The following is a 136358-nucleotide window of genomic DNA, read 5'->3' as shown; positions in this document are numbered from 1 at the left end:
ACATATTCCGTTGCCGTTGCCGGTTTTGTTGTTAATTGAGGTAAATTAATTTTATCAACCTCACGCTAACGTGTGTGTGCGCGCGGACTGGCGCGTTTCTTACGCGAACCGACCGCCGTTGTTCCATGGGCATGGAAAAGGCCACCGAAAATCTTACTCCACACGCACAAACACACACACACAGCCGCGGACGGTCCGCCTGGCAAAGGGGAGGGCAAAGATTAATGGATGTAAATTGAGACGAACCCCGAACGGGAATGACCTCGCATGGTATATCGGTCACCAGCATCACCAGCACAAACTAACATCCGTAAGGCTTTGTCTTGTGCCGTGAACGCAATGTGCGTAGACGCACGGTTGAATTCGAAGCGAAGGTGCGTAAGGCTTATTAAGGTCAGCTGTGGTACCCAACGAGCAGGAGTCCGAATGATGCAGGAAGGCATTTTGCAGGCCACGTCCGTTACCGGGGTGGGTGGTTTATTAAATTTGTACATACAAGCATCTGCGTCCGCTACCTTTCCGCAAGTGCGCCGCACGCATGAAAGCAGAGCATAAATGCCCCTGCGAGAGCAAACCGAATTCAATCCAAATCCCGCAAAAGTAAGTAAAGTGCCGGGACCAGACCAGGTGAATGCTACCGGTGCTTAGAATGAATATTTTACCCACAAAAAAAAAAAAAACAAACCCGGAGTCGAATTGGAAAAGTAATGCCGGCATTGAACCGGGCATAGTGTCCGGAACGGGTGGGTGTGCGCGCGCGTTTCATGACGTTGTACCACGCTTTGACGAACCAATTAAAGTACCAAGCAACGGGTATAATGGTGTGCAGTAAATCGTTTTCCCTTAGGACGGTGAAATATTGTACGTTTGTTTGTTTTCTATTTGAAAATATAGGCAGCACAGCGGCAAGGGTTGTAGAAATGGACTGAAACTTTGCGGAAAACAACGGTCTTTTCCTTTTTTTACACGAGAAATACACAAATTACAAATTTACACTAATAGAAACCAGATGATTAAGATAAATATTTGGAATTTTTCATATATTTGCAGTTTTTTCTCAGCAGTTTGTAATAATTTGAAAACTATTCTTACACCACAGTGTGAAAAATTGTTGTAAAAATGCAGAATTAATTAATTTATTTTTTTTTGTAAAGATTTGCTACACATTAAAATTATCTGAGAAAGTTACATTGATAACGTTCCAGACATTCATTTGGTGGAATCTGGGTAGTATATCTTACCAAAACAGTCAAATTTAATCATTTGTCAATATTTGATCGCTTTATAAGGAAAATAAGTTAATATTTGATCAGTTTCTGAATCACGGAGGTTGTTTGCGGCCATTGTGGCAAGAAAAAAAAGCCAAAGAAGCGGAAGAGAAACAACGGCTATTTGAAAACTCGGCATTGGCGGTTAACATTCTGTACAATCTGCCTTCATAGCATAAGTAATCATTTAACTATGACATTTACGTGTTTACTTAAAGATTATGAACGTTGTACGTGAGGATGAGTAATAGTAAAAAATAAATACATGAAAACTGTGGCATATCAGTTAATAATTGGTCTAAGCTGCATTGTACAGTAGAACGTCGATTATCCGGGGCCTGGTTAACCGGTGGTCGGATTATCCGTAAGCTAACTGACAGCTAGTGGAATAGGTTTGACTTTTATGACCGTTTAAACCGTTGACCCAGGAGGAACTAGAGAGTTTTCTATAAAGAATTCATCAAGTTAAACTCCCTGGAAAATGTTCCATAATGTTAATAAACAATAACTGATAAAATTAACCACATACGAATGCTTTTATCGTTGTACAGTAATCTTCATCTTATGTTATTGCACGTATAAAGCTGAAGGACCTATTATCCGTAGAAATCAGTTAACCGGCATGTGGTCGATCCTCAATTGCCCCGATTAATCGACGTTCTACTGTATTAGGATAACACACATATTTACACACCGGTACATAAATCGGTGAATGTTAGCTCATTAAGTGATGTACTCGCAAGAGCAAGACTTCCTTAATTGAAACATACATTAGCACTTCGCAAACCTGCTCCCAATGTTTATTTGTTTGTAAAACTGTTCCAGAAATGGTTCCAATGCGGTCAGCTGTACTATGGAAGATATATATCTGTATACAGGTATTACTCAGCACCAGATGGGTAACTTTGTGATGCGTCAGAAATCAAATACCCGCATACATCGATGCGCCCAGGGTGCTTAAACGCAAGCTTAAGATTGGTCACGGTGCGCACGATGAATCATCACACCTTGCTGGCCGACATAACTGAACTTATCCGGCTCGCGGTAGGTGAAACATAATCCACAACACCATCACCGTTTACTCGGTTTTTACTCTTTTATCCCCGATTAAACCAGAAGACCAACTGCAGAAGTTATCCCGAGTGTTGAATGCCCGCTTTATTGCACTTCGCCACAAGCAATTAATTCCAGTGCGATGGGCTGCAGTGGATTAGAATTCCCGGTGCTTACAGACCAAAACAAAAATCCCGATAGATATTTCAATACACCGCCAGCTAGAGGGTGTATGAGTGATTTCACTTCCGGCGTTCCCGCTGCAACGGAAATGCCCGACGGACGACCCAAACCGGCTCGACAACCCTGTGGAAAGTCTTACCAGAAAGAGGTAGAACAACACATCGGATGGCATTATTATTGTGCCAGTAACTTGTTTCAGGTGACAACCGGTATGTGCCAGAGCCGTGTCGTAATAGAATGGCACTGGAAGGAAGAGAGTAGAAACTTTAAAAAAAAACCCCTATTTGGACGAGCCTCCAAACCTGCATGACTGATCGTTTGGGTTGGTTACTTTTGTATGTCGTCTATTGCCTTTCCGCAGTACTCTTGGATGGGACATATTGATTTACACCTTTGTTGAATCACCGTCAAGCAAGTCTTGTCCAACGTTTAAAGGTGGCAGACCGCCAATGGAAGCTTGTAGACATTATTTTTATTCCCGTATTCTTTCCATCAGGCTGAAATTTCACGGTCGTTGCCAATTCATTGCCAATTGTGCTGCAGTTGGTGAGGTGTGCGCAAATTACCGTTTGTATTTCGCTCTGTACACGGCCGAATGAAGCGTTGATCGGAAGGTTTTTTTTCTCTCTGTTTTGTGCGGAGAATCGAGTTTCCTACTTATCCCACAAACATGCGGTTTCGTGTGCGGGAGCAATCTATTGCTCTTCTTCGTTCGCTTTTACGCTACAACAATTCCATTTGGATCGCGTCAGCGTGCGGACACACCAACATTCGGCGTACGCGTATTCACCTGAACCCGGAGCCGCTCCTGCAAATGGAGACGCATTAATAAACACCACAAGAGTAAATATCCTTTCCGCAGACGTGTGCCATTTTATCTCCCTCGTGAGTAGGGGGGAAAAAAAGGTAAAACATCAGGCAGTGGAAACGAATGACTTATCATTTTTTGGTGCTGCGGTGATAGCGAGAAGACCATTCAAACATGCTTCTCGTTCATCGCATTAACGAGAGACCCGGTAAATCATCATTATTGTCCTCCCCTCCACCCCCTCCCTCCCTCCTCCCTTCAAACGGTGAAAACCCCCCCAAAAAAAACCATTGAAATTCCTTTCGGTGAGACCATTTTTCAAAACGCGTACGTTCGATACTGAACAAATCTCCCATCAGCCCAACTTCCCCAACGTCCAGTCCGGGAAAATCAATTTGTGGAATAAATGAGTTATGCACTGTGGAGCGTTATTGGGAGTGGATGGAGAACGAGCAAAACATAAAAAAAAAAATCAAAAATCGGGCGCACGCTCGTCCGAAATATTCATTCTGCTTCCTGACGAACTTGCGTAGCACGTAGAATTGCAGTGGGTGTGCGATCAATTAGAATTTTCAATCGCTACATCTACCGTTTTGGATCGCACTATGGACACCGCTTCAAATGCAGGCCATAATTTCACGTGTTACATTCACAAAGTTACTGATATATTTTAGGCACTAATTTTGGAATGTGTAAATATTTTCCCTCCATCCCTATTGCCCCTGTTCACCACCGATTCGCATTCTTAGCAGCTTGGCTCCAAACCGACTCTAGTGTAAATTCGTCATTAATTACCGTAATGCTGACCTAGCTGTATCGGAGTACATCGGACTAGATTCTAGTGATCATTGCCAACGGGAAAACTATGGTGAATTATTATTTTACCCTTTGAACTCCACAAAAAAAAATATTTTGTCCGGATTCGAATCACGATTTTTTATCATGTTTTTTATTCATTCCCTACGGCCAAGGTAAATTGTATTTACATAGAAGACTCATAGAAGCAATACCACAACAGTAGGCGTAGAAATGTCACCGCAAGGGGGTTTGCCTTGTTCACAACATTGAACTACGTACAAGGAGCAATAATGTGACCAAAATCGCGGATAGACATATCTCTTTATGCCTATTTGGATGGTGATAAGTTTAAAACGATGATAAGTTGTGCTTTAATCACAGAAAGTGTTCGATTTGTGAACCCTATTGACGAAGTTTTGATGCTGTCCCAAAATTTCCATATTACGGGGACAGATCAATTGCCGAAAAAAGACCCGATTACGCTTTAGGCTTCCGCCGCTGCTCTGGGAATTTCCTAATTAGAATGAATCCTTACTAAAGAGTCATTTGAAGGACTCTTCCCGAAAAAATTCTTTAAACACAACACTATAGGAGAACTGTCATATTTAAATTAATCAGTAAAGAGTCATTAGATTCATGAGTCGACAGAGTCTCGACAGTGGTATGAGACTCTATACCTTCATGAGCCTTGGATAATAAATGATTCTGCATTAAATATTGGGAGCGATGTACCCAGGTCCTTACACGGTATCGAGGTTCTCCGTACTAACTGACAATTCCTAGACCTTGGACCGTGTACATGAAAAACCAAAACAAATTTCGTTCCCAAAAATCTCCCCCTGCGTAGAATAATGCCTGTCAGCAGCGCTGGTAGCGTGATTGAAATTCCCTTCCACTCATCGTACCATAAAGCAACATTCTTGGAATAATAAAAGGCCCTATTCGATTGAGTTTTCCCATCGCGAAACATTCTGCGAAAAATTCGTCCCATTATCCAGCGTTTCATTTCATCGCACAACATCAAACGGACCCATGGAATGCACGGGAAGGATGTGCCACAAAACACCCTCGTGCAGGTGTAGAAAGCCACCCAAAAAGGGCTGTGTTCTGTTGTCACAAAAAGCGGAAACGGCACACATCCGTGCGTTTGTTAATTGTGTGTTTGAGCTTGTTGCATGGTTTTTCGTTTCCGCTTTGTGCCGAGCCGGGCGGTCCGGAGAGATAAAGATGGAGGAAGACCATTCAAAAAACAGGCGGGCTCCGCCAGTGTTTGAACGACCCCGTTCTAGCAGGAGCAGGACCTTATCAATTAGGACGTCACCATGCCGTGTCAATGCGTGTCCTCATTAGTGGATTTACCACCATTCCAACGCTGGTCTGATTGCTGAAGGCTTAGTGTGAAGGGGTTCTTCACGCACTCCTCACACACGCGCTTGTCCCTTTTCGTTTCCTAACATGAACTGCTACCCGGTTACTAACGAAACTTTTCGACTTACCTGTAGCACCGTGAACGTTACGCGTTACAAACAAAGCTGTGGGGTGTCGATTCTATGTACACCCAGGTTCTATACGCGGCACGAACGCATCCGTCAGGTTTCTTCTCCACCTAAAACGATCTAGCGCGAGCTAAAAAGTGTACGCGCGTTCGCAAAAGCTAGTCATTACACTGATTGCAGACGAAACATCGAACCCCAGCCCCGGGGTCGGTAGTTTGCACGGTATCTTATCACGGACTCTGTGGGAGCCCTGGGGGAAGGTTTGCGATAGCAGGAGTGGTGGTGCCCTTTCTTCGTGCGTTTTTTTTAATCACGTTGAAAAATGTCAATTGCCACAGGAAATGTCATCGAGGTTGGCGGGGTAGAACCGTCGTCTCATTACCATTGCACTGTGATCGCCTTTGGGCGATAGGATGCGAACATGTCATACACTTTGTGAGCACTGTATCGGTGAGCCACGTTGCACTGAAACCATACTGTCGTCAACTTGCACGTTGCACACTGTAATTGAAAAAGAAACAAACGCGTTTACCGAATTGATGCACAACAGCATCCACCAGCAAGATCGCAACGTTGCATCACACTGCCACACATGGGCACATTGACGGGGAGGGGTGGTGCCGTTCCCCGCAGGATGATGTTTTGGGTTTGAAAAATGGCACATCACATCCGGTTAGGAGAGGAGGTTTCACTTCTGGTGTCACTACACTCTTTACTTCTGCCGGATGTTATCGCGTCCGGTGTGTGCGTGCGGCCACAAACCGTTAATCGGACTCGCTCCGTTTCGGACAAGAACCTACAGATATCTTACAGACCCGCGGCGAAAGGGTACCGGGCAACGGACCCCAGGAAACGTTCACTCCACTACTGGAAAGGGTTCGACGTGTTGCCGGTCATGGCGTACCCGCGCGTCAGAACAACAAACGGTTGCAACGCAAACAACAGTTTGCAGTTGCCCACACTGTGTTGCAACTGTGTGTGCGTTACCGATAGCACTGATAAGCGCGGAACGGTCACAGTTTATCTCGTACGCCGTCACGTCAATTCCGGGTTTGGTCGGTCCCTTCTAGCCGGTTGCTATCACGAGCGAAGAAGCGAGCACAGGGGGAAATAAACACAACTTCACCCTTCTGGTCGGCCGCTCCGTCGGGACTTACTGGCTGATTGACGGATCGTTACTGTGTGTCTGCCACGGTGGTCCACTTAACGCTTCAGGCAACTTCACTACGAACACACAAGCCCCAGCGCGTAACGTCCACGAACACCGCACACCGTGATCAGTTGCGCTCACGGCGAACAATACAGACTCGCGCGCGCTTCGCGGATGATGTATCCGTGATAACGCGAGAATGCGTTGTGAACATAAGAGAGAGAGAGAAATGTCAGATTGCAAGAGAGTGAATATTCGCTTGAAGTTTACGCTCATTTTACATACTTTCTTTCATCTCTCTTGCTCTCACATACATTTGTACGCTCCGCTGGGACGAACTTGCTTACAACGTTGTGCGTCGTAGCGCTACACGCAGTTACGACGCATCCTCTACATACACACCTTTAACACACGAATGTCGTTGTTATTTTTTTTTTGTTTTTCCTCTGCCCGGCGGATGGGCGACAGATTTTAAATGCTCAATTGCACTCGGGCCACCATATAAGCGGGACCGTAAATAGAAGAATACTCACGGCTGTAACCGCAGCGCTGTGCTACGACGTTGCCGGTTTGCACGCGAATGCACGTCACGTATCATCAACACCAACACCCTCGAACTGGGGGGTACAATTATAAAAAAAAAAACGAAATGAAGTAAAAAAAACACATACACAACCACCCCGACATCCGCCAACTAGCCGTTGCCGAATTGGAGGATTCGGAATTCGCCATTTGCCCCTGCGTGATCTTCGCTTCTAGCGCTTCTAGCGCGATCAGCCTGCTCTTGGTCACGGGAGCACGGATACATTAGAACCAGTTGTGGTTGGATTACAAAACGCGGCGTGTTATTTTAAGATACTATTTGCTCGTCTAACCCACAGGTCGGTCAGCACCACGAACGTGGAAAATCGTTGTCCGCGTTCGTGTGCATTTGCCACGAGAGCTATTTCCCGATATGGTATGGTACGCGGGAGAAAATATTAAAACAGTGCTGCTTGCTACACCCTTGATTGCAGGATGTTCAAAGCGTTTAATAAAAAATTTCACTATTTTCGATACCCTTCATCTCCGACGCGAGCCAACTGCAACACACGGCCAAGTCACCGAACGAATAGTTTGCCTATATGCGTGTGAGTGTGTAGATACCGATCGTGATCACGCGCACTCCCTACGACCCACGTCGATGAGATACGAAGATGACAACAAACAAAACCAACCGCCAACAGGTTGTCGTGCCAGAATACCCCCTTTTCTACCCCGTTATGGTACACGGGCGAAACGCGATTGTGTGGTGCGTATTTGTTTGTGGTTGCTGTTGCTTTTGTGAGGGTTTTCGTTTTTTTTTTTGTTTTTTGGAACTCGTTATTAACGAAACCTGTGACACGCGTCACATAATGCGTCGCACACAATCGAATGACACTGTTTTGTGCCTCGATTTGGTTCTCGATCGTTTGTCCAAAAGGCTGACAACCCTTTATCGTTGGGGTTTCGTGTTTTGCTTTCACTTTTCACCTCATCTTGACTATTTTGTCGCAATGAAACACCGTTGCAAGCACAACTCTTTTTCACTTTTTGATTCATCTTGCACTTACTTTATACGCCCCGGCGTGATGAATCTGTTGTGGCGCGAACTGTCGCAACGTGAGGTAATTCTAGAGTGTATTCAAATCACCCAAGGAAACCACAAGTGCACGCGAGCGCTCGCCGTATCCAACTGAAATGACGACACGGCGAGGAGATGTGATACGATCATGTGTGGTGTTTGTTTTTTCTGGTGTGTGCGTTGTATTTGTGGTTTGCGTCTTAGATAATCCGACAGATGGCGGTAGTGAAATTATGCTGTGGCTACAGCTGCTCAAACAGCTGACGGTACATACGGATTTAATGCATTTATGTTAGATTTTCGTTTGTCTTCGTAGTTGAAAATCCACAAAATGAAATAATAACAAGGGTAAGTATTTGGTACTTATCTAATACGATTTTCAAACTTTCAATACATAGAATAGAATTCAATGTATTTATCATGCATTGATAGTGGTGTTAGTTTACACATTCCATAATGTTTGTGGAGTTGCTTTTTTCCGGAGGTAACCAGACAAAGACGTTGGATCGGCCTGAGAAGATCCTTTCTAGGCACGCCTGGGCTGGGACAATATTACTGTACTCTATTACTATTACTGTACTGTCCCGAATGGTTTGGAAATACGGTGTCGTATGGCAAAAACCGACTTCCTAGACAAAACTTTTTGGACTCCCGGCTCTCCGTAGTTGAATCCTTTTGACTTTTGGATGGGTTCTATACGATGGACCATACGGGGCGCTCCCTCAGAAGGTAGGATTGACTTTCCGGCTAAGCTGCTGGTGAAGTACAAACAACGGGTTTCCCTCAAATGAAATTCATTATTAACATCCAACCAAACAAGCCGAAAAGTCTAGTTGTATAACCGTTTGTTAAAGAAGAAATCGAAATTGTTAAGCATCAAATTGTTCGCAATTATACATCATCAGCGAATATTTAACTGGTAACATAAAATCAAATGATTTCTTTGCTTTGAAGGCTTAATAAAAACGAAACCCTGTGTGTGATAGATATGAACATTAAATTTGATTCAATATAACGATAGCGCAGTCTTGTAAATACTACCAGAACTGTTGCTCGTGAAAACATTAGCGCCATCTATTAACGAGAAGCGAAAGTGTATTTTTGAAATCCACTCATGTGCAGCCGCATAGTATTTTTTCCATTTTTTTAGATAACTTCCGCCACACTTTAAAGGTAACAAGTTTAAATTTTGAGAAAGATTTTCTAAATAAACATTCCTATACATTCCTACCCACATCAGCAAACATTACTGTTGGAATTATAGTATCAAAGCGAAAAGAAATCAAAGTTGATTCAACTGAGGCAATTGATTAAATATTCAGCAACAGACCAATAGATAGTAAAAGCTAATCTTAATGGAATCTATAAAACTATATACTACTGTCAATATGAAACCTATTATCAATAACCACCATCCACCTATCAGTGCAATCAGCTTTAATCTGGCGATCTGCCATTGTGTAACACATGAGTGTGCATCTTTTTGGTATAAATAACAAAAAACCCTCATCTAACAGTAAATAAGACTTTAACTAATCAATCAATCGATAGTGATAACGCTTTTACCATATAAGCGAACGATAGGTGTAATCAAAGATCGATATCATAATTAAACTAATCTTTCTGTAATTTACCACTGGTGATAGATTTATGGTTCAACAGCTGCTAGATGTAGTGTGTTGGATAACTTCTTGGGTTCACTAATGCAGCTACTGCGGCTATGCAGCTAGAAACGAATGTTCAACAGATGATTGAAAAAGTGAATTCTTGCTGTATGAAGCATACAACCAATAAAGGCCAGAATATAAAAATCTAATAACAATATTCTGGAATAAATTAATATTAATTGAATATTTGTCAGTCTACTATCATGACTCAAGGCTCTAAAGCAGCTCACCCGGAGATGCTTTACCAACATGGGAAGAATAAATAAATGCGTTGATCAAAGTACGAATACACTAATTCCATCGACTAAGGGGGAAGCCTGTATGGGTTGTGTTGTACAAAAAACGACCGAACCGAAAACTGGAACCCCAACGTACAGATACGATTATCTGCACAGCTCTAAGTTCAAACCCCGCAGCGCTTAGTGCACCGCTGATAAACAACTCCTGCCTGATTGTGAGATCGTATCTGAATGTTTGACTCGTATCGAACGAGTGCTGGCTGTACGAGCTGAGTAATGGTTTGAAGTTGGACCCGAATTGGGTGGAGTGCGTTGGGTTTGATGCAGTTACATTGGGGCCTGATAAGTGACTGCAACCCAAAAGAAACACTAGAAACATGCCGAATCAGTGGCGATACGTTTGGCAAGATAATTAACTTCAACGCGCTGGCTAAACCGTACGATTAGGAGTTACTTGTTTGGCAAAGGAGTGATGTTTTGTTTCTTATGCATTAAGCTTATCTTATCGTGACGGGCTTGTGTAAAGCCAGTTGCTTAGGATCAACACCCCAATGTATTAATGTTACGGCACACGGCATGAGTTGTTTGAATTTGAAAAGATGATTTCGGTACCGAATTAACCATACTTCTAACGCGCATTAATGCATGCAAACGTACAGCTGAGCAAACATGATCATTCAAATAAGTGAAATCCAGTTAAAAAGTCTAGTCTTGCTATATCACTAACCGGATTTCTGACGGTATACATTCTGCACATTATATTCTTATCGTGGTTTCGGCAGACTTTAGATTCTGATTTATGGTTCCCTCACACCTTTGCCTGAATCAGCGATACTTTATGGCGACCGGTTTTTTTTTTTTTTCGTTACTTATTTCGCTCCATACTTAGTGTCTTGGTTGCTAATCAGTGTAAAGAAGAGACAAAAATCATTAAATAAGAACATTACTTTACGGACTACGAAAAGAAGAGTACGTGAACTGTAACAATGTACGTAAGTGCGTTAGGTTGAGCAAGAATTAAATCGATGCATGTTAACAAAATATTACATAATGTGAAGTAGAATTGGTCAGCTTACTTACCGAGCAATAGTGTCCGATAGTATTATACTACCCAAGTTGTTGTTAGAATAAATAGTAAGGTTAATGCAAATAGGTGTAAAGAAATGTTGGAAGATTAGTAATATACATTGTACAAGCTACAACAGCTAACAAACTTATGACTAATAGTGAGGCAACCCTACCAGGAATATGTAACATTGCGAGTAAGGGCGATTTCCAAATACAGTAGAACGTCGATTATTCGGGCCTGATTAACTGGCGGACGGATTATCCGTGAGCAAAAAATTTAAAATAGTTTTTTTTTATGACCGATGATTCCGTTGGTCCAAGAGGAACTTGAGAGTTTTCTAGTTAAACTTTGCTTTTAACGTTGACCTGTCATCTTTATCTTAAGTTATTGCCGTGGAAATTAAGTTTATCCGTGGAAATCGATTAATCGGCCCACAATTGCCGGGATAATCGACGTTCTGTTGCAATTAGCTTTACGTAAGACATCCTTGAACGTTACAGTAGGTATTGTTGAGGTTGTAACGAAGAAGAAATAGCATTGTCGCTCTAGCGTGACACAACAACACACCCGGGCTGGGTTGTACTTCCCAATCGCTCCTCAGGATTTACTATTCAGTTATGAGCAATAATGTACTAAATAGGGTGTTTGAAAGTTGTGAGGAATCCCCTAGGCCCTCACCGAGGTCAAATACGGTTATGACTCATTGAGATGAAAAGTATAAAACGAATAGAGAAAATTCGGCAAAACTATACCAAAGGCACACCAACTTGATGATTTCGCTAAGTCTTATTAACAAAATATGTGTCCTATTATACAGATACATTCTTCCATCACGGTGATGGACCTGCCAGACGAATAACAGACCCCGGTTACTAAGTACCCGGCTCGGCTCGGCATCACACACACTCAACTGCACTTCCCGCCAAGGGTCGAAGATCATCCAAGCAAGTATCGTCACATTTCGCACACTGACGCGCATCCCACATTACCCTAAAGCTACCCGTGGTTCCCTCGATTGGACCGGCACTGCCGCCGAACCCTCCACACCGACGCTATCGACCATTGTGTAGTCTAATCTATCGAATTAAGCCTTCGCTCCCCGGTTGGTCGGATCGGTGCAGCAGATTCTCTTCGCGGTTCTCCCTTGTATGATAACGGGCACAATTTCTCCACACGCATTGGCCACCATCCCCGCCTCTTCCTCTTCACCGTGCCACAGGGCCGCTATGTTTTGCTATCTCGGGCTACCTACACACAGCATTTCGTCCACGTTGCAAAGGGGTTGTGTTTAAATAGGAACGTTCATCAGCGGCATGTTCATCAGTTTGGTACTGTCCACCGCCCAGTGTCCGTCAGCTATCGGGTAAGTAAAGCGTGTGTGCTCCCGTTCTCCGCGTACAGCGTGTTCCGTGGTAAAGTGACTACCGGCAGAATCGTTATTTCCCTGTGCTTACGTGCTACGGCCATACGCACTGATGCGGCGAACACATGAGAACGACGTGCTGCATAGGAGTTCTATACGCGACTGCTTACTGATGATCGGTTTCTTTATAGTTAACCGCAGTCACAACACCACCCCACAACATCAAAATGGCCCTCAAGTCCGATTCCGTGTTCGAGCGTATCGCTAAGCGCCTGGAGACGATCGACCCGAACAACCGTCAGGTGCAGCAGATCTACAAGTTCCGCATTCAGCAGAACGGTAAGGTTGTGAAGACCTGGGTGCTGGACCTGAAGGCTGTCAAGCTGACCGAGGGTGACGGTGCGGCGGAGGCCACCCTTACCATGGAGGATGACATCATGTTCGCACTCGGCACGGGCGCAATGCCGGCGAAGGAGGCCCTCGCCCAGGACAAGCTGGATGTGGAGGGACAGGTCGAGCTGATCTTCCTGCTGGAGCCGTTCATTGCTTCGCTCAAGAAGTAAAGCCATGCATTGCACCGGCACACCAATACGGGCACCAAACACCTACATGTACTAGCAACACCGTACCCAAACACCATGGTGGGCTCAGTTAATTTATTACAATATTCACACACGCACACACACACAAACCACCCCGCCCTCCTCCCCGAAGAATGTAACATCTTACGCATCTTCCCGGACGAGGATGCGTATTATCGGTATTGTTTTCTGTTTTGCACCCAGCCGGTTCACCATCAACGCCGGCCCTGTTAGTACGTCCATCCTACATCACTGCTGCAACATTTGCAGACACATGCTGTACAAAAACCACACCACCCAAATATGTACTAACGCGGTTTATTAAACGATGCTTTGAAAACAGAATCAACGTTTTTGTGCACTGGATTGCTTCTTTATTCTTACCGTGGTGATTTCGGTTTCGCTTTTCTTACTCTGTCCATTTCCGGTTAGTTAACTGCTTCTTGACGCGTTTTCTATTTGATGCGTTCGATGTTACCCGCTGCGCCTAACGATCGTAACGAACTCTTGAATTTCATTGTCAGTCAGTGCTCGAAGCTGAATTAATCCAATTGTTCATCGGTTGACAAAGAGTACGCTCAAACGTAAACGGGGGTGAATATGACTGGATGATACCATAACCGGTCAATTAAAGATGGTTTACTGGCAGTACTTTCTTTACAGTTGATTTTCAGTTGATTCATAGTTCAATTAACTTAAAACAAACTTAAATTACTGAGCACGAAATAATCACCTTTTCAAAATTGATATTTAAATGTTTAATATTTCATAAAACAAGTCCGGTGGTTACACTAAAAGTTTCCTTAAAAAAATCATAACCATGATTTTTAACATTTTGTATTTTTGGAAAGATTTCGCAAGAAAATTAAAATACTAAAAGGAAAGATCAATTTTACACCATGGCATCCATGGACCACTAATAACATCCTTTTGGATTCATTTTGTATTCACTTTATTACATTATGCGGTTTTGTTTTTGCAAGAATTTCGACAAACGCGTCGCGACAAACCATTCCTTTTCAACACTTCAAGTTGATACGTTTAAATTTGTTACTTTTCTTACAAACACTTGCTTCTTTACGCATTGCTAATTTGCTCGCACACACACACACACCTTCTTATCGTCCCAGCATTCCCAGTTGATCTAAACACAACAAAAGGCCCGTATTAAATAGATACATTTAGGTAAATAGATTTGAATTCCCAGCATACAAAAAAAAACCCTTATATAGAAACATTTAAGGTGACTTTCTGTGGGAGGGGGAAATGTAATGAAAACAAAATCTTACATGAAATCATTCAAAAAAATTAATTGTTATATACAAACGTGTGGTTTTTGATTATTGAAATTACAAGATACAAACGTTAAGCAACCGTGCCGGGCTGTATGTAATACGTAACAGTAGCTAGCGGGTTTAATGATAAGGTACACCGCGCAGTCGGATAAGTCTCCGATATCGATAAAGAAAAATACTCTTTCCCGCTTTCTGATAATCTCTCCTACATTCCTCCTACGCCTACAGGCCGGACGCTTCGTGATACACAGTCTTGTTTTACGTTGTCTGCGCAATCTTTTGCTTTTCACCAATTAAATTTGGCATAGTGCAATCAAGCCACCCTTAAAACCTGCAAAGCAATTAGCTCTGGCATCGAAACATAATGCACACCTTCCGAAACTGCCAATGTAGATTTTAAAGATGCTTCGTTTATCAATAACGCAACGGTTCGTTCGGTGCTGCTGTACACCACCATTGCAATCTGCGTATACCGCGAACGACACTCCCAAAGGCGCTAACTAGGCTTGACGGCTAGTCCGTTAAAAGGGCTCGGATTGTGGTTTTAAAAGATGTTTCACTGTAGCGTACACGGTTTCTTCTATTTTTGATGTGCGTTCATATTTTGTGTGCTTGCCGCTTGCGGAACAGTTTATTGCATTCGGTAGTTCCAAATATGTTCTATGCCAATCCAACTCTATTAGGGGTTAGCGGATCGAAAGGAGCTTGATGAGCAGCTTCAACAGTGAGCTTCCGGGGTCGGGGTCCTCTTGCAGATTAATTTGTGCTCAATGCTCACATGCTTATGGATTTGTTTTCGTAGTTTTCTTCCACCGTTCTCTTTCTCGCGCATAGAAGTATATATTTTAGGTGTTAGTAAGTATAATATTAACAATTCTACCTTTCATTTGCGAGTTGTGCATTGCAACATTGTTTTTTTTTTTACTCTTCTGCTAGTATCTAAGTTATTGTTCTTTGCTAATAGCTAATGCTAATTTTAGGAGCATTTGGTTTTGATTTCGTTTCATGTTTTGGTGACTCATTAAATTTCCCTCACTAGGATTAAAAATTCAGATCAAATTACGCCATTAACGCAATAGAACGTTTTTTACTTCTTGTCGTGAGCATTAGCGTTTCGTTTCGTGCGGTGAACGTTAAGTTTGTAATTGATTTAAATATAGGCACAGCATTGTATGAGATTTCGGGTTTAAACTTTCTCTCCAATTCATTACCAACAGTGCTATTTACAAAACAGTATCCCTATTTTGCAATAGCTACCCGTTGCAGTTCGTTTGTATGGAATGTTTCGGTTTTGTTTTCCTTTTCAATTTTCTTCCATGTGCTGGAAGAAAACGAATCGATTACTTCTGTAACGCAGTACTCGCCATGTTTTAAGCAGATCATAGGTTTAAGCAGATCGCAGATCTGCTGAGCTGCAAAACATATTTCAGCACAATACATAGACAATAAATCGGACAACACGATCGGAGAAACTGGCAGGATGACAGCAACAAATAATGTATAATTTAGAGAGCTTATTTATATAAAAAATATCATTAAATAACATTAAGCTAAGGAATATGACCCGTGATATGTGCGAACATGGAACTGAACGATTTTTCAAATATTAAACAAACGTACCCAAAACGTACAAGCATGGCGACAGCAAGAATAAAATGTTAGGCAATGAATACCAAAACACTGGCATATGATGAAATAACGAATGCTACAAGGTTTAAATTCCACCAAAGGTTGTAAATTCGTCGACTGTAGTCATTCGTGCAAAATAGTTATTTCATTTTTAAGTAACACATTCGTGCCGCTGTAAAATGGTCGTGCCATCGCTCTCAAAGCCAGACTCACATCAATGTAAAATGGTTCAATAATAATAATATTCATGGGGTGCGTACTCATTTATGCAACGTTGTAACTAGTAAAGCTATTTCTTTAGTGCCTGTGTTCCGTTTCGCAGAATAAGTTTATTGTTTTATGCTGCGTTCGCAGTATGAACTAGAGGCACCGCAACAACACAACCTGCCGAAGAATATCGGCTATAGCAACAATACATACTTCTTACCCATTCTGGTTGTTATTTACCGTCGGCCAGGGGTGCCACCGGTAAAGTTGCTAACTGTTGCAACTGCTTTTGGAACGCTTCCAAAAGACCGGTCAGCGTGAGGCAAAAACCACGGCTTGCTGGAATGAGTGGAAATTCTGGCTGCGGTACCAGAGGATCGCTGTTCTCTGACAGTAATTCATCCTTGATAGCAGTATCTTCCTGGCTGGCAACAGGAGCAGGAGCACCTTTTGCTTGAGAAGCACCCGAATCACAAGAAGCGATTGGTTCTTTTTCTAAATGGAAAATGTTATAAATAGTTAATACACAGATTTGAAATAAATCATTGGAAACAATTACCATTTCGTTCCGCGACACTAATCCGACGGTTGTAATCATTCGACAGTTCCATCCATGTTTTAAGACGATGATACATGCGTTGCCCACAAGCGTGGAAATGGGTTAAAATTTGATCACGGAACACTTCCGGTGGATTGGACACTAATTTGGTCATTGATTGCACCAGTTTCAGTAGTACCATTTCGTTGTACATACGCGAATTCTCCTTGCCTTGCTGCGAACCTGCGAAAAAGGTAAACATTGAATAAAAATGCTACCTTTTTTGAAGAATGCATCATCGCGATTCTTCAGCCTTTACTCACCCCGAAGCTTTTCATATCCTGCCTCGTTGAAGTATGGTTCCGCAACCAATATTAATCCCTGTATGGACACGATCACCTGCAGCAGTGTACTCGACGGTCCCCAAACTTCCGTACCTTTACCGGACCAGGTTCCCAACAGTGAAACGCACACCTTGCCGTCTTCGTACAGGTTCGGATTCAATCGATCGGTGCAGTAGCTTATATAATGGCACAACGGTGGAGCGCGCGGATAATCCAGCCCAAGCTGTATGTCGAACAAAAACAGACCATCCTCGTATGGCGTTTTCTTGGGACCCTCGATCATAACGCTCAGCAAATCTAGCCTATCTTCAAACGTTCTAACCCACACCCCGGGCGGTAAAGCTGTCCGCAAAAGCCAATGTTCTCGCTGTACCGCTTTATAGAAGCTTTGTGCGTTGCTGGTTTGAAAAATTGTTAAATGAAACTTGTGTGAAGTTGGTGCCGAATCGATTATCTGGAAGCTTTCGGATACAGGGCCTGACGGCGAGGATGGTACCATATCCATGCCTGCCACGGTTGGTGAGCTTGCGGCTATCGGATCTGGAGTGGTGCTGGGAATTTCAGGCGTTCCGGCCGGAGATGGTGTCCAAGAGGGTGGCATCGAGGCAAGTGTCGGTGTATTGATCTCTACTACCGATATAATCTCTTTGAAAGGATCCTCCAACCCGTAACGTTCGATTATCTCTTCCAGCACTTTTATGAGCTGACTCTTGAGTAGCGAACATAACCGTGCCGCGACACACTCCCGCGACAGTTGCTCTCCCGTTTCTTTATCCTCCTGATCCGGCTTGTCAGATCCGGGACCGGCTTCGGCTAGATCAAACACCGAACTTGTATTGTTTAGATCGTTCTCCGCGTTTTCGTTCATTTTCATGCACATGTTCACGTAGTCCAACTCCATGTTGGCGATACCGACGTTATAGTTGGCATTATCGTTTTCCTCCTGCTTTTCGGTGGGACTACTGACCGACGGACTGTTCGGTGTGCTCGGACTGAAGAGTGCCCTCTGCAAGGAATACGTTTTTACTGCTTCCGGTGTGTTGGCTGTCGGGGTGGACGTTTTCGAACCGGATGCACTCTGATTAAACAGACGATTCTTCTGATCCTGCATTCGTTCGACCGTGGTCTGATTGTTTGACTTCCGTACCCGTTCTACCAGCCCCATAAAATGGCGCTCGTGGAAGAAACTCGTATTCATCAGTCGATCAAGGAAACGACACTTTTTGTACACCATCATAAGCTTTTTCATAATTTCTTGGTTTTGTAGATGAGGATTTATGTTGAACAGCTCCTCGAGCCTTGCAATTGCTACGCGAGCCCGCTCCAGGTTTGTTGTTAGCTGCGGTTTCAGCATTACCGATGGGGAACCCGCATCTGCGTCACCAAAATGACAGGATTCCGCTTCCGTTTCCCACGAATCAGCATCCGAATCACCTACGCTGCCCCAAAAATTGTTCTCCGAATCGTATTGTCCAACCTCGAAAATATCCTGCGGCCAGCACATGCTGACGAATCCGTCCACCCACCATACCTTCACCATCCCGTTCGGGTAATTGTCCAATACCTGGCCGGCGGTGGAAACACCATCTTCGCCGGTAAAGTTAGCTACACGAATTACGATTGTCCCGGGCCGATATTGGAAATCTGGATGATCTTTCAGATCGTACACACTGACCTCCGATTCACCGTTATACGTTGGCTGCGGTTCTGCCGTGCACGTATACGTACTGAACCATTTCACACGTGCCGTTCTTCCGTGATGATCTACATCCTGTATAACACCGTAATCACGAAAGGATGGATTTTTAGCTGGATCAGTATTGCCCGCCAGCACAAAATCTCCTGGAAAAAATTCATGATCATCCAGGTGATGGATCGGACGAAGTTCGGTTGACGGAATGTTCGTTTCGATGGTCCCGTCCTGCCAAACGACCGTTGCCGTGCTGTAGACAACCAGTGCTTCAGTGACCACTTCATCCCCGGCTGCTGGTAATCGATCGCCACTAAATTCGCCAGCCAACTGGCGACGTTTCAGCTTACAGGCACGTTTCGACAGCAAGGGAGATTTCCTCGGGCTAGGTTTAGATGTAACCGAACAAGACGATGCGGCCCCGTCCGATTGTTCACCCTCCTCGTCCGTTTCCCATCCTTCATCACTGTCCTCATTCGCGAGCTTTGTTGATAAACCGTGGCCTCCATTCTCTTTTCCAGCACTGCGAACCGTCAGCTTCGAATCTACGTTGTTCAATTTAGCTGATTTCGTCACCTTTTCCTCTTCTGCGGTTGAAGCTTTGATTGGCTTTACTTTCGCTTTGCTTTCTTGCAACAATTGCTCCCGATACTTGCCGCTCATGTCCTTGCGCCAAGCCTGCTTGGAGCAGATTACATCAGATTCTTCTATTTTTAGATAATTTTTATCGTTAATCTGCAGCATGCACGATTCGAAGAGATTCAATTTTTTCAACCGCTTTAAATCCTCTTTACTGATGTATTCTGGCGGTTGTTGCAAGCTGCCCCCTTCTGACAGCTTCTGTTCTAGATCTTCGGTCGAAACCTTACACTGCCAATGAACTGAAACACCCTGCAGCTCCACCGATTGGACGGTGAATTTTCGTTCCAGCATGTAATTCTTGCGTGAAAGTTTCATCTCGTTCGACGTGGTGAGCCACTTGGCATTTGCCAGCTCGCTCATGAGCCCCACCAGCTGCTGCCCTGGATAGAACAATGGTTCCGCAAAGAATCCTCGCCGGAAGCGCATGTTATGATCTCGGAACATTCCTAACTCGCTGGCAGGACATATTTCTACCAGCGATCCACAGGACGATCTGAAATGATAGTAAGCACAGCGGTTATGGCTTTGAGCTGATGAAGCTTTCAGTATTAAAAGGAATATCTTACTTAAGGATTAACTTTTCGATGATTTGCTTTGTGCTGCCGACCCATGAGTCTAGACAAACTGCACTATCTTTAGGCAGGGATAACAGTGGCCGAAGTCGATCCGATGGCACGTTACGGATGACGTGCTTGGTGCCGATGATACGGAGATCTGCCTTAACGGTTATCTCGTGACAGTAGCCTCGCTGCGTGTCCCTTCCCCGAACCATTCGACGCACAACATCACCCGGCATTAGTGTCCTGTCGGCAAGCCCTACCTACAAATGCCATGAAAGGTACATTGCAAGCAATGGCACGAATGCAAGTAACCATTAGAAAGGAAAATTACATAATCCTCCAAAACACAGTTAACCGACACCACCCCAAATTGGCTCAAAGTAAAAGCGAACCGTGTACTGATATTTGCAGGCTGCTCACCTTTCGCTGTTTGATGATTTCTTCGCGTCCATCCGGATGCCAACAGGCACGAATTTCACCCCGCTTTGGTGCATCTTCCTCTGCCGTCTCTTCTTCGCTTTCGTCGTAGTTATCGAGCACCAGGCCAAACTTGACGTGACCATTTTTGGGGGTGAGACAAAAAATTTCATCCTCGTAGAAGTATTGATTTTCCTGTTCGTCCTCGCCACTGTCGCCGTTGTTTGCGTCCTCGTTACACTTTTCATTCTCAACACGATCCTGCTGGTGCTGTACGATGTGGGTCTTTCGATCGGACGAAAGTGGTCCCGTTCCGAGCGTCTGCTGACCGTGTGGATGGTAAAGCTGTGAGGGTCGCACTCGAAGCGCTTGTGTTGCGTCGCTGTTCAAACCGGGGCTACCATTGGCGGCTGCCGCTTTCTGTTCGTTGCTTGGGCGATTTTTTATGATGGCTGCCCGTTCTACACTTTTCACCTTCTCCATTGTGACACACTGCCTACTCCGTATCGATGGTGGACGTTCTTCGACGGATCGTGCTAATCGTGTGGGAAATTGCACTACACTGCCGACACAATCCCGTGCAGTGAAAGGGGAAAATTTCTTTTGTTTACGATCAGTCACACTCACGTACAGCCTGTTCTCTGCTGGCAGGGGCTCAAACTTCGCGAGGCTCGGCCGAATTTCAACACGCAAATTTTAATACGGACAATTTCGACAATTTCAAAACACTCTTTTGTAGCACAATCTCAACAAAAAAGAGCGCAAATTTAGTGGTCCTGACACGTGCTCCACGGCATACTAGTTCTCCAGTTTCAGCAGCAATAAAGAGGAAAATATCCTCTGCACTCCAAACGTCAAACACATTTTTTCTTGTGCAAAATTGTTGAAGCAAAACACTGACAGCAGGCCAAAAAGGATTGCTGAGTCAGTGGTGCTTAGCTTTTTTGGGCAACCCTGGAAATACGACAACGAATTGGCGAACAAATGTTAAATCCTTTTATTTTAACCCGATCATTTTACGGATTGTTATAGGCCATTGGATATTATGATAGAAAAAATATTAAATCATTATAATCTGATGGTAAAAACAATGTTGTAGTTGACTTCCACTGTCCCGTTTCAGGAGTGATGCTTCTTCACAACGTTTCTTCTTTTACTCTTAAACACTTTCTAAAGATACAAAAATCCGGTAGTATTTGCAATTGCCCCTGCTAAAGCAGAAAAATTGTTAACCTAGAATTGAAGAATAGCAATCAGTCTGTCAGTCCAAAACTCTGAAATTCATACGATAGATGATTCTTTTATTTGGAGTCCATTGTTAAATTTCAGAACATAGAAGTTGTATGATTACACGCTTAAAAGATTACGTTCTCTAAGTGCTGCACCACAAATCTGTGCAAAGCGGATGAATAGTACAAATGTGTTAGGTTTCTGCATTGCTTATGCTCCATGCAGCAAACATACTTAAATAAGATCTGCCACGTTCATAGGCATTTCATCGATTTGTGTCGAGTAGTACTGTTCAATATCTCGCAAAATTCTGATATCATCCGACTTGACAAAGTTAATCGCCACACCTTTACGGCCGAAACGACCAGATCGACCAATACGATGAATGTACAGCTCACGGTTGTTCGGCAAATCGTAGTTAATGACCAATGACACCTGCTGCACATCGATACCGCGCGCCCAAACATCGGTCGTGATCAGTACTCGGCTCTGGCCAGACCGAAACTCCTTCATGATTTCGTCTCGCTCCTTCTGTGGCATGTCACCGTGCATTGAACTGACGGTGAAGTTGGCCTCGCGCATCTTCTCCGTCAACCAATCCACCTTGCGTCGGGTATTGCAGAAAATGACGGCCTGCGTGATGGTAAGCGTATCGTACAGATCGCACAGTGTATCAAACTTCCATTCTTCACGCTCGACCGCCACGAAGAACTGCTTGATGCCTTCCAGTGTCAGTTCATCACGCTTTACCAGAATGCGGATCGGGTCGGTCATGAACTTGGATGTCATTTCGAGAATTTCATGCGGCAGGGTTGCAGAAATCAGCACTACCTGCGTGGCCGGCGGCAGGTACCGGTAAACGTCGTAAATCTGTTCCTTGAACCCTTTGTTTAACATCTCGTCCGCTTCATCCAGCACCAGCATCTTAATGGAACGCGTACGCAGGACACGCCGTTTGATCATGTCGAACACACGGCCCGGTGTGCCGCTAACTACGTGCTGACCGTAGTCCAGTTTGCGAATGTCTTCCCCCAAGTTAGTGCCACCGATACAGGCGTGACACTGTACGTTCATGAAATCACCCAGCGCCAAAATAACTTTCTGGATCTGAACAGCCAATTCACGGGTCGGGGACAGACAGAGAACCTGCGTTTCCCGCAGTGTGGTATCCATGGACTGCAAGATGGATATGGAGAACGTTGCCGTTTTGCCCGTACCCGACTGTGCTTGTGCGATGACATCCCGACCCTTTACGATCGGTTGAATACTTCTTTGCTGGATGGCGGAAGGCTTCTCGAAACCTAGGAAACAACAAAAAATGGCGTTGCAATTTCAAGTGTAAAACAAAATGTTCCTCGTTCGATCAATAAAGTCGAAAGACGAACAAAAACCGCCGCTTTCTAGCTACAAACACTTACCATACGCGTAAATACCCCGCAGAAGCTCTTCCCGAAGCCCCATTGAGTTGAACGTCGGCAGCACCTCGACATCTTCACTTGTTTCGAACTCCACGTTCGATAGATCCTCGTTCGCTGGCACCCTTCTTCCGGACATGGTTATATTTTGCACACTGAAGAAGCTTCTTCAGAACTGGGTTTGGTAAAGTTTTCGTTCACAATTTGCCAGAAAACTTTTTCTTTTACCCCACCATATAATTGTGCGAAAGCGGAGCGTGTGTTATTTGATGTCAAGTTTTTCCGTTTTGGCGTTTTCTCCTAGTTTGACAGCAAGCCGGTGCTTGGTCGCTGACATTCTGAGTCGACATTGAACATCTCACAACGTGAGTCGACTTTGCACGAAATTATCATGTTTCTTTTGATTTTCATCGTTTATTCGTAACTTATACCGGGACAAAACATAGTACGTTTTGGTACATTGATCAAAATGAAAAAATATTATAGACGGACAGATCCCCACATATTTCGATAATTCCATCATTTTACAATTCTCATCCTCATCTCACTTCTCATCAGTCATTCTCGGCACTGTCAAAGTACATTAAAAAAAGCACTCCCAATTCTTTTGTTTTCACAAAAGATTCAGCTGTTCGTTGTACACCGCGGCGTAATTATTCGTTTTATTTTGGTTCTCCCCGCGGTTTTAGCAATCACTTCGCTAACACAACGTTTACGAACAATTGCTTCGCGGCGTCTCCGACGTAGCGTCTGCCCTTCCATTTGCTTATCAGTTTAGTTCGGTTGTGAAAGGCCTCTGCATCAGATTGTTGTATTTTGGTGTGCTTCGTGTGGTGTTATTTTTTCACTTTTCCTGCGTCCCAACATTACTCACAGTTTTGTCTGTCCGTTGTCACAGCCAGGGTTGTTTTTGGTTGAGTAAAGCGATAGGAAACAGAGATTATTCCCTTCCTAGACTTCTATACCTTTTTGCCAACGAATGAAAAGTATGCGAGTGTGGGTCTAATCACCAACAGTGCGTCGGTTTAGCATTGGTGCTGTAGGAGTAGCATGGTCAGTCTGCTACGAAACTTTACATCGAACTCAGTAAGGCTTCATACAACCGTGAACGAAGGGCATTTGATTTCACCTGCTTTTGTCACCTATATTTGTTACAGGGTGGACGTTTCTTTGATGAATCATCGAGAATGGACGACAGCAGAACGATGCTTGATCCCATTCTGGCCACGGAGGATGACGACAGCTTTCGACCGCTGCGTACTGTCCCTGCCTTCAGGTACTGGAACCATATTATTTCTGATACTGATACCGACTGTGTCGGGGGAAGCTTATCGACATTTTCGCACTGCGAGCTTTAAATTCGTCGCTCAATCTATATTGAGGTTGGGTATGAACGATTTTGGCGGATTACAAATCAAGTCCCTTAATCACAAACAGAATATGATAAGGCGAAATGTTGTTTTCTGGGCTACTGATGGGTCAGAGAAGCTAGAGAGAACAAATACATTCAGCACAATGAAATTAAATGGAATTAATTGACATTCTCATTCTTGTAATGTTTCAGCATCCATCTCCTAGTGTCCAGTTGCATTTCCTTGACTGGAATCATTCTAGCAGCAACATGGGAGGACAGTCGACGGTGCGAAGCATACTTCATAATGCTTTACCTTCGAGCTGCATTCTGGATTTTCACTTACGTAAGTAACATTACAGTTCGCACTTTGGCGCTAAGTTGAGCGGTATTTAAATGCAACGAATACTTCTAGCTGTTTGATCACATCGTACGGGCGCATCATGAAAAGTTACGGTTAAACGGTTATCACGATTTCCACCGTGCCACCGAACAACACAAAAGCGTACCGCTGCAGATTGTATCCCTGTGGAATACGTTCCTGCTCGCGATCCAAACGCTTATTCAGCACTACTACGGTGACGCATTCGGTGAGAAGTGCATTGCGGTCGGTTTGCTATCGCCGATCATATACATTTCCGCTTTTTCCGGCCTGGAAACGATTGTACTGTGCATCGTAAACGGAAGCTACATTGGTAAATGCACGCAGTGTTTCCGTGTTGGTATATTGCTTTTAACGCTCGGTTCTCTAAATTCTTTATTTTAGCTACTGTACGCCGGTTCAATCGTACCGCATCACCACCGGACGCACTACAGGATAATCGTGGTTTCAGCGGTGGTTCCCTGGGGCTTACCCAGCGAGGCCTTAGTACGGCAGAGCTGCTGGAGAAGCAGGCTGATCTGATCAAGTATTTGAAAGATCATAATTTGAAGCTGAATCAAAAGATAATGCAAATGAACGCGCAGGTGCGAACGGTCACGTACCCGGGATAAGTTGTAATCCCTTTTTTTGCTGGGGAAACCAGGGAACACAGGGAAATGAAAAGCAGAATGTATGGTTTTCTTTATCATAGCATGGTGTATTCGGAAACTCGCAAACACATTGGACTGAAGCACTTTATACAAATACTTATACCATCGTTAATTTCCCTTCGTTTTGGAAATTTGCTCTAGGTTAGTTAAGCGTGATGGGTGGAGCATTATAAATTTCATTATTCACAATAGTATATTGTTTGTTTTCGGTGTATTAGAAATTTTTCCATAATTAGAGAGGAAATGCAGCAAAATTTCCCACATTTGTATTTAAGAAAGCAATTCCTCTTGGAATGAGTGATACAAAACTAAAGTCGTTTAATAAATAATTACAAACAATTGCAAATGGAAAAAAACGGAAAACATGTTTTTGTTTTACATAGAAACAGTGAATAAGGACAGCTTTATTATTTAACGTATATCGTCGTTAAGATTCGTGCGTAACGATATTTTTAGTATACAAAACCAGTAACAGTACGAAATAATAGTGTATGAAGAGTTACTACATGAAAGGTAGTACAATGTAATAGGGTAAACATGCACATTACCACAATTACGCCCTCGACTATACAAAGTGTATTAAATTTCAATTATTGTTCGGTCCTATCAATACCCTCCAACGATTGATTGTTCTGCCAGCGAGTAGTTAAGTGATTGGTTCGGAACGAGTTCCACCAGATTTTTTGCCTCCTGAATTCTGCTAGAAAGCTGACTGTTCTCCTCCTTTAGCTTGCTTATCATCGCCGATTGCAGCAGAATGAATTCCTTCGGATCCGTTATGCTTTTGAAGCTATCGTTAACGCTGTATTCCTCCGTGGGGCATATACGCAGACTCAAATCGTTGGCACTCTGCTGCGCGTCCGGCATTGGACGTGTGAGATTGAACACTCGAACGTGAACTGTTTATTTAACAGGAATGAATAATCGTGTTAACGAGATATCTTATCATTGAGTCGAGTATACGTACCGATATAGGATAGCTGTACTGGTACAATAATCATAGTTTCGAGAAGGGTGAAAGACGCTACAAATACCACGGACGAAAACCCATCCACAAAGCAACGTTGCATAAACGTTTCCCCAAAGGAATGTCCCAATGCCGTGTGCACTATCAGCAGGATCGTGTTCGATAGCGTCACCAGCTTCAGGGAAGATTTTTTGTGCCGGTGAACTTTGGTAGCGAAGGAATGGTGACCACAGCGGTTCAGATATAGGTGTCGGCTTTTGGTGTACAAGTGGATTAACTAAGCGTTGTTTACGGTGCGCAAGAATAGATAAGAATTTGCAAAATTAATGCTTTGTTTAAAATTGCATACTTATGTTACTGATATTTTCGGTACATACGTAAACAATCGCCCAATAGACGCCACGTAGGTAGAGCAGCATGTAGTAATATAAACACACCGTTGTGGTATCACATTGCTGTAGCGTATATATAACGGAGATGATCGTCAGTGCAATTGTAACAAACAGTTGGATGCTGCAAATGAGTAAATGCGATGAGATTGTTTGTTTTTCTTCCGTTTTATTCCATACTACAATCTGGTCTATACTGCATCCTACCAAGCACTGGGAACTGTTTGAAGCTTATCAAAGTGTATGGAATCATCCGGTTCGGTATTGCTGGTGGAATGGAATAACGATTGATTGGGACCAGCATTCCGACCCGCGGCGCTAGATGATCCGATTGCAAACGATTTAAACAGAAACGACGATAAACCACGAGTTAGAAAAGAGGTCGACATTTTGTTGCCACTTTACAAGCGCGCTTGTTATTGATTCCACTGGATGCTGCACAGCAACTGACATCCAGAATGCAACGTTTTCCCTAAACTAGACGACCATTTTATCCATGGTTCATAATTACTCCATTTTTAGTGCCTTCATCTTGCTTTCCTCCTGTGCCAAATGGTGTAAGCGTCCGAATCCGTATTCCGTCAATCATAGGCACGTGGTGTGTACTTATCGTGTGTTCCGCATTTGCATCAGAATGTCAACAGACGCAGAATCGCCTTTGCAGTCCAATAATTCTAAACTGTACACTCCGCCAAGTTTGGCAGAGCGCAGTTTACGCTTTCGTCCTGTTTTTGTTATTTGCCTGTTCAGGTCGGTAGTTTGTTTTTTTTTTTTTTATTTTGCCTACCCGTCCCAAGTTCCCATCGAACTAATCGTCCACCGATCGTGATCTTTTCAGTCTGCATCTGTTCTTCGCGATCCTGATCGTCGTGGTCGGCACTATCGCATCGGCACTCTGCTGGCCACACCCCGACGGTGACGCGTCCTCTGTTTATTTTATCATCATTTATCTACGCATCAGCTACTGGGTGGTAACGTACGTGATCCACGAACAGAACAAGCGAGAATTTGTTCGACTCGCCGAGCCGGACTTTGATCACTACCGTACGCTGACGGTGTATCGGAAGGCACCGCTACAGATTGCCACCTTATGGAATGTGATTCTACTGACGGTGCAGAACCAGGTACGATACCTGTTTCCGTATGTGCAGGGAGATGCTAGTGCTGGTAGCAATGGTAGCGTTCGGACAACCGTAGGCGGAGCACTGAATCCAGCCATTACACCGCAGGTGTTCGTGATCGTGGTGTGTGCTCTGGAGCTGTTGGTTTTATTGTGTTTTTACGTGCCACTTGTAAGGATTCTAATCGATATCAGAACATCGGAAGGCCATGGAAAGGTAACAGACCTCCGGTACCGTCGCATGACGGATACGGAACTCGCGGAACAACCGATCGAGTGGCAGTTGGAACGGCAAGCTATCCTGATCAAGACGCTTCGCACGAAACGCGATAGCTTACAGCGGGAGGCAAAACTACTTGGCCTCGATCATTGTTGATCGTTCGAATGATTCATCGTCCCATGTTGGTCCTTTGTGTGTGCTGTGTGAAGTAAGCACTGCGTTTAGGACGGCCTGCGGTTTAGATGGTACACAATAACGCATGTGTATTCATCTGTAATATTGCGATATGTTTATTTGTAATTGTTCACATGAAACAATAGTAATCTACCACTAGTGATAAGAAAACGATAAAAAAACAAATCACACAACCGTTGCTGGGCCGGAATCCCAAACTGAAACGAAATAAATCACACGAGATGTTCTACGCCATTACATCACTACTGCTTCTGATTGTGTGTTCGGTTGTATCCTGGAAGGTGTTCCGCATCCACCCTTCCATCTGCCCGCACTACCTGTTAGACATCCGATAAGCTCAACAGCTCACTATCGCACGCCTTGTAGCTTAGCTTACCGGCCGAATCGAAGGAGTAGGTGCTGAGCTTACTACCATTACCGGCATTCCGTCGCTTTTCGGCTGTTCTTTGCCGATGTTCCTGGTTCGCCATCCGATTGTTGCTACCGGTACTGGTAGTGGACGTTGTAACGGGTGAGTCACATTTTTTGCTGCCGGTAGCCGCGCCCGCATTACCAGTGGAACCAAGTTTCTGCGAAATCATTTTGCTCACTTTGTCCGGTTTACGGTAGAGGGCGTGTTCCGATTCACGGTTTAAGCTGGAGCACCGATGGGCCACATGCCCTAACCGAGGGCCCCACTGTGGGGGACCTTCCAGCAATAAGGGGGCCGCCTTTACGCGCTGTCTCATGAGCTCCATGTTGATTGCATGTTCCTCCTGACGAAGCCGCTGTTCCGCGCGCCTAGTAGCAAGTCGAAGATTCAGCTCTTCCTCATGCGTGTGGCTAGAATTTGTGTATCATGTAGAATGTGTTTAACTTAACTTCCCCCAAAAAAAAGCAGACCACTTACTCCAGGTTTAGGTTTTGAAAAGCTTGACATTTCTTAACACCCCATCGGAACCTTGGGATCTTCTTTTTCTCCGTCACTGTATCGTCGAGTTCCAGGTCGCGCAGCTTCTTGCGGCACCATTCCGTGCGTAGCGTGGCAGCAAGGTTCGGTCTGTTGACCGGATATATCGGTGCCGGTGTATCACCTGAACCTCGGTTGTTATCCGTACTGTTGCTGCAACTGGAATTGCTGGTCGGGTAATGCAGCTGCAAAAGAAGATGTCATTAATGGACGGGCCTTTGCACGTACCTAACGCCCCAATTAACCTACCCTGGCCGGATCATTTACGGATGTGAAATATTCGGCACACTTTTGCTCCACACTTTTCCGCCGCTTCAACGGTTTGCGTGACTTTCGCTTACGTTTCGATGTTTTTCCACCGTTGGAGGTTGGCCGCTCCCTGCCGGGATCTTCTGCCGAGTGCCGTGAGAGACTATTCTTGCGTTCGCTCCGTTCACGCCGCGCCATCGATGGGGGTAGTGCCGCTTGCTTCAACATTTCCTCTGCCCGCAATCGTTTGTTGAGATGTCGGAAGTATTCGTCCTCCCAGGCTTTGGTTTGAAAGTAGCTGCTGAACAGTTTCTTCGGGCATGGTTTTGCCTTGAAGGGGCGCGATTTCCGCAGCACATCCATTCCCGACTCGTACCCCGTGCTCAGTAATGCCGGGGACGATAGACTTCGGCTTAGACAGCGGCTGTGGCCACGGTTGAGACGCTCCGAAAAATGGAAAGGTTTTATCTGCGATTGTAGCTCGATCTCGGAGTTCAGCTTCGCCAGCCGGCTCCGGTTCTCCTGGTCTGCCATAATGGTATCAAAAAGCGGTATGCGCGATGTGATTGGGACGGGGTTGGCACGAAATTGTGCCGACTGCTTGGACGCAGACTCGACCAACGCCTCCTTGGAGGGAAATGCACTCTTGCTTGCAAGCAGTAAATCCTGCAGGGTACGCTGTTCCTCTTCCCGCTGCGTCATCTTGTACGGCTGAGGAACAGTGACGTTGGCAAGGTTGCGTATCGGACTGGCCGATTTGCAGCGCAAGCTACGCTTCACGTATCGATCGTATCGTTCGACAAAGTCGGAATTGGCGGGCGTCGCGCATGAAGGTGTTGCCACTTTGGTGGTCGCAGTGCTATCGTCCGGATCGGAAACGTACGGTGTGCCGGAACGATACTTTCTGCTACTCTGCCCGAGCTCATCGTGCAGACTGTTCTCCTTGGTGCTTTCTATTCGCACCGATTTGGCGGATCCTTTGCGCGTCGTATCAGCAGCTTTATTGGTACCATCGTGTTTAGCGTCCACAACCGTCGGTGGAGATTTGCTCCAAGAATGCAACGATTCTCCGTCCTCTGTCCCCTGTTCGCTAGCTTTCGCACCATCACCACTGTTGGTCGCACTTTCATTCACGTTGCTGTGGTAGCTATGCTTGTTAAGACCTCGGACATCATTCCGCCTGGAACAAGCACCTGGCTCCGGCGACAGTGGGCACGTGGTTCTATCGTCCTCGCCCACAAAACAGATCGACTTCAATTCCTTCTGCTTCTTTTTCAACGTATTCAGCCGACAGTAAAACTCTTCCCGAGGCAAATGCAGCAGATCGTTATAGTCCGGAATGCTGTCATAGAATTGGACCATCGTTTGAAAGCTGTCCGTTTCTTTGCGCAGCTGGTGCGTCAGGGAACAACATTTGGAGCGCCGGTACTGTCCATTCCGTGCCAGCGGGCACTTGATCGATGCTTTTTTGCGTGTGATCGTACTCATGGCTTCCTGTGCACGGGGATCCTGCAGTCCACGATCGAAACTACACTGCGGCACTAGAAACGATGGGTTCGGCCGTTTGCTGGACGGGCTGAGCGGTTTCTTGATGCAGGAATTGACAAACACTGAACGACCGTGCTGTCCGGACATGACCGTCGAATGTTGCGAATCCGTCGCTCGATACTGCGTTCGATGCGGAGAATCTAGAACAAACCGAAGAATTCGGGACTCGTAGGACACGAAACTGGTAGTGTTGCTGTAGCGCTTATAGCAGGCTATCCACGTCGTACAGCGTTTCGGATGACATCGTTTTCTTTGGCGTTTTGAAGGTAAATCAGGCAAGAGGCCAGGATGACCTGGAAATAGCTGTGGCCTTCTTCTTCGCCTAGCTCGAAGCAGTGGAGGAGCAACTCCCTTTTGATGTTCAGAGTTTTCCAATTTATGCCTGATCCTTTACCAATATTTATCGGCTGTGGACTTCACAATGAAACATTCGTTACTAACTGATAATGGAATTTTCACTTCACTCTTGCAGCATAAAACAAAAAAAGCACCTTGCTGTTTGTTGTGTTTTCTGGTGCGCTATGGCAACAGAAACTACGACCATTCTCGGGTTTTTGGGGTGTTACGCTATTCGGACTAGCCGAAGCCGAACCAACGGCAGTCTATTGGGTTGCGCTGAAAGTGTTTTTCCGAGTGGAATTTTCGTTTCCACTATCGCATCTTCGTGCTCGTGGCACCGCGAAAGCTCAATTCGGCGTGATGTGATTTCTAGCAGTTGAATAGAAAATCAACGCAAATTGGCGACGTCATCGTTATTTTATATGTTATCACCTTCGAGACGAGACCGCCTTTGTTGGGATATAAAATTACCCCGTGGGTGGTTCTTTGTTTGGCACCTTTGGCAGCTGGAACTTCTCACCGCGTGCAGCAATAGGAAGCTTAACCGTGTGACGGACTGGAATAGCTCATAAATTATTGCCTCGTGTTAGAAATCTAACCGATCACGGCGGTGTCAGCGGAGGTGTAATAATATGTGCCGCTTTGTTACGCTTAATGCGACTTTTCACGTACTTAATTACTGTGTTCGTACGTTCGCCCCAAAAGGGCCATCAACGGCTCACTTCGTCAGTAGATTGTTGTCTGAGGAGCGCTCTTTTCAGGCGAATTTATCGTTGGAAACGAGTTGTTTGTATTTAGTTAAGAGGTTAAGTGTTGCAATTATTCGCAGAAAATAGTAAACAATAATCACTTAAGCTTATAGTTGATATTCTATGACTAATATGGGACTCGGGTGGAGCAAAATGCTTCCAGGATGACGCTACTCGTGTAAGGATAGGTGTAAGAATTCAGCAAATGTAAAAATATTTTTAAAGAACTTGTTATGGAAGAAATTGTGCATACTCATTTAATCGGACTACTACTCGTTTAATCGTACAATAATATTGCTGTAATCAAATTTAAATCGTTTTGCCACGATTAGCTATTTAAACTAAACAATTAATACCGTTATGGTGAGTTTTTCCTCTTCTTCTTTCTTTTTTCCTCAAATCAATTGCGTGCAACGGCAACGTCATTTAAATCGATCTACTAACACCTGCAGCTGCACTACGCATACATCGGTAACAACGTGTCTCGTTGTTGCGTAAACGAAAACAGCTGATTGACGATACGCGACCCAAACAAAGAGCAGCGCAAGAATGTGAGAGAGAAAGAGAGCGGCCATCTTTTCTCCCGTGTATGAGCGAACTGATTTAATCTCGCACAGTGGATAAAGATAATACTGCTTACAATGTTTTGTGTTAAAATAAAAACAATATTTTTATTTCATACACATGATATTATTACCTCGATCGCTATTGAGAAAGTATTTTTTTATTATAATAAGTATGATGTTTCCATGTATTGAAATACATTTACTTGATTAGTTTCTAACACTTTTACAACTTTTGTAACATTTTTCTAGAAAGCATATCTTGTCAGAAAATATGTAAACAAATTTATGAAAATAAATGTGTTTTTTATAAAAGGTTGGAATATACTATAGGTTTACTCTTCGTATTTGCCACTGTGCCTTTTCGTTCGCTCTCTCTCTCTCGCTAGTGCTGCTGCGATCGTGGGTCATCGTCGTACTTGGAAGTCGAGAATGCTTCAATTCAAGTTTACGCTTCGCCTGCTAAGCACGCGTTTACGCCTGTATCGCTCTCACTTCCCGCAAGTTTCACGGCTCATAAGGGCAATATGCGAATTACTGCGTGAGACCTGATCAATGTGTTGCAAATAATCGGTTCCGTGCACTGCATTTGTATTTAAGCGAAGAAAGAGCAACTTGCCACAAGTTGATGCTGCTGTGTGAATAGTGCTCATTATTGTGCGGGCAGATCTGGTAGATCCACCATTCACCAAACAGCCACAGTGTAGATAGCTGTTGCGCGGTGTTGTTTACCTTGGGCTCATCGTCGCTGTAGAGAAGAACATCACAACAACGCTACCATCGCAATCTGGTGGACTGCTTCTGCCTGAACCAGTGCTATTTGCGTGCAGATCCATATAGACAACATCCCATCGAGAAGGGGAGACCAATTTTTATGAAGGTACGGTACAATAATACGATCTAAACAAGCCGCGTAAAGCTGTGACAAACATACAACGAGTGCGAAAGTGTGCGTACCAGGGCGCCCTCGCGTAGTGGAATACTGTGGAATACCCAAAACAAAAGCATCCGATAAACGGTGTGCGTGGTGGATGCAGGGTGAGAGAGCGTGCGTATGGTGGTAAAGACGTGGAAAAATTAGTGCCAATAGTGTGTGTACTTGTTCACTAGCTCACTAGCAAAGCAGTGAGCTAAGTTCGATTGTAGGCGGTAAAGTGTCAAAGCGCGGGCTGTCAAATGCGTTCGCCGTAATCAAGCAAGTCATCTAAGTAGCAAGTGGTCTAGGGCGATTTAAAGTGGAAAATTTTCATCTCGTGATCAATCGGCGAGAGCGCGAGCGTATCAAGAGCGAAAGAGAGAGAGAGAGGGATATCCCTGTCGCGTTGTTGTTGATTCTGTAGCTTGAAATAGAAATTGTAACGCAGCCAGCATATAGCCAGCAAAGCAAAGAAAAAAAAACGTGCTGCCTTTATGTTCTGCTTGTGATATTCCCACCCTTTATTGTTTTTGGCCCTGCGCTGAACGGCGCCTCGTAATCGGTAATTTGTGCGTGCTGATGTTGTGTGGTGTCCGGTGCTAAAGAGTTCGCTTGCAGGTGTCCTACCTACTGTGCGACCCGTATGATTTGCCCAAGTGTCCTTGCCGCAGTGGTCACCGTTGCGGTAGGTCTTCGTCCCATCAACCTGCCAGCATATTTACGGCCGTAGAAAAGGGCAAGCTGCTAGTCCGGGTCGGTTTCACCTGCTGCAAGCTACATTCCTGGTTTAGTGTTCCAGCACGACCTGACAGTGTGCGTGTGTGTGTGTGGTGTTTGTGTGCGTCTGTAGTGTATCAAAGCCGTAGAACGTAGGATAGAAGGAAGGCAGTAGAGGACTCGTACGTCGTACGCATCTATTTCGGCATCGGCTAGAAAACCGTTTCACAGTTCCCGTAACCGTGGAAGCCGTACAGGACGGTACGGACGGTGGGGGAGCAGCGGCTCTCACGATGAGCTTGAAGAAGGCCAGCCGTACCAAGAGCCTGTCGTTGAGCGGCGATGACTTTCCGCTGCGTCCAGCAACTGGGGCCGGAAATGTCGCGGGCAAACCGAAGGCCACCTTCAGCACGGTGAAGCGGCCCGAGGATACGCTCAAGATAATGAAGTACATCGATGATAACGTGATCGGGAAAGGTGTCGCATTTCTGGGACCGTACGGTCGTCGTAAAGGTACGTACAGGAAGAAAACGCTCTTCGTCAATGTACATATTTAGATATAATACTTCTGTTTTTTTTTATCTCAAAAGAGATAAAAAAAAGTTTCTAATGCAAATGTTTGAAAGCGATAGATATAGCGCTCCTTTGTTCCGATCTGTGTCGTTCTTTGTTTTTGTTTACATTTTTTTGCTCTTCTTCAAACGACAGATATTCTGGCACGCGTACCAATGCGTATCTGGCACTAATGCCGGAAAAGGATAGCCTACTGTTCGAAAGCAGCTGCACGTTCCTTTCTTTCCATTGGCATGACGTCATGGCGCATGTCCTAGTTTCAAGGATACCCAAGCGTGCGGTCTTTGACCCCTTTCCTGCCACGCACCTTGGGCGGGCGTTTTGCTGTGCTGCATTGCCCTAAAGGCAGAATGTCCTTGGACGTGTTTTTTGGATGAGTGAACCAAGAAGCTGGATGTGTTCCCTGTCTGCATCCTTGCCAGTTGTCTGCTGTAGCGAGCAAAAAGGGTGCCACTTTGTCGCTTCGTGAATGTCCGGGAAATTCCGTATTTGGAATGCTGATCTTACGCTGGTGGGTTTTCTTTTTCTGCGTAGTACGGTTTCCGTTGATTTTATTACGTTAGTGGAAAACGTGTTGCGCAACTATTTTGTAACACACGTTTTTCTTTTGCGATGGGAGAGTATAGAATGGAAATTACGTAACAAACTTGCGGTGGGCCACGCTATTCTGACCAGCACAAGGTGAAGATTGTTTCGGGCATGTTTTGCTCACGTGATGTTGCATTATGCTGTTAAACTGTGGAGCTCTTGTTGCTAGTTCTTTGGAGAAATATAGGAACATTTATGGGATCATTTATTGCATCACTTGCTACTTTAGTAATCATTATCTGCTTTGTGTCTTCTTTTATTTGGATTTGGGTTATTTGGTGGTCTTCATACGACGAGGACATCACCGAATCCTGTTCTGACTCGTTCTATCTAATGGAGGTTCTAATGGGATTTTGGACCGGTCCTGTCGAGTGGAGACCGGCGCCACAATCAATACACCGCCGGTCTGCCCTCTGTGAGCCATTAAAACAGTAAGTTAAACGGGCAAGATTTCCATTCCACTTTAGGCCTTCAAGCGGCATGATCCGCCAATGCTCTGGGAAATATTTTGAGAGTCGATTTGCATGCCTCCCCATTAAATGGTCAGATGTATGACTCATCTTAAAACATTCATTAAGCACATCACTATTTTTTTTACAGAATTCACAGTCCTCAAAAATCCTGAAACCTTAACAACGCCGGCTACAATAGTACCAGTTCAGTTAAAATTCGATCCACAAACTTCGGTGTATTAGACTGATCGATGACCAGTTACGAGTCTATAAGGCTACCTTGAAAACAACAGCTTTATATCAAGTATTAATTACTCAATTTTTTCCATTATTTCCATCGTTACAAGATCCACAAAATTAAAAACCAAAAGGCTATAATCACCACTAGAACTATGATTGCTGTTTTGACAGAAATCTGTCACCATCAAAAAAGCAAATGCGCACCACAGATTCTTCGAATAGCTTATGAATTCCTTTGAAACCAAGCTAGTCACATCCTGCCAGGGCAATGAATAACACAGAATCATCCTTATTTATGGCAAGTAAACATAACGGGCGACCAATTTCTGGTCACTCGGCGCCAAACAATCTTCCGTTCCGTGCCAAGATAGTGTTGTTTTTCGTCATTCACTACGTAAAATCTAGCCATCTTGTTGCGCTTGAAAGGGATATCTTTAACTAGGATTCTATGTAAAAATGATGAGATAGAGTCGAGAATGTGAGAATTGTTTACCGCATCGGAAAATTGTCCCAGCCCGTAACCTACTTTGGAGTGATGGTTCATTCATGAAACAGTAAATAGGATACTGTTGATTTTTTTTATCTGTAATACTTTATATATGCAATCAACAATTCCCGATTCTCAACGGAGCTTCGGAGGAAAAATAAATTCATTGCGACACGATGTTTCTTACACGCGCGATGCATGGCGTACGCCATTCGAAACAGTTTCCTGTCTGTGAAAGCGATCACACGAATGTGCATTTGCACTTTACCATCGCACGGATGTTATTTTTAACACTGCCAGGCGCACATGGTTGCACTTCCGAGACTGTACGAGCCGCACGCACACAAACGGGACACACCATTACCAAGGGAAGACCCCAGTACCATTTTTGATGACTTCTTTGCAACAGCGTAAAACATAGTTATGCGATCGCACAAAATGTCTTTACAAGAGGTGTCGGCAAGGGCCTCTAGAGGCACACTTTCGCTTCTTTATTTCCAGTGCAAGATGTCGCGATGTGTGCTTATCGAGCGTACTCGTCTGCAGTGCCGAAGGGCAAGCAGCGTCTACGATGGTCGCTTTCAAGGCCAGGGTTGGCTGGGGCTCGTTATGTACCGCCACCACGTTTGGAGCATGCGGATGCGCGACTGCATCATGCAAAACATGATCATCGCCCGTTGGGAGCGTGTGTGCGTGCGTGCCGATTGTATCGTAGACGATCAAGATCTTGTGATGATCTTGGCAGCGAAAGTGCTTCTGCCGGTTTGCAAGTGAAAACGAAACGTAGAAATGCAGGTTTTGCTGCATGGAGCAACCGACCTATCGACCGACAGACGCGACACACCACACGCACCTCGGTGTAACCTAGTTTGTTTTTCCCCCTTTTTTGTTTTGTTTTGTTTCTGTGCTGCCCATCTCAGTTAACTGCCTCGCTGGCGACGAAACCCATCCGGTTGCGAGCAGCGACGGTTTTGAACCGGAAAAATTGTCTCGCCGTGCGCAATTAAGTCTACCGGCGATGCGGCGTCTAGTCGGAAAAAGGCTTGAGAAATGGCTATGAAGCTTGGAGGGGTTTTTTTTTTGTTATTACCTTTTGTGCACAAATTCCGCCACAGTATATGGGAGACGGTGTGGTTGGGCGCATGTCCTGCAAGAGACTGTAGGATTTTATCTACGATTTACTGATGCATCGATGCTGGTCCTATGTTTAGCCTTCGTTTATTTCCGGCTGATTGGCAGTGAAACTGCCGTTTTTCCAAGCAGTCAGTAGCGTTTGATGTATGCGGGGCAGCAGCATCGGGAAAACTTTTCGCGAGAGTTGACGATACGAAGCGATATTAAATATGGGTCAGCAGTAGCACTATCGACTTTCAAATGTTGAAAACGGAGAGCACGAGCATGGCCTATTTCGAAGTAATGTAATCGGTAAAAGGAATAATATTACCCCGACACGTGTTTCTAGAAAATCTAGTGTGGTTAGAAAAAATGCACATTTGTTGAGTTAAAAAATACTAAAAATATCTCTAACATTTTCATTTATCGTCTATCCATTTGTTAACATTATTCCAATGGAAAATCGAACCTAAAATATTCACCACTGTCTCTCGGTACACGTGGCCTTCCTACTTGCCGGAAGAAAGTGTCAAGTGTTCGGTTTCTCGTTTGACACCAGTGCTGAGAATGCAGGTGCACGCACCATTACACCCGGCTTCCGTTCTGTACCGTGCGTTGAAGCTACCATCTGGTTGAAACTGGATATCGTCAACGGGCGCCAGTTCAATCGAGCGAATCCTCCAACAATCGGTGCATTCGCGTGCACCTAAACGAAGGGGAGGCAAAAGGTGACTCGCATTAGACGTGGTGACAGGTATGACGCGAATGCACAACCGATTAAGCTGTCTAGTGTATGTTTTTTTTGTGGTTAGGTGCGATATGCAAGTCTGCAGTAGTGCCGTAGTGCACGGCATACTAAAAGACTCGGAGTGTAAGGGCTAATGGAAGGGCGTGTTGAGGGTTGTGTTTGTTTTTTGGGTTGTGTCACTACCAGATACTCATGGCACTAACCTTGAACACTCTAATCGATTGTCGTGTGGCCTTTTAGAGTGACTTATACGATGTGGTTTTAGTTGGTGGCTTTGTGAAACAATACATTTCTTTTGGAATTATTCATTATCTATTGTAATGCATTATCTAATGGAATCATAATTTTATAATATGTGAGGCATTTTATGAAAAAGTATAAAGATAATAAAGGAATAAATGTGGAATGTCTTCAATTTCCGCGTTTATCCACTCCACGTAGAATATTCTTAATGCTTTCTGTTTAGTGTGTCGACTTCATTTACTTACTTATCATGCGCTGCTGCAGAAGTACTCTAAACCGCTCACGATTGAGCTCCGTCGTCTGCCAATCCATTATCTTTATTCCATCCATCCAATCCATTACCCATTACCCGTCCTACCTGGCGAAACCATCAATGCCATCACTCTACCTCAATTTGGGCCTACCACGCCTCTTCTATCCATGTGGACGACCTAAAAGTACTTTACGGTCTGGATCGTCCGGTGTCATTCTCATGACGTGACCAGCCTACCGGATGTCAGCTTCACTTACTTATTCGTAATATAATTAATATTTCGGGCGACGTTTAGAAGAAATAAAAACAAAAACATTATTTCGTTATTATTATTAATTTCAAAATTATTCAAATTAAACTTTGAAAAATGCGTATCAGCCAATTCGCGTATATTAGATACCGTGCATCTCTGGCACTCATTGTACTCCCTGTAGTATTGACATTAAAAAAAAGTACAATCAATCTATGAAGACGCACAGAGAACTGTTGTAACCCATTATTGATTGTCATATTCACACAACACACATTATTCATCGCAGTTTGAAGTTGTGGGAATACCTTCAAAAGTCGTTCCGATTAAGCTAGTTGTATACCTTAAGGCCCCGATTTCCGATACACCTTAACAGTAAACAAATCAGCCCAGTTTTCCCGCTGATGGGCGATTCCAAAATGTCACCGTTCTTTACCATCGACATGCTCCTGCTATTGTTAACTCATAACAAATGTGCGACAATTGTACCTCCCACCTAAACGCCACTCACTTACAAAAAAGGGCCACAGCGCGCGGTGTCGATGCGCGTGGTTCGCATTATTTTGCTTCCGATTTGCTGCGGGGTGTGTTTGTTTTTGGGGTGGCGTGATTCTACGCATTTTCTTCCCTTTTTCCGCGGTGTCAGTAGCGCTCGTTAAAGTTGGCCATCATTTTTGCACTCTACGCTCAATCGCGCGATCGCGCCGATGCATTTGCTTACATTGCCATACGGTGGTCACGTACGGATTTTGTTTGTTGTTCCCTGTTGTATGGTTGAACTCATTGCAGTTGGAGATGTCGCGGTGCGAGCGTGGTTTTCAGCTGTGCTCTGCTTTGATGTTCTCATTAAACCGAATATTGCTACCGCTCGATAAATTGCAGTCGTTTGTGCTCAAGATGGTTTACTAAAACATTAAAATCCACTTGCCAATCCTTAAAATTGCAACACTCGCTGAGCTTAATACGCCGGAACACAGGATGAGCCCGGCAAAGGGTCACAATAATGAGCAATGTATACATCCATTCCATCACTCGCTGTACGCATGCACGCGAGTGGAATCTTCCCTTTGCTGTTGTTCTGCGGCTCCGGGTCTGGCCGTGTGATCCAGTGTGAGAAAACCAGATTCTCTCAGAACACGGCCCGGCTTATCGCGCCGGTTCACAGAGTGGTGGCAACCCTGCTCACGTTGTTTCCTACAAGCTTCTATGGCGGTGGGTCCTTATCAGGTCGGAGTATTTCCCCCTAGCTACCTACCTTCAACCTCCGTCCCTGCGCAGACGAACTCCGGAACGAAAGCCTCGCATTGCGACACCCCAGCGAAGATGTCTTCGCAGGGTCATTTGTAATGATTTTAAACGGAATTATGCTCACCTTTGCTAACCATCAGCTGGGTACAATGTGTTTTCGTGTACTGCATTGACCGCTTATCACGATGAATGTGCACAGTTGGGTTGAAGACTGGTTGAAACCGGGAACGAAGCAATCGAGTGTATGATCTTCTACCTTCATTTAAGATAAGATCAGGCACGTTTGTGACTCCTTTTTCGTTGCCTTATTTGCTTAATAATGCCACTTTTGAGTGTTAGTACCGATAAAATAAGGCAATAATCTAATTTTAGTAACTTAATAGCCGCTACTGTGAAACGTGCCGCAAAGAAGGACCCGTAATGCAAATATTAGCGATGAATCACTTGGAAGAATAATTTTCCTAATAACAATGCTCTACCACGTGCCGAACATTGTTTTGCTAACGTTGTTGAAGCACTCAAAAACTCCTATCACAAGCCGTTTCTTTCCCTGCTGCCTGCTGATTCCACATGCACTCGAGGACCTGCTTCGCCTTCGACATCCGTTCGAATGGCCGTAGCTTGCGGGTGCGATGATTATTATTGTTGATGATTGGTGCGCTAGTGACGATGGCAAATAATTGATGCACCCCCCAGAGAGGGTGACATATGCCGGCTCACCCCTGGCACCCGGGGAGCGGGGTGGTCTTTAATGGGGAAGTGCAACAACAACAACAACAAAAGAAACACGTAAGCTAACACTGACTGCCAGGGATTGCACGTTTTTTATCGCGTGCCCCTTTTAGTGCGACAGTTGTGATATGAAGTGGGCACGGGCATCATCACGGCAAACCGCACGCGGGGGTATGGGATGAACCATTCCACGTGGTGTTGGAATTTGTGTATTTAAATTCCAGTCCACGATGATATTTGAATCGGGGAAGGAATAAGAAATCGGAACCAACGCTGGAATGCGCTAATGCGCTGCTCTGGGCGGAAGTTTGTGTGCACCGGATGAGCTTTGGTCAGCAAATTATAAGGGTAATGTTTATTTTACTCGAATGGTAGCCGTTTGGCAAGTGCGCCATTTGCAACCAATGCCGTGCAACCAATGGAAATTGATGTGTATTTATTTTATGGTATGTGAATTATTTTCTTCTCTTCGAATTTCGCTCTAGTTGGGCGGGCACTGATAGTCGTGTGGTAGTGCTTGTGTCAGTTTCCTACACGATGGGACCTGTACCAAATCCCTTACTCTACTTACTATTACTCTACGGGGTAATTTTACTCAGGTTATCCAACTTGTTCCGGTAAATTGGAAATAACCAAGATAAATTTTTGATAACCTATTAAAAGTGGTAAATAGACTTATTGGAGATAATCTTATTCATATTTTTTCCTTCATTTCCTGCGTTTTCTAAGAAGAAGAACTAGTGTACTTTTTCTTCTTTATCGGCACAACAACCTCAAGAAGATCAGCCCAGTGAAGTTTTTGGCTTACTTTGACTTTATTTACCCGTAGCTGGATAGTCAGTTCTTCATGCGGAGGATTGGTCGGGATGGGATTTTGGACCAGACCAGTCGTGTGAAGACCGGCGCCGCTACCAATACACCATCGGGCTGGCCGATTAACACTAGTGTTCCGTGTTGCCATAATTGTGTGTTCTGCTAAAGAATTCAGAATAGAGGAGTAGACTCATTGATATCATTTACAGCTTCGAACCGTAGCATCTAACTCCCACTACTAAAGAGAGGCGTGCATCGATAACGATTCAATGTCAGTGATTTGTTTTTAGTCAATTGATTGTGCTCACTAAATCGGTTATTATTCCGGCCCATCGGGCCCTCTCCCTTTGTATGCCGTGCATAGTGATGTGGTGAGTGGTTGACACTGGAAGGCGACCCCCCATTTAACACTCGAGACACGAATGTCGTCGGACTGCCGCTACGGAGGCAAATGCATTTAAATGCACAGTGCCGTTGATTGTAGTGTGGGATCGGAACGCCTACAGCAACGATCACAAGCGTAGATTCGCTGGTGCTGCTAGTCGAGTGTTTGGAAGGCGCATCCCCAACGGGGGACCGAGGCCGGCACTGTTCAGAAATGGCACGTGTCTGATGTTGCTGATGCGCATTGGTAATGGTATGAATAAGCTTGCAACCGGGTGGCAGGGTAGCCGATAGGATTTATGAAGGAATTGCAGTACGAATGATATTTTTATGTTGGATTTTTATCGTTATATGAGTCTGGGTGGATAAGTGGATTATTGTGTAATGCTTTTAATTACCGCAGTTAATGATCAACAGTGAGATTTAGAATGTGGAATGTTTACTTCCAAAAAAGTCTTCCGAATTTATAATACTTTTCACACGGAAAATAAAATAGCGAAAGATAACCATTAGACTACAGACAATTGGACAATATTGGTCAAATCTATTTGGTCACCAAACATGGCGAGCAGCAGTCAGTCAATCAGCCTGAATATTCGTCAATATTTGCAAGTATAGATGGCACGTGTATTGAAAAGTGCATTATTAATCATGCCCGTATGATAAACACAGGAACTGCACTTAGTCTACTATGCAATTTTTTTAGTACTATTAGTCAAGAGATAATCAAGGAGGGAAATCTAAAACAATGACCACACCTGGCGGCATTCTCTTCTCGCATCAGTATGCACCACGCGTATGCACGCCGGCGTTGTTTAAAGTCATTTCCTTACGGTCGACGTCAAAGGCAAATTACCACCAATTGGCTCCGTAATGGTTTGGCATCGCGGAACAAAACGATTCCATCAGTGCATCAAATAGTTCGGCCTTCAACCCCGCAAAATGCATGATTCGATAGGAATGCATTGGAAAGCAAACAACTTAACACCCCGCTAACGACCGTGCGCTTTTGGCGTTGGCCATCGGCAAAGGAGCCGCACTGGTCGGAGATTTGCTGCACGCCTCTGCAAGGGGTGGTTATTGCGCATCTTCGCACTATCGGCGTTTAGATTCGGGAAGGGGGTTTGCTTTCCCGCACCGGATGCCACGTGCTCCCTTCCCCCCACCGTGGATATCTAGATGTGTCAAACAGGGAAGTTGTTGTCCGTTGGGCACGGATGGGTTGCAGCTGCAATATTTGGATATTGCGGCACGATCTCCACGTTAGGGTTGAGCTTCTACGAAACCTATCGAACCGGTGGTGCATCTCGGATTTGCTGATGAAATGAAGAAAACGAAGATGTTTGGTCTGGTAGGGCAGATCACGTAGGGCACGTACGAGTGTGCGAGTGTGTTAAAAATCGTTTAAAAGTTTTACGCAGTACACATCCCGGCGGCAATCTCCCTTCACGGCGGAGCTATAAAGTTACGGCTATTAGATACAGCGCTGGGAAAACAGGTCCGCCATAAAGTGCGATGCATTTTCCGGCGTTTTTTTTTCTTTCTACGCCGTTCAATCGGTTGTGTAGATGCAGTTTAACACATGATTAACACTTAATGTGTTTGCCTTAATCCTAGCGTTTTGTTTGGTTTGGTCGTCGTTCTTTGTGTGTTTTTTTTTCGTTGGCGGCGTGTAAAGTATATTTTACAGCATCGTGTACGATTATCCTCACGTAATCCGCACGGGAGACACACTTATTCGGCTTCCAACGGAGGAATTTAGTCCCCGGCCGAGCGTCCGAATGACGCAAATTTGGCCACAGACGCGACGCGACTCGTCGTGAACCGTACTCGTAATAGAATGGTTTTGGCCTGTTGACTGTTTTATGAAGTGTGACTGACCGCATCGTGTACATCCGTGCTGAGGTGCAGACGCATTTTGCATCGCGTGTTAAGCGGCAACTGGCCTCTTCCTAGTTGGTATTAGAGGATGTCTTTTTCCTATTTGCGTCCCAGTCGCGATCGAATTTCGATTGAGGCTAGAAATAGCTGTTGACCCACAAACAAACACACCAGTTGGTACTGTTTAGTCTAATAACATTACCGGTGAGTATTGGCTACGAATTAAAGTTCTAACGTTACAATGGACAGGCTGGTTTTTGGTGTACAATATTGATTGATTTTAAACTGTATGGTTAGAGCTGAGCCGGTGGTTTAATTGTAGCGGAGAACTTTATACGACACCTTCTTCTTTATCGGCACAACAACAAGAGGTTGTTTACCCGTATAGCTGGATGGTCAGTCCTACGTACGGAGTATTAGTCCGGGTGGGATTTTAGACCAGTCCTGTCGTGTGAAGATCGGTGCCGCTACCAATACACCACCGGGTCGCTCCGACTTTACACGACATAACCAGTACAAAATCCCTCTGTTACTCGAAATCTGCAGTTATGGAGGAGATGACATCAAAGAAGGACAAACACTCTTGGCCTTTCTTTGATTATGTTATCGTTTAAGGGTGAATAATTATTTCTTTGTAAACTTAGGACTTACTATCCTGCTAATAAAGTCAAGGAAAGCCACAAATCGCAGATTAAATATCTCTTGCAATTGAAGTTCCAGAAGGATCACAAGGATCAATGTTATACCTAACTGGCCATTTTCTTGCAACACCAAAGTAAATGTTGATTAATTAATGCTTTCCTTGACAACTTCACCGGTTCTCTACATCCTGTATAGCCGCTAATCAACATGCGAGTGTGAGTGTGTGCGGGTGCGCGCTTAAAGTATTCGTATAATGTATGCTAACGACGTAATTGCAGCACTGTAACGCGATGCAATGCACCGCACCGTACTGCACGCTGGTGATCAGGTCTCAGACACCTCGCCAGAATCACCTCAACCAAACACCCGTGAGAAATGTTCGAGAAAGTCGTAAACAGTTGGCTTTCGTTTTCAATTCCCACCCGCTTCTCCTTGGCAGCCTGGTAACGTTCTATTGCGTAGCAGAAAAGCCATTTTCTAAGAAAGAAGGGAAGACAAAAACATGAAATAATGCGATAGCATAAACAGCTTAACAGCAGCTTGATCCGTACCTATTTGAAGCTGATAGCAGTGCGATCGGGTGGTTTCTATTTCTTTCTCTTACTACGTCGCCCGTGAATGAAACGATCACGTTTCGAAAGATCCAATCTGCCTCAAACATCTTGGGCACACACACACACCACCGTTCCCATCTGTGCGTGTCCTTCAGTCGAGTCGTTTTTCGAGGTTATGCGTCTGCTGTTTTGATGTCGTGGGGGGAGTAGGGGGAGTGATTGCGAGCGATGTAGGGGCGGATGGGGAGCAGGTTTATGTAAGCGTGAGTGTGCCAAAGGGTGAAACGAATTTTTTCGCGAATCGTGCGCGAGAGACTGTGCCAGACATGTTGGCGGCCGCCACGGATTTTGACGATCGTTGGCGGCGACGCAGTTGGCGGTTTTCGTTGTTTGCTACCAGCGGGAGTTTGGTGAGTTAGGAGGCGAAGGTTGTTCCTGGGTTGGTTGGCCAATGGTTTAATTTTATGCTGCTAATTACCCGAACGAATGTGCTGATGCACAGCAAGCGAAACGATTTGTGCCTACAATTGCTACTGGATGACAGCGGTGGGGGACAGTGGTGGTGAGCGATGTACTTTTAATCTAAAGTAAATGGACTCGAACATGCAATGAAACGATTCGGCAATGAAAATAACATTTAATTGAAATAGAATCAAAATTAGAGAATTGAAGAGTAGAATTGGAGCAGTTCACGTCTCTGAGGTCGATAATTGCCTTTAAACTTGCTTACATGGGTCTACATTCTTGAAGAGGTGTTGATCAGTTACTTAAGTCACTTCACGATCGACTCCCGTCTACCATTAGTGTATCACTCTATCTCAGTATCCATCTAAGTGGATCACTTTAGACAATTGGTCGTCCGGTGTCATTATAGTAACACGAGATCACGAGATCTGACCGAGATCACCAAGAAACTTCCTGAGACGTTACGTATAATTATGTTTTAAATTAATTGTTTTGACAAAGATATTTCTATTCAACATTATTATATTAAATGTCTACAATTCTTTCCGGTAGTTATGGAGCTAACAAAAATAAAATCTAATGAGATTACTTTAAATGACATAATGTTGGTGGTTTATTTTTTGTTTAAAAAAAAATCTCAAGTAAATCTGTTTGAAATTTGCCTTGCTGTGCAGCCGCCGGTTGGCTCCGTGGGTCAGTCTGGTGGATAGGAATCCATCATGGACACAGAATCGCACAGTGACATAGTAAATTCTGAGCGTTCGTTTTGCAATGTTTTTAGGTCAAACCGGCACCGAACTTGTGTAGTTTTGCACCAACGTGCCGCGTGTGTCCTTCTGCCGGTGCGGATTAATGGAGTTTTAATTGAAGGCCTCGCGGCACCCATGTCATGTGGAGAAGTTTTTGACTTTTGATTGATGATGTTTGTCTGCCATTTTCGCGGGTGTGCAAACGTATGTATTTCTTTCCCCCAACCGACCAATAGCGAAATCGGTTCGATAAAACCATTGTTGCGGCCCGCCGAGTGTTGTCCGCTCGTTCGGACAGAGAACCATTCCGCGACAACCTACACGTACACCGTTTTGCACCGAGGTACGGGAGCCTGTGGCTGACGTCAACGTAAAATCCGGATCGGCGCGGATTGAAATAGGGGTTCTCCTTACATAAAGCGTTTAGCGAATCCGGCGCAACGCAGGCGGTGGCGGGCGAGGACAGTTCGCCCAAGCACCGGCGCAGCTTGAGAAAGTGGTTCCGTTGCCGGCAAGTGGTTTGTGTGCTCCACCTTCATCAGCGTATGTGGGGTCTGCACGACAAAAGGTGATGACCTTCTTTACCTTGTCTGCTGATTCGCTCTTGACGGTTGCTAAAGTGGAGGTTAAGTAGAAAGAGCTTAAATGTGATATTTTTTTAGACGTTTTGACCGAGACGAGTTTTCCAAATTACGAATTGGTGCTGAGCTCCACATTAAGCAGTTGAATTTTGACGCACAATATGATGTGTTGAAATAAAATAAATATGTAATTCATGCTCCTTTTCCCGGCATATTGGCAAAACAAAGTTTGCCTTTCTGCAATCACAGCACAATCTTTGTTCCTGAGACAACACACACAAGCAAAGGTCAAACCGATCATTTATCTTTATGCAAAACGATAACTTTCCCTTCGCGCAAAGCAATGTAAAACCGCAAACCATGGACGTTGGCCAACAGTAAAATCAATAAAACAAACACACCGAGTCAGTGTCGCGGATGGCGAAGAAAAAAGAGCTAAAGCCAGAAAATCTCTAGAAGCGTTGACTTTTGTTACTAATTCCCCCGTGTGCTCCATTCACCTAGCCTGGTGTGTGAGACTTCTTCGTGCAAGTGTTCACCTGCGCCATCGAATACGTTCGCAATCGATGATACCAGCTTCCTCCGGTTGGAACTGGTACTACACTGCGAATAAACGCCCGTGGCAATGTCTATCAATGGAATGGGCGAAGGGTTCGTATGTACCTTCCTGCAAAGAGGTAATCACGCTTCACCACTTGTACAGAGTCCGTCTGTTCCTGTGCTATAAATTGGGTCTTCTATGTGGTGTAGACTGACCCTGCTGATTTGCCTCTCATCGAGTCTCCACATCTTAGACCGTACGACTTTGTTAGCAATCGGTGCCTTTTGCCCACCTGGCCCCCAATGTGTCATCTCCAGCTGTCAGTGACAGTTGAAAAGGTGAAACAGCACAGATGCGGCATGAAGAGACTCACCATCACCGTCAGACCGTTTCGCGTAATCACCTGCTTGTGCAAGCACCACCCTGCAAGCCTGAACAATCAGAGCCTTGCCATGACGCACACGGTATTAGATGAGCACCGATTATGCGACCATTATCGCGGAAACTTTCTTCCGATGATCAAAAGCCACTGATTGACGGGATGACAGGAAGTCTCTGGTCGTGCTTACAGTAACGTGAAAATATGCCACAGCCGCCTTGAAACGTCTTACCTCTGGGCTGGAGCACAGTATTTCGATCGGTAATAGTTCGATGTTCGATGAGGTATGATCCGAAATTTAAAAAGAAAAAAAAATGCACAACAACAAAATGATTGACAGCGTAGCACGCGGAATGGCTTTTTTGGCGTTTACCGTGGTCTGGATTTTTGTCCGTGGCGATGAAGCAATTATGCAATGAAGTTCCAGCACTTTGGAAGCACTACACCCAAAATGAACCGTGCAGTGTAAAAGATCCTTCGCACCGGAACCGGGAACCGGGGTTTCGTTCGGTAGAGAAAGTAAATCGAATGATCGAACGCGTGTAGATCAAACTCACCGTTCCAAAGATGGATTTGTGGGGTGCCGCGTGTATTGCGTTGCCTGTGGAAAGGTTGAACGCCCAACTGTCGAGGGTAAAGTGTGTAAATGATTGTTTTTTTTTTTTTTTGCAAGCATCGAAACGCTTTCAGACGGATCGTAAATGTGGATCCTGTTGTGATTTTTTACCAAGTCACTGGTAGGTTGAATTGTGTACATTTATAACTTTTGTACGCTTTACACAACCGTAATCACCTACACGGTACAATATCTCGTAACGACGATGTTCACGCCATAAAGTGGATTGGTTTATGAGTTGATGCAGTGGCGACGGCTTGTGGAGGATTGAGCATGAGCGGAAGGCAAGGAGGAGCTGCCTCTTCAGAAACTATTCATTTATGGTATGACATATTTGTATCTATACTTTTCACAACGAACACCGAAAAACATCGCAAAATTAACCATTTTTGTGGATCTGCCAACTCTTTTTGTGTGAATGTTCGGTAAACTTGTGGCTTGAGTAAGGGTTTGCATCCCCCCAAAACAAAACTGTTTCGATTACGCTGCGTTCCTGCCACACGTGCCGCACATTAGAAGAACGGGCATCCCTAACCAGCTGATGTGCCTGTCTCTTCCCAGCGGAATGCATTTCCTTCATTCGTAGGAGTTACGTACGTACGTACTTCAGCGTACAATCGCAAACCGTCCACTGTACGTACCCCGGCACCTTATCGCCACCGAATCGCGCCTGTTTGCTAACATTGGCAGGGTAGTGTAGTGTGCGCCCAAAGCTTCGCTCGCCTGCTGCACTAGTTGATAACGGCGAAGCGATGCAAATATTGACGGCACATAAATATTGACAACAATCCAGCCAACGCTCGAGTCTGGTTAATTGTTGATGTTCCCTTGCTGGACGGGTTGAAAACTCATTAGTGGTCCGTGTTCTAAGTGTTTGGAGACCGCCCAAGCAGTTGCTGTAGGACATTTTTTTCAATTAATTCAACTAATCAACTTTAAATTTTCTGTACAGTAAATAGAAATAAGTGTTGCCTCTAAGCCCGCCGAAACAAGCCTAGACGTTATAGGACTAATCTCCAATAAAATAAATCACCTGGCTATAGGAAAGCTTCAAACTGCTTCATAATGTTTAATTTCTTCACAATACCCTCAAACAGGGCGTCAGATAATTTATAGCCAAGGTTGTACAACCTTGAACCCATATTATATTTCATTCAAGCTGCATTCCGCACTGCCGGCGGCACCCTGACAAACTGCCAAGAGTTGTGCATGCCAACATCTAGCTCAACCGAGCGGGGTAGCACTGGGAATTTCGCGCTGCTCGCGTACTCGCACCACGGAAAGAATGAAAAAAAATGCCAATGCTACGTGCAAGTGCAAGGTAAAGTTCACCGATTTGAATTCCTTCTGAGTTCCTGCCCTTAGACCGCGGTTGGCAGGAAAAACAGCAAAAAGAATGTTGTAGTGCGACACCGAAATGCAAGACGTCACTTTCGCTTTACCATTTCGCTATCGATTCGCGTAGAAGAACGGTTTATGGGGATGGGTTTTTATTTGCCTTTATGCTCACTTTCAGTTCAATCTTTCCTTTTAAATTGCATTTTAAGTGAAAACCCCCCGAACTCCGGTACGACTTTCCTTCTGGTTCCGCTGTACGTTTTGGGGGCCGATTTTGGAGGCGATGTCATCTTCTTATCCACGATCGCGCAAGTAAAAAGGAAAATGCCACCAGTCCCCAAAAATAAAGCCACCCGAATTGGCGAAAGTTGGAGTGTGTGTATGGATGATTTGTTTTTTTTTTATTGGAAGCCTCCACTCCACTATATCTGACGATGACGTCAACTTTTGTGGGTTTCAACCGTTACACGGGCGCTGTGAATCGTATCGGGGTGGTTCCGCCTAGCGCAACTGTCCGTCTTTGCAGACGCTGCTCGATTTCGTTCCTTCCATTTCGTGGATCGCACGAACCGCCAGACCAGTTGTCTACCAATGCCAAGGAATTGCCGGCCGGCAATAATTGTTGCTGCTGCAAAAAATAAGACCCCAGCAGGAGTAGTCTTGCTCGGCTCGGCTTCAATACATCCGAGACTCACGGCCGCCGCGATTACAAGCACAGTAGGCGAGGTGGTGAACTAACTCTCACTTTCAGCCGAGCATGATGGACAGATTTTGACAGCTGAAGGATCGCGCATGATGAGTGTGGATGTGGCTGGCGTAAATGAAGTAAAAAGTCCTGCACAGCCTCTCCCGTCTGCTGGGGTGAACGGGGTGTCCGCCGTTCGAGCGGTCGGTGATAAGATGGTGACCCGGCGTCCGGACCGCCCGATGTCTCTGACCATGGGGTTTTTGGCGATGTGCAGGGCGTGTTGCGGCTTGAGAATGCTGGGAGAATGCGGGAGTAGAAGCGAAGATCCTTCGAGATCTGCGTCCGTTTGGGGTAGTTACCGAAGTGGTGGTGCAGTGTGGAGACAAAAACCGCACTCGAAATGGGTCATCCATCAATCAACGGAGCAAGTATAGAGCGAAGAAACAAAAAACAAAATCCATCCGTCATTGGATTTCGCGCACATGTGTGGCCCGTGCATGCGAGACATGTACATTACGCGGGGCACTAATGTTGGGGTGGTTTTGCAACAGCCACACGCAACTAGCTGGCTATCGTCTGTCTTTCTGGGACGGTCAGTTGTCATGGATTGGTGGTGTAGCGTCCACCACCTTTTCAATTGATCGGTGATCTTTTCCTTTTCGCCACGGTGTCCCCAATCGGTGGGCATTCTCGGTGCAGCGTTACAGGTTCGTCGGGGCAGTGGATGAAGATCGCTAGCAAGAAACAAGACCCAGCAACGAACGCTGCAAGCAAACCAGACAGGCAGGCGTCCAATGACAGATTAATTAGAACAGCGCAGTTACAAACCCTTGTCGGGCGGTGTAAGGAGGAAGTTTTCTTCCATTGGACGGTTAAGTGACTTTTGACCGGTTTGTTCTTCGCTTTTCCGCCCTTCGAACAGTGCCATTGTGTATAAGGGTATTGATGTGTTGAGTACTAATCAAGAGTATAAGATGAGTTCTTGTATGTTGGTTTATCCATACTAGTGTTGTGCTTAATGAATCTTTTGCAAAGAGTCTTTCATGTGAATCTTTAACGAGGAGTCATTCAAATCAGGAGTCGACTGTCTGAGGATTCATGAATCCTTAGATTCCTCGAGATTCATGAATCCTCAGAGATTTATGAATCTATAGAGATTCATGAATCCTCAAAGATCCCGAACTACCTTAGCCAGGATGGTCAGACTATTTAGACACATAATAAAGTTAAGTATCTTCTCAAGCAACTGCATGCGATCTGTTTACGAACAATTCAAAACTATCTTTACCATGAACATTTGTCATGGGTTAGTGACTTCTTAAGGACGATTTTGATTGCTTATAGCAGCGAGGTGGCCATACACCTTTAGAACCAAACACACACACACACCCGTTGCAGCCAATGCCTCTCGCTGGCTTCTTAGCTTATTTGTTTGCAAATGAAACACGTAAATATTTTGACAGCGCAAGCATAGCGCCAAGAACCATCGGGAACACAACACGCCTATGCCCCAATCTGCTAGCTGCGCAACGAACACATGCTTGACGTTAGTATACCACCATGGCTAAGGTTAACACACTCGGCCAAGATGGAAGCAAGTGAGCAAGGAAATGTTTCGGCGGCGGAATCGCACCCTTCACGGTAGCGCGCGAATAAAAATGTTTACATGTTGGTAGATATTTTACCAAAACCTTTCCCCACCGTTCGACAGCGTCCATCTTTCGCCACCGTTCCGAAGCTTTTTTCCGGCCGTGCATTGTTTATATGTGCATCTGGATGTGAAGTTAATGTGGAATCAACACGTTAATTGAGAATTCGGAAGAAAAAAAAAACAAGATGGAGGAAAATCTTTTAATAAAAACTCCCCCAAATGGCCCCATTTCGGCATAATCCATCGTACCTTTAGCGCTATAAAGCCTTCGTTTGTGAAGCAATGTTTAATCTTTCCTTCTGTCTCGTCGTTGTACGTCGGGTGTTTTCTTCATACGGGATGAAATATTAAATAAACATGCCATCTTCGAATATTTTTTCGGTGATCTACATAGATGAAAGGGAAAAATCGGATCAAACCCGGCTTAAACCAGTTGGTGCCGGAGATGTTCTGGAATACACATCTAAATGTATGTTGTCCAACTGTCGACGTGACTGGATGTGGTTGCTCTCGGTATTTCTGGTTTGTGATGCGATGTGTATGTGTTTTTTTTTATTTTCATTACAAAATTTAATTGCCAGAGGGAGTAAGGGAGCGATTTTTTTTTGCGGGCCACACCTTTCAGTTCTCCTTGGGAAAAACAGGCAAGTGGTGGATTGATTGGAACAGTGGTTGCCCTCGGTTTACAGCACGCTGCACAGATAGCAAAACCGGCCGTAAGGTGGTTCCGTCGCTAAGGAAATGTATTTAAATTTATTCTAAAATCTCTGAAGAACCTTTTGCCCGCCAGTGTATGATCGCGTAAACTGTAATACACACACAGGCGGTCTCACGATCACTTCATCTGCGCTTGATTGATAAGTGTGTGTAGAAACCAATGTTTGTGCTGGTTTGTAACTAGCCATTATTAGTCATCAGGCTCATGTTAGAACTTTCATGTAGAACTTTGTGCTATGCGTTGAAAGCACAAAATGCGATCAATATAGTGATTTATGTTCATTATTCTAAGAGCTGTTCTTGCGAGTACGGCATCAAAAGGACGTGCGTTGTTTGTTGCGGCAAAGTGCAGTAAAGAAATTGACGTGGGAAGTAGTTAGCCATCGGTGACTTTCAGCCGTTGCCCGCGTGTTTACTGTGCGGTGTTCCCATCTCACGGTGAATCCATAATTGTGGAGAGGGATCGCGGATCGCGACGTGTCGTAAATTCATTTTTCACGTGACGATCATCCAAGGGCAACCGGCGAACGTAGCACAAAATCCGGTACCCGTCCCACAACGCCTCGCGACGTCCACACGCTGGATGTGTGATGGTGTTCCTCTTTCTTTGGGACGCTTGTTTCTGTTTCTGACTGTCTGTTTTTTTTTTTTTGCACCCCGTAAGCGACTTTTCTGTTAGAGAAAATTCTAACGAAAGTTTTTCTTTCTTGGTTTCTTTTTTTCCTTGTCTCTGGCAGGTATGTCATCGCACCCCACTTCAAACCCCACCCTTGGACAGTTAAACGAATGAATCAGCAAAACCCATCGTCCCCACAGCTAATTGAGCCGCGGAAAAAGAGAAAGGAAATTCTAACCTCATTTCAGCAAGTTTTCCACTTGCTTGACAGCTACCACAGCGGGTGTCCAATGGTGGAGGGTTTCACTACTGCCCGGCGGCTTTTCGACCGATCCGTGCGATTTCCCAGATAGACTGCTGGTGTTTCGATTGGTGCAATTTTTTTTCCAACTCTGAGTTTTCCTCCACCTTCACAGGGGTCTACCCGATTTTTCACCCGATCGAGGCGGTCCCACAGTTTTGTCGCGTGTGGCCTAATTCTTTGCGCACCAGCACATCCATTCCGGATCCACCTTTCCCTATCGAGCCCTGGGATTGCTCGGTGGTGGATTTTTGTCCGTTTGGTCAAATTTATTTTTTTCTCTCCCTTTTCTTGCTGAGTCCTTCGAAGCAATTAGTGGCGTTGGGTCAGGCTTCGTTTTGCGCCATGTCATGTGCGCGAGTGTGTTGTCTTTTAACCAACCCGTCAAGTGGGAATATGTGTAGTTGTTTTTTTTTATATATATTTTGTTCCTGCAGTCCAGTGGTTAATTATTTGTACCATCGGTTGACGGAAAGTTTTTTTTTTCAGACGTCTGCTTGCGTGTTTGACCGTCCTCGACTCGATTCTGCCATCAGATTGATGGCATTGAAAAATGCGAAATGCGAGAATGTGTCTGCACGGTGCGTAACATGCCGTGAACATGCTAATGCTCGTGCAGCTACACATTCGTTGATCGTTTGCAAGAACCCACCAACCAACGAGAGAAACATGACCAATCAAACGGAAGCAAACAGCTGCGGTCGTCTTCGGTGGAAACGTTTGATCATCAACAAAGAAGCGAATCCTGCTGTTGATGGAGTGAAACGGGGGAAAAAGACGTTTTGTCGGGAAGTGGGTTAAAACTTTTGCTAATGGATTTGGTTTATATTTGCCTAACAAATTAATTGGGTCAGTGTATTATTACTGTACGCTAATTGACCTCGAATGGTCTTAATCATCGCTCTATTACTAACATATTAGTTTCTGTAGATGGAATCATATCAAGTTGTGTGCAGATGGGACACGATTCTTTAATCTGCATAACTTTGATACTTCATAATTATGATTTATGAATGTCTGAAGACTCGTTAGTCCATATGAAAATTATGGATTATGAAGATTAGAAAAAAAAAATTGACATAAATTTAATGAAAAATTTCAACTTTGTCTGCAAGTTGCAATCAAAGTTATGATCTTTTATTAGATTATTTAATACAGAAGAATTAAAATTACGTTTAGTCATACATCTGTGGTATTTTTGCAAGAATTCTGAATCCTTAGGGATGTATGAACAATTTGAGAAACATTCTTCGAAGGAGCGGCCGGTGGTGTATTGGTAGTGGCGTCGATCTTCCCACGACAGGATCGGTCTAAAATCCAACCCGGACCAACCCCGTATAACAAGGATTGATTATTCGACTACGTGGTAAAATTATGTCTAATTATGTCAAAAATAGCAGGCATGACCTTAGAAGGTCGTTACGTCAAGAAGAGAAACATCAAATGACTCTTTACTACAGCTTTATAGCAATAAAACTTAAATAATATCAATATTAATATGGAAATTCTCATTCATCTATACATAATAAGCGGAGATACACTTAAACAAACTCGATATAATTTGGAATAGCATCTGATACTCTAAGGAAACGTGTAATTACTCACATTCTACATTGAGTGATGTCCACTAGACACGAATGACGCACTGATGTGACAAAATCGCCAGAGCTAAATTTATTGGCCAATTTCTTACTTCGCTACTTCCGATGGAATGCAAGAACGTGACAAAAATTCTGCTCCGATGTAATTTCTCGCTCGATTGGGAGACTACTCAAAGAAAATTTGGAACCTGCACCATGAAAACTATCTCCTTCGGGCAAACCTTCCGCGCGTTTTCCTTGGCAATGAACTTGCCAAATGGATGGTTGGGTGGTTGGAATGAAAAATTATCCGTTTCCCTAGCGGCTAAGCGACTAAACGACTTAAGCATGGCTGTGTGATTGATAGTTTTTCCCCGCCATGTCCGGCAACGGTTGCGGTGAATAGTTTTTCGATATCGAACGGACAAGTAAATTGACTTTCCTGCTCGTTAGTGGAAAAACGTCTATTTATCAAGCCTGTCCGGCTGTCTATTTATCGTTTTCTTCCGCTTAACTTTACTTTGTTTTGTTGAAAAATTTAAATACCCAAAATGGTTACACATTTCAGTGAGCTTAAGCATAATCGAAAACCGTTTTTTTGCGCATCGGGTGTAAAGTTTTAAAGGGCGTTTGGTGACTAATTCCTACGAAGTAACTGGAGCCGTACGGTTTCAACACGGTTATAGCAACATGTTGTTTGGCCTTGAGCGGAGAACAAAACAAACATGGAAGTGTGAGGCAATATGACTTATGCTCTCAGCCGGTGTTTTCTTCACCATGTTGCGATACGATTGGGAAAATGGTATGCTAATTCATCCCTCATTATTTAAATATGTGTAGCAAAAATGGGTTTTCAAATGCTAATTTTGGTTTAAAACCCGAATGCGTGAATGTTGCATAGTATTGAACAATAAGCTGATATTTTTTTAACCAACGTCACTAAACCGTGTTGTAGTGTGGCGTGAAAATATAAATCAATTTTTCGAGACCCCAAAAACATTCGACCACGATTACATCATCGCTTTTAAAACTCGTCCCGCAAACTAATTCACTACCGTTCAACGGACCAGACTGATGGTCGCTAAGCCGACTGCTGCCGTATTGAATTTGCACCGGAAAAGCTTGCCATCGAGCAGATAGAACCAACGGTTTCCGTCTGACGTGGCAGCACAAGGAGGGGGGCCCCAAAGCCCCAAACTGTGCGACAGAAGGGTGGTGTGTCACAGTGGACGGTTAAAACAAATTTTCCACTCCGTTCAACAACCCTGACCATGTGTGTTGCCGGTCCATGCCACTGTTCCACCGGTTGTTTGTTCCGCCATCGGCCGGCCGTGGGGAAAATGTACTAAAATTAGAAAATTCGGGTCAGTTCATGACACTTGAACCGAGCCGTGATGTGTTTTCTTTAATTTTTTTTTGGTGCTTTTCGATCGAGTTTGTTAAATGGTCAGAGTGTTGCTTAGATAAAAGCTAGCCTAATTAAAACCTTACATTGAAGCGTTGCGGTAGCTTCGTCGCTTTTGGGGATGAGAGCTGATTTATAAAGCATGGCACCGACACTTAATGTCTGAATTTAATTCGCTTTAATGGGACTCGTTTGTTATCATATCTTTCATGTGTTTGAAACGGTCGATTAGAAACGGCTTTGATTGCTCATGTGTTTGCTCATTAAGCCAGGAAATGCAAAATTGTCGGTGACCATTATCTAGCCATCGGGGTGCGTAAAGCTAAGAATAGGAAACATCACTGCAAATTTAGGCCATATGTCGTCGACCGACAAGGGATGTCGAATTTTATTGCATGTTTACACAATATCGGTTTATACGGCGCGTGCCGTTGTCAGCTAACCGCTCCGCTTCCGGAACATTCGCCTTCTGCAAGCATGGGCATGGCACATTTCTTCTGGTGGGCTTCATTTAAACGAGTTGCATAACACGCTGTATGCCGCTTCACTGGCCGCATTAGCAGCGGTAAAAGATACATAAACCGTCTGTTATTACATGATACAATCAGCGACACTCGCCCCAACTCAAACTCAACTACAATTAGCAACCAGCGCGACAAACGAATGTTAGGCCCGATCGATCGAGCTGGTAAAGTATGAAGTAGTCGTGCGCCTTGGAGTGTCTCCGATGCAAATCTTTGGTGTGCCTTCACTGTTCACCGCCAGGCGAAATTCCAATCGCCACTGAGGTCTAGGCCCTTTGGTTATGCACTAATAGGTTCGGCTGTATTTCTTTCATCTAGCGTCCCGATCGACTGGTGACTCGTTGACTGAATGTCCCCAGAGGCGCAAGGTGGCAGATTTGCCGAGCGTGATTGTACTGACCGTAGGTCAATAAATTAACGTCTAAATGGATCCGACTCGGCCGACAATTTTGTTTCACGCGCATTAACTAACGGGGTGGAAAACGTACCAACCACCTTTCGTCATGTGAAGCAAATGCATATGCGTGGACTGTGCCGTACGTGTCGGGCTATGTTGCATTCGTTTCGTAAAGGCAAACACCTCCCGGGTTCCCCGGTAGTCATACGTGTAGGAGCACTTTAAAGGCGGGTACACGGGCGAGAATTGTTTGATCGCCGTCGCGAATGCCGGATGTCGGGGATAGATTTTACGATCGAGCGACACACCGCGCCGTGGTGCGATTTTACGATCTTTTGTCGTTAGGTGGGTGCATCCACCGGTCTGCATCGCGAGCGGAACCAGTGGAATGTACCGTGCGCCATACGGTGAACTTCTGCAAAGTTCAAGGAAGTTAGTCTTTCCTCCTCCCCCCTTTACAATGTCACGGCTGTGCGGCGGAAAACGGAATCAGAACGCACGGCAACAGGTCCGCACGGCAGAGTCGGTCACGTGATGGGGCTGTGAACTGCTTCTGTTTGTCTTTCTTCGCCCAGCCCCCTCCCCTCCAAGAGGTATGTCGTCTCGAACAGGCTTCAGCCGGTGGTTGAAGTTCCCAAACACGCCGGTCATAAATTATGCAGATCGAGAGTTCAGCCGTAGCAGAGTAGCCTTTCCGGTCTCTCGGCAGCACATTGTGCGCCCCTTGCCCACGGGGCAAAGCTCGGACGAGCAAAAGGGTCCTTATTGCTGCACGCTTATTTCAAGGTTCGGATCTCAGTCAAGGCCGTTCGTTGATTCATAGCTGGCTCTGGCTACAGCTACACAAAACACAGCACAAAATAGCGCCACATTAGACTGTTAGGCTGCGCTACTCGGTCCGAGCGCATTGTGAAGCGGTTGCGTGCCGCACCGCGGAGATAATCATCCGTTCCGTGGAAGACCTTGGGCAGATGGCGCAAAAAAAAAAAAAAAAATACAAACCATCGGCGAATCGTGTTGTGCCGTCGCTTGTCATAGCTTGGCAAATTATGATGTTATCATCAATATAGCGACCGTTCATGGCGCAGAGAGCGCGTTTGTTTAGCGTTGTTCGCGATGCTCGGAAGCGCCACTGGTGGTGGTTGAGTTACGAGACTTTGGACTCAACTTGATATGGTCGGTTAGTTGTTGATGTTCTAGTGAGGGAAAATGTGTAGTAACCTTGCACTTGTTGGGATCTTCCAAAGAAATATCAAGAATATTAAGATTGACAAGATTGCATCGAAGATCTATTAGTATTTGAGGAATTTCTCTGGAGAAGAAGCAGTCATCCGGCCTAAAACTTCAATGGTAAGTTGCCAATGATATTGGCCAAATACTGACCAAAGAGTTCCATTACTAGGATGATTTTGCTCTGCAAAAACACCCGTTTACCTTCGTATTTGGCTAGAATGGTTCTTCCCAAAACAGTGGTACCTTCTGACGTGCGTCAGCATGATCTTGCTAGCCGAATGAAACAGGTTGTACGGTTTTTTTTTTCCCCTCACATCTAACATCTAACACTGCACTCAGTCACTGACGACCGACGTTTGCTGTTTGCCGTTACCAAACGGCGCGTAAAGCAATTTGCGGCGTGCATAACCTTCGCCAAAGTAGGTTAGTGTTAAAAAGCGTTTAAATATTTCACATTTTGCCAAATTCTCTGATGCCCGTCTGGTTCTTCTGCGTGCAGATTGCATCACACTTTGGTGCTTAAATTTAACGCGAAAAAAACCAATCCGCCACCAGCTTCGAAGATTCATCAAATATGGGATGCTAAACACTGATGCGCTGGTTCTAGCACGAAGTACGATAGCCCATACGTCAAACGTGCCACTTTTACTAAGGACAGTTAGGTTAGACCTTCGTCTAAGCGAGTGGTTCACTTTGCAGTTTTGTTTCTTCTTGCCACTCGAGCAAAACCCGCCACAGCTCGAGTGTTTTGCTCGCACGTTACCGTGTATGGTCTCTTGAAATATCAGAAAGTACAGCACACACAGGCACTGTCGGATGGCCTGAACGGAGGGGTGATCACTTGCAAAACACCGGTGTACCGCCGTACAGGCGTACGAGATCTCAGACTCTAGACAGACGCTATTGCCTAGACCAGACGTGAAGTCCTCTTCCGGGCATGTACCGTTTTGCAGCATCGTTAATATGATCGAATCACGGGACGGAGAGGGACCTATTCGCCCACCACCAGCAGCACCAGCCCATTCATGTCCCACGAACTCAAGGAGGCGCAACTAGCAACTCAGATACCCCATCACTTCGCATCGTACAGCCTCGATCGGCGGTTGTGGTTGTTCTTGAAGTGTCAGCTTGTGACACCGATTCCACCGCAAAGGAACTCTCGTAGTCGAAGGCTCGGTACGGCTTGCGATGTAAACCACCCGGTCCACAACCTAACGGCTCCTGGCCAACTTGTTGCGAGCGGTACGTTGTCAGTTGTTGGTTATTGAAATCGTTGAAGGAATTGCTAACTATTGTAGGTTTTTTCAATGGAATCTTAACAGATGAAGGTGAAGGACGTATCACCGTCCCAACAAATGCAAAATGGTGCCAGTTTGGCCCACGCTCACCAAAATCAAACCTATTGCAGACAAACTTCTAAAACTCTCACATGCGAGAGCGGGTGTCACCGTTTACGCATGTCGAGGAATATGGGTCAATGTCGTGCTTCTAGTTTTGCGGGTTTATTTGCGCTGCGATCGTACAAATCAGTGCTCGCACAGTTGAACCAAACAAAAGAAAGAACGCCGTCCGCGATGGCATCGCTAGGACGAGAGAGGCCGCTATTTTTGCCAACGCCAACGTTGGGCGATAACACGCCGTTACGTTGTTCCCGGCACGAGGTTACCGTCCGGTGTTGTTACACCGCAAACCATCGTCCTGTTGGCATGGCCGTTTTCGGCCCAAGTTGGCTAATGTTTATTTTTATACATTGTTCTTAGTTGTTTCGCAAAACCCCGCCAATCGGGAGCGCCCACAAATTGGATTGGGCAGGATTTGTTCGGTGTGCGGGGACTGGGCGCACACGGGTAGGCTGACAAACCGCAGTCCGCTTTCCGCTCAGGTGGCTTGCTAATGGTGTGTGTTGAGGAAAAGGTGCATTACAACGATGACCTTCCCCCGGACCGAGACGGACAGAGGCAACCGATTGGGGAACGGTGGAGCAGTGGGAAAACTGGCCGTACACACTAACCTCGGCTAGACTTCGCCGAAGGCTGTTTGCTGGTGTCGTACAGTCTACACCCAATGCCTGGCCTCGTCTAGTCTAGACCACAGCGAATCTGCAGCAGTTGGTTTGATTCGCAAAACTTGCAATGAGATGTGGTTTTTTTTTCTGCTGCTGCTCTTCCACTACAAACTTTAATTCTCGTCCACCGACATGGACATTGAGGTGTAGGAAAGGTGGCTCAGTGCCGTTACGGTTGAGAAATGCGAAAAGTGAAGGTTGTGCTTGCCGATTTGCACCCTCCCTTTAGTGTATGCTCCGTACATAGGAAATACGACGTTCCGTAGTGACGGCACGCTAGCAATAGACACCGGAGCCCACTGCTGTCGGATGCAACAGGTTGCGCTGGAGGAGAGCTGTACATGTGCGCTCCGCCCGTTGTTGTCGGTTCAGGTTGATGAGGTTCTAAGATTCAATTCATGCTTCATGACTCACAAGCGATGGGCTAGAATAACGAGTAGTGCGACGGATGATTGCGCTAACCACACGGTCTGGCGGACAGTGTAATAACAGGGCAATAAGATGGTCATGTGATTATTCAATTATATACCTCTTTTCGCCACAGCCGGAAAGGGCCTTCCCACCTCTGCGCGTGGATGGGAATATGGCGCAAACAGGGAGTGGTAGAGCACCGGCGCGTTTCTAGCAACTGTGCCACCCTGGTGTACGGTGTGTCGTGGCATCGCGGAGTTTTTGCGGATAATGTAGCTGTTTGTGTGACTCCCGTCATTGGAATCACGCTTGTTAAAGATCCAATATTTGCTGACCGCAATTGAATCAAATTGATAGCAATCAGTGTGTGTATAGTGGGATGCGTACGAGATATGAATGCTTGTCTTGGGTCCGCCGGACCCCGATCATGCCGGAACATGGATGAGTTTCCGGTCGTGTCGTTGATTCGCATTTACCGACCGAAAAGTGACGTAAAACGATCCCACCCCGACAACATTCCACCCTGCCGGGTGGTGTCGTTTTGTGCGAAATAATGACCTTTGGCTTTGGCGGTGATGGTAGCGCTAGTAAAGGATATTCCCAAGCGTGGCTCGTCAAATGACGTGTTGCGGAAGATGTGGCCGAAGATGGTCCACAATTACACTTGGGCGCGTATGATGGCCGTAAGGAAGTGTGGTGCGTTCCGTTAGCAACGGCGAACTCGGCGAATGAAGCTGATTGGAATTGATTGAAGATGATACGGACGTCGTTTCAGAATGACGTCTAACGCCGTTAAGCTGAGCTCGTGGGTTGAGTTAGGGTTGGTAGTGAAGCTAGGATTACCTTAGTAGTCGCTGAACTAAAGCTCCATATGATAACTCCTTCCATAATCAGCCGTTCGAAACGTTTATCTTTGTTGTACCTTACAGAAAAGAGATCTTCACAGGGAAAACTGTGATGCTTGTTGATCGCTTTAACCGAATGGTTAAACCAACGTTTTTTTTAATTACCCGTCCCAAAATGGACTAGCGCTGATTGATCCAATCCACGCACAGTCGACCGATTAAACTGCATGAGGTGCATCAAGCTGCCAAACCGAATCGAACATCGCTGTCCGTCTGATTGAAGGTAATTGATTTTGAACATCACCCGTAGCCGTAACTATAGCGGCGATGTTTGTTGCACTTGTGCGAGATAAATAATTCAATTTTGGGCAGTGGAAAATAACGTCCACTGTGGGATGAGTCATCGGAAAAAGGGGGTGGCATCGGAGGGGGCGCATAAATTAGAGTGGATTTTATACGGTAACTTTCGATTTTATTTCTGCTTTATGACATGGCTGGCGTGCGGTTACGATTGGCCGGGTTTAATGTTGTTTTGGGTTGGTTTGTCGCTAATTTAAATTATCACTTTCCGACTTGTCTCATGTATGGGTGTTTGTGTATTCTTCGCTCTATTGGATTAATATGGGTTTAAGAACTTCGACTGTTAATACGTTCGGGCAATTCTGGAAATTGTTTATCTACATTTCGCTAAATGTAATGCGTAATCATGTAGAAGAATGGTTTGGAAAATAAACATTTTCCATCCATCGTCGTCTTCCATTCGCTCTCCAGCAGTAGTGTGCAACAATGAATAAAATGAATAAAATGACATTCAAATCTCAAATAAAATCAATGTAAATTGCACAGCGTTTCAACGCGACAACGCAACTATAATAATTAACCAGAGAATGTATCCGACGGTCAATGGGCCAGAGGGGATAGCATTACCCACCAACCGGTCACCGTTGACAGTCGTCAATTTTTATGACCGTTAAAGTTGCTTTCGAACCCATTTCCATCCCTGACGAGGGTTCCTGTGTTTTCTCTGACATGACAGACGATAGCTTTATTATGGCTTTTTGCCAAAAAATTCGCAACGACACATTATTTATAGGCGAGCGCAAAACCAGCACCAGCGCCATACGGAGGAGTGGCATCACACTCGTCGTCTCGTACCTTACACCGTTGGCAGATTGGCAGGTTGCGCCTTTGTGTCGCCGCCACGATGCCCGGTCTGCATCACGTCTTTCAGGGGAACAGTGCGCTCTTTCTGCGCACCCCCAGCACAAGATCATCCAAAGACCACGATGCTTCCGGTGGTCGCCGAGAAGGTTTCGATCACTGTTCGGGGGGTGTGGATGAGGGAGCCAGAAAGGGGCGGGGGATGCTTGTTTTGGCATCGATTGAGTGTGAAATTTGCATTCCACCCACCGGGGCCCGTTTCCGCTTGGCTTGCATTTCCGAACAGCAATGATATGGCCCTCGGTCGTCGGTCACGAAGAGGCGAGCACACTTGTTACTTCCGCCAAAACGACGCCAAGCCGTCGGGGTGTAGATGGTCTGTTGATCGGCCGAAATGGAGAATGAGGCAGGCTGCTGTGTGCGCTTTCGATGCATGCGCTTTGGGATAAAAATAGGTTCACTGCTTACACTTTTCTTCGATACACACACACAAACTTGGTTGGGATGTTCACCGATCGTATGCAAAATGGGTTGAAGCAGGCAGCAATTTAATTGATAGCGATTAGCGATTGCTCTCGCCTGTTGCAATGCATGTGCCGTTTTTGCATCATTGAATATTGTAATTACGCGTTCATATCGTTAAAGATCTTTGACACTGACATTGATTGGTTGCGTCATTGCGAAAGGATGTGTAAATTGTCCTAGTTTAAAGGGGAAAAAATGGTATCGGTGGAGATAGATGCTATGTTTTCTTTAATATTCCCTGGTTTTGGGGATTTTTTTCTGGAATCAGTGGACATCATGGAAATCGCACCTTAAAAGTTGGAATTTGTCGTAACTTCTCATAAGTTTTCTATAATCATACGTACGATATTTTGATTGCGTTGAAAAATGAAAAATTGACAACATTTTAAAACAAAAAAAAAGATGTCCGCCAACTTTGACCACCTTGTGAAGTTGTGAGTCCAATTTCAAATGGTGCGATGTAGCTGCGTTCTGAAACGGAAACTCCCATTAAACTTGGGTAAAGTTTACGACAACTTCTTCTTCTTCTTGGGCGACTCACAGTGGAGCACGTTGTACTAACATGGCCAGAACACCAATCCGTTTCCAAGAAACTCGGTTAAGGGCTGCACTCCTCCATCTCTGGCTGCATCCAATCTCCAACTTCTGCTCCACTTGATCCAGCAAACGAACGGGTACCTAACGAGCACCTTCCTGGCAGGACATGAGTTCGATAGCCTCATCACGTGTCCCAGCCGTTGTATTTTTCCTGGTCTTAGCCAAACAGCTCAGCTAGCTCGTGGTTCATTCGCCTTCTCCACACACGCCCCGCTCACAAACATCTCCATACATAGTCCGGAGCATCTGCCGCTCCGAAGGGACGAGAACGTTGGCGTCTTCCGCCTGTATCGCCCAGGACTCATGAGGACGGGGGACTACAAGCCTTATATACAGTACGATATATGTTGCATTTCGTGTCCTGTTGGAGTCCTGTGGATCTTAGGAGATTTTGTATCGCACGGTAGGCACGATCGCCCATTACAATGTACCTCCCGGGATTTTGTTGCTTAGGTTATTATCCGAAATTACGATCGTACCTAAGTAGCAAAACTACTAGACAACCTCAAGGTCGTCACCATCAATCAATACTCTGCTCCCCAGGCGGTCTCTATCATGGTCCTAGCTTACTTCAAGCAGGTACTTTGTCTTCATCGTATTGATCATCAGTCCAATCCTGAAGGCTAGCATAAACTCTCCGAAGAAAGACTCAAATAATTTTTTAAACTGGTATTTTGTATGTACCATCTCATAAAAGGGGTGGTTCGACGCATGGTGACGTTCAGACTCTGAACTCAGAGCAATATACCGAAAGTCGTTGCTCAAATCTCATCTAGTTCTAGTCCTTGACTGCAAGAATCTAGAAAGTTACTGCATTATTTTTATTTATTTATTGCTTTATAATACATGGCCGATGCCATAAGCCTATCCTAAGAACTAATCCTAGTATATGTCGGATGTTCGCTAGAAAGGATCGTTAACCCAAAACCAAGATACCGCTTTTATCAAATAGTTTAATCCTGCTTTAATCCCGCTTCCGAGGCGTTATCTTAACGAATACCTAGCAAACAAAAGACGTAAAGCTGTTTTGAAGCTTCCCTACACATTACTCTAAATTATCTTCATCGCGATAAAGGTAATGGTCATTGATGTATTACACTTAGACTCTTTTTTATAGATATCTGTTTCTTTCCATCGGTGGTGTGTTATCTCCACACCGTTAGACTTTTGTCTAAGAAAATGGTTACGAATATCAACCCCCCGTACCAAAATTCTTATCGTCCAGTGACATTCGTTTTTTGTGTCCAGTTCAACTGACCGAACTCCGTTTATCAGCCAGTTCATTACGTAAGCACCCCGAACCTCGCTTGGTGGCAGTAGCAGTTTTATGTTTCGCGTTGACCATACACCAGCAACAGCAACACCCAAAAGCCGAAAAAGAATAAGCCGTACACAAAATCTAGGTCAATTCCTAATTCGAGGGCATCGAATGCGTTCCTGCTGATGACGCTTAACGTCACACACTCACACTCACTCTCGCGCTAATCTCACCATATGCTCACAGGCGCACACTCGCGCCCATCTGCAAAAGGGTTGCTCCGCACGTGTTGTTTTTTGGGGAAGGATTTGAACCGGTTCTCTTGTTATGGTGCCGGTGATCAGCAACTCTTTCCGCATACACTACCCCTCCACCGGGGCACACCATTGCCCCGAAATGACCCGCATCAAACCGGCACGAAGGGTGGTGCACGCATTTTAGCCGACAGAATAATGATGTGCACCGTAGTACATTCGCACAGTGCACGAAAACACGTGCGTCCCGCTCAGCGCTACGTCAGAGCGTTAGTTCGACGCGGTAGATCTGACATTTCATAGTACACTTGATGGTGGTGGTAGTAGTCGCCCGATCTGTCATCAAAGTAGGTTGGGGGGTGTTTGCAGAAACACAGCCCGAATTGTGGTGAGCCAGATGAACGTAGCAAGCGAACAACACAACACAACCCATATATCGTTTCCCCGGCAACATTGCTGCAGCATGGTGTTGTTGTGTGTTCACAATGACCGTCCTTCAACCGGGTGGTAGATTGTGTGTGTGTGTGTTGTTGTTGTTGTTTTGTATCATGGATCAATATGCGGTGGATTCTCGAAGCATCCCCTTTTTACTACTTGGCGCGTATCACATTCTTACCGCCACTTAACCCATTCGCCCCAAACGGCGCGTCCGTCCCCGTGCGGTGCGCTTAAGTGAGTGTTTTTTGTTTTGAGTTTGCCAATTCTGCCCAATGGGTTTTGGGTTGGCTACTATTTTTTTTTTGCTGAGATTCCTTCTTTCTCCCGATTTGCCCTGCGCACGCAAAGACGCAGACCGAACGGTCGGGCGGTCGTGTTGTAGCAATAAATTAACTTCCTTGTTGTGTTTTCACGCTGCCGTGGGACATTTCTGTAGTAGGCACGCGGTGGAGGACTGGGTGTCGTTTGGCCTTGGAAGCTTTTGCCCTTCTTTGTCACACCCCAAAACCGACACATGGAAAGCGATGAAAAACACGCAATCAATCAATAAATCGAAAATATATTTCGCACTGATATGGTCTCCAACGGTGGGGAGGACTTAGCATTGGACTAGCCGGGACCGGACCGATAGGTCAGGATTGGGGACCAGTTTTTATCGGTATACGCGGGTGAGGTATATCGCAGGGTTTGTTTTCGTGCCACTGATAAGCCAGCGGGTAGTAGCTCGAGCGCATGGTGATAATGGATGTGTTCTTACGCGTTTCGCACGAGTTTCAATTTGCAGTAAATATTGATATGGGTTGGGAAGGAAGAAGATCAATCGAGCGAAGGTTACAATTTTGGACCGATCGATACGTGGGGTCTGGTGAATGTTTACAGACTGTATAATAATACCAACGACGTGTGTTAGGTCCTTTACGATCATTCAAGCAATCGCAGGTTTTTTTTTTGGGGGAGCTCGTATTTATCTTTTTCGAAAGGCCAAACAGATTGTATTGGGCCGCGAACGGTGTATTGCTGCCAGCATGGCACCCGATGAGCAACCGACCGGTTCGATTGTCAACCGGTTTGCGTTATTTTTGTACACTTCCTTCGCGGCTTCGCCGGGTGACGTATTTATTTTTATTCGACACTTTTCCTCAAACGCGCTGCACGGCAACGCTGTTGGAGATGCGTTGTGTTTTGCTGCGACTGTTCTATGTTTGGCGACGGTACCACACCGGAGATCGGTGGAGAAGATTTGGATTTGTCAATTCCGCTCGTCACGTGATTTTGGGAAGCCTTTTCACACAAATGCAAAGTAGTATGATGATCGACGAGCGTTGAGGCGAGAAGTTGAAGCGTACAGCAATTAGATTGAATCTGATTTAAGAAATTCTGTCAATCATTCGCAAAACATCACAGTTTTTCGGACAAACTCCATAGAGGTAGGATTGATGCGTAATTCGCAACATTGCGGTAATATTATAAAGCATTGACAGCCGTTTAGAGTTCGAGTTGCAAAGTCGGAGCCATTTCTGGATTCCGTTCAAGTTGAACTGGGAGATCCGAAGGTGATCGGGATTCCTGTGGATGCTCTGGATCTTTCCGGAATACTGATGCCGCATCGAACTATAGAGTTCCAGTTTAAAACACTTAGTACAGATTCGCTTTCGTTCCTGAAAATGTGATTTTCGCCACCAGCACACTCCAGGTCCATCTGAAACGGTTCCGAGTTTACCAGTTGAACGCCTAGACAACTGTATTTTAAAATCATTTGAAAGATTATCACGGATTGGGTTTTCCGAATACACCACATGGAATACTGCGTCATGTGGTTGGTGGTATTGTTGCGGAGTCAACGAACGTCCCAAACAAATTAAAAAGCTGCCAGTATGGGGTTGCTAAAAATTCAATTTCCATTCTGAGCGAGTGTATCTCGTTGTTTGCACGCAGCAAAAAAAAAACACACGCACACTCAACAGTTGCTCCAAAATGGCAATTCACACCTCCGGCCATCGACGTTTCGATAGCGAACCGTTGTGGTGACAACTGTGTAAATAAAATGTGGAATAGTTCTCGTATCCTTCTCATCGCACACGGATGTGTTAACCGCTACCATACACACTCCCCGAGGGAGGGGTTTTTTGGCAACTGTTGGTACTGCTTCTATAACGATCATGTAATGATCCGTCGAAATCTATCCGATTGCCCATCGGTATTTCTGCTTGTAATGTTTTAAACATTCAAAAACCGCACAGAACGTTTCTCGAATTGTCTGGCTGAGCCGTTAGATGATGACTGAACGTCTCTGATAAGTAAGTGAAGAATGTTGTCATAATAGCGGTACGAAACGAAACAATCGCTTCTCATTATCTCGCGCTAAACAGTAGTCTTCATTAGCGATCAATGCGCCGACTTTGAAAGCGTGTCTCTCTTACGCGCTAAACGTCGCAACGTGGTTGCGCACACGACTGTCAACAGTGTCCGCTTAATCGTAGCGATTTGAAAGTAATCGATTTATGCCCTCTAGCAGCGGTCGGACAATTAACGCTGCGCGCTGGAAGCTAACGATCCCCACTAGAAAGGCACCAGCGAGGTTTGCTAAAGCAACTCGCGTTGCTTTAGTTGAATTGAATTAGTTAAGCAAACGCATGCAATACCCCCCGCTGGTTTAAGCCTCCCTTATTGAAGTGTTTTCCCGGAGCCACGATGCTTGTTTTGCACGTTGTTAACACCTTCTCGCAAAAAAAAGAGAGACGAATACGTTGTCGCACAATACAACTGAGACAGGGCGGCTCTTTGAGTGCGCGATAGCGGAAGTAGAGGGTGCACAAAAAAAAATGACTCTTTTCGGTGTGTTAATTGTGTGATACTTTGCACCCTAGGGTGAGCTGTTACAAACGATTTGTTTATCACGCTTTTGTGTTTCATTGTCAAACACATTGCAAACTCTAGCACAACATTGCAGTATGCGTTGGTTCTTATTTAAATATTTCGTACATTCGGCACTTCGCTTTCTGATGTACAATGTTTGCTGCAGCATTACACTCTTAACGTCGGAACAAACTGAAGCGATTATCAGTACCAGATCATATTTTATTCTATCTTAAGCAAAGAAGGTGACACAAACCGTCATAATACCGGCGGCATGATGATGATGATCGGAATCAACGGGCAGAGAAAAAGGTTCTTCTTCCTCGTGCTGCACACGGTTAAATTTAGCACTGTGTTTCGTGAACGTTACTCTTGCACTTTTTCAGCGTTACCCTTTAGCGGGTGTATGCAAATGCCGACGCTTTCATGTTTGCAAACACGGTGGAGACCACCTTTGGATGCAAATTACGAAACCTCGGCACTCGAAGCGTAAACACCGTGCTTGGATTACACGATTGGATCATTCCCGCCGGTGGCGCCAAATGAGGCGGGAGCGATAAGTGTTGCTTTTTTGTTTTGTTTCGTTCGAAGAACATCGTTTCCAACCATCCCGATTGTGTATCCGCTTCTACAGCAGTCCCTGCTTTTGCAGATCAAGGTACACTTTCTTGCTGAGAATGTTGCCGCGCGAATCTTCGAACTCTTCCTCGTTCGCCGGTACCCACATCTTGGAAAACGTTTGCTCCTTCACCTTGTCCCACAGTACCAGCGCGTCCTCGATCTTCGTAATGTTGGCGAAGTGGGCCGTGTTCGGGATGCCGAGACAGCGCATGCCGTGAGCGTGCCGCCACTCGGAGAAATGGTTCTGGAACGCTTTCGGCCCGTTGTACTTGTAGTTGCCGCAGATCTCACACTCGTACGTAAAGTGTAGCTGGTGCAGCTTGTACAACCAGTACGGGATCGGTTTACCGTCGTATCCAAGCGGCAGGTTCTTTGGATTGTACGGTATACCGTCGTCATCGTCCGATTCCACCTCGTCCATACTATCTTCGTCGCTTTCGTCCAGCGTGTAGCGAGCCTGCTTGCGCTGCAAATTGATTTTCGTCTCGTAAATCTGATCGTCGACCAGCTCCGCCAGCTTCGCAATCTTAAACTCCAGCAGCGCGATGTCCTTCTCCTTGTTTAGGTTCATTAACCGCTTGGTTTCGTTTTCTTGATTTTTGTCATCCTTCGAGGCGAACAACCGTTTCGCTCGCTCGTCTAACGTGCCGCCACACTTCATGCCGAGTGCCTGCAGAGCGGCCTTGAGTCGATCTAATCCGAGATACGTTAGATCTTCCCATTTGGAAAATTCGTGCAAATTGATCAGCGCATCGTCGTCTACGTCGCGCACCTTTTCCCACCCGGACACGATGCCGTTTTTCCACATATCTTCAAACTGAAGCTCGTTCCGCTTCACCGTATGATCCAGCTCGAAGAACAGCGGTCTGCTCCGGGTGATGAAGGAGTACAGATAATCGTGAAGCAGCTGCAGGTAACCTTTGTACTTCAGGTTCTTCAGTTTGCGTGGAATGTCGGCAAACTTGTTGAACTCCGATAGGTACGTAATGTAGTCGATTTTGTTAATGCTCTTCAGATTCACGAAGTTATCGTAGCATTCGTGCAGATCGAGATACTGGCCGTAGTTTTCAACGTCACTGAATTTCACCACCTCGGCCAAGTATGCCGGATCGTTCAGTTGCTCCTTCAGCTTGTCAAACTCGATCGATGCCGGTACTGCCACATTGTTGCCATGGTTGGAATGGAACTCGATCAGCCCATTGAATTGGCTGTAAAACTCTTTAAACTCGTTCACGCTCATGTTCGTGATTTCCTGCTTCCGCTCGCCATCCTTGTCTTGGTACAGCTCCAGCAGGGACTTTGAGCACGTCTGGTACCTTTCCAGATAGATTTTGATTCGATGATCGGCAAGCACCTTCTCCTTCGTCTGTTTTAGGGGTAGGACAGATTGAACACACCGATTATCTTTGGGTTATATCGACACTACTACTATAGTAACGCTCACTTACCGTCTTCTTTGGTATCATCAACTCCTCCGACATGGCCATTACCAAGCGGTCACATTCTTCATGCAAACGGCGCTGTATTTCAAAGATAGTTTCCATTTTCGTTAAACTACTTTAGCTCCCCTTTGAGCGATGCTGATGGCAATGAAAATGGAATGAAAACGATTGCCTAAACACCAGGGAAAACGCCGAAAATACCGAATTGAAAATTGGTCTCGTTGAAAACGCTCCAGCAGGCAAGAAAAAACAAAACTCTTTGACAGATGGTCAAGAACTGAACACGCGCATCGAAACGCATGCGCCCGAAGTTTCCCGAAGCTTGACAATGCGTTTGAAGTTCGAAACAAAATGGCTGCCTCGAGGTGCGCCATCTAGGTGTGAACAGTGAAATCACTGTTGTGAATAATTTCCATTTCGAAAAGATCGTTCAAAGGAATGTTTTACAATTGCCAATAAAACAAGATTATTCATAAAAGGTAATTTATTTGTTTTTTTTCTTTTATTTTGCAGTGGTATATGCCGACTATGCGTCGTCTGGGCGTTCGTTGCAGTTTTTAGAAGATTATATAAATAAGGAAGTTTTACCGGCGTTTGGTGATATCAGCTGCATATCGGCCGTTACAGGATTGCAGTCACATTTATATGAGTAAGTAAACTGGCAGTCTGTACTTGAATTTCACGCGAATTGTACAACACCTATCACATCCAACAGCAATGAAGCCCGGGACCTGGTGCGTGCAGCGGTCGGTGCCAACGGTGAAGATGAGATCGTTTTCTGTGATAATCCCGCTGAACGGTTGTGCTATCTGCTGTCGAATCCAAACGTGTGCGACCTCACTCCATCCCAGTTTCACAGCAGTTCTCACAGTGCCATTAGCAATCTTTCCCTCGGCGCGTTGCACCAGCAGTCGCTACAGCTCGGAACTTCACTCCGGCACAATAGTTTCTCCAATACTTCCAACCTCTCGGACAGCGTGGTAGACGTTAGTAGCCAGCACCAGCAGAGCCTGTCGGTAGCGCCACCGATCCTGTTCGTGAGCACCTCCGAACCGATAGCTAACCTACGCTCGTGGATCGATGCCGGTTGGCAGATCGAGCGTATAGTGAAAAACCACGAAGGCTTCCTGGATTTGGTCGATTTGGAGAAACGGTTGCAGCACTACTCCGAGTCACGGCGAAAGATGGTCGGTCTGTTCTCCGGTGCGTCCCGGCTGACGGGCATTCTGGCGGACGATGTGGCAACCACGATTCTACTGCACCAGTACGACGCACTTTCCATATGGGACCACTCGATGGCGGCATCGTGTGCACCGATCTGCACCAACCCGATCCTACCCGGTGCACAGAAGGATGCCATATTTTTCCACTGCAATCGGCTGGTCGGTGGTGTGCAGGCCCCCGGGGTGCTAGTCATTAAGCGTAGACTAATTGAACACAGTACCTCTTTTCTGACGGATTCCGTCGGTGTGGTCGGTGCGGTACGAGCGGGACTCGTGCTGCAGCTGAAGGAATCGCTCGGCTCGCAGGCGATCATGGGTCGCATGGAGAAGACGTGCAAGCAAATGTTGGCCCACGTGCGTACCATTCCGGAGATTGCGCTGCTCGGTCCGCCGTGCACAACGGCCAAACGGCTCACGACGCTCTGCTTTATGGTGCGCCATCCAAGGGGCGCCTTCCTGCACCATCGGTTCGTGGTAGCTGTGTTGAACGATGTGTTCGGTATTCAGGCGACGGCCGACAATATGGTGAGCGATTCGCTCGGTATCAATCCACAGCTGATGGTCGAGTATGAAAAGCTACTGCACGACGAATCCTTGAGGGCGGGCTGTCTGCATCCCGGCTACACCCGCATCACGTTCCCATTCTTCATGCCCGAATCGGAAGTAGCCTTCATCTTGGAAGCGCTTAAAATGGTCGCTACCGAGGCCTGGAAGCTGCTGCCCCAGTACGAAGTGGACGAACGGTCCGGCGAGTGGCGCCACCATTCAAACTCGCTGGCAAAGGAACGCAAATGGCTCGGCGCCATCCGGTACATCGATGGGAAAATGTTATTCTCCGACCGGCGCATTTCGGGCCCCGGTTCATTCCCCCAGAACTACTCCGACTGTTTGCAGACGGCGCGGAATCTCTTCAACCGGGCACGTAAAATGGCGCAACGGTCCACCACGGAGGAAATCGTACTGAAGCACCCGAACGCGGCAATGGAGAAGCTGCGATGGTATATGTTGTCGGGCGAGGCGCACGAATTGCTGCTAGGGCACTCACATAACGTAAAAAACACTGTACCTTTCGATCCTACTAGAAGTAAGTGTAGACGGGTAGTAGTGCATCTCGCACTGATCGGTGGCCACGTACTGAGCACAACTTTTTCTATTCCAAACTTCTCCACAGTACCTGAGAATTCGTCGCTGATGTTGATTCATCGACACCACAGCCTGTCGGCGTTGGACATTAAACGGTTCAAGAGCCGCAGTTTGCCAGCGTCTCCGCTGCAGATAGCGAACCGTCGTCAGAACTCATCCTCCCCGTGTCAGTCGCACAGTCCCACACCGACGTCCTCACCGCCCATGGTGCGATTTTCGGTCGGAGGTGAAGTCACGACCTTGCTCAACTCTTCCCCGATGGCAACGGGCCACAGCAGCCATAGTACCTCCGCCGGGATCGTCCCAGCTTCTTCCGGTCCCATCGGGCGTGACATGAACGTCAGCCGTAACAGGTAAGATTCGCGCAAACTGTCCCTGGACTAGTCGGTGAGGAGCATGTGTGTGTGTGTGTTTGTGCGTAACTAATCCAACACCAAAGCAGTTTGGCTGGCGTATGAGAGCCTGCAATAATTAATCTGCTCGCTGCCGCCCGTTCTGCACGTTCAAGTGAGTGATGCGATCGGTTCGACACTACGTTCATTTCCTGAATGATCCATATTGTTGTACGCCCTACTATTCGCCCTTTATCTTGGACAGCAATTACTTTAATCTTTAATTACATTCATATGTGTGAGCTCTGAGCTGCACCGATCGCATATAATAGATTAACTCGTTTCGTTCCACCGTATATCGTGCGCGCGGCTGGATAATCTGGCACCATAGATGTCACAGCTGGGGAGCGGCCAGCTATCGCACACAAGCCGGTGGCCTTACTACACGGGACGTGAACTTAAGCACGGCAACGCCCAACGGACATGACACCACTCAGCCGGCCAATTCGATTGCCCCAACCGTTAATGCGAGCCTGCACGCATTGGGACCACAGACACGCGCGAGCCTTGGGTTGGTGGAACCGCACCAGCACCTACCGTACAGCGTGCAGCGATCATATCAAACGCAACAGTCAATGCCGGCGGCCGCGTCACAGCAGCAACGGCCGCCCCAGCTGCGACGTCCACTGTCGGTGGTGGGTACTTCGCCGATTCCGCTGCCCGCGACGACTGTTCGCCTACCGAAGCAGAGATCCTGTTCGTGCAGCAGTCAGACGGACGTTAGTCTGCAGCAGCATGAAAGCTCACCGCTGCCGGGCACGGCGTCACCGACACCGAGCCTTCCTAATCTACGGTCGCTAATGGGAAGGTTAGAACCGAAGTGCTGTATACCCGTTGCTGGTTGTAGCCACACAATCCGTTTGCATCCCTGTACTCTCATCCGTTTCCTTGTTTTTTTTGCCTCCACTCGCACGATCATCATTTTTGCTCGTGGCTTTCCGTTTAACCTTCATCGTTGCTGCATCCATTAGGAACATCGTAATGAGTTTTATGTTTTGCTGTTTATCAAACTACGTTGCTTGGACTATCTATTAGTTAAACTCTTAATTTAGTAAATCATCCTCTGTGCTCTCGCCAGTATCGTCTTCGGTGTGCTTCTGCATGTGCGAAGCTTGATCAAAGTTGCGTAAAAAGATTTTCAGCAATGCAGGGTTTTTCAATAGATAGGATATGGTGAGCCCGACTTACAGGGTTTGACGATAGATAGGAAATGGCGTGCCTTAACTGATTGAATCGCGCAAGCGAATAAGATAAACCGGTGAGATTGATAGTGAAACACAAAACACATAAACAGCTTGGCCGAAATGGTATTCACTAAATTGTGCCATTTCTTATCCATATTTTGCGTCAAAATATGCTGTGGTTCACTATCAATCTTCCCGTTTATCTTATTCGCTTGTCCTATCTATTGAGCATATCCTATCGGTTGTAAAACCCCCTGAAACAGTGAACAGAATGGCTTTTAATAATTGCTTAACGTTTAAACGTTGCTTCTCATAATCTTAATTTGTCAAATTTGCATGTCCCGCCGCGTTGTTTGTGTGTGTTTTTGTTTTGTTTATTTCCTCATCATTCTAGGCGTGGCTTTCTGTTATCATGTTGATGTGCTTAACCATATCCCGATGCTTTGATGGCGTATCTGCCAATGCTACCGTCTACTAAAAACGATTTTTCATCACTTCTTCTGTATCTTGTCTATTTCCCCATGGTCGCGTTTCATTGCGCTGGGGTTTTAGTAGCTGCAGTGAGAGCACGGAAGATATCCAGGCGTACGTGAAGGAGATGACGAAGGAGCTGGCCACCGAGATCAAGTCCGAGATACGGGAGGTGATCAGCAAGGTGGAGGACGTCCTGGAGAGTACGGACAGCATTGAGATGAGCAGCCTGGTTAACTTCAATTCGCTCGGACAGTTAAGGTAAGGCGCAAGGATGATGTTACATCCAGATCTGCCCAACCATCAAACGCTTGACATGTGTCCTCTTGATCATTTCCTCCCCTCCCCCAAAACAGCCATCTACCGGTGGAAAACAAACGCGATTCCATCTCTACCAGTGATGTGGTCGACTACTTGCGCGAGTTCAGCAAAGAGATGACGAACGAGGTGAAGTCCGAGATACGGGATGTCGTGAACGCGGTGGACGAAATCATATCCCCGGAAGGATTTCTTGGCTCGCGCAAAAACTCACCCCCGGACATAGTGCGCAATGGGGTGGCGGCTGGTGGAACGGTCGCCGGCAACCATGGCCACCCAGCAGCTGGAGGACACAAACTGTAATTGTCGTTTCGGGCGGTAGAACTTTTAGTATAGTAGTGGCGCGTGTGAACCCATTATTTTCGGTTTTGTCTCTCTACTGTTATTGTAATGTTATTGTCACTGTTTGCTGGCACGGCTTTAGCTCTCTCTCTCTCTCTGTTCTGTTCCCCACCAATGCCGTAAGCTAGTTAAACCATCGATCGCTAACGGGAACCATCCACGTTTCTCTCTTTTTGTCTCTTTTTTCTCTCTTTATCTTCCCGTTCTGTCGTTCCCTTTCCATCAAACACAAATATGTGTCCTATATGTGTGTGTGTGTGCGTATTGTCCATCGCTTGCAAAACAAAACAAAACAAAAAAACACGTCACATAATCCTTCATCCCTTCATGGCCGCCCCCTCTCACATACACATCCCAACGCTTTCGACGCCATACTAAAACACCTATAGCTTGATCAAACAACGGTACAGCGATGTAACGCCGGACGCAAAGATCCATCGGCCACGGTCGGCCGACAACGACAATAGCAAGCACCGATCGGAATCGTTCCCGAGACCCTGTTCGGCCGCCAGTCCGGAACATATGGGCATCATGGGGCCACCGCACCCTTACGCCGTTGGTGCGATTGCGAAGTGTTTCGATCCACGGTCCACCATGTCCTCGCAGGATTCGGGTATCAATATGAACTTTTGTGAGTCAGCCGAGGAAAGTAACCGGGCGCGCGTGGGACGAATGGCCGGCAACGATAGGTAAGGATCTTCTCCCCCCGGGGGGGGGAAAGGGGCACTAACATTCGAAACGAACCGCTAACATATTGTCATGCAGATAGGCGATATCTGTACAGTCATCTGTGGCGTTCTGGAACTCGGGCATGTTGGCTAGTGAAGCGTTCCTCATTTAGTTGCTTCTGGAGTTGAGGAAAATATTAAATGTCTTTTGATGGGATTGTTTGATAATCTGTCCGGCATGGTTCGATGAAGCTTACTAATGTTCTCCTTTTCCCCTCCTTCCCAAACACACACAGAATACGCACAGTCTCCGCCGATGTGGACGGTTCCAGCAAGCACACCATCGCACCGCGACGCCTCATATCGGAACCGTCGGGTGGCTCGATCCTGGAAACATCTCCCACTGCGGATGGTGGTGCTGGTCACGCAGACAACGGTACCGCCGGTGGCAAGAACCCGCTCACCCGTCAGCAGCACGTCCTCAACCGCACACCGTCGGGCGATGCGGGACCCATCGTTCCGGCACCATGCGTCTCCACCATCCAGTGGCACCAGATGCCGAAGGAAGTTTGGAAGCAGGCAGCCGAGGTTAACGATTAATTTTGTGCCACATTACCACATTGCCTGCAAAACGCTTCATAGTTTGTTTTTCTCTTTATCCGGCCACGAGACGCGGCCGTTCATGTTTCCATTTGTGTGTGTGTGTGCATGCATTGCATTGAAAATTTTGTGCATTTAACGACCGGATTCGACTGGATTTTATCTGACGCCACGGATGGAGTGAGGTGGACGCGTTTGCTGCGGGTTGGCAGTGTAGACTCCAGCCCGAGCAAACTATACGTGACACAATAGACCGTCTCACAAACGCACACACACACATACACACATACATGACTGTATACCGGAAGATGGTGGTGTTGCACGTTTCACCGACAGAGCGAACCTTTCACTGATACATCGTGTTACGATTCGCTTCACAATCATCCAAACGACAGTGAACGTTAAAATGCAAACAAACCACACTAACACTAGACACTAGTTTGAGGCTGGTGCTGGGGTATTGGGCGGCTTATTAAATTGGATGCAATACATAACTCCGTTGCATGCCTTTCGACGTACATGCGGCACTACTGTGCGGGAATACCCGGGACTAGGAAGGGGTTGGAACGGCAAACGAATGCATTACTAATTCATGTAACAGATGTGTTTTTAAAAATTATAACTAACCCCAATATTAACCCTTACTTTAGGTGAACAATAATGAAATCAAAAGAGGAGAGAAAGAGAGAAAGAGAGAGATAAAGAAGAAAGGAAAAATGTGAGGAGATAGTGAAGATCGTCGTGTCGCATTCGAGTTCGAAATCGTTAAAAATAATGTTGTAGGATGTAATATGTTCTTACTTTTTATCTACTTTACCATTTAGCGTTTAGCTTGTACACGTTATGTTAGTTTTTGGGTGCATTCTCCATCCGATCATGTTTTGGCAAAAGAATGCTCGTTAATGTGTGTGTTATTTTTGGGTTTTCTGTTTTTTTTTCTTCTTTTGCCGTTATTGTTATGTTTTGTTTTGTACTTCACGAGCACGATACAGTCAGTTTTCCGCGTTTCATTGTCTCGGTTTAAAGAAGTTTGTCTGTTTTTAATGTCACTTTTGTTTCTTTCTCTTATTCCCTTTTACGGTTTTGTTGCATAACGTTCTTCGGTTCTATCTTGTTCGGTTGCTGTCGAACGTGTGAAAATGCGGAACAAACACAGTTGTTCGTGAAGTTGGCGGAACTGTTTAAAGTGTAAGATGGACATGTGCGGGTGGACGCTTGTGTGGCAGTGGAAAAGGTTTGCGGTGGAAGAAATATTAAATCTACACTTCACGGGCATTTTGCTCTCCCCCCCACACCCCACTTCACGAACGAAAGTCATATTGACGGTGCTGAAACAAGCTGCCGATCTCCGCGTCCGCCATTGGCATGCCAGGGGCATCGGCCACAACGGCAGAAACCACTTGTAAAAAAGAATGTAACTTTCGATGCGAAAAAAGGAAAACAGATGTAACACTATCGAAATTGAAACTATTTTCTATCTGTAGTGCTGGTGTACATCTCTTGTGTTTGCATCATTGCTGTATTTACTATTTACCCTAAGTCTTCGCGCGCTATATAGTAGCGAACATTTCCTTGCCTGCAATTGTAAACTAAAGTATGTAAATTTATCGGTCGCCAATATGTGTGTGTGTGTGTGTTGTGGAAACAGTTTCCAACTGTGAATGAGTTAAAAGCTTTTGCTAATGTATCGTGTACCTTAGCACATGTTCAAGTCATTAGGAAGCAAATGAAACAGAGCCAGAGAGCGAAGGGTGGAGGAATTGTTTATTCATGTAGATCGTTCGACAGGAAATGTAATCTTCCTTATCCGTACAGTGCGGCCATCGTTAAGAGCAAGCGGAATCCCGAAACCCGGTTTGTGATACAGGCAGGAAGAGAATAATGCTAGAGATAGAGACAAAAAATATACATATATTTCACAACAAGTTAATCAAAACATAACTTTTCTTAAGTAGCTTTTTTAATCGTTAATTTTCAAGCCGAAAACAAACTGCTTTGTACAGCGTAATACATGCCAGGAAAGTAAACGCCGTAGCATTTGTTTAACATCAGTGAACAGTTTTAAGATACGAACGGTGTAGAATAGAGTTTTTTTTTGCAACAATACTGTAGACTTCTCCTTATGGTATGGGTAAGAAAGCTCATAGAACTTGTGTTGGTTCTATCTAGTGGTCCGTACTTTCGGGACTGTGATTTCATAAGAGGGACAGCTTAAAATGTAGACATGGTAATATATCGCTTTATTTAGCTTCACTGGCTTTGGTCCGCTTTGCCCCTAACGGCCATGCTATCTGTGACTATATTTGTGTGAAATTATATTTGTCCTTTTATCGATTTTTTTCACCAAATTAAGATCAAATTATTTACCAAGCTCAAGGTGTGAACTGTTCGAAAAATAACCGTATGCAACGGGAGGTTTGAAATTCTTCGCCATAGTTTATATAGTGACACACAGGTGGCGCAACTGTACGCGCGTGCCAGGTGTTCTTGTCTTGGATAAATAATTCCCGTTTCTATGAACGTCTAAACAGTTATCGATGTAGATGGGAAAGTGCAGGGTTCGCTAAAGTTACTTTTGGAGCTAATTGGATGTGAAAATTAAATAAGTTAACATCTAAATAATTAAATAATTTTCGGGGAAAGGGGGAAAAATGATGGATTTGAATCATAAGATTAGTTTTCGTAAAACTTTTTTTTTTTACACAAATTCTTATAAAAAAGATTAGTCCTCGTTGACATTCGTTGGGAGCTAATAAACGCTTGTAGAGCGAACAGTCATTAACCACTATATGCTTAAGGTTCATATTTTGGCGTGTATTTTAAATACTTTATGTGATTTTATCTTACATAACAAAAATGTTGCAGGTTCAACCAGTAGTGCAAGGAGAGTCCTGATAAAAAAAAACACTTTGAGATGTACGGAGTCAATCATTCCCAAATGAGCACTCGCGATTTGAGCGAATAAATGGGATCGAATAAATAAATGCATGCGCCAATTATGCATCAAATCGATTAGTTATATGTAATAGCTTCTATGGTTAACGCACAAACTGTCGTACATTCGTAGTGTTGTATACTAAAAATTACGCTTGGCAGAGAGGGTTTCTATAACGAACGCCCTGTTGCTGTTGCTACTCCTCTATGCACGTCATTCAGTATCCTTGAGAAACTTTTCCTCACTAAACAGACGCACACCAGACGTTGGGTATGCTAATTGGATGCCGGGACAGACGAGACGCGGCAGAAGAGACGCTTCGAACCGCTCATTATTAACCGCCCGATTAAAAACAAACACGCACTAGACGGTGTCAGGATCGGGTAGCTCCCGTACGCCAACTGGACCAGTTGCAACCCAGTCGTTTTATCATCACCCCGCTGATACGTAATTGTTTCTGCAATGTTCTACTCTACACGGTTTGTTTTCCCACCAGGCGCTAGACGAATATCAAATGCTGAAGGAAGGCGATCGTGTCCTGGTGTGTCTGTCCGGCAGCAGCTCGTCCCTGTGCTTATTACATCTTCTGCACCAGTTTCGCCAAACCCGGCAATTAAAGGTGGACCTGGCCGCCGTCACCGTTGGCGGTGGGGACTGTGGAGTTGACCCGCGAACACTAATGCTGTACCTGAAGGAGCTCGGTGTGACGTACTTCTACGAGCCGCTTGGTAGGTGGTGGGCAGACAATTCATGATTGGAAGGCATTTAACTTACCCGTTTCGCCCAACCAGCTTCACACGACTCGGTTAGTGAACAGCTGATGCATCACGCCCGGCACAGGCAGTACAATGTGCTAGCGATGGCCAGCACGCTAGACAAGCTGGCCGATCGGTTCCTCTCATCACTGCTCTACCGCGGGGAGCTGTGCGCACTGCAGGCCGTACAGCGTTCCGAGCCGGCATCGAAATCACTCGAGGGAGATGTGCGGATCATTCGGCCGTTGCTGTTTGTGCGCGAGAACACATTCGAAGCGTTTGCCACCACGCGCGGCATGCCGTCACGCTCACTGACGGCGCGGTCCACCGGTGGCGACACATTGCGCGAGCTGTTGCACAAGCAAGAGCTGATCAATCCGCTCGTATATCACAACATTCGGAATGCCCTAAGGCCGATCCTTTCACTGCGGTATGGATGTGTCGCTATGGGACGCTATGAACTTAATCGCGAACGTAATCGATGCTTCTTCGTTGTCCCATTACAGCCCAACGGAAGCCTCCAAATCGGCGTACGAAATGCTTCGATCGTCCTTAAACACGCGCGAGTAGTTTGGCACCGACGAGAGGGAACAAGCAGCGCAGCACCACGCAGGACCAAGTCAACATTATGCTGTAATTGTAAGGGAACAATGTGAATAAGTAGATCTGGAAAATACAATTTAAAATTGGAAAACTACTCAACGCACACTGTAAATTAAGTTGAGTTTGAGAAATATAACGTTTTACAATATTAGCTGTATATTGTAGTCCTACTTCTCCTCATATATTTAATTTCTCAAAATCTTCTCATCGCCCCACTATATTTCTTCTGCAAAACAGCTTGTAGGTCCTAGTAATGATTCCTTTTTTTCACACGCTCCTTCCGCATCACCCAAAAACCGAAAGCATCGAACTGAAAAAAAAAACCCACGACCATCTGTTAATGACCTTTATGATGGATGGTGCGGTGGTACGTGCGCCGCTGTGCCTGTGGCTATCAATTGCTTATGGTCAACATAACACCTTTGCGGGGATTTCAATTTGCAAACATACGAACCCTCCCCCGGGGTGCAATAATGACATAAATACGTACGTATGTTTATGGATGTAATTATCATTAGTTTTTATACGCTACCGTGGTTTTTTGCGCCGATTTCCGCAACTGGTGTGCCGTATTTGCGACACGATGATGATGGCGGTGGGAAAGTGGCGTGGACAGTCAAGAATTGCTGTTTGTTGCACCCTTGCGATCAATTATTTAATTACATAATTCAGTACACACACACAAAAAAGGGTTGCGGGATTTTCATTTCCTTCGAGTAGGATCGTACGGTTTTGTTGCAACTGGCTAACTGGATCGCGGGATCACTAGAGGGTAACATCTCAGGAGTAAGAATACACAGGAAACGGATTGCTGCCTGGGGTTAATGGCTCAAAATGAATTTGATTCTGAGCAAAGTTTTCTCAGCCGGTTTTTCACAGCTCGCAAAAGGCTGTGCAAGTGCGAATTGGATTGGAGAAAGCTTCGTACAACATCGATTTTATGCTGCTAAACCTTAAGACCTTAGCTTATTCGCCTGCGCGATACAGGGCTCACCGTATCCTATTTATTGTAAAACCCTGTAATTTCTTTATGTCTTTCATAATGCATTCAGGGATAGTATACAGGGTTTCTCAATAGAAAGGATACAGTGGGCACACTTCACAGAATCGAATATCGTACAAACGGCAAATGGTAGTGAAAAGTAAACAACTTTACTAATAATTATACTGATAAGGTTGAGAACATTTGATTTCATACCTCAACTATTGAGCCTGGCTGATTTGACAGGGCACGCGATTACATACACAGTTTATACGAATACAAAAAAAGTTGTTGGTGTTGCACTTTCAATTGCCACGTTTATCTTATTCGTTTCTTATTCGTCCGATTCGTATTAGATGTTTCAGTATGCCCACCATATCCTGTATATTGAGGAACCCTGTAAGAGGATAATTCTTGCGTTTATGAAAGCAAATAGATGACTATCTTGGGAAGCTCTTCATTGTATGTTTTCCACTACCCATCGTTCGGGAAATTGATGAATTCTTTAATAGTAAACTGTTATATTTTGTATTACGATCAATCGTCAATATGTTTCAGGCAACTTTCAGTCAGCCTGCACACCTTGGTAGAGGTACAGATGCCACCAGCGCCTAATACACCTGTTTTCCCTGTTTCGTATCACAATTGGATTGTTGACTCTGAGGTTGTGTGTAAACACTTTCAATTTTTTTACCGCAGTGACCAGTTGGAAGACAAAAAACACAAATAAGGTAATTTTAAAATAAACTATCGCCTATCGCATTGTTATCTGTTTGATTAAAAAAATACTATGAATGGAACTATTTCTAGCTGTCAAATAATCCGAGCAGGTCAAATAATTGCCAAAAATCCAATGGTGGTGGCGCACGATTCGAACGTAGTGGCACACGATCCAATCGTAGCGCCGCGCATCCGAATGATATGGCGTGCAAATCGGCGGAGGTGTTTGGAAGTAGCAATTTTTGTTGTTTCAACGAAATATGATAGAAAAAAACGATTCACTTTACTGAGCCAACGATAACCACCATTAAACATAATGAATTTAATGAAAAAAAAATATTTTTTTTTACTAATGTTCCCACTGTATATGGTGGTATGGTTCCTATTGGTGTTATGTTTTGTTCATCACTTTATCACTAACACTTTTTCTCATAACACTGAGGTAATCATCCAGTTCCGTCCTCCATCTTCTGTATGACCTGTGTGCTTTTTTTTGCGTATTTTGGAGGTCAATTTGTCCCTTAAATGACAAGAAACGGTAGACTGTTTCTTCCCGTACAAACATGACCCCATCCACTGATTTGTTTATTACGCTCAATCCTAGTAGCCTCCTATTGTCGCTTCATTTTGTTTGACAGGAGTTCTAGTTTCTATGCATTCGCTACTACGACCACAATAGGCACGTGCCTGTTTTTTGGTACCTATAGTGGCACTATGGTCAAAACCACAATAAAAACGATAAAAATACACTCAAAGACAGGTTTATTTGCAGCTTATTGTAGTGATGGTAGTTTTACCACCACTTATCCACCACTATTGGTACACTTACCCTAAATCATGTCGGCAAAATCGTCTTCTAATTTTAATTGCACAGAAACATCAGTAAGGCCAGAAAGTTGTTTAAAAAAATAAAACGAACCCGTTTTACAAAGTTTTTGTTAGCAACATAGTAATAATAACTTTGCTCACCTATCTAGAAGCACCCATGCAGCACGTTTCATCCAGCACGTTAAATTCGATACGGCTTTGTTTTTATTCCTGGCTGAAGTAATTAGCAAGCAGTGGGCAAATGCAAGCAACATTGCGTCTTGTACAACAGAACAAAGTGAACATACTAGTTTCAGGTGGATTAAGCGTTCCTTTGCAAGATTAAGATTGTTCTATGGTTAACCAGCGTCTTTGTGTCGTTTCTTTTCCTCATGGCATAGAAAAAAAAAACCGCGACAAGTGGCGTAAATGTGTTCGCAATCAATCCATCACAAAGTGTGCACCCAAAAAAAAAAAGGTTAGCAAAAATGGTGAAAGGTTCACGCAACCAGATCATTACCGGTTGTTCGCGCCCGTCTCACACGGCCTTGCCTGTAATGAAGCGTTTTCTTCGGGCACATCCGGAACCAGAATCCATCGAAGATCCATTTGCCGGCCAAGTGGTCAATTGGCCGTGCTACGCGATATGGGTGATGCCATTAGTAGCCCGCTTGGTTTCCCGCTTTCCCCACTTTACCGGTGGGGCCGTAGCCTTCCAAGCAGCGAGAGAAAAACAGAAGCACAATTTCCTATTTGGGCTAGATCAAACCTGTAAAGGTGGCCAAGTGCAAATGGAATCATCTCCCGCTGCTTCCGTTCACAATTCCATCATGTTATGCTGTCCACACAGCTCCACAACGGATAATTGATGCCCTGCGAACTTTCAGCCGATTGATTGATTTTGTGCTGCGAAGGGCAATAATAATCTCACGTCTGCGCGCACAACCGGGGTCGGGGCCTCCCCTGTAACGTTGACCGTCGCGTCGCGTGAGCCGATTTGTTTCTTCGCGGCATTTCGGTTTGTGATAATTTTCAATATCAATTATTGCCTTTAAATCCATCCATGCGGCGGTTTACCCCGGGGTTCCTCCTGTAACCACCGTTGGCGCGCGGCCGGCTTGTTAATCGTTCGGCTAATCGGTTGCGAGGTCGGACGGGCAGAAGAAACTGTACCGTTTCTCCTGGCTGTTGCACGCGGATTTCGCCGTTCGCCACCTCATCGCGATCAAGTGCCCTTATGCTACTAGAGTGACCTATAATCAGCATGCAAGCCATCCGGTCCCCGTCAATGCGGGGGGGAAGGCGTCTGGTAGTCACTAATTAAGGTCACCAGGTTCTGCGAATCCCCGTCCTCGGTGTCCAGCCTAATCAGTCCACCTTTCTCCCTCCCCTTCATCTCTCCCGCGATCAGATTGATTAGATTGTTGCTTGGCTAAATGGTGCGTGTCATAGATTTCGCATTTCAATCATCGCATGTTGTGGGCTCGCGCAAAAGTCAACCTCGGCCAGAGGTCAAAGGAAAGATACGATATACGGGCACCGAAAAGCCTGTGATGACTATTCGCACAAGCGCCGACAAATGGTTCCATCAAATCAGTTGCATTAGCCGCCCGGGTTGGTTTGTTGCTGTTGCGGGTTGACGGTACCAATGCGGTGTTTTCCTACACTGCCATTGTTCCGAGTCTGCAGTTGTACCGATGCGAGTATGATTTCGCTGCAAAATAAATACAGGGTTTTTAGACGATAGAACAACGCAAGCGCTTATCACTACAAGCGCGACACATGACATTTCAACGGTCTTTGAAGACACCACTCAGGATGGATTTTCACAGCCAGACGATGATTGTTAGTAACATTTACTATATTTTCATGAAATGAAAGCATATTTAATTCGATAAATGCAGTAAATATTTTTTCTCATAATAAAAAAAAAACATCGTTTGGTTTTCAAAATCCTTCCCAGAGCGCGTATATACTGGTCGGATCGTACTTGGTTGATATCATGTGCTTGCATTTAAGTATGCCTGCTGAGGTTGTGGTGTCTTCAAACACCGTTGTTGGAATGTGCTGCGCTTGTTGTGATAGGTCCTTTGCGTTGTTCTGTCACCTAAAAAACCCTGTATTTACTATATTCCGGGTGCTAGTAGCCATTAAGCATGCTAACAAACTGCATACCGGGTGTTTGCAAATTCGCAAGCAAACAGTTTCGTTAGCTAGCGTGTAAATTGATACGATAAATAATTACACTAATAACCCCCTAATCGATGCAAATTTTATTTTGCAACCGTTTGTCAAATGGGAGTTTGAAAAGCACAATTCTTTGCAAGGAAACTTTAAAACAAGTGTCAACAGTTTAGTTTAAAATGTAAAAACTAAACTACATTTATATCACATAAATTTACTGTCGTATGTTCGGAATGCGATTATGAATTAGATAATTAATTCTTGCTGTTATAACCACTATTAACTGTGTTTTAGCTTGTTAAGTACAGCTATTTATTAAATACGGGATTTTTCCTCTCTCTTACAATATATAAAATTCCATCGACCGGTTTCTTATCTTTACGTGATCTCCATGGTGGTTGGATTCTACCGGCTACGGTTCAAATTAAACCGCTAATAATATCTAATTATTTTTAATATATTCTAATGTACGGTGTTGGTACAGGGTGCTTCTTACAGATTCTTGCATGCCTTTGGCCTATTGACCTGTGGGAATTCTTGTATTGGTCTGTTATTAAAAATAGTACACACCAAGATTGATCTAGCAACCGGAACCGGGATCCATCCTAAGATAACACTGGTATGAACAGTCGGAACGGAAGGTGAACCCAACGGTGTTCATTTGTGCTATTATTTTGTAGATATTGGCAGCACCGGACTAGGAAATGTAGATATGAAAGGAAGTCCGATCAGTTGCTCAGACAAGTGTGAAGTAGAGATGACTAAAATCTACATTCTTCTGGAGTGAAATGAGTCTCACTCTGGGACATTTCGGAGTACACACTGGATTGAACGGTTATCGACCGGGAGAAGGTGCCTCAGACTGCAAAAGCTCATGGAGATATTTTCGATCGTCTGCGGAGAACTGGCGACTCCGAAATCAGAAACTCGCAATTCGTCTCTGGATTTAACTCTCCGTAGGAGTCCCATGGATAGACTACGACTCAAGGTTTCACCTTCAAGTTGAATCCGAGATTTCGAAGATCCGAAGTGAAGTCCGAGCTGTGTAGTTAGATAAGTTTAAATAAAATCGACTGTAAAAGATCTATATACGTTTTTCAATCCGGTTCGGATGATCATTTCGGTTTATATTAAAACAGCCTAAGTATGTTGTTAGTCTAATTATTTTTCTAGCTCAACGAAACAGAAAGAATATAAATTATTATTGGGAGTTCCTGATACAAATACTCCCAGGAAAGATATTGTTTATGCGGACGTCGAAAGCTGAATTACTGAACGTTTCCAAACATTATCAATTGGCGAACAGCAAACATTGTTAAATCCTTCCAACAACTGTACACACGATGATTTTTCCGTAAACGTTCAAGACTCCCAGCGGACGGAAGAAGTTTTACATCGGGAAGCACTTTCCGTCAATCAAATGTAACCGTTTTCATTCGAATCACAGCAATAAACGGACAGCACAAAGACGACCGATGTGGAATAGTGTTTTCCGAATAACACTTTTAGTTGACAGTATCCGCAAGATAAAATATTCCCCCATTCTTAGCGACACTTCTCGACTAGGACTCAAAGCCGGCACATCAGACGGCGACGATCGTGTTGGATAGAATGATACGCGGAAAGGGGTTTGGTCGCGAATGGCTTGTTCCTCCGATACGACCGACACAGAACGATTTTGGTCAAACTTCCAGCGGATTTGCTCCACTAACTTCGTGGACATCAAAGTCGGTGGGGCAAGTTCAACGTCAAGGTTCATCGAAAAGACTAAGCCATTTGGCAACGTTTACTTTCACATCGTCATTTGCTAAGGTTCCGGCCAGTTGACATAAGGCTGGCTATGTGTTTTTCACACACATAGAATAGATCACGGTTGAGATCGTCATGCTATCCTAGCGCGATCGGTAGGATATTCCACACTTCCAACTTCAACGTATACTGTCTCCAATCCACCACTTATCGACTTCACGGAATGCGGTAGCTGGTGCAGACGCGCACACACACACACAGAAACCATAACGAAGCGTGACAATGTGAGAAGAGAAACGAACACGAGTGATTTCGTGTGCCATTGTGCGCGCGACAACACTGGCAATTATAGTGCGCGCTGCATTAGCATGCGCTACCGGTACCGCGTGCGCGACCGTTGACGATCAGTTCTACTGCGATAGCACTGGCGTAAGGATCGTTCTGCTGTGAACTGTTGTACCGACCGATGGTAGTACGGTGGCCAGAGGAAGATGCGATTCGTTGTGCTAGTGCTGATGTTTCCGATGCTGCTTTCGGCGCATTACTATCGATATGATCAGCGGTACGCAAGCAACGAAGTTAACGATGTGCCGGATGAGGAAGATCCTCCGTTAGGAGTGCAAGATGAGGATGCGTATCTGACGGTGGTAAGTGCAGGATGTGACAGACAAGGACCGTTTTGAGCTGCGAAAAAAAATCAAGTGTTCTTACATGTCAGAGCAAATAAATGGAATTCCATGCTAAGGATCATTACAGTGGTGAAGGTTCCGAAGTATTATAAGTGGTTAAGGTACAAAAAGTTTTATAAACGAAAAAATCGCGTGATCATCAATGGATATAGTGTGCGTGTGCAAATAGTGTCCTGTTAGGGGTTCAACGTGTCTATACAGAATCATTGAGTTCTAGTGATAGCATTGAAGCCATTTCTGTACTCTGTTCAACTAGAATTTTTTCAAATTTCCGAAGCTTATGCAAATTTAATTTGACTCTGTTCAAACTTTTCCTTACTTGGCGAATGATGCAGATTTTCATAGACTTCGATTTTATTTTACAAGCGTTCCATGATATTACGTCTATCATGTCTAGTCTATCTATTCTGATCCAGACAGATAGATTCAGATCTATCCTGCAACTTTTCAGTTTAACTCGAACCAGAAATAGCTACAAATTTACCACTTGAACTCGCAAACCCTGTAAAGAAGGCTCACATTATCAATTATTTTTCCAAATCCCTTCCTGATCTTCAACACGTGTTTTTGTTTTTTTGCTTCAAGCCACAACTGGTGTGGAAGTACGGCTACGAGATCGATATCCACGAAGTGCAAACGGAGGATGGCTATCTGCTCGATCTGTACCGCATCCCGGGCCGCAGAGCCGCATCCGGTCAACCCGCGTCCCGACCGCACCGTTACGCGCCCATCTTCCTGATGCACTCGCTGCTCAGCAGCTGTGCCGACTGGGTACTGATGGGCCCTGGGCGCGCCCTTGCCTATCTACTAGCAGATGCCGGTTACGATGTGTGGATGGGTAATGCACGTGGAACGCGCTACTCACGCAAACACACCCACCTCGATCCGGACCAGTCGAACGAATTTTGGAACTTTACCTGGCACGAGATCGGACTGTACGACGTGTCGGCAATGGTCGATCACGTGCTGGCCGTCACTGGGCAGCCGCGGCTTCACTATGGTGGCTTCTCCCAGGGTACGATGGTGTTGTTTGTGCTGCTGTCGGAACGGCCCGAGTACAATGCGAAGCTGATCGATATGCAGGCCATCTCCCCCTCGGTCTACATGTATCGGCTCGAGGGACGCATCGTGCGCACGTTTGTCCGGCTGGCGGACCCACTGGTAGCGGCACTCGATGCAGCCGGTCGGCACGAGATCCTACCGAACAAACGGTTCATCGCACCGCTGGCGAAGATCATGTGCCCGAACGCGAATGTTACCGTGTGCCGGGAGCTGCTGTACGATGTAGCGGGCAAGAACCCGCCGCAGGTGGACGATGTAAGTATGCATGGGATTAGTTTTTTGCCTTGCTAGGAATGCTTTGTTAATGATTAGGATTCGGTTTAGTGTCAAGTAGACCATGGCCCATCATCTCGACCTTATCTTCGGAAGCAGGTCTGTTTATCTAGCCGCAGCATAACATGACGGGCCAAGAGTTCCTGAAGAAATTCCGGAGGTTGTAGAAGAAAAAACATTGCGATATACTGAAGTTAGATATCTGGCTGATGTCTAAACAACTTAATACTCCACTTTGGTAACTCCGCAATAGGTATAATATTGCCCTTACGGTTCTCTAGGTCATGATTGTTATACAGGGTTTAACAACAAGCTTTAAGATGTTAATGGCATAGTTTTGAAATGTATTTCGTGTCCTACGAAATATTTCCTCCCGCTCAAAATGTAAATCCGCAGGCTAGATATGATTGTGGCGACAATTTCTTTAGCTTTTTCATCGGGATTTCGGGATGCATCTGGTCGTTACTGGCACCATATTTTCAAAACTAATTCTTACTAAGAATTATTATTTACAACTAATAATTTTTAAGCATGGTTTTAACAAAGTAATATTGTAGTATATAGTTATACGCCAGCCGGCATATAGGATCAAGAAGAGTACTACATACTGTAAACGCTGTCCTGCATACATGTATGTGGGAGACGGGTACATGCGACGTTAGGGGCCTTTCTGTTCTAATCACCGAAGAATAAAGACGTGTCGCAAGCCCGACTCATCATCTATCTATCATTATTTTACAAAAAAGTACCATCCTCAAAGTTTCTTTGCTTACATATTGTTCGAATTCTTTTTGACACATGAGCGTATTCGGTAGTGTTTGTTGCCCAAAATCCCAGTGAAAAAGCTAACGCAATCGTCGCTAAAATCTTATCGAGCAAGCGGATTTACATTTTGAGCGGGAAGAAATACAGTCGAACCTAACTGGTTGGGTTATGAGTGTGTGCCAACTAGTGAGATCGCACTCGATGGTTGGATTGTTTGACATTCGTCAAATTCGAGAAATTAACCGAAAAAACACACGAAGTCTACACGAACCGAACACGAAGTATTTACGTAGGAAAAATGTCATGCTTAGTAGGCGAGATTTATTGATAAAGACAACCTCGATTGAGGTGCCAACAATCGAGTAGCCCAACTAAAATAAACCCAACCAGTGAGGGTCGACCGTTCATACGACACGAAAAACATTTCAAGGCCGGCGAACTTTGCCTTAGAGGTCGCAAAGAGTCTTGTTAAACACTATATCATGGCATATTATACTTCTTTTTATCATGTAATCGGATAGTCAGACCTTGTTTCGAGGGCCCAGTCGATATGACGTTCGATTCACGTCCTTGAGTGTATTAGACCGTTCGTTAAGACACGATACTATTGGACCAAATGGATGGACCGCTTAGAAAAGGGAACATGTATCCATCAAAGCCTTGATTGAAGTGACTGACTTTCAGTAAACATAGGGTACAGTAGCACAGTAGCTTCCTGACTGTGTCTGTTTCTATAGCGTTCCCAACTGCCAAAATGTCAAGTCGAATGCAATTTTTCTTGGAATTGGTGTCGGTGTCGGACATGAAATAAAAAAAAGTCAAACATTAATCTTAATACGAACCTCCACCTTCTCCTCATTGCAGAAGATGGTGCGCGTCTTCCTGGGTCACTTCCCGGCCGGTGCATCCCTCCGCCAGCTGCATCACTTCTCGCAGATCATCCGTACGACCCGGTTCGCTAAGTATAGTCCGCCACGTGCCGGTTGGCTTCCTACCCCGCCGGCCCCACTCTACAACCTCACCCGAGCAACCATTCCGGTCGTCGTGTACTACGGACTCAATGACCATGTGGTGAACTTTCGTGACGCACTGCAGCTTGCCGACGAGGTACCGAATCTCGCCGCCGTACACCAGATCGCCGATCGGCGCTTCACCCACAGCGATTTCATACTGGCGAAGAACTCGGCCCGTCTGATGAATGCACTGTTGCTGCAGGAACTCGACCAATACGACCGCACATCCTCGAATGCGTCACGCTGAAGCTGCATTTCCGGGTTGGTGCGGATCTGATTCCAGCCAAATACCGGGCTTTACACCCGCTAGGGCATTAATTGCTGGAGAATTCCCACTGACCGTGCATCCACGTAGCGAGCGGGGGCCTGGTTGGCCCGTGTGGGGCGTGTGTGGGAGGAAGGAGGTGTTCGTACCATTATCTTGTTGCCTATTACTCAGCGCGCGCAACATGAATACACGCCCGGGGCTAATTACTGCCATTCGCTGCTGCTATAATCACCGTTTGTGCGGTTTCGTGAGATCGATCGACGGAGGACGGTACGTGTGATTGGTGCAGCTACTTAGATTCGTAAGATGACACCCCTAAAACGAGACTGTGCCACCAGTGTGCTACCCGCAGTCAGCTATCGAGCGATAGATTATTAATTATGGTGCAGCATACGTGCAGCTAAGCTATGTTATCGAAGGTATCATTCAATTTACTGTTCCGCCGGCGGTAATCAACTAATCATCATCTAAACGAACCCAGAAATCCGTACGGTGTGATTAATTCATCGCTTCCACACACAAGGGTTGCACCTGCTGCGAACAGCTCCCTTAGCGCGTCAACCATAAGCGACCTTAAACTTCACCACCAAAACTTCACGTGCTGTCGGAAGCTGTCAAACATTATCCCGTCACCAAATTTTACGCTTCGTGCGCGAATTGTTTGTACTGCTGATTAACGAAATGAGAACCGGTAAAAGGATTACGGCGTGGTGTCAATGAACGGCCGCGAAGTTTCGGGTGACACATTATATCATACCATTAACTGTTCCGGAATCCTGCACCGCCAGGTGTGGTTCATTCACAACCGGTCCCCGTTGTTGTTGATATAGAAACAGTCACCAAATGCTAAAGAGTTGATTAATGAGATGATGAGGAAATCGACGGTCGTTTTAGGGAAAGTATACTAGCCAGCTTGTTCTAAACATTCGAAAAAAAATGTTACAGGGTTTCGAATTGCTTGAAGCGATCACTTTAATCAGTGCAGGGATCACTTCAAATGTTTAACCGTGCAGGGCAGTGGTCGGCAAGGTACGGTTCGTGAGCTGTATGCTTTCCATGCCAAGCTTGTTAGAATTTTCGTCGATAATAGTGAAATCCTGAGGTCTTCCTATATCCGGCCGAGTTCGGATGTCTCGGATTACTTGAGGTTTATGCCAATCCCCTACCAACATGATAACCTTACAGTCGTCACGGCTAAAATTTGGTCTAGTAGCCATTAATTTTTTACAGTGGGCATCAATTTTTGACTCGCATTAACCAATTTTTGACTTCTTCATCGGCACAACAACCTCACGAGGACAAGGGCCTGCTATTTCTGGGCATTCTGTGACTTTATTTACCCGTAGCTGAATAGTCAGTCCTGCGTACGGGGGATTGATCCAAATGGGATTTTGGACACTGCTCTACAACTTAAGTGTGTGTTGTAGAGCAGTGTCCAAAATCCCATTTGGATCAATCCAATCCGGCACTTGTTTAGCCGTTGCTGTAATTTTACCGTCTCCAACATGCCGTCCTCTTCGTCGATCTCAAACACACTTTCGTACCCGTCGGTAGCATCACGTGTACTCGCCACGATCGGTAGAACTATCACACAAATCACCCTAAATGCGATCAGAAAACGTGAAACAGATGATCGAAGTAGAAAAACAGGATGGTTACTGGCTCAATCTGTACCGCATCCCAGGCCGAAGAGCTGTAACCCGGTGAACCAACGCCCCGTCAGAACAGTAACAGTTGATCTTCGTAATGTACCGGAATGTGATACTAATGATCAATAGTAGAAAATCCCCAATCATATCAAACGATAAAGTGTAAAAAGGGACAACTCTGTATAATAATACCCCAAAGAAGAATAAGATTATCTCCTTCTTGAATGTTCATGCTGTCCGAATGATTTGAAAGAAATTAAGCTTTCCCACAACGTTTTGCCTCAGCCGTCAGGGATTTGAACGCGTGGAAAGCTACGAAAGATATTATCGGCTGGCGTGACACAAGATGGATCAGCGTGCATATGTGTTGTTGTAGCACAGAGCAGTTCATTGTAAAAATTTTGCTGGACTGACGATCCCAACTAGAGATGTGCACGCTGAGTAAGAGTGAGTGAGTGATTTGAAACCTTCGAGAGAGTGAATGAATATAAATCAGCACGAAGAGTTTTTATGACTCCTTTAACCACTCTTTTGCGTTTATACTCACTCTTACTCTCTGTGCCGACTAGAAACTCACTCAGGAGTGAGTAAAACTGTTTTATCACTCTTTGGATTATAATCACTCTGTAAGAGTGAGTAAAAGAGTATTATCACTCTTTGGATTATAATCACTCTGTAAGAGTGAGTAAAAGAGTATCATCACTCTTTTGGGATTGTAAGCACCAAGGATGAGTGAGAAAACGTCCAGGAAACGACAGGGGATCCCCTGGCGGGCGATGAATAAAATCCAAAGAGAGTGATAAAACACGTTTTCTCACTCATCCTTGGTGCTTACAATCCCAAAAGAGTGATGATACTCTTTTACTCACTCTTACAGAGTGATTATAATCCAAAGAGTGATAATACTCTTTTACTCACTCTTACAGAGTGATTATAATCCAAAGAGTGATAAAACAGTTTTACTCACTCCTGAGTGAGTTTCTAGTCGGCACAGAGAGTAAGAGTGAGTATAAACGCAAAAGAGTGGTAAAAACATAAATGCAGTGTAATATTTTTTAATGAATCTCAAAAGAGTGAGTAAAGGTTTCAAATCTTTAAACCCACTCTTTGACTCCGATTCAAATCATTGAAAAGAGTGATTATTCTCATCTCTAATCCCAACACAAAAACCAACATGGCGAGCCGCCATTAGGTGTTCAAATTTTTTAAATGCAACAACGGCTACCACATCATGCACCACGTGTTTCCTATGCGTGGTGATTATTTAAGCTCACTGCAAATTTTCGAGCAGTGCCACAGAGCTTGTTCACGATCACAATCTACGAAAGCTTCATTGAGCTTTCATTGATCTTTCAAAGTTCCCCCTGCAATAAAATTCGAATTTGTAACGTATTTTTTGAAAATTTGCTCAAGTAATAAAATATTTATCATTTTAATCACGAAACATGTAATCCGAGCTATAGATAGCGAATATTGATAGTGAGATAATAAAAAAAACTCAAATAAATGTGTATATTCCACCTTCAATGTATGAAGTTTGGGGCATATTTGTAACAATCGTGACATTTTCAAGGACACGCCATGGCATGCACTAGGTAACACGAGTCGCCAAGACATTTCCCACCGGATGTACCCTGTGGTATGACAATTATCAGAATAATAGACTACAGACACATAAACCGTCGTTAAAGTCTCATCCACCAGAAAATCCAGACATCAATATAAAAAAAAACGTAAAATGTCCTTAACGGGATGGGAAATCTATTCAGCATTATGTAAAAAACAACTATAGACATGCTCCCATAAATGATCATCTGGACCCTCGGACCTTCGGTGAGTTGCTGCGAATAAACATACGCATCCGGCACATCCAGAACCTTCCACAATAACCTGTGAAGCAACAGGTACTCCAGGCCACCATCAAGCTAGCGGCAAACCGACGAATCCTTAATTCTATCCTTCTTCCTGCTGTGAATATGAAATAAAAATGGTTTATTATACTAAAAGAGGAAATTCAGAAACACATTTACGCTCAGTTCAGCTCTTAGCCAAGAAGATTTACTCTATCCGAATAATCTGGAACCAATCTCACACCTCCGTGTTGTTTCAACTCGCGCAATGGGTCAATTCTGATCGATTCGTAGCAATCTTTCGACTGAGTGAATGAGTTCCGCACAATAACATAAAGAACGACGTTTCATCCACGTTGTAGTTCTTTTACTGTCAATGCAATTAACGCGCTGCACGGTCCTTGCGCACCGTTCACTCGGAGCAGTGACAGTTCAACGTGCCAACGGCTCCAGAGTCGCGACTACACATGCAACATCCGGATCGGCGTAACTTCATATCTCTCTCCCGATCGTCTGGTTTTGCTCTCAGCTGAATGAACCTGCTGTGTGTGTGTGTGTGTGTATTGACTCAACACCGACACAGAGACTGGTCCAAAGCCTAAAGAAGCAAGGCTCCTTCCGATCGGTTTGCCTTGACTGTCATCGGCGATGAAAACGCACTGCATGGAAAGGGTTCATTCTCACTAGTGATGCACATTTAGCAGCATCAATGAAATTATAAACAAGTAGTAGAGCATTCATGGCTCTTTACAGTTCCTTGTTGGTGTGACATAATGCAACTTCACCCGTTACTTCCCTGCAGATATATTCAGATTGATAAAAGCTCACAGTAGATTGCACTGTTTCCTGCATGAATCTTTTCGCACACTGGGAGATGGGGGGTTTTTTGCATGAAAGTTACATTCATTACATAATTCGAATCATCACCCTGATGAGGTTAACTTGTTGTTTTGTGTTACTCGATATTATCATCTTGACCATTAAATATGCTTCTTACGGTTGCACCTGTAAGAAAACATTTGACACTCGTGTAAAGTGTACTGTGCGTAAGTGCACATTTCACATTTCTCCTTATCGTGTCGTAACCTATCCATCCGTCCGCAGCATTCAGTAATACGAGCTATGTAGTTAAAACAATTACCCACCCGTTGCGTGTACTCAACCCGAGACTTACCTGCTCATAGTCGGCGCAGTGCATCCAATCGTTCGTATCGATATCGTAATACAATTTCATGTACTCGTGAGAACTCGTGAGAAGTGTGCGCTGATAGCGTGTGGGTATTAGATTAGAATCGTTAGACGCACAGGTAGCAAAGTCGTTCTCCTTCCGATCGTGTCCGAACGTGTCAGTAGTAGAATGGCATCCGACACAGAACGTTCGATGGTGACTCGCGGCCCCAGTGACGGGCAACTGAGGACGACCGTGCTGCTGCTGTCAACGATCGTGTGGCTAGCGTACGGAGTAGCACCCGGAATCTCGGCCGCAGCATCCACCCGGCACGGTCCAGGAGATGTCAACGATGTTGGCAGCTATTTTGCGATTGAGGCCGAAGATGGTGCGCTGCGGACGGTAAGAACAGTGAGATAAATCAGTGACATTGGGCTCACATGTAGCTACTAAGGTTACTTACTGACTTAGATTCCATAAGGTTAGCTTACTTACTAAGGTTTAGGATTCATATGTGTAGTCGATTAACAGAGTGGCAAAACGGAAATTGATGTGAAAAGTGATGAACTTGTAGTTGAGGTACTAAATATTTAGCCGAAACACCCTGAAATCTCAAAAGATAGTGTCGTTGAAACACACTAATCCAAACATGCTCGTTGCAGCCAGAGCTCATTACCAAGTACGGCTACCCGGTCGAGAGCCACGAAGCTACGGGGGCAGACGGATACGTCATAACACTGACTCGGATACCACCAAGAACACGCCGTCGTAAGATGCCGATATTGCTCGTTCACGGTCTGCTCGCAAGTTCCGGCGACTACCTGATCATCGGACCCAACAACAGCCTCGCTTATCTGCTCGCCGACCGGGGCTACGATGTATGGCTAGCGGATATGCGTGGCAATCGGTACTCGCAACGCCACGCACGTCTGAACAGTAGCTCACCGGAGTACTGGGACTTTACCTGGCACGAGATGGGCTACTACGATCTACCGGCAGTGATCGACTACATCCTGCGGCTAACCGGTGCCCGTCAGCTGGACTACATCGGCCACTCGCAGGGAACGACCGTGTTCTTCGTGATGGCCTCCAGCCGGCCGGAGTACAACGAAAAGATCGCACACATGTACGCCCTCTCGCCGGCCGTCTGTTTGAAGCGCGTCCGAAGTCCTCCGGTGCGGTGGCTGCTGCAGCACGTGTTTGCCCTCAAGGATTTGTTCGACGCGTTCGGGGTGCAACAGTTTCTGCCACACACGGACATGCAGCACGAGATGTCACGCATGCTGTGCCCGATGTCCGATCCGAACAACGTGTGTATGCAGGTCGTGAGTATGACGGTGGGCCCGAATCCTAAAATGACCGATATGGTAAGTATTGGATATGGAACCATTTCCAACTGAATAGGATACATTCGGGTTTTATCCGGCATTGTGATTCGCTAGGTGGCGATGCAGGTACTGGTCGGGCATGATCCGGCCGGTGCATCCGTCAAACAGATGTTACACTTCGCCCAGCTGTCGCGTTCCGGACAGTTTCGGCAGTTCGATTACGGTCGGCGCAATAACGCCGAACGATACAGCCACTGGAAGCCACCGGCGTACAATCTGAGTGCGGTGTCCGCTCCGGTTACGATCTTTTACGCGTTCAACGATTGGTTGGTAGACCCGCGGGAAGTGGAACGGTTTTCCCGGCTACTACCGGTGCAACCGACGATGCACCTGGTGGAGGACGAGAACTTTAATCATCTCGATTTTACGATGGCTAAAAACGCACGTCCCATGGTGTACGAACACATACTGAGCGATCTGGAGCGTCGTGAACGTTCGAATGGCAGCTTATGATCGTTTAGCGATCGAATTAGGTAAGGAATAGCAATCAATACTGCAACCAAACATTAAAACGCTTTTGATAATTCTAAACGATGTTTGCAGAGTATAACTCAACCTAAAACTTCACACCGGTAGTACACTGTTTAATTTCGTGTAGGGAATAATTCAAACCAGATGTAGTCATAGTAGAAATGATAGTTCGTTTAAAAACGTTGGTGGTGAGATAGTAAACCGGAATTAGGATATTTACTTTCATAGTTTGCCACGCAACTGCTCCCCGAAGTGTTGGTTAATGTGATCTGATTTAAGAGAATACCCGTTAACTAGGTCACACAGCGCGAGCTAAGTTTTCATCTTGAAACTAATTTTTTTTATCATTTTAACAAGAGTGTGAATGATAATACATAAAACAAATAATAAAACAAAAGTGTAATTGAAAGTCAAATTAAGAATGTACGACTGGGGAAAAGAATGGTTCGTCACTTTACGCTCGTTGAAATCTTTCTCTATTGGCACAGCCAGAACAAAAACAAAAACGTAACAAAATTATACAACACAAATCTTTTTCTTATATATAAATTTTGAAGATATTTATCTTCAGGGTAACTATTAATGATATTTATGTGATTTCTGTGTAACACAACACATTTGTAACTAACTATTTCCCCTTATTTTTAAAGATTTCTCGTTTTTTTATTTTGTGCAAACTTTTTGCACACATTTCGTCTTGATAGATCTACCACTCCTGAGTATTTGTTAGTGGAAGATTTGCAGCACGAACGAAACAGAGCGGTTGAAGAGAATTTACTCTCAATAGACGAAGAATTCAACGGAAGGAAAGTGACGGTTAAAATAACCTGTGAATTCCCAATACATAATTGACCTCGAGCATTAGTGAGCTAGCTAATCACACTAAATGAACTTGCTTTATGTATGTATGAGAGCTATTAGATAGATTAGATGTAACAAAGCAAAACATTCAATAAAAAATGTAATATTTTAAAGATGATCAATTTCCATCAGGAAATCTCATATGATTACTTGTGGAAGGAAGCGTAATTTGAAACTTATTTCGCAAACACCACATAAACCGATACACCGCGAATGGCATCAGCACGTAACGCATGCCGATACAATAGCGACCGGAATTGAGTTGAACTTTCAACCTGCAATCATTTTCCCGGCCTAGGTTAGACACAACAGCTCCACGATCCCACACGATCGGTTGCTACTTCCTCTAAGCGGTGTCTTGCAAATCCCACCTCCGTAATCAATCGGTGTGTTTAGATAATAGGCATCTGGTTCGCAGGTTTACAATTTGATTTACCGTTCGGTTGCCGGGGCGAGTACGGCGCATTTGCATTCGCACGGCAATTTGAGCCGAGATAGCAATCCGGAGGGGGTTTGTTGATTGACGCTGATCATCGTTTTTGCCTCCGTCTTTATTTTGTTTTCAAGTTGACGTGCATCGTTTCCCTTTACTCTTTATGGCATTCTCGTGCCGTTCCCGGGTTTGGGAAAACATTCGAAATTGTCGTAAGCAATTGGGAGAAAATTGCAGCTCGGTTGGGCAATGTGTGTTTTCGAACGGTGGGAGAAAATGGTGGCGGAATGTTGATTTACATTCCAACGAACAAAATCGATTCGACGTCCATTTTACGCGCTAGATTTCCATTCAGTTTACGATTAAGATTAAGGTGGAGCGATTGCAACAAATGCTTTTACACATTGTAATTAAGTTCAATTGCTGCATTGTGATAGTGAATACGGCACGCTTACGTGTATATTCTGTGTAGATTGTGTTTTGGAATTTGGAATCTAAAACTTGGAATAATTTATTTCGGAATCGTTGAAAAATGTTAATTTATTTGGATGATATATATATTTGCTACTTTTTATAACTAACAATATATTATTAAAATGTCGTTAATAGAGTACCATCTCTTCCAAAGTATCAACAAATAGGTGACAAAGACATAGAAAATTTATTATTATAATCACAACCTGCTAGCGATTATTCAAAATGATAACAATATGTATGTACTTCCTACGTACCTTAGCTAAGCATCACAAATAAACACACCTTGCGAAGGTATCGCTCATTATCACAGCTTGATGCATTCGCTTGCGAGAAATTGACAAAAAAAGTTGATGACAGCAGCTACAACTGCATGCGAAACTGATCAACGTTCTACCCTGCCGTTGCATTCATGCGGAACATAGCAAACGCAACAGCAGCCGCTTGCAGCCTCCAATCGTATAAAATCTAGTCATAGTCAAGGGAAAGGACAACTGATCTCCCGATCGCTTACCTTGACCATGGTGCGTATACCGCATGCTGTTGCTGCAACTGCAACCGAACAGCAACTTCAACTTCAGCTTGCAGCTGAAGAAAGTGTAACCAGCGGAGCAAACGCGTACACGCTTCGGTTGCATTCGCGTCAGTGCAGAAATGACCGTGGTTCGTTACGGTAATACAATTCACACCGGCCTTTTGGGTCGCGGTGCGTTCTTTGGTAGGAGTTCTCGCACTACCACACAACGATGGTTTTGGGTGATTTGTGTGATAGTTCTACCGATCGTGGCGAGTACACGTGATGCTACCGCCGGGTACGAAAGTGTGTTTGCGATCGACGAAGAGGACGGCATGTTGGAGACGGTAAGATTACAGCAACGGCTAAACGTGTGCCGGTCTAAGTGTGTGTTGTAGCTAGCTGCCTGATGCCAAAAAGTGTTGAAATGTGAAAAGTAATCAAAACTTTGGTTCTTTAGTACGGAATAAGCATTGCTGAGTTACACATAGAGTACGAACGTGGTAAAACTAACCTTGACGCAACCAGCTTGTTTCCGACCGGCGCCGGTCTTCACACGATCGGACCGGACCAATTCCCCGTACGCCAGGACTTTCTATCCAGCTACGTGTATATAAAGTCACAGAAAGCCAGAAATGGCAGGCCTAGTCCTCGTGAGATTGTTGTGCCGATAAAGAAGAAGGACGGATATATTTATAAATGCAGGGTTTTCCAGTTCAAATGAGATTGTTGGAATCATTTTTGGTTTATTTTCCAAGGTGAACTAGAATGTGTAAAGTAAGATGTGGAACCTTCGCTTCTTTTTCTTGAATCTTGAGCAAATTGAACTTGGTTCCATTCGAGTTCTATCGTAGCTTGTCATTGCACATGGTTTAAAATAATGACCTGCCATGGAGATACGATTGTAAACATTGTCTTGAACTCTAATTTTCAATAAAAATGTTATAAAATGTCAAATGACTAATGAGTGTTGTAAGTTATTACATTACTTTTGCTCAGTAAGTTTTGAGCCTACCGCTACCATTGAACCACCGGATGTTCATGCCGAACGTGAGGACATGCCGGAAGATAGGATAGATATAGAGCGTTCCTGATCTGTTCTGATACAAAACTCATCCTTTTTTCTTTATACTAGTCTGAACTGATTCACAAATATGGATACCCGATCGAACGGCACGAAGTCATCACCGCCGACGGATACGTGCTGGCGCTAACGAGAATTCCTTCAAAGGATAAACCAACCAATCATTCGCTTCCGACGCTGCTGGTACATGGCTTGTTTGCAAGTTCCGCCGATTTTCTTATCATCGGACCCAAAAATAGTCTTGCCTATCTGTTGGCCGATCAGGGTCACGATGTATGGTTGGTGGATATGCGCGGCAATCGATACTCCCGTCGGCACACCAAGCTGCCCTCTGACTCACGAGCGTACTGGGACTTCACCTGGCACGAGATGGGCTACTACGATCTACCGGCCACGATCGATCACATCCTGCACGAGACCGGTACAAGGCGTCTCCATTACATCGGCGTTTCGCAGGGAACGACCGTGTTCTTCGTGATGGCTTCCAGTCGACCAGAGTACAACGAGAAAATCGTTCGCATGCACGCTCTTTCACCGGCTGTTTATGTGGAACACGTCCGAAGTCCCATATTGCGGTGGTTGGCAGAAAACAGTCTCGCCGTCAAGTGTTTCCTAGACACAATGGGGCTGTGGCAGGTGTTGCCCCATAATGAGGCACAGTACGCACTGCAAAGAACTCTCTGTCCGGCACGCATTGCGCGGAGTGTTTGTGTCCGAGTGATGGAACAACTAGTTGGCCCCAATCCCAATGGGACGGATCGGGTAACTTTCGAATCAATTCCCTTCGCTAGGGCGAACTAATAACATATCTTTCCGTCACTATTTCAGCTGGCACAGCATGTGATTGCCGGACACAACCCTTCCGGAACATCGAGCAAACAGTTGTTACACTTCGCTCAATTGAACCACGCGGGTCGCTTTCAGCAGTTTGACTACGGCGGAAAGGAGCAGAATCTCGCCGTCTATGGACGTGAAGATCCACCGAGCTACAATTTGTCTGCCGTCACAGCACCGGTGGTGTTATTTTACGGTTTAAACGATTGGGTAGTAGATCCGGCTAATGTTGTGAGACTAGCAGCTGAGCTGCCCAATCTGAGTTCCATGACCACGGTAGAGGACAAGAACTTTAATCATCTGGATTTTGTGACGGCAAAACGCGTACGTGCGCTTGTGTATGATAGGATATTGCAAGAACTAGGCGAGTTGAGCCAAGAAGTTAATCGAGTGTCATATTATAGTGGTCAAAACAAAACTGGTAAATTTAATTAGGGGTAATATGTAATAAAACATTGGATAGAATTCAATGGTATAAATACTAAGACAGACATATGAAAAATCGTGTCTAACACACCTCAATTAGAGCGGTTCCATGCCTTAGTGTTTCAAGATTTGGTCTAATCAGGGTCTGATTATGCTCTTTGGAGTCACCCTAAACTAAATTTTAGTTGAGGTTTAATTCTTCACTTGAACCGACTGCACGGGGACTTGATCGAACTTCAGAACGATCGGACTGGTAGTCTAGAAGCAATTCTAGAAGTAGTCCAGAAAAGCGTTGGAGTCAGCGAACTTTTAGCGGTTCATAATCACCTCAACTTCGCAAACATATACAATACTCTTCGAAACTGAACTTGCTGAAGCTGAATAGACGATATCGAACTGAAGCTGACCTTTCTTCGAGGCCTCCAAACGTCCCTACTCGTCCCCGTCTGCCGTTAGATCAGTCAGGTTCTTCAGGTAACCTTAGTGTTCAGGGACTCTGTGCAGTTGCTAAGACCGCTCTAAGGATGATCTGCCTCAGGGTCTAATACACCGAAGGTAGAGGTTCAACACTCAGTTCGTTCTCATAAATCTGTGTTCAATACAGACTTAAAAACAAGAACTGTAAGCAAAAGCAAAGTAAATCTAATAAAGTAAAGCAAGTATCAAAAAAGTAGGATTTTTGGATTCTTATGTGTGGAAGAACAAAAGAGTAGCCACAAAAATGACGAGCACTATGAGCTGTACGACGAACTCACCCTCACGTTATGAGAATGACACCGCACAACCGACGTCCTCATGGACAGAGGTGGCACCACCGCCTACTCAATCCGTTAATTAACATCCGCACTGATGTCTATGCCATCAGCGTATGCCAAGATCTAGATTGACTTATAGAAGATGGTCCCAGAAGTTTGCCCCTGCGAGTCGCGGAAATTTCTCTCTAGGGCTAGGTTGAAGAATAGACAAGCTAGCCCAATTCCTTGGTAGAAAAGGGCCCTGAGAGTTTTCCATCCACCATCACCTTATATGTGACGTTGGCCATTGTCATTCGTCTTGTATTAAGAACTTTCAGAAAAAAATTAAATTAGCTTTTTGTTGTGTTTTAAATTGTAAGTTGGGTCTAATTCATATCTCGACCTAGTGTTCTCTGGCCAATGCTTTTGAGTGCACTGAACATCGCACAATTTGGCCATTTGAAACAACAGACATCAAGGTTAATGATATAATATGAACGTTTTAAAGAGAAATTTACCACTAGCCACACACTTAATTATTGTGATTCGACAATTAAATCGAAATCATTGTAACAATCATGGTTTAATTGCCGATGCATAAAACGATAATTGTAGTGTCTTCATCATTCCCATGCGTGTTGTTAATGGAGTTTCAGTCTTATAAAATCCTCAGACTTGCACTACGTGTGTGCGATGCATCAAATGTACAATGTGTTTCTGAAACTTTGGATGCTAACCAGCATTGTCGTGGGCAAATTCTCCATAGACAAAACCGATGGGCAGCTTACAACAGTAAGTAGAACATCTGCACACGCAACTCCTGTTAATCGGTGTTGCCTTTTTCTAGGTGGAACTTATAAAAAAGTACGGGTACCGTGGTCAAGCGTACACGGTAACGACATCCGATGGATACCGACTAGGGGTGCATCGATTGGGTCGAAAGCAAGGTCCTGATCCGAAACTGCTACCAGTTCTAATTATACACGGTTTGTTGGGCAGTTCGGCGGAGTGGGTTCTGATCGGACCGGACGATGCGCTCGCCTATCAGCTGGCCAACGTTGGCTATGACGTGTGGCTTGGCAATACCCGCGGGAATCGCTACTCTCGCCAGCACGAGAGCATGTCACCGGACGATGTAGAATTTTGGAACTTTTCCTGGCACGAAAAGGGCATGCACGATTTACCGGCCATGATCGACTTTATATTGAACCAAACGCAACATCCCTCCCAGCAGATCTACTACATAGGGTACTCCGAGGGTACTACGGCGTACTTCACAATGACCAGCAATCTGCCGCAGCAAAACGTCAAGATCCGGTTGGCCCATGCATTGGCGCCCGTCGTTCTGTTAGATGGTGTGCGCAGTCCACTGATACTTACCTTGGCCGATAACTCGCCGTTTCTGATTCCCATTGCACAAGGGGTCAATATAGGCGAGATGCTTAAGTGGTCGGAGCAGCAAAATCGTTTCGTACAAAGCATGTGTCCACCGTACGCAAGAAGGAATCCATGCATCGTGGTGTTCGAAAACCTGTTTGGACCCAATCCGGAAGCGATTGACATGGTGAGTTTGCGTGCCAAGATGAAGAATTTAGTTTGGAAATTAACGTCCTTTCACGCCATCCTAGACCGTACTACAAGCACTGATGGGTCACTTACCGGCTGGAGCATCCGTGAAGGAGCCAAAGCATTACAACCAGATTATACAGAGCGGTATCTTTCGACCGTACCAAGAGGACTACACGGGCCGTATCGTTAAGCCGTACAATCTTAGCGCATCCAACGTGCCAGTGCACATTTACTACGGTTTGAACGATTGGATTGTCCATCCGCGGAATGTGCGACGTTTTGCAACAGTGCTGCCAAACGTTCGCGAGATTCGTGCCGTTGGTGGTAAGAAGTTCACACACATTGATTTTATAATTGCCAAACGCGTCAAGGCAATTGTTTACAGCAAAATTGTTAACAATCTGCAGAACGATACACGTGCACTTCTAGAACAATTCGATAAAAGTTAGTTACTGTCATTGACAATTTGACAATTCGTGTAATGTGTTTATGTGTGGAATTAAAATTTGTATTTGTGAAATTTTAAATATTCCCAAAAATACGCTACACTTTGATATCAAAAACATTAATTTTGGTAAAAATTTACTCCATTTGTCGAAATAAACGTAAAACGCGAACTCACGCACGCATTATTCGCGTAACTCGGGAAAAGACTGTACGCGGATTCAGAGATACGCTGTTTTTGGAAATTTGACAGCTGAGTTAGTTTATAGCACAAAATCAAAGCAAAAAGGTCTAAAATTGCTTTCTTTGTCATTTAAAACATTTGTTTTTAGTTTATATTAATGTATACCATCAAAAAGTAACCTGGTTTGCTGAATACATTAAGTGCAGAGAAGGAAGTCAACTATCTAACTTTGAAGTATAAACGATTTTACTCCTAAATTCGACATACGCTGATTTTTCCCGGGTTATAGCGGTCCGCTATAATAGCGTATCTCGGAGACTGCCTGCAATTAATATTTTGCTATAATCTAACAAACGTTTGACATAGCGTGTTGCTTGGGTATTGACGAAGTGACAGCGTGTTTACAGCGGCACTGTTTATTGAAATTTGTTTGCGGCGGCAACACATCCAACACATTTTTTATCGCGATAAGCAACGAAACCCTTCCAGTTCCAGTGTATAATTGTCCTTATTTTTAACCACTTCGATATCTCCATTCACCAGCGTTGTAGGATTAGATGATAAGATTACTGCGCGGTTGTTGAAAGTGATAAGTGTGCTTCCTTGATAAGAGACACCTTCCTGAGTTCGCGAGTCTAAATCAGTGGACAAATATCATTTTATCAGACCAGTCGTACGTTCTCTGCTAGTGCAGCCCAGCAGGTATCTGAACAAGATGAGCAAAATGTTAAACGAAATCTGTGATATGCTGGATGGATACACCGGCAGGGATAAGGTGCGTATGATACAAATACCCACCGGAATTGGTGACCACCGATCGACCGTCGAAAGCCGGAAGACGGGGCACCCAAAGTTCCACGTCGAATAAATTGTACAGCTGTGCCGTTAGCGTTTAGTATTGGAAACAACTTTCACTTTTATTCTGGCTCATGCAACAATGCGTTATGCTGTTTCTTCGGTTGTGTTGTGGTGGCGAGATTGTAGAGCATACAACAAAAGCGAACGTAAGAGCTGCACAGTGCGAAGGTTTGAAAAGTGTATGTAAACGTATTAAAAACACGTTTCTCAAAGCAAGATCGATATGGCGACACAAGAATAACGATTCAAAAACAAGGCGCATTTTAAACGCCAGACCGGTTTGTTTACTTCCACGCGGCAAAACAGTAGAGGTATTTCGGGCCACGCTTGCGTGCTATAAAAGAAATTCATTCTTCCTATTCACGATCATAAAAGTTGATAGATCACTACACATTTATATGGAACAATAGGATCAACTGATTCTTATCTTTCTCGTATCCTTGCAAAAATGAGTTATAGAATTATTTAATATGAATAATAAATCATTTGCTCTCTTGTACTTCCCGTTTTCATTATCTTCTCTAGATAATTCGCACACTATGTTATACTACCAAACTAGCGTCCGGGCTGTATGCTCAATCGGATCCAACAAGGTCGAAGAAACTGGCAATATTTAGTTCGAAGATGTCCCAAACACGTGCCACGCTGCGCCTATTTGACGATTTGCCTATGCTAGCATACAGTCTGAGCTACGGGTACGGCAGCAAAGAACCAGACCGCTGGATGGGTTTGATTGGGTTCGTCACCAATTTGATCGATCATGCATACTATCCAGTGGACAAGATCTGTTGGTTGATCGAGCACAATCTGCTGAATGTTGAGAACCCTACCCGTTGGGACACGATCAATTCATTGCTATGGGTTGCATCGATTTATCTCAATCTAATGAAGTAAGTATACTGAGACAACTCCTTGAGTTAATCATTTGCACACCCTGGGATAGTAGATTACAGAAAATGCGGGCAACGTGTTCCGCTGTCACGTTTCATTATCCCTATCGTATCTTTAGGTCGGGATTTAGTTATTTAAAAACCGGAGATATTGTCGTTTCGATTTTGCTACCACCTCGTACCCTAATCACATTCCATTGCATTGGATTAACTGGATACATCCGCTTCAATACTGATTTATTTTATGGTTTTATTTTCGTCCCCATTGCAGAACCATCCGGAGCTTCACTGTGATGGAACAGCATAAATCATGCATCGATAAACAGGAAAACGAAAGCAGGTAATTTCTACACCGGAGACATTGCTGTTGTTACTAAGAAATGATAAACTCACGATAACAAACAACGTTTGGATCTCTGTTTGTGTGTTTTTAGCCAAGCGTTCCGTATGTTGCTGATTAAGCAGCGCATGGAGGCCATATCGATATTGCGGTTGTCCCTGGATCTGATCCATGCCGGCAGCACACTGCCGAAGGGCATGCTTTGGGGTGGTCGTTTCCAGACTTGGCACGTAGGGCTGATTGGAAGCATTTCATCACTGCTGGGCCTCTACCAATACGTTGCCAAGAAGCGAATCGTTAAGCAGAGTTCCTAGTGCAATATAAAATCGTACGCCACACCCCTGACTCCATTACAAATTCCCACAGCACAATATCAAGCATATAGTTTGGTTTAATTGTATAAATAAATTCGGTTGCTCGCGAGATTTACTATATCGGTAAATTCTATCGAAAAGCGGTTAGAGAGTAGCATCATTACACTATTAGGTTGATCATGGATCGCTTAGCTTAGTATACAACGCGCCGTTTAAGATCCAATTCGTACACGGGTCTTCAATTGAAAGTTGATATTCGATACGATTTGTTATATTCTTTCCTATGTTAAATGGTTTTATTAAAAAAAAAATCTAGTCAGTAATTTGACATGTAAATAAATTGTTTCTGAAAAAAATGTGACAAACGTCACACAATATGAAAAATGAAAATAATTTCTCTTAATTAACAAATAGATTCAAACAGCAGACAACCATTCTCGCCGGTATATTCGATGAAATCTGTATGTTTTTATTGTTTTTCTTTTACATGTTCGGGGCACTGAAACGTTTTTCGGGGAGGGGAGGGAGGCTTTCCTGTTTGTAGGAGTAAATAGTAGTTTTGTAGTTTGTTATTGTTTATGTTATTATTGTTTTGCGTTAATATAAAGTCCATTTTGATCAGTTCTGCGTATACTCCTACTCCTAACACTTCTTCTCGTTCCACCAGAGCGTTCATCAATTCGCAAACAGTTTGTAGTGTTGTCACCTGCAGTTGATGAGTGCTACATTCATGTCTAAAAATCATTCATTGCAATGATGCATGGTCTTTCCTTCTTTTCCCATCAACTTTTGTGCGCGCCCTTAATGGCTTTTGGTCTTATCGATTTCAAACTGCCTGGCAAAGCATACATCTTTAATAATCCCCTCACTTCATCACGGCTGCTAGTAACTTTGCATACACAAACCCACAACTGGAAGCATGTGTTGTACTTCTTTCGCTAATGTTCTTCGATTCAAGATCGATTGCATTGAGTAATGTATCTGCGATGCATCTCGCAGGGTTACGGCTACATATACTTTGCTACCTCCGTTACTTTATTTGTGCATAAACTTTCCTGTATGTCTTTCATATTGTCCATTTAACTGGCGGGTGTTCTCTGGAGGGGTGTTTGGTCAGCACGTGGGTTGTTATTGTTTAATTTTTGGTTTGAATTTTTTATTCCCACCTTCTGCAGAAGAAAGGCAGCATTTTATTTAATCGCATTAAGGTTATTAACTGCGCTGGTTACATCAGGGGGGGTTGTCATTGGTGTATTTTATGCTCCGTTTGGAATGTAGCTTGCCTGATGCAAATCATTACATAACTTTACCGATTTGAAGGTTTATTTACTGCTTTATAGTTTTATTTACTGCTCGATGAACAATATAGAAAATGACCGCGTTCAGTAGTGTAGTATTTTGATAATACTCACTAATCCGTGCAAGTAGCCCAACGAATGTTTTGTATTATTGTGATAAACTGTGCTATCGATTGTTTCGTGCCCGTGTACCTGTTCAAACGATTGCAGAGCCGTGCATCGGAAAGAGGGTTCAGGTTTACATCATTTTGTGCTATACCTAGAATCCTGTATGTATTTAATAGTTGATAAAATGTACTTTTTGTGTCTTTTAATCTTTCCGTAGTAACATTTGCAGCATGTAATTATAATGAACTAGTCATCCTGTCATCAAAAGTAGACAATCCTCTCTCAATACTGCTCCACCCTTTCCATGCAAATTTCGAAACTAATCAGAACGTATGTATATATCTCAACCGAACCGAAAAGGTTTTAGCTAAAATGTAAAACTACTTCTAACCTCTGTGGTTACAAGTTACAATCTTGCATTAAGTAGTTTTCGTGTATCCAAGCAGTTTCGGTTTTAATATTTTATTTTGATTTTGTCTTACTGTTTTCGTTTGCTTCTTTCCTTTGTAGTAGTATAATGATTATCCAAGCATTGTTTATATTCGAATACAGTAAACTGCATCGACTATTTGAGAAGGGGGCCATTAATATGCGCTTTTGCGAAAAAGGTCAATATCTTAGGTTTGTCATAGTTGATCAGATAATTCAAGCAGCAGCGGAGATTAGGTTGTGTTAAATGTATCATGAATTAATATAGTTTGGTCCTACGGTTTTGCCTCTGTGCCAGATGCAGCAATGGATTCATGTCTTATCCAGTGAATCAATCTATTTACTTTTATCTCGACACTGTACTGTTCTGCATCGTATATGTTTAAATGATTGTTACCGATATTTGTTTTCTTGATGAAGGCATAACTTCTTACTCATGGCTTTCCACGTATGCTCTTTCTTGCGCAATGTGTGTGCCACTGTAGCTGGGGCATACATGAAGTCAAAGCGTATATATTATGATCGCACGATTCACATATTGCGACAATATCATTAAATTACTTATTGCTTGTTTAGGTGCCGTACTAGCGTGTGGGTAACACTTCACACATCTTCTACATCGAACTATAATTCACACTGTTCGCTTCAGTCCCGATTTTGTTTCTTTGCTTTGCTAGCGCATTCAGTTCCTTGATTTGAAATAAAATTTCATGCCTCCTTCTGCTTCGTACCCCCATAGTGGTGTGTATTGATTGAATGACTTGAAGAACTCTATTCTCTCGTCAAATTTGTGGTAATTAAAATTGAGCACAAATTACTGTATTATAAAAATTGTTTCCTCCATTTTTTTCTCGCTCTTTCGTTTGTATATCCCTTTTTGTAAAACAAAACAACATTTCTTCGTTTTTTTTGTAGCACCATGCATGAATAACAAACAAAAACAACACTAATATATAAGGTAGATAAAAACACATACATTAAAACACTTTCGCACACTTTTTGAAAACGCACAAATTGTTCCTTTTAAACTAGTAAATAACGAGACAAAAATAAGGAATTGAAATGCAACTGCTAAAAATTATCTGCCTACATAAAGCGCACACACACACACACGAGACAGTTGGGTAAAATATATAAAAATGACGATCAAACTGCATGCTCGTTATGCTCTATAACGCGAGCACCGCTTTTAAAAACATCGATCAAAAGTCAGACACACGTTTTGCACCATTGTATATATATGGGTTTGCTAATTACTGGGTGCTCCCGTTTCCATGTGCAATATATAGTGAAAGATTTGGAATAAAACAGTAATAATAAAACAAGGTTTAATTTTTAAAACACTTTCAATCCAGTGCAATATCCAATACTACAAAGTGTGTGCGTGTTGGTCGTTGCATTTGGTGCGTTTTTAGGCAATAAAACACAAATTAATTAACATATTTATAGCTCTCACTTGCACTTGCGAGTAGGAGTGATAGTGAGGGGGTTCGCGAATATATTGTACCATTTAAGCGTTCCTTCCTGCCTTCCAAGCTTCTGAAAAAGGTTGTTTCTTATGTTTCTAGCAAATTGCACACCATTGCTTACCAATCGAAAACGAAACGTTTTTTTAAAATGTACACACAACCACAGGTTGCATTCTAGTTAAAATGTTGCACCGTAATTTGGCCATAAATTAGTACACGATTCAAAAATCAACCAATTTCCCAAAGTGGTGTAATATGTATGTTTACATGCTTTGGTTTTTACACGATCAATATGGTGCATGCAACTTTTCTCGTATTTTTTTTATATTTTGGCATCATTATCATTCCATAAAAAAGCAACATGTCAGCCGATTGTTTAATATTTCAGATAAAGTTAAAATGCTACCCTTTTCTAGGAGGTAATATTATAAAGGTATACAACTCAAACACTCCTGAAACCACGTCATTGTGTAGATATCGAAAAGTGAGAGACAATCTGAATAGCAACGTCAAAAAAGTTTTAGATTATTTTCAATTTGAATTATAGCGTACAGCATAGTACACAATACCACACGAAATAAGTTTTAACTACTACTACTGCACGTAAAGCACAATACAACGAAATTTTAAAAAAAATAAATAAAATATTTCTAACTGAAGTGTCGTTCTGATACTAAACGTAAAATTTAAAACGATTCATTTAATACATATCATTAGCAGCTTTGTTTTCCAGTGGAAGTCCGTCAAATTAAGTTACTATTTTCAACGCTAGCTGAATAGTTCTTTACACAAAAACGCCATAACAGTTTGGAATGCTTTTATGTTTTCTGCATATTTCCCAAAGTGTTATTTGATGAAAAGTGGATTTGCTACGTATCAATTACTTTTATACACGGTCTGTGAGTATTATTTTGGTGGTATTTAAAAACAATTGTGCTTAACCAGCGCGTTGCTGAATCTTTATTCATCTAACGTAAAGGATGATAACGACAATTTATAGTATTCTTACTTATGTGAGGATTAAATTGCATTAAGAATCTTGCGAACTGTACAGAGAGGATTTTCCAATCGGGAAAGGATCAAACAATTTTCAGTAACAAAAAAGGAATATGAAAAACAATTGGATATTTTCACTTTTTTTGCTGAAGTAGTAGTGTGCATCAATGTTTCAATCGTAAAACCCATTCTCTTTCTTCGATCAAATCGATGATCTCGTCTCGTGGTTGATCGGAAACACTAACCACTATCAAAAACAACTCCTTAGCTATACGTTTATTAAATCGACGTATTTGTCTTTCTTTTTACGAACCGTTTGCGGATTTTAATCACACTATGCTTTAACATACGCTTGATGTTAATGAAATAGTTTCTAACATTGCCAGGCACATTTTGTTATATATTTGATAAACATTTTGCAAATTCATGACTAAGAACTTTTTGCCGCATGTATAACGCCCTTTCTTTATGTATTATTTTGAAATGTTTAGTTAAGATAATACCCAATTCGATCGAATGTGTAATCTTTTCTGCTCGTATTTAAAACCGACCATAAAACAACACACACATAGGCATAAAAATGCTTCCGAATGTCAATGAAATCTTGGTGCGGATTAAATGAAATTTGCTGTCTACAGACAGATAAGAATTCATTCATAGAGCGGAAGCGATTCCCGAATATATTAATGAGATAAAACATAACATAAAAATATAAATGTTATTATTTCTTTTACGATAAAAGATGCGTCAAAATGTTTCTGCAATTTCGTAATAATATTCCTACAGTATTATTCGAACTGTTGTAGTGTTCTCTTGCCCTCTTTTTCTTCGTTATATGCATCGGGGTAGGTACAAATTCTACCAAACAATCAACAGTATTCAAAATACGATATTAACCATATTAACCATGCATTAAATCGTCGATTAAATAATTGAAGCTCGATATTTTACCTTATACATTTTCCGTAGCCTATGAACGATTATTATTGTATTTATTTTACGACAATTATTTTCAGCTCATTTCTGGTGTGATTGGTCTTAGTTCAAAAGATTAGTGCATGAAAAAAAATAGTACAACATATATCAATATAAATCATCACTTAAAATTGATTTCAATGGTTTATAAGGCGAACGACAGATTGGGCTGTCTGGAGTGTCGAGATTTATAACTAAATAGAACGTAGTTTGTTGACAATCTTCGGAATAAAGCTATAGCTGTTATTGGGGGATGAACCAAATAAAGTTTGTATGTTGGGGTTCCACACAATTATTGTCTCACCATAAGTAACCATATCCATATTACCAGCTGCTCAGCGATTTGTAACAAATTTTATTCTTTTATGAAGTTACCGCATTTGTATTCGATTTATATGTTTGTTTGCTTTGCATGTCATTGTATAATGTAAACATTATCGTTCAATTGTTTTGCGAGTTATGGGTTTGTAACGCTTCCACAATTGTTTTGTAAAAAAATATAGACATTTGTATATCGTTTATATGCCTCTAACTACCGGTTATATTCGCATAATTTTCTTAAAATTATGAATTCTAAATTGGTTTGGCATATGAACGAGTGGTTGTGATTTCTTTCTGCATTACAATTTTGCGGTCCCTCCAATGCACCAGCAGGCGTGTGAGCATATTTCTTTTTGTTTAGTTAGAGTAGTTAGTTAGTTACATTCTAAAATATTTTAAAATATACTTCAGTTTACACTCAACGCTTTGAAGAGGGATCATTACAGATCCTAGACGCTTTTAAAGTTATCTACGATCGCGTCAGCTTCAAGCTTCAGTGTAATGAGCTCATTGTTGTGAATACAACGCGCATCGAATCCCCGTTATGGTGGATTTTTTAATAAACTGTGACTTTATAAAAAATTGATATATATATAAAAAATTGATTGAAAATAAAATAATTCAGCATTTGTTACCGTATAATGTATCAAAATCAAAGTTGAATAAAAGTTGATGACGTTCTATATGAGTAAAATCAAACAGCTCCAGTGCTTAACACGTTCAACGCCGTATCACCACAGTATTCGGGATATAGAAAAACGATTGTGATACGATATTCAATGTGTTAAACACGGTGCAAAAGTACAATTATGTTTTACTGTTCCATTTAAAACTGTGTTAATGAGTTTAGTTAATATCATGTTTTTTGAATATTGCTTAATGCTTGCATAAAAATTATGTATGTTATTAAGAGAGTTTATACATTTTTTAAAATCTTTTAATAAAATGAAGAAAAAGTCCTATGAAAAGTAATCCAGACAAACAAACAATAGAAATTACACATTTTAATATTAAAAAGAAAAAAATATGTTTGTAAATTAATACATGATTTGTTTCAAGAATCAACAAACGATATACATAACATTAGTATGTGGTACAGTTCAATCATTGTATCGAAAATAAACACGTAATAGTGTAAAGTTCTAACGCAGGAAATGGTGACACAATGTGATCTATGCCCTGATATAAATACGAATAAATAAACATTTAAGAACGATCGCGCCAAATAAATAACGGCATAAATAGATAACAATTTTGAAATTCAATATAAACTAATCCGTTAAGAATTTCACGTCCTTTGTGTAAGGTCAGCTCTCTGGATTATATGTGTACTGCTTTTGTTGAGCCTCCAACCAACCGGCAGCCCTCTGCTTCAATATATGTAACAGGTATCAAATATACATATTTAACCTTTCGCTTTCTACCGAGAAATGCGTCTCTCTCTAGAGAATTCTTCCATATTCGCTTTTACTTAAAACTCGTGTTGCATCGCGAAAGAACAGCACTTCTGCCATTAAAACATTATTTAATGAAAATCTGACACCGCTGGGCAGCAACTACCAACAATGTACGTCTCCTCGCTTAATGCTCCAAAAACTCATGTAATCTACCAATTGTGGATCTGTTTCATAGGCTATACAATAAAACAACGTAGCTTCCCACCTTCTCTTATGATTTCATAATCATTTTTTCGGCATGGTATGGCGCCTATGCAAACAGGGAATTTGGATTTCTGACTCGATATGAGAATTATGTTTCAAAATAACAACACAAAATTGTGTGCCGTGCGTTAAAAAAATGGGATCATAACAGCAACACACATGATGTTGAACGTATGCGATAGATTTAGTAATAAGGCTCTAGGCTAATCGTAGACGGTGTGCTAGGAGATGAGTAATGGTGTACAATTAATGATAACGGTAGCGCAGTGGTGCTCGTGCTAATAATTTAATAACATTTAACAACCTTAAGCAAAATCATCAAAACAATGGGGTTGTTTGTACAGATCTTGCTTTACTTTAGAGAAATTGAGATGAAATAATAGTGGATCAAATTTGCATCTCACTCAGTTACTCAATGTTTCCAACTTTCATTCGTTCGGCATTGGACATCATAAAATCAGCAAAAAAAAGGACGAAAAAATCGTCTGATTTTTTGCTTCAGATCATTCAAAAATGGAGGATCGCTTTGCCATGGCCACCAAGTGTGCAAAACTCTAACATTTGCACACTCTTTTTATAATGGATGATAGATCCATGTACAGCTGTATCAATTCTAATCCGCTAGTGAGTGTAACTAGGTAGAGTAAAATCTGCTTTACGGAGTGCATCTATCTCCCAGTTCTGTGCGCTAACTTAAACTCGGCAATAGTTTCAAAAAGCAGAAAATGAAGAACTAAAATACTATTGGGTAAAATTAACGAATTAAACGTAACAGAAGCGACCCTCCACTCTTTTCAAAAGTATCAAAATGGTAGCAACAAAAAGTCGCACCCGTGAAGAGGCGATCTCTGCATATTTCGCTCATTGCTTTGCCGATTGCACACAAAACAGGAGAATTTTCTACGACGTACGGTAAACTGTAAATTTCAATCTAGGAAATTCGTTTCCAACGTCTCTGTTTTGTTTTGCGATTCGATTGAGGATTGGAAATTTTGAAATAAAAACAATCAATGCAAGAATAATTGAATTCGAAACAAGGCAGCAAAGAGCAAGATTCGTACAAAGAACTCCAAAAACAACACAATAGTAATGTAAAAATTTATCGGCCTCGATTGAAGTTAGAATTAATCAAAAACAAAAGAAAAAAAAACAATAAGCCAATGAAATGAACTCTGACGATGAGAAAGCCAAGAGCGCAAACAACGTATTAACACGTAGAAACAAATTGTGATTGTAAAAAAAAAACAATATTGATTAGTATCAAAAGAAAAAAAACAACATAAACAATTTGAATTCCCTCATGCAGCCAAAACGTGATATGGAATTGCAAAACAAAAACTTCAATAATTAAATGTGCAAACCACTACCACCGTTCCCGTTACCATTACCATTACCGCCACTCCCAGCGACATAGTTATGTTGTTGTAGGTGCAACGATCCAATACAAGAGGACGAGTGCTCACCACTATTGCCACTGTTTCCAGCATTGTTGCTGCTGACGTTATTATTGCCATTAAGGCTGTTGTTGTTACTGCGGCTGGCTGCATTATTACTACGGGCGTTGTTTCCACCACCAACAGGGCTAGAACTATTGCTGCTAGGGTAGCTGATGTTTCCATTGCTGGCAATACTAGAACTTTCTGTGCCACTGCATATCGACGGTGATGGAGACTTTGCGAGAACACGGTACTGCTGCTGTTGCTGCTGTAGCAAGCCTAAGCGATTGCCCGATTGTTGATGGGTGTTGTTGTTGTTGTGGTGGTAGTATTGGTTGTGCGTATGACTGCCGGACCCGTTATGGTGATGGTGATGATGTTGCCCATTGTAGTATGGGCTGTGGTCATACGAGTGTTGCTGCAGGTGATGGTTGCTGCTGTTGCTTCCGGTTGTAGCAGGTTGTGACTGCTGTTGAGGACCAACACCGATAATTGCGGTGAATTTGGAGTTCCGAGTAAGAGGTTTGTGATTTTGCAGATACACTCCTCGGCTGTGTTGATCTTGCCAGCAGGAACGACAATAATATCTAAAGAGCAGCATAAGTGAAACCACAATTTAAATCCAGTACATTGCGTTCTCACATAAAGAGGTGTTCCAATTCCACCTTTCCACCTTCAACGCGGCAATTCGAGAAATAAGATGTGCTCATACATATGTCCGGTATACATTGACATAATAATCAGAAATCATTATAATCATAAATAAATAGTATCATAATAATCCCTCCAAAGGTAACAGATATAATGAATGCATAGGATTTGTTATTTTTTCTACAATAACATTTTTTATATACAAGAAGGAAATGCATTGAGAAAATTGTTCTCTCTTTAACCCACAAGCTGCTGATAATAGAGCGAAAGAGTCGTAATTGTACAATAATAAATAAATAACATCCCAAATGTGCCGTACTTCAAAATCGAAACAAAAATCGAAAAAAAACGTTTTGAAACATACCTGAAGCATATGCTTTCGCGACAAAAGTATGGTCCGTGTTGTAGATTGCATATTGAGCAAAGAGAATCCTCCAGATAGGGATCTACCTGCAGTTTCTTGGTGAATTTGGCGGTACGAATTTCGATGAATGCAGCCGACACCGCCTTCATGTACGATCGAGCATTGCTGAACGTTACGCGAGCCGAACCGAGCGGATACTTGTACTTGTCTGTATCGATCCCTACATACACGACACCTTCGAACAGATCGTTCATGATTATCGACAAGCCCTCGGCGGTCAGTTGACCGTGCAGTGCCCCTACAAACACTGTTTTCGTCGGGTCTAATTTTTGCGACGAGGACTTTACGTAGTTGGAGTCCGCTATGTTCCACGGAATCACTTCTACGTCCTTTGATTTGATGCGCTTCGACGATATCTTGAAATTGATCTTCGTTACTGTAAGAATTTCAAGCGATTCATGCATATTAAACATTGATGATAAATACTCATGAAATGCGGCATTTGTCGTAGCTTAATCCAAACGAATTACCGACATAGGAATTGATATTTACCTACGTTTATTCCACCATGATTACCGTGGATGCTACCATTGTTGGTAGATGTAGTATAAGTACATGCCTGCAACAATGCCTTGACCTGTTTGTCCGATTCGAAAATGATGTATACATAGCCTTTCGGTTGTGTCGCCTGTTGTTCCTTGCCAGGCCATTCGACCCTTTGACGACCAAGAATAATGAATATGAATTGGAGATTAGAATCTATACTCTGTTTCATCTTTATCCTTCCAAACTTACTTTATCGAGCCGAATGGTTTGAAAATTTGGACCAACGATTGTTCGCTAATATCCCACGGCATGCCACCGAGAAATATTTTTGACGAGTACGTCACCAAACGATTTGAACGAGGTGGCAAAACGCCACTCCACGTGCAAGTAGCATCGTAATGAGCTGTGTGTGATACAGGATGAGACATACATATTGGTATTTCAAAATAAATTGTGAGAACAATATTAAAGTGTCTAACATACCTGCAGAGGATCGATAAATCTTTGCAATACGATCAAGATTTACATCGGTGTATCCATTGCCACCACCGTTCAGTGAAGGAGATGATAAACCCTGGCGATGTTGCTGATGTGACGATGAGAACCAATTTTTCCTTTGTAAGCCACCACTGTGGTTGTTAGTGTTGCTGCTACCGATAGAACCACCGGTGATATTCGTTGAAATATTGCTACAACTTCCAACCACATTACCACTGTTCACAGTTGCTGCCGATAGCAGCGACTGGTTGAACTGAAGCTGCTGTAGTTGAGACTTTTGCTGGGATTGTTGTTGCAGAAACCGCAACGTGTTGTTATAGGTTTGGATCTTTTGCATACGTTCATAGTCGGTATTGAATACGGAGCTGCCAAGACTTAAATCCGATAGGCTAGCTAAGCTACCATTGTTGCTGCTGTTGATTCCACTGTACGCTCCCGATGCAGTAGATTGTTGATACGTCGAAGCTGGAATGTAAGGCGTAAACTGATTTTGGGGCTGCTGTTGTTGCTGCTGCGTATGACTATGATGTTGTCCTGTTAATGAATTTGCACTCTGACCGTGAGTAAATAGGTTAAGCATATCCAGTATACTGGTGGTTTCCAAAGTCGTCAGCAGGTTGCTGGTGTCCGAATGATTTGGCGGAGTGTGCGAACGGGACATTGCCACATTTCCGGTATCGAATAGTGACAGTGAGCTGTTGCTCGTACCGATAGAATCGAAATCGCCCATCGAGATGCTAGCATTATTGGGTGTGGTAATTCCTCCGCTGTTGCCGCTCGTTCCACCATTGCCTCCGGATAGAATGTCGTACTGCTGTACGCTCGTTGATTGTTGCTGGTGAGAATGAGGAGATGTGGTGTTTTGTTGAGGCTGCGAAAAGTTACCGTTCCGATAATTCCGTCCGTTATTGGGGTAGAGTAGCGTAAACGAGGGAGACGTTCCTTCGCCGGATGAAGATGGACCGTTGGTCGGTGAGGAACAGTCAAAACTAATATTTCGTCGTTTTTGTTTCAACGTTTCTGTGGTCAATCCATTCTGCGCCGTGATTCCATCACTTCCGCAATTAAGCATCAAATCAAACTGGAAGATGACACAATATAATGGAAACGGAAATAGAATTTGGACAAAAATAAATTTGTAAACGCGGACCCAGTTAACCAAGGCTCAACTATACAGTATGAAGCACAGCCACCTGGCATTTAGCCAAACTTATTCGTACTGCGATGAAAAATATCGATAGAATCGCCACTTGGTACACACACTGACAGTCCAGCTGCTATTGCTACTTCTTCCCCTTTCGACTTGGATGTAAGTTTTGTGCCAAAAAACAAGTTATGACTTCACTCAATTAAACACTTGTTCATATAGCTACACCTTACCGCTAATCTCTAACCAAACCAAAGAGCAGTACTATTTTCTGCAGGCTTAATTGATTCTCTCTCTTCCTTGATTCGTAAACGATATTACGGATGAAAAGATTGCTAAATAATAGACATGTTTCTCACCCGAAATCTTTCGTACACGCCGCTATCACTGCCATTTGTTGAACCCGACATTAAGGCATCAGTTGTGGTTCCGGAGCTACCGCTGCTTCCCGGCTGATGCAGAATCTGAGGCAGCAAGCTCGAATAAAACGAATGTGTAGAGGTTGGCGATTGGCCACTACCGGCACTTCCTATCTCTCCGCAACTGACACCACTGCTGCTGCTGCTGCTGCTACTACTGCTACTACCGGCGATACCACCGCCTATCAAACCGCCGTTCATCAGTAAATCTGGCGAATTGAGCGACGGACTCGGAATTCGCAAACTGGCAAAGTTAAACGGATTTGACGAAACGGATCCACCGCCACTCGTCGCACTATTGCCACCACCTGAGCTAAGGATGCTGCTTGCACTGTCGTCACATATTGTCGCTCCCGCCACGGTGTTGCTGCCTAGGGACGAACCAAGCGTTACAAATGACCCGAGCGAGGAATGATGTTGTTGGTGGTTCTGCTGCTGTTGTTGATGCTGACTGGCGAGGAGCGAGTGGTGATGGGGGTGACCTAGAGCAATGCTGTTCTGATAGTGACTTGTACCACCACCACCTTTACCGATCATGCTGGAGGACGAGTTTGTTACCAGTGAAGCAGATGCCGACGTCGGTGAAGATGGCTGTGAACCACCTAGAAGATCTGCCAAAGACATGTTATCTAGTACATGTCGAAAAGAGTAATGAAAGAAAAAGTGTTCCGGTAAGATTGATAATTGTCTCTAGAAATATTTGCGATATCATGCTCAAAGTTAAAAATAAAGTTTTACCGTTAGGAGTTCGGTACATCTAAAAAGATAGGTTATTTCGCTAGTCAACTGTTCGTTGATGAAAATACTAAAGGAAAGAGAGCCAAACGAATTAAATAGAAAACTTTTTGATTTGCAATGGTATTTCTGAAACTGTTCTAATGTATGTACCCTAAGAATATGATATAAGAATAAGAATATGAACACATTAGGGAATGTTTCCCAAATTAGTAAGACACAGGACTGTCTAAAAGACAAATCCGCGTACGAATCATTTTCAGGTGCATTACAATACTTAATCCCAATATTTCTTCAAGACATAACAGCATAACAAATACAGACTACAACATACATGTTACAAATTTGACGCTATTTGTACGCTTTAGGTCAACATCATTCCGTCATTTTTGAGAACTACAGATACATGTTTAGTGTACATCATTGGTCTACAAATCTTCTATTCATTTGTCATTAGGCGCGGTCAGGCACATAGCATTGTATCATTTGCTACTTCCCAAACAGTTCAGAACACCATATGGAACGGAAAACACTAGCTAGAAGGTTATGGAGGATGGAATTGGCTGGAGCCGTCACTAGTTTTAACTTATTTGGCACCAATTCAAGCGCAAAATAATAATGATACCATCAGAAATAACACTGTCCTCGGACGTACTGTCCCCAATAGTACGTAATGCTCACTCTTCTGCTAGTAGATCCAGAGCAGTTCGACGGAGTTCATTAAATAACACGTTGGGTGAAACCAAGGATCCACATTATAAGGCGGAATGTCCTTGGCGAATGGTAAACTTTTCCCCAATAACTATAAAAAGTACAATCGGAAGTTCGGTGGTACTGACGGTTTGAACTCCTTTTATTTCTTTTCGCCACTTAGTTGTTTGCTGTTGGACAATTGTTGCGCCAAATATGAAACGCGACAAATCATCCCTCTTTATACCCCTTCACATTTGATGTTCGTCTCAACGATTAAATGATGTATAGGAGGAAAGCTGCAAATTATGGCCGCTTTCTATCGGACATCTGAAGAAAATGGGTTTAACGGAATGGTGCTTTTGGTACACACACAAACAGTACCACAAAACAATACGTGTTTATATTTTAAACATAAATTACACCATTCCGGCGCAAGATATTGTTAAGCAAGTAAGAACAACCAATACGGACAGTAACAGTATTGGAGAGGAGAGGTCGTGGCGGTTCGCGGTAGTAAAGACTTATGAGCGCGCCTCAATTTGTCTGCGTTCCAAGTAATATAATTCGTAATAAATTAGACGAACAGCAGAGCCGACCTCCACACTTCCTACCGTCCAACAACTGGAACTACTACCATCAGATGGGTGGCTCATGTCTTTTATAATGGTCATATTCCTGGAGGTCGGGAGGTGCTTTTGCTCGAGAGATGCGTCTGGGAAGTGGTTCATTGCACAGTGTCCAAATATTGTAGCTAAAAAAAAGTAAAACAACAACAACAAAATGTTGTCGATGCGTAAGTCTTCATCGGGAATTAGCTACGCGATTGAAATGTATTTTACCAGCAAACGTCACGTAACGATATGAGTGCCAGACCTACTGACCACTTCCCTTCCCTCACACTTGAGTGCGCCTTCTGTAAGTTGTACCCAATTCTTCTTTTACTATTATCTTCCCGACTTCTTCGCTGCACCTCGAACAGAAAACCTTACCCTTTTCCTCCGGCATACACCAGGGGTCCGCGAAGATGATGTCGTGTCCAACGATGCGTGTATCCTAATAACGCAACCATCATAACACCGCCCTGGCCACTGAGCGTCGTGTGCAAGCCGGACACGAGCAAAGCAGGTGTGGATGGGTTGACTACGGTCAACAGCACATCTCACCCTAGGAGAGCATTCATTCCGACCAAGAAAGCAATCCAACCGCTCGAAGACGTTATGAGGTTCAACGTAATTAGGTGCTGCTGTGTCGGCGCCTGCTTCTGTGGCTGTGGCACCGAATGATGACCACGCAACACACACGCACATACACACAGATTGTGTGTTCCACCACCTGTTGCACCATACGGTGATTTACACCGACCAACGCGTGCCAGAGCTCCGCGCGCACCACAAACTTGAAGAAGCTCGTCGAAGCGCTTGACTGGAGACGCACCGCTGCCGCTGGGTTCTCCCGCTTTTTGATGCGGAAATCACTTCGCGTATCCATAACGCGATGATCTGGGGATGGTGGATGATTGTTGTCCGCTTCCCCCTTCAAGTGAGTGTTTACTTTTCTGTTCCAGTCGGGGTTCCGGAAAGGGATTTTTTAACGCCAAAACATGACTCTGATAGCTAAGCACCAGGGGGGATTGATATTGGGAAATAGCAGGATTTGTAGGGGAATGGTAGGTGAATTGCATGAGCTGGCCAGCAAGCAAATCAGTTCATGCGTGACCTGAACCTCATTCCAAGTCAATAGGGTAGTACGCTTCCCTTTTACAATACTTAACCAGCGAAATACGTGAGCCTTTCTGCGAGTTAACGGTGCGATTAGCTTGGAAAATGCGTAATTAAAAAATAAGCTATCCTAATAGATTGGCAATGTTCAGAGAGGAGTGGTAGGCAGCTGAATAAATGTTTCCTTCCGTACACATACACAGCGCCTGGCAAGCAGCATTTTGCAACACTTGCAGCCCGCCCGCGCTGGATACAATGCAAAACGAATAATATCTTCGTACAGTTTACACGCTGGAAGAGTTATCTTCAATCGGAACACTTATACTTTGTTTCGCTCCATTACACTAACCACCTCAAATAATCAATCTTGGCAAATAAATGTTGCGCACAGTTTCACAGATGACCGGAAGGACATAATGTTGCCAACGGTGATTCTTACATCCCATACCATGTGGTAGTGCTCAAAATAATATCTATTGTTAATTCTATTGTATTGATAATATAAGTGAAACAAACACAGGTAGAAACAAAATGGCACCACGCTATTTCTTTACCCCACTCTGAAGAAAAACTTCCTCACGTTAACATCTCACAGGAGTTAGAGGACAATCGGCCAAACAGTGTCGAAGTTCCTGAACAAGATGATCTTTGGTATGCGATAGTGTCATTGGAGATCAGTTGCATCTGACCAGCAAGCAATCACATAGAAGACGTCAGAATCTTCAAACTAAGCTTAGAGTTTTTTTTAAACCTTGAGGGTTCAAACAATATTCGGTAAAAACATCGTGTTGTTGTCAGAATTGAATACAGAAGATCTATCATTGTACATTGATTGACCTATTACATTTGTAATAGAACCACAACAAATATTTTTCATGTTTAGTAGAGATATAATATAAACGTATCAACTACTTAGGTGGGTAGGGTATTGAATAGTAATTACTAACTGTTGCATGCTACACGATTTCAACAACATTCACCATCATCGCACCATAACGCAGGCTCTCCCTTCCAGACGTTCCACAGAAACGACTGAAGTACATCCCCCCCCCCCCCCCCCCCCCCCTTCACCCACACCCTTTCCATTCATTTGGATCATTTGGTGGACAGACAAAACTCAATCAAACATAGTTCTCGCTTATTTACGGTTAGTTGGGCGTTGATTATGTGCCATTGACCACTGGTTGTACGTTTCCACCTTACACACACGTTACATTCTTTTGCTCTATGCTACTATCACTTATTTCTACTTAGCTCATTCTCGAGCTCAAGCATGCAAAGTTGCAATGTACAGACCCCGCCAAAGAGCTCACAGTACCTTCCATTTCTTCCCGCTCTTTAACACACAACTCCGGTGTCTCGTAAATGTACTTGAACTTCAATTTTGTCCGCGCTCCCACTTCCTGTTCTCCGTTCCGTTCCGATGCCAGAGCAGCGGATTCCATATTATCGGGCGTAGGATTTTTTTGCACAAACCTTTATCAGCCAAGCACTGTGACGAAAAGAAAACTAGCGGCAAGCGCAAAAGCGATCCCATCCCAATCCCTTTACCTTCTTTTACACAACCCAACAAACACATCCAAACAGAGCAATGGAAATGAAAAGCTTGTTCTACAATACTACCACCACTTCCATATAGCTCCCTCGTTTTCACCACCCCAATCCCACACATGTGTGCCTGATACGGGACGGTTCATCCGGAACTCATCGAAGAAACGAGAGCAGGCAAAAAACGAAGTAAACATTATCCCGCTTCAACGTTCGACTAGACGGCTTAATATCGTAAGTTTCCACCGTTCACCAGAACATACACGTGCCACCGCTCCCCCCCCCCCCCCCCCCCCCCCCATCGCCTGCCGTACCCGATGCAAAGTAATTCTTACATGTAAGTTTTCCCTGTCTATTTTGCCCCATTCCGCTGCCACTTCCTGATTATATTTCCTTCACCCCGGCGTTGGCCTTCAACAGCAGCTACAAACATTCAAGAGGGGCTCATTAAGGGCTCACTGGGGTAGATATTTGACTTCTTCAATTTCATACACGAGATGCAACGGGCTGGGTAGAACATACCGCCATTCATAAAACTACTGCATCTGAACATGTTCGATTCGAATGGTTTATACTGGGGTTACTCGTTCTAAGTTGAAAGAAGAAACAACTTAAATTTAACACGCTATAATACATCAGATCAATCATGTAAGCAAAAATGAATTAGTTATCTTGAAAATTTTAGTTTAACAATAGACTAAATTCAATCAGTTACTACCAATAAATGACAAATAAAATCAATTCAAAACTGTACAGAGCTAAGCCCGTTTCACCCACCCATAAACACGGAAAATTTCACAAAAAAATACTATTTTCTCTCGTTAACCGAAGCACGTCAAAATCTTGATCGCGAAAGATCATGGCCCCGTGTCAAGCTTTCACAAATATTTATGAAACAACTGTAAATTTGGGCATTAGAAAACGGGAAAAAAGAAACGAACCAAATTATAACATATATAAAAACCGACCTCTCTTTTGGAGGCTTTTTTTCGTTCAAGAAATCGCCTTCATCAACGCTCAACCTCACTTACCACACCTGGACCGAGAGACACAACACATCCCCCCACTCTCCCTTCCTTTCTTTTACGCGTACATTATAAAAGGCATTTTTCGTAGGCGAATTAACCTTTTACGCAGTGTGTTGATATGAATAATCAACAACGCGTGAAATCCATCACCAGTGAGATTTTCGCTCCAACAACGGTCCAAAACGGTACGGTCTTTTTTTAACGCCCACGGGGATCCACAACCCCAACTATCCCCAAATGTTTCACTATATTTCATTGACTCTCTTTGGCTTTTTACCCTTTGGCAGCAGTCAAGCGTTATAAATCTTTGAACCAAGTGCCACTGCAGGGGATTGTGGACCGAACGGTCACAGGCTTGGATACAAATTGATCTTGAAGATAAGGGCATGCCATATCTATACTTATTACAGGGGGATGTTTGAAGAGAAAAGAAATTTAACAAATCAGACAAATTTTTGGTTTGTGATAGCATCTTCCGCGCAAGCATTATTTGATGCTTTTCTATCTTTTTCAAATCGATGCTGTTTTCAGCAAGACTCAATTACTGCGCTAATGCGACGAAGCGTGACTTATGCTCTCGGACCAATTAACGCACTTTTTTATCCCATTCTCGCTTTAACTGGTTGAATAAGTATCATAAGTAGCGCAGGGAACGAACGGGGCACTGACTGGAAGAGAGCATAGTTCCCGTTTCGAATAGAAACTTGAGCGCAAAAGAAAAGAAACACGCCTGCAACGTTTTGTTTGAAGTGTTGAGATACTTTCCAATTTCCTAACACAGCTTCTTATCAGATGAATTCTGTATTGTATTGTGTCCAGCTTATTTTGTCATTTTTTATTGAAAACATGTTTTTGCTTAGTACTAGCACTGTTTATTCTTTGTACACAACCGATAATACTATTATTTCGTTTAGAAGTTCGATTCGTAGACGCTCTTAGTCCCTCTCATAGTCTATTATTATGCTTGACTAGTAACAGTTACACATGTGCCGGTCCACTGCCACGGTTAAACATTGTTTTGACCAGCAGTGTTCACCCAGTCCAATGACTTCATGCATGTCACTGCTGGAGGAAGATGTGTGAAAAGTGCTTCGCATCGGGAAGATGAAATATTGTAGCATACTTTAAGCCCAATGCATGGCTTACTGACGATTCATGCGTTGTATGTCGTGTGCGCATAAATATACGGCAGAAGGTGTAGCACGTGCTGCGACTGCAAGAGGAGATGAACAAATTTGCTGGGAATCAAAGTCTCCATTAGACATGCAAACAAACAACAACGTGCTCGCGTGTGCATTATTATAACCTCATCTGGATCAGACCCTTATTACTATTACACGTAAACATCTCTAGCAATGCGCAGAAAAAAAACTTTTTCGCCATTGCAATAAAAAATACGATTTTCATTCAATAAATCCTTGTTTTATCACATTGGTCTTTTGGCATACACAACAACGGCTTTTTCCGAATGCATCGATACGATTATATATAAGACAGACGAAACCTCACCATATTAACCATCTTTGGCTGGTGGAGTAATAGCCACCGAAAGAAGACCAAACTATTAATGACGTGCTGCATTTCATTAGCGAAAATTAAATAACACACAAACTGCTACTAAACACACGAATTGCTGCTGTAGCTGTATTAAACTACAGAAATCATTAGCAAGACAAGTCACAACATCACGTCGCATTTAACTTTTCGGGTGTCGCGTCTGCGTGTCGACACATTCTTATTCATTTTATAATTTCGCTAATTCTGCTCATAGCCACCACACATAGTTAGTGTTGCCTAATCGCATACTGCCTCACGCAAAACGAAGCGAGTGCAGGGACACAACGCTAGCTGGACAAATTTGGCTCAAATTCTAGTCCTACATCAGTACTGATGAAACGTATACTAACTACTACAGGATCAAACTAAACTGATACTGGTCTAGTACGAGTACGAGCCTTTTTGAATATACTTAAGAGATACATCTTAACGTAATTGTTGAAGACATAAAACCACTTTAACCATATTGAAATCCAGGAATGGCTTAACTTCCTATTAGGTAGAACTTCACAGCCCTGTATTATTTCTTCCCGACCTTGACGGACGGAAATCATCAGAGCATTTTGGAACGCCAAAAGATCGAAGTCGTTTCGGCCCGAGGACGATTGCCGAAGTCCTGCTGCCTTAGTCGCTACATCCTTGGCGTATTTTTCCGAACTACAATTGTAACATCTTGCGTATTCGTTCGTAGTACAGTGAAAACCAGAGCGGCATTAGAAAGCTGAAGCACTAAGTCACATACTCATTCCTGCAAAATAATGCGGACGTAAAGAGGATGGTGTCATGGGTATCCTTCCTTCCTCTTTTGTCCTGCAAAATCCTTTCCACAGATGTAAGGGCTTTGCGAGACACTTGGGTGCACACACATATAGCAGTGCAGCAGTCTTCTAACACATCACTGGCAGCTTAGAATATCGTTCGTCGCTAAACGGAGATAAATGTGGTCGCACAGGCATTTTCATGAATAATAAAATCGACTCGTCCCCAGCGCAGCAATACACACAATACCGCGGCAGACCGAGCGCGGTGAAGAAAGAAAAGAAAGACAATTCCACCATCGGACACCACCATCGTGTATTTCTCTTTATGGAGGGAACGTTGTGAGACATAGAGTCAAGTCTTTAAAAAAAGGCACCTTTTTCCTTCTGCAAATATGGACCACCGCGTGCTCTGCACCATACTTAACTTCTCCACACATATTCTCGTTGTGTTCAAAGCTATTATTTGACTGTCAGTTGGCTTTTCCCCATGGGACCAGGAATCCTTTACATTCTGGAAACAATATTGCGCGCGTATGACGGAGTTTTTCTCGCTTGGCTTTCTTCTCTTCCCCATCGCATGCACAATTGTTGATGGTGGGGCACACAATTGCACTCTAAAAGGCCTTCCTCGCGTAAACTGCTGAAAGATGCACTAGGCTTTTGTTTTAATAATCGCAGTCCAACGCAGGAAGCAGCATTGTCACACGCTGCTACCACACGCCAGGACGAAGCATGAGTGCTGGGGGCGTGCGTGGATGATGCAGGTGAAAACAGAACAGTTTTTAGCATTCAAACAATCTACCAATTGTTTCAGTGCTTGCAACAATAATACTAACAAAACAATTGTCCATTCTTGAAAAATCAAGACAGCACACGCATTGAGCTCACTCCCAAGGCTTGGGAAACGAATTCCAAGAAAGCCTGCTTTCGCTGCTTTCTTTTGACGTACATATTTAAATGTATACATTTACCTTCGATCGGTGACGACAATCCCCGGGAGATGATCTCATTGTGCTCCAGCAGCAACGAGTTGATGGAATGCTTCTGAAGGATATCTGGCCCCGTCAGCGATCTGGCAATGTCCGGACTGGGAAAATCCTTGAAGGTGGTCTGTGGGTTGGGAAGAATTGAAATAAAGACACGTAAGACAAACATACTGAGGAAAAAGCAGGTCGAATCCTGGCACTCGAAGGAATTTACCTATCGTACACAGTACTCAAATTATACAGTTATAACAATATTTATTTTTCCCCCTATAAGCTGCATACTTCTTTTAACAAAAATCTACATTTTCAAACCACATGTACTTTTTGCAAATCTGAAAATTGTTTAATTGGACTCAAAATAAGGACTCGCGACCCTTTCTCGTTACAACGACGAGAAGCTTTGCAAATGAAAGCAATAAAACAAAACAAAGCCTATTCATCCGCTAATGATATTCTTTTATCCATCCATTCATTCCACCTTCACACAATCAACCCCGCCAGGCAGTAGAAAAAAAGGCTCAAGCAGTGGAAGAGAAGAGGATAAGCGATATCAACGAGGCTTGCATGAAGAACGTCAAAGAAATTAGCGATGATGGGCGCCCTTTGAATACGCACTATAAACGCGGAAGGGAAATATTCTCCAAAGCTCTGAAGAGTTTTTCCCTCTTTCCGATCCGGAAGCTTTCGGGCCGGGGCGGTTTGTCTTTTTATTTTACTTTCCATTACCACGGAGCAATTACGCTTTCGAGGATACCCGCTCAACTTTTTTCATGCAGGATCATCGACACAAGCAGTCTTTTCGAATTTTTGTTTGTTTGTTTTGTTTCATTCCACATAGCCTCCAGTGTGGCAATGAATGAGAGCGCTCTCAAAAGACCTTTTTGCAGACGTTCAAGCTTTAACCCCCCAAGTGCACAGCGCGGTTTCACTCTATTTGTTATTTTAATTTCCCGAAAGGAAATACCGAAGGATGTTCCGGCGGATGTTCACACTAACGAACGTTCATGTGATGGGGGGAGGAGGCGCGTTTGAAAACGGGAGTAGAGAAAGCACAAGAGAAAAAAATACATTTCGTAGCAAATCACTCATTTATGGCAGCGCCCACCACACACACTCTGGTACGTGAGTCATTTCCCCGGTCACTGTCACAATGACGTCGACGTCCGTTCACGTCGTGTTGGGAAAATGCAATTGGAAGCTGTGCGACCGGATGAATGGCTCCAGTAAACTCGTAACTCATGCCCACCCCATACAAGAATGAAATGCAATTTACTCGTTTTCACTAATGAAGGTGCCTCCTCAGCAGTGCAAAAATCAACGCGAGGTGTGCTGTAGAGTTTTACCACCTACCAACAGATGAAACAAATATATTTTCGAAACCTGAAAGGTATTCAAATTAAAATACAAAAACATATTATACACTGTGAAAAGAAATAAGTCCTTCAAAAACTGGTACACAAAAACTGGTCTGATGGGAGACAAATGAATCAATAATATTTTGCATTTATTCTTCCAATCTGACGGCTTCCGTCATATTGTCAAATAATATTTCCCTGTTTAATTGAATCTTTTTAAAACAAAAAAATGAGTGTTTCATGCTTTTGCTTCCAATTGTATGCATCAACTAACAATCGTTTCCGGCCTGGAGAGCTGAAACATTCGTGCAGTTGCACTGACCCAAGGACAATTATGCGAGCATCGCTGACAATGTTGCAGTGTCTGCCGGCTTCCGATAAGAGCCGCAAACAGGAAGCAAAACGTGACACTATGCCAAGGGAGGAGGGGGAAGGGGGGAATTTAACAGAACATTAATATAAAAAATAGACTGCAAATAGCTATCTCCCCCAACAATGCAAATCATGCCCAAGATAGGTGCAGCCGAAGTCGACAACATGGCCCACAGGAGAAGATGATTTTTATGATTATCATAGCTTAAAATTTCTGGATTTTGGTATGCTTTCGAACTGGTTCTTTATCCAGCATTTGACCATGCTTTTCTCTCCCCATTGCAATAGCTGGGGAAGACGCACTATAAAAAAATGATGTGATAGTTTCTCTCTTCACCCTCATATAATGAACGAATTCCACCGCTAAGGCGTAAGCAGAATGAATGGGCTGATCGTCCGGTGAAGTCATAACTTCTGACACGAACTGAACTGAACTGAACAAGATACTCCTCCGCCTAATAAGTATGGGGGGGGGGGGGTCGTTTTTCCCCTTTTCTTCTCATTGCATTGAAATCGTAGGCGCTGTTCTGAACGATTTTACATGAAGAAAAACTGAAAGCTAGAGGAAAGACAAATAAAAACTTGCACTAGACAGAACCGAACCAGCTTGAGAGCAAATGTCCGAAAGATTTGTTACGGGCACTTGTTTGGAATGTCGGGGGATTCGATGACTATGACGTCGACCGCGAAGACGTCAAAAATCGCCGGACTGTGGAATAACATAAAAAAAATGTGCTGCAAAACTGCGAGAGTGCTTTCATTCATTCTCCTGCTGGGAGAAAACAATAGGCAAGTATTTCACAAAATTGGACCGTATTTGCAAGTGCACCGGTGGTGGCTGTATTGGAAGAAAAAGAAAATAACGTCATCTTCATTGTAGCCAGCAGCTGGATACTCCAGTGTTATCCAATGTGTGTAGCTGAGAGATGACAAGCACAATTTAACAGCAACTTGCAGTGTAAATTATTGTTATTATTGATGATTGTTGGTTGCTTTGAATATATGAACATTCAATTTTTGAATCAAAAGTTCTGATTGGTACAACGAAGATCACGAATCGATAACTCAGCATACACCCCATACTAATTAGGAAGTATCCGCAAAAGACATAACGACTATGAAGACATCTCGATAGACCTCGACAAGCATTATTCCTATCTAACTCAAGCTTACTTCTCACATCGTATACTTGATTAAAAATTGATTCGTGATAATAAGCGATAACTTTATAATAGCCATACGATAAAAATCTTATCTTAAATTCATTGTACAGATATAATTAAACAAACTCATTTATACCGATATTTATCATTAAAATTAACACGTTTTACATTTTAAAAACGAATCAAAGGATATCCCGCGCTTTGATCAGAGCATCCTCGCTACATGCTTGAATGGATGAATGGACGAAATATCACACGAAAAGGTTGTTGTATTTAGCAACCGAATAAAAGACGATCCTGTCGCCTCTTTGACCACAAAAACAAGCCTTTCCTGGCAACGAAACCCTTCCACTGCCCCTCTGGAAAAAGCATCGCTCATTTTCCAACGGGCACCTGAAGTATGTGAAGGGAACGAGGAGAGGAATTTTATCTGTTCACCCACAGTTAATCACTCACTAACACGTACTACACGACACAGAAGAAATACGACTGAAATGACGCAAGAGACCGAGCCTTCCCCCTACCGAATCATCCCCTACCCATCGGAAACCAGAGGGTTAAGGGCTTTTTACGTGTCGTCACGCATTAGCCTTCCACTGAATGGGTCTTCTGATCAGGATTTTCCCACGTCGTCATGACCCAAAATTTCCCCCAATGATGGAAGAACAGCAACACATTAAATGCTCCACACACTACACAAGCAACGCGACTTTAAAAAACTCAAAAAGGATGGCACAAGCGCACGGCCTTTTCCAGCCCCGAATTGCTTTAAATATAAAATGAAAAGCAAACCATACACTTCCGAGCAGACGTGCCCACACACACACACACACACACACACACACACACACACACACAAACAGGGAAACAAATGCGTTTAATATACCTCTTTTTCCTTTTTCCCATCACCGCGCGTAGTAGTATTAAGCAGTCCCATAGTGCTGAGATAACTTCAGCGCACGGCCATTGACAGCTTGTCTTGTGCTTTGGCCCAACGTTCCATTGGGATAGGAGGAGGAACGAACACAACACCCCGTCGACGTTACCAGCAGGATACATGCATTGCAAAACTGTACGGCTCCTATAATCAACAGCCACTACCTACCAACGGGAATCCTCCTGACGACAACCGGATATGCGAATGTGTGTGATAGCGTTCCCGGTGCACATTCGCATGATAGCGTTCCCGGTGTGTATGTATATTGGGAAGGATAAAAGGATGCCGGTGCGATTGTGGTGGTAAATAGTAGCTGAAGTTACTGCCACCGATGGAACCGATGCGGACAGAGAGTAAATACAGTGAGAAGGAAGAAGGAAGAGAGCATTCCACATTCGCTTCCGCTGTGGTAAAAAAAACCCCTTTTTCTGGGAGGGGGAGGGGGGGGGGTTCTTTTCTCATTCATGCCGGTTGTGGTCCTATCCCGTCGGGATGTACGCGCGCAACAGGTGGAGAGATAGTGAACTCGCGGTAACTGTCGTACCTTTTAGTGCTCGATTTCGAATCAGCATTCCTTTGAGGACGATGTACGAATTGAATTAGACAACTTGAATGGTAAAAGGGACAGAGCTCGTTCGGGAATCGAGAACAGCAAAGGGGAAAAAGGAAATAGATGAGCGGAAACCTAGGAAATGCAGCCATAGCCCCTTAAATCTTGAGAGATTACTTGAACATTTACAAGTATTGGAGTGTTTAATTACACAAAATCCTTAAACATTCAAATTATACGAAGGTTTAGACACGACAGCCATATTATAATCTATGCTATTCCAGTAGATATTATACTGTACTGTCCACAATTTCATCGAATGTTCAACATACAACTAGAACATCAAAAAGAGATTGCTTTCAGCAAGCGAACTAGCAGCACGGATAACTTTCGAGTCGACCTTCATATGTATCCCGCTCTCCTCACTTGCTTTCGTGCCGTGCCACCACACACTCGTCTGCTAAGCGCGTGTGTGAGATGCGAACACACTGCGGTGGTTTGCCACCGAGAACAACTCTTTGGGTGTTGAGGTCTGTATAACGATATTGGCCCGAAGTGCTGGAGCCTGATTACAGGGATGATTAAAGGACACGAAAGCAGAATGAAACCAAAAACAAGGCAAAAAAAACCACAAGTGCTGTAAATGCTGCAAAAACCGAACGAATCCAAAGCATGGTGGGGCTAGCCACAAGGCGTAGCAACAACGGAAGTGAAGCCGGTGGAGAGACAGTTGTTCTAGCGCATGTTTGGCATCTCGCTTTTGTTTATACCGGTGTAGTGTGTGTTATGCAAAGCTTTCTCTCGCTCTGTTTGGTTACCGATTGCATTTATTCTTTTCTCGAAAGCTCTTGCTTACAGTACTACTGCCAGTGGCCTGGGGTGGCACCATAGAAGCCTACATGTTCCCCAATAGTGCCGAAGTACCTCCCTCCTCTGTTATTTGTATGTAAACGTAACTGAACATACGCAGCAGCAGCAACAACAACACAGCAACGCAGCATC

The 136358-nt window shown here is 44.0% G+C and overlaps 14 protein-coding genes across 14 annotated transcripts; 8 read left to right on the top strand and 6 right to left on the bottom strand.

The window, feature by feature from the left end:
• The first annotated feature begins 12924 nt into the window (after positions 1-12924).
• LOC128719381 (uncharacterized) lies at positions 12925-13260 on the top strand. Its single transcript, XM_053813006.1, has one exon. It carries the CDS (start codon positions 12925-12927, stop codon positions 13258-13260), a length of 336 nt encoding a protein of 111 aa, XP_053668981.1.
• Positions 13261-16641: 3381 nt separating this feature from the next.
• On the bottom strand, positions 16642-21083 carry LOC128707733 ((E3-independent) E2 ubiquitin-conjugating enzyme UBE2O). Its single transcript, XM_053802692.1, has 5 exons — positions 20604-21083; positions 20190-20443; positions 17271-20116; positions 16969-17190; positions 16642-16904 (listed from the first exon to the last, which is right to left on the bottom strand). Exons 1-5 carry the CDS (start codon positions 21081-21083, stop codon positions 16642-16644), a joined length of 4065 nt encoding a protein of 1354 aa, XP_053658667.1.
• Positions 21084-22064: 981 nt separating this feature from the next.
• LOC128709126 (eukaryotic initiation factor 4A-III) lies at positions 22065-23384 on the bottom strand. Its single transcript, XM_053804111.1, has 2 exons — positions 23249-23384; positions 22065-23131 (listed from the first exon to the last, which is right to left on the bottom strand). Exons 1-2 carry the CDS (start codon positions 23382-23384, stop codon positions 22065-22067), a joined length of 1203 nt encoding a protein of 400 aa, XP_053660086.1.
• Positions 23385-24295: 911 nt separating this feature from the next.
• On the top strand, positions 24296-25589 carry LOC128706849 (transmembrane protein 192-like). The gene is made up of 5 exons (XM_053801791.1): positions 24296-24331; positions 24403-24521; positions 24810-24942; positions 25012-25291; positions 25363-25589. The coding sequence occupies exons 1-5, from the start codon at positions 24296-24298 to the stop codon at positions 25587-25589; spliced, it is 795 nt and encodes a 264-aa protein (XP_053657766.1).
• A 645-nt stretch (positions 25590-26234) lies between these two features.
• Positions 26235-27373, bottom strand: LOC128708955 (transmembrane protein 192-like). Its single transcript, XM_053803937.1, has 4 exons — positions 27192-27373; positions 26973-27108; positions 26596-26872; positions 26235-26527 (listed from the first exon to the last, which is right to left on the bottom strand). The coding sequence occupies exons 1-4, from the start codon at positions 27371-27373 to the stop codon at positions 26235-26237; spliced, it is 888 nt and encodes a 295-aa protein (XP_053659912.1).
• Positions 27374-27618: 245 nt separating this feature from the next.
• Positions 27619-28480, top strand: LOC128708799 (uncharacterized). The gene is made up of 2 exons (XM_053803780.1): positions 27619-27734; positions 27823-28480. The coding sequence occupies exons 1-2, from the start codon at positions 27619-27621 to the stop codon at positions 28478-28480; spliced, it is 774 nt and encodes a 257-aa protein (XP_053659755.1).
• Positions 28481-28839: 359 nt separating this feature from the next.
• LOC128708544 (protein FAM161A) lies at positions 28840-31352 on the bottom strand. The gene is made up of 3 exons (XM_053803522.1): positions 29718-31352; positions 29409-29653; positions 28840-29341 (listed from the first exon to the last, which is right to left on the bottom strand). Exons 1-3 carry the CDS (start codon positions 31350-31352, stop codon positions 28840-28842), a joined length of 2382 nt encoding a protein of 793 aa, XP_053659497.1.
• A 3490-nt stretch (positions 31353-34842) lies between these two features.
• On the top strand, positions 34843-82605 carry LOC128719479 (uncharacterized). The gene is made up of 12 exons (XM_053813103.1): positions 34843-35062; positions 72518-72653; positions 72720-74311; positions 74399-74723; positions 75094-75570; positions 76499-76678; positions 76774-77034; positions 77467-77766; positions 78042-78333; positions 81777-82008; positions 82072-82465; positions 82542-82605. The coding sequence occupies exons 1-12, from the start codon at positions 34843-34845 to the stop codon at positions 82603-82605; spliced, it is 4473 nt and encodes a 1490-aa protein (XP_053669078.1).
• On the bottom strand, positions 70570-72106 carry LOC128719480 (splicing factor 3A subunit 3). Its single transcript, XM_053813104.1, has 2 exons — positions 72011-72106; positions 70570-71928 (listed from the first exon to the last, which is right to left on the bottom strand). Exons 1-2 carry the CDS (start codon positions 72104-72106, stop codon positions 70570-70572), a joined length of 1455 nt encoding a protein of 484 aa, XP_053669079.1.
• A 7098-nt stretch (positions 82606-89703) lies between the features above and the next one.
• Positions 89704-99658, top strand: LOC128715890 (gastric triacylglycerol lipase-like). Its single transcript, XM_053810811.1, has 6 exons — positions 89704-89727; positions 90355-91086; positions 92734-93119; positions 98051-98219; positions 98480-99184; positions 99260-99658. Exons 2-6 carry the CDS (start codon positions 90508-90510, stop codon positions 99656-99658), a joined length of 2238 nt encoding a protein of 745 aa, XP_053666786.1. The 5' UTR covers positions 89704-89727; positions 90355-90507.
• Positions 99659-102098: 2440 nt separating this feature from the next.
• LOC128715879 (lipase 3-like) lies at positions 102099-105184 on the top strand. The gene is made up of 4 exons (XM_053810800.1): positions 102099-102305; positions 103094-103804; positions 103871-104297; positions 105168-105184. The coding sequence occupies exons 1-4, from the start codon at positions 102099-102101 to the stop codon at positions 105182-105184; spliced, it is 1362 nt and encodes a 453-aa protein (XP_053666775.1).
• A 545-nt stretch (positions 105185-105729) lies between these two features.
• LOC128715869 (lipase 1-like) lies at positions 105730-107054 on the top strand. Its single transcript, XM_053810789.1, has 3 exons — positions 105730-105828; positions 105884-106600; positions 106665-107054. Exons 1-3 carry the CDS (start codon positions 105730-105732, stop codon positions 107052-107054), a joined length of 1206 nt encoding a protein of 401 aa, XP_053666764.1.
• Positions 107055-107948: 894 nt separating this feature from the next.
• On the top strand, positions 107949-109635 carry LOC128707103 (peroxisomal membrane protein 11C). The gene is made up of 4 exons (XM_053802050.1): positions 107949-108008; positions 108617-108981; positions 109253-109321; positions 109416-109635. Exons 1-4 carry the CDS (start codon positions 107949-107951, stop codon positions 109633-109635), a joined length of 714 nt encoding a protein of 237 aa, XP_053658025.1.
• An 8604-nt stretch (positions 109636-118239) lies between these two features.
• LOC128715857 (DEP domain-containing protein DDB_G0279099) lies at positions 118240-131148 on the bottom strand. Its single transcript, XM_053810778.1, has 7 exons — positions 130965-131148; positions 121894-122582; positions 120373-121468; positions 120139-120292; positions 119896-120059; positions 119344-119779; positions 118240-118915 (listed from the first exon to the last, which is right to left on the bottom strand). The coding sequence occupies exons 1-7, from the start codon at positions 131146-131148 to the stop codon at positions 118240-118242; spliced, it is 3399 nt and encodes a 1132-aa protein (XP_053666753.1).
• Between the last annotated feature and the right edge of the window lie 5210 nt (positions 131149-136358).

The sequence above is a fragment of the Anopheles marshallii genome, chromosome 2 (assembly GCF_943734725.1).
Source record: "Anopheles marshallii chromosome 2, idAnoMarsDA_429_01, whole genome shotgun sequence".
Lineage (NCBI taxonomy): Eukaryota > Metazoa > Arthropoda > Insecta > Diptera > Culicidae > Anopheles > Anopheles marshallii.
Note: the sequence above shows the minus strand (reverse complement) of the source record. Positions and strands in the feature narration are given on the sequence as shown.

Coding starts and splice junctions, on each gene's coding strand:
- LOC128719381 (XM_053813006.1), top strand. CDS start 12,925: ATGGCCCTCAAGTCCGATTCCGTGTTCGAGCGTATCGCTAAGCGCCTG.
- LOC128707733 (XM_053802692.1), bottom strand. CDS start 21,083: ATGGAGAAGGTGAAAAGTGTAGAACGGGCAGCCATCATAAAAAATCGC. Junction 20,444..20,603: donor AAATCATCAAACAGCGAAAG/GTGAGCAGCCTG, acceptor TGGCATTTGTAG/GTAGGGCTTGCCGACAGGAC. Junction 20,117..20,189: donor ATCGAAAAGTTAATCCTTAA/GTAAGATATTCC, acceptor CTATCATTTCAG/ATCGTCCTGTGGATCGCTGG.
- LOC128709126 (XM_053804111.1), bottom strand. CDS start 23,384: ATGTCCGGAAGAAGGGTGCCAGCGAACGAGGATCTATCGAACGTGGAG. Junction 23,132..23,248: donor GCGGGGTATTTACGCGTATG/GTAAGTGTTTGT, acceptor GTTGTTTCCTAG/GTTTCGAGAAGCCTTCCGCC.
- LOC128706849 (XM_053801791.1), top strand. CDS start 24,296: ATGGTCAGTCTGCTACGAAACTTTACATCGAACTCA. Junction 24,943..25,011: donor CATTCTGGATTTTCACTTAC/GTAAGTAACATT, acceptor GAATACTTCTAG/CTGTTTGATCACATCGTACG. Junction 25,292..25,362: donor CGTAAACGGAAGCTACATTG/GTAAATGCACGC, acceptor TCTTTATTTTAG/CTACTGTACGCCGGTTCAAT.
- LOC128708955 (XM_053803937.1), bottom strand. CDS start 27,373: ATGTCGACCTCTTTTCTAACTCGTGGTTTATCGTCGTTTCTGTTTAAA. Junction 26,873..26,972: donor TCTATTGGGCGATTGTTTAC/GTATGTACCGAA, acceptor AACAACGCTTAG/TTAATCCACTTGTACACCAA. Junction 26,528..26,595: donor AGTACAGCTATCCTATATCG/GTACGTATACTC, acceptor TTAAATAAACAG/TTCACGTTCGAGTGTTCAAT.
- LOC128708799 (XM_053803780.1), top strand. CDS start 27,619: ATGTCAACAGACGCAGAATCGCCTTTGCAGTCCAATAATTCTAAACTG. Junction 27,735..27,822: donor TTTGTTATTTGCCTGTTCAG/GTCGGTAGTTTG, acceptor TGATCTTTTCAG/TCTGCATCTGTTCTTCGCGA.
- LOC128708544 (XM_053803522.1), bottom strand. CDS start 31,352: ATGTCCGGACAGCACGGTCGTTCAGTGTTTGTCAATTCCTGCATCAAG. Junction 29,654..29,717: donor CCGTAAATGATCCGGCCAGG/GTAGGTTAATTG, acceptor CTTCTTTTGCAG/CTGCATTACCCGACCAGCAA. Junction 29,342..29,408: donor TTTCAAAACCTAAACCTGGA/GTAAGTGGTCTG, acceptor CACAAATTCTAG/CCACACGCATGAGGAAGAGC.
- LOC128719479 (XM_053813103.1), top strand. CDS start 34,843: ATGAGCTTGAAGAAGGCCAGCCGTACCAAGAGCCTGTCGTTGAGCGGC. Junction 74,312..74,398: donor ACCTTTCGATCCTACTAGAA/GTAAGTGTAGAC, acceptor ACTTCTCCACAG/TACCTGAGAATTCGTCGCTG. Junction 82,466..82,541: donor AGGCCGATCCTTTCACTGCG/GTATGGATGTGT, acceptor GTCCCATTACAG/CCCAACGGAAGCCTCCAAAT.
- LOC128719480 (XM_053813104.1), bottom strand. CDS start 72,106: ATGGAAACTATCTTTGAAATACAGCGCCGTTTGCATGAAGAATGTGAC. Junction 71,929..72,010: donor TGATGATACCAAAGAAGACG/GTAAGTGAGCGT, acceptor CCCCTAAAACAG/ACGAAGGAGAAGGTGCTTGC.
- LOC128715890 (XM_053810811.1), top strand. CDS start 90,508: ATGCACTCGCTGCTCAGCAGCTGTGCCGACTGGGTACTGATGGGCCCT. Junction 93,120..98,050: donor GACCGCACATCCTCGAATGC/GTCACGCTGAAG, acceptor TCGCGGCCCCAG/TGACGGGCAACTGAGGACGA. Junction 98,220..98,479: donor AAGATGGTGCGCTGCGGACG/GTAAGAACAGTG, acceptor TGCTCGTTGCAG/CCAGAGCTCATTACCAAGTA.
- LOC128715879 (XM_053810800.1), top strand. CDS start 102,099: ATGACCGTGGTTCGTTACGGTAATACAATTCACACCGGCCTTTTGGGT. Junction 102,306..103,093: donor AGGACGGCATGTTGGAGACG/GTAAGATTACAG, acceptor TCTTTATACTAG/TCTGAACTGATTCACAAATA. Junction 103,805..103,870: donor ATCCCAATGGGACGGATCGG/GTAACTTTCGAA, acceptor TCACTATTTCAG/CTGGCACAGCATGTGATTGC.
- LOC128715869 (XM_053810789.1), top strand. CDS start 105,730: ATGCATCAAATGTACAATGTGTTTCTGAAACTTTGGATGCTAACCAGC. Junction 105,829..105,883: donor CCGATGGGCAGCTTACAACA/GTAAGTAGAACA, acceptor GCCTTTTTCTAG/GTGGAACTTATAAAAAAGTA. Junction 106,601..106,664: donor ATCCGGAAGCGATTGACATG/GTGAGTTTGCGT, acceptor ACGCCATCCTAG/ACCGTACTACAAGCACTGAT.
- LOC128707103 (XM_053802050.1), top strand. CDS start 107,949: ATGAGCAAAATGTTAAACGAAATCTGTGATATGCTGGATGGATACACC. Junction 108,982..109,252: donor ATTTATCTCAATCTAATGAA/GTAAGTATACTG, acceptor TCCCCATTGCAG/AACCATCCGGAGCTTCACTG. Junction 109,322..109,415: donor AAACAGGAAAACGAAAGCAG/GTAATTTCTACA, acceptor GTGTGTTTTTAG/CCAAGCGTTCCGTATGTTGC.
- LOC128715857 (XM_053810778.1), bottom strand. CDS start 131,148: ATGTTTGTCTTACGTGTCTTTATTTCAATTCTTCCCAACCCACAGACC. Junction 120,060..120,138: donor AAACCATTCGGCTCGATAAA/GTAAGTTTGGAA, acceptor TGGTCGTCAAAG/GGTCGAATGGCCTGGCAAGG. Junction 118,916..119,343: donor CGCGAAAGCATATGCTTCAG/GTATGTTTCAAA, acceptor GCTGCTCTTTAG/ATATTATTGTCGTTCCTGCT.